Here is a 106,287-nt window from a genome sequence, read left to right as displayed (position 1 = left end):
CAATGTGCCTTCTTTAAAGGACATACAGGTTGGCGCAGTTTGTTTTTGTTGCCGTTTGTGGAGCCTGGGCTGTCTACAGAGACCGCAGTTTTTTTACAGTGTTCAGGGGAGAGGCAGCTCGCGGATAGTGAGATGTTTGCTATATGTGACAAAAAATGTTGTAGCCTAAAAAATGCGTGACATCCCTTAGAGCACCTTTAAAAAAAAAAAAAATTTAAAAAAAATCTACCAAGAGGAAGTTGTCTTCAAAGTTACCAACATGTTATGATGTATTCTTGAAATGCAGATTGTGAAGGAGGAGACTCCTGAACTGAGACATGGCTTAGGTAACCCATTTCAAAGAGGGCATGAAAGTGCGTTATTCAACAGGGTCAACGTATCAACATGCATTAGGCTAAATTAAACAAATACTGCTTTTGCCGTGTGGTTTTCCGTGCTATAATAACTCCAGACTAAGGTTGGGCCCCTAAGAAAAAGAAGTCTATATGAGCCCTGCCAAGGCAGCAGGCCAGATGATTTTATTGGCTGCCATCACACACACACACACACACACACACACACACACACACACACACACACACACACACACACACACACACACACACACACACACACACACACACACACACACACACACACACACACACACACAGTGTTCTGCTGAAGCTGTGAGCTGTGCCCAGTAGGTGAATGTGTGCTACATGTCATGTAATAAATCTAAGTGAGGGGCTGACACGCAGTCACTGACGTAACAACTTCATTCGTCAGGATCACCAAGTTACCGCTGGGCCACAACTGGACTACTGGCTGTCAATGTTGTCCTTGATGAAAAAACGTAATAACTTGCTAGGTTGTCTGAGCAAAAAGCAATTACATACACCACAGTGTATGACAGCAGAGTTCTGCTGTATTGTAACAATTGAATTACTCTAAGCCAATCTTATAAACACTGTGTCAGCATGCTTCAAAAACAATTTTAATTTGCCTTGTGAAAAGCTACAATTATTACAGAAACCTCCACAATCGACAAAAAATGTAACAAAAAGGTGTGATGCTGGGAAATGGAAACGGTATTAGTGATGAGGGAAAGGAACAGCAAATAAGGTGCAAAGTGTGAGAAACACTTGATTCAGTCAGCTTAATACAGGGGAGACCCCAAACACTGACAGGCACTCAAAATTAAGCATTCCTTAGTTTACAATTGATACACAACTTGGTTTTTACAACTGGACCTTAAAAGGCAACGGGAAGCTTTGACCATCCCAGTTGAGATCATATTGCTACAGCAACAAAAGCAAACCGATTTAACAGATTATTATAAAATATGACAAAAGTGGTAAAACACTGCTATCCTGCAACCCTCAGCTAAATCAACAATAGCCCAACAATGAAAAACATGAGGCAATGAAAAGGAAAATAAACAACTTTTGGGTTATTTCCTACACTTTGCTACTTCTCATAAATACTGACAATCATGGCTATAGTCATAAACAAATAGTATACCAGTATGCTAGAAAGCAGAAAGGATGTGCAAGTGTAAACCATGAGCACAGCCTGACCCCTGTTGGTGAGTCTCTGTATTACCACTGCTCTCGTGTAAAACTCAAATCATTGTCTCCTGGCTTCACAGTAAAGGCCAGTAAACAGTCCTGCGTTAAATCGACACTGTTGGTACGTACGTAGGTACGTGGAGATACGGACCCTACGCCGGACCCTACGCCGTAGCCCGACGTGCACCTCTCAAAAAATGTAACTACACTTTGCGACGAAGCAGACCGCAACAACTGTGATTGGTCCGTTTGGCCGTGGCTTGGTAGCGTCGCATATCCCCCTACTCATGTCGGTTTCTCCTTCTCCATAAACAACATTAAATCAAGGGGAGGGTTCACTTGTCCTACTACACGTCTGACCGTACAGGGGAGACACTTTGTTTCTCCCACTATGCCTCCAGAGTCTGTCCTCGCTCCGAAGCTATCTCACTCGCTCTACCACACACTACCCAGCATACACACGTCGCCCCTGCTATTCTCTTAAAGAAATATGATAGAACGACGCAGACACCAGCGCACAAGTATAAACCTCAGGCCACTTATTTAGGCTACTTCGAAAGCTCTGCGTAGAGCCGACGCAAAAGCATAAACCCCGCTTAATACCCCTCTTGTAAAATATCTAATGAGGAAGAAAGACTGAAGAAATGTGTTAACTTATAAAAGCGTGTTATCACAAACACAGATGTCTATGACTTGTGCGTGTGTGTGAGGTTAAGGTTAAGGTAACTTTATTGTCCACGAGGGGTGGGGGTGGGTGGGTGTGTGTGTGTGTGTGTGTGTGTGTGTACCTTGTGATGACCTTTGGGGAGCAGTTGGGATTGCGGCCCATACACTCCAGGGCAGTACAGTAGGATCCCAGATTTGGCTTCAGACCAGCCTCTTCTAACAGAATAAACATGCGGCCAATCTGATTTAACGTGCCCTACAAACAGACAGAGAGACAGATATGGGAGGTCCATTAAACTCTGCTTCCACGTACATTTTATACCAATGTTTACTCAAAACTGTGTTGACACCACGGAAACATGTGACAATTAAATTACTGACTAAAGAGGACACTTCATTTTAGTTATGTGGTCCACTTATAAAGTGCAATAGACAGACTGTCAACTATCGTAAAATCAGAGAATGTGCAAGTATTTACAATGAAAACACTCGCACATTATCTGACTCACAAGTAACAAATCACCATTCTGAGGAAGTTTGCCATCGGTTCTTCAGCCTCATATATCTTAGCGTTTTGATTGGTTAAAAACACACACACACACACACACACACACAGAAAAGAGCTGTACCTAAACAAGTGCTAGTTTCAATCAATTAAAAAAAAAAAAATAAATTACACAGACAAACATGCATAGTCTCAGGTTTAAAAGCAGCGTCTTCAGTTGTTGAACTCACCTTCTTGGCCCACACCCTCATTATTATGTTGTAGACGCCTGTGTTCAGATGTTTACGTCGACTCATAACTCTGTGCTGGCTGAGCAGGAAACGGTGCCCCCTCTCAACGTCCCCAGCAAACACACACGCCTCCAGGTAAGAGCGGATGCTCAGCTGGATGTCCCCACATGCAGCTCCCTCACTGTACTCCTGTAGGCACTCTGGGTTACTTGAAGATGTCCACTGGCTTACTTTTTGACAGAGCCTCCTCTCCAGCTCCTCCACCTCAGCCAGCTCTTTGGCCCTGCCCTGGGAATCTGCAACAGTCTGCTTTTGGCCCTCTTTACCGGGAACCTGATTTTTAGAGCCCTTCTGTTTCCCTTTGGATACTTTAGCTGCTGTTCCTGCTGCTGCTGCAGCAGCAGCAGCAGCACGAATCTCATCGGACAATTTCATGCGACCTTTTCGGTTCTTTATCAAGGGCACAGTCGTTTTTTTTGTGGTAGATATAGTTTTATATGATGTACCGGGGAGAACTGAGCTGCTTTTGCTACCTTTAGATTTGGCTGTAGGTTTCTCCTTCACATTCTTCTGTATTTTCTGATGGAGGTGCTGCTGTTTTGTGAGTTTGTTCTTCTTCTCCTGAGTTAATTTTTCCATCCAGCGGCTGGGCTGAGATTCAGAAGCTCCTTTAGCAACAGTCTGTCCTGATTTAGAAATGCTACTTTTTTCCTTAGGTGTGCTTTTGGGACTCTTAACAGGTAAAACCCCTCTTCCAGAAGAGGGGGTTTTAACAAATTGCACCTTTGCATGCTGGACATCCAAAAAGATGTCGGATTGGAGTTGCTGGATCCTGGCCTCAAGCACTGACAGAGAGAGAAAAGTGAGTTACCAAAATGACTGACCAGCTTGTTTCAGAGTAATAGACAGACAGAACTACAGGCTCCAATCACTTATTAGACCAGGCAAGTCTTGGATTTAACAGTAAACAAATGCAGTTTGGACTGGCAGCATACAGGAAAAAAAAGCAGTCAGAGAACTCTGATATACCAGTATTTGGTAAAAAAAATCACATTTATTTATAACATGTTACTTAGTGGTAGTGGAGGTTAGAGATGTGGCAACATGACAAACTGCCGTGTAAAGCAACATACCGTCTAACAACTGAGACTGTTCCAGTACACGTTTCTTTGCATCTTCTCTCTTTGGGATTACAAATGAAACATTTGTTCTTTGACACAGCAATGGGGTCTCTGAAAAACAAAACAGTTGAGATAATAATTACTATACACTAATATACACTCAAAAGTTTGGAGTCACTTAGAAATTTCCATTATAGACAGAATACCAGCTGAGATCAGTTGCATTGTTTTTTAACCAGGGCAGCAGTTTTCAGATTACATTATGTGCTTACATAATTGCAAAAGAGTTCTCCAATGTTTTCTCAGTTAGCCTTTTAAAATGATATCAGATTAGTAAACAGAATGTGCCTTTGGAACATTGGATGAATGATTGCTGATAATTGGCAATGTAGATATTGCATTAAAGATCAGCCATGTCTTTCTACAACAGTCAAGAACCCTTTTGGAATTATGTAAACACATAATGTAATCTGAAAACTGCTGCCCTGATTAAAAAACAATGCAACTGATCTCAGCTGGTATTCTGTCTGTAATGGAGTGGAATGGACATTACTTGTGACCCAGGTGTGTGATCGGTAGTGTAGATAACTATGCCTCCACTTCCTAACCAATAAGACAGTATTCAACAACTAAAAACAGTTGTGATAGGGCATTTTTCTTACTGCTTGCGGTTAGTAAAGAACTACTTCTACCACTTCTAAATTCGAGCATTACATTCATTTTGTTACATTTTTCCTCCACATACAGACGAGAAGCATTTGGGGGTTCAGAGTCCCGCTCAAGGACCAGAAGGAGCTGGGGATCGAACCATCAACTTTTTTGGCAGACCTCGGTCCAACATGTTTTCCCAGAGTCCCAAATGATATCAGTGACAGTTGTCCCATCGGAAGTTATTTCAATGAACAAATGCACAAACTACAAAAAACACGACTTGTAAGAAATGTACTCACTCCTTGCTAAAACCGTTAACTGTAAAGCTCGTGGTCACAAACAAAGCATCCTCAGGCTGGACTCAATAACAAATCATTTTACCAAACTGTTACATGTGTTATGCGCTCGTCCTGCATTACAAGAACTATTCGGGAAACCCCAGGTTAGATTAACACGTACAATGACATTTAACACAAGAGTCCTCGACGAAACTGGACCAACTTGTCCATCATACTGTAACTATAACTGTACTAGCTGTGACATCAAGCTGAGACAGAGTGCATCGGCTCACCTGATATACGTCTGACTGCGCCGCCTCTTATCGACGCACACAGCTGACTGCGGTCCGCAAGAGAGACGCGAACAGCACACTTTCCAAATAAACTGCGACGATTCAGACATTTAGCAAAGGCACACACTCTGAGAAGTGACATGTTGACATGTAATAACCTCGTTTCTTCTGAGCACTAGGCAGCCATTTTAAATGAGACCAAGCTAGTGGCGAGAAGCGATCGCCGTTGTTTAAGGCATGGGTAGAAGATCGCAGATAAATCGAGCAGGGATTAAAGGCTACAATTATCTTACTGTAACAGGAATTTTGATGTAGCAAATGTTTTATATGGTCGATAATGTCAAAGGTGTTTGTTAATGGTATCATTAAACTACATTGCTAAAAGTAATTAACTTTCCTGTCCACATACTGTACTTAGTGTAGCATACTTTTGGTAAAGCCCATGCATGATTTACATGTTTAACTATCAAATATGAGTTGGAAATTCAGGTGTCCACATACTTTGAGCCATGCAGTGTATGTTGAGCTTCAATCCGGATGAACAACAGTCGTACTGTAGGTCATGGATTAATTAAGATGAACAATAAAACTGAGTAATTAGCCATTACCAATTGTTGAAGGTGTATGGTGGATGATTTTGTATTGTCATGACACATTAACTCATTGTTACACACTAACATTAGTTAGAAAAAAGGCTCAGGTTATACAAACCTTCCATCTGTTACTATATGTGGGTACAAAATCAAGAGACATGTTCAAACAAATTAAAATAAATACATTTTAAAAAAACTAACGTTTATTGTTAAAGGGGTGATAGAATGCAAAACCGATTATACCTTGTCATAGTTGAATAACGACAGTTCGGTGGGTAAATAGGACATACATAGAAGCTCAAAATCCCTTTGATACCCCTTTACTATGCAAATCTCACATTTTGAAACTGCCTGAAAACGGGCAAATTTGAACAAAGCTAAAAGTTGACGTAAGCATCTTAACTCCCAGTCTTTGTCACGCCCCAACATTTGCATAGGCTACACCACTGACCTGAGGTCAGCTTAGTCTTCTGAATCTAGCTAGGTCATGCAGATCTCCAGAGGTCCGCTATTTACTTACTAAATTCACTTCTGAGACTTTTTTATGCGAGAAATCAACTATGTAGAGGTCAAATATGGGCCGTTTTATGAAAATGTATGGCTAATTGCAAATTTTGTCCGACTGTGTGTCACAGTTCAGCAGGAGCTCAGCAGGCTACGTGACAGCGGCCGGTGTTGCCTCGCCGCCCGGCGTGTCCTACTTCATAGACTCCGGCTCGCTGTGAGTAGCTGGATCTCCGTCACAAAGGGAAGCCCGCGGCGCTCCATACCCGCGCAAAGTCACCGTTTCTGGGTTACTGGACTACAAAATGCCGAGGCCCTGATGGAGCTCCAGGGCCTGCAGCTAGCCGCGATCTGTACACATAGGATTGAAGGGACAGTAGCAGCTAACAAAATCCCTAATGTTCACAAAAATGCATTAAATTGAAATCGGACACCATTGTTAGCTTTATAAGACCTTGGGGTATATGTTATATAAGTGGCGTGATGAAATTCAAACTGTAAATATACTCTAGTTATGCCGGCAGCTGGAAGCCAGCCAGCTCCGCCGAGCCCCGGTAGTCCAGTAACAGAGAAACGGTGACTTTCACTGGGTATGGAGGTTGCCGTTTTCTTGTCAGACTGTGTGGAGCTCCTAAAGTCTGACACGTCTTACCAAATTTGCAATTAGCCATCAATTTTCGTAAAATGGCCCATATTTGAGCTTTTATATACAGTGGTGTGAAAAAGTGTTTGCCCCCTTCCTCATTTCCTGTTCCTTTGCATGTTTGTCACACTTAAGTGTTTCGAACATCAAACCAATTTAAACAATAGTCAAGGACAACACAAGTAAACACAAAATGCAATTTGTAAATGAAGGTGTTAATTATTAAAGGTGAAAAAAAATCCAAACCATCATGGCCCTGTGTGAAAAAGTGATTGCCCCCCTAAACCTAATAACTGGTTGGGCCACCCTTAGCAGCAACAACTGCAACCAAGCGTTTGCGATAACGTGCAATGAGGCTTTTACAGCGCCCTGGAGGAATTTTGGCCCACTCATCTTTGCAGAATTGTCCTAATTCAGTTACATTAGAGGGTTTTCGAGCATGAACGGCCTTTTTAAGGTCATACCACAACATCTCAATAGGATTCAGGTCAGGACTTTGGCTAGGCCACTCCAAAGTCTTCATTTAGTTTTTCTTCAGCCATTCGGTGGTGGACTTGCTGGTGTGTTTAGGATCATTGTCCTGCTGCAGAACCCAAGTTCGCTTTCAGCTTGAGTACACGAACAGATGGTCGGACATTCTCCTTCAGGATCTCTTGGTAGACAGCAGAATTCATAGTTCCTTTTATCACGGCAAGTCTTCCAGGTCCTGAAGCAGCAAAACAGCCCCAGACCATCACACTACCACCACCATATTTTACAGTTGGTATAATGTTCTTTTTATGAAATGCAGTGTTCCTTCTACGCCAGATATACTTGGACACACACCTTCCAAAGAGTTCCACTTTTGTCTCATCGGTCCACAGAATGTTGTCCCAAAAGTCTTGGGGATCATCAAGATGTGTTCTGGAGAAATTGAGACAAGCTTTGATGTTCTTTTGCTCAGCAGTGGTTTTCTCCTTGGAACTCTGCCATGCAGGCCATTTTTTGCCCAGTCTTTTCCTGATGGTGGAGGCATGAACGCTGACCTTAACTGAGGCAAGTGAGGCCTGCAGTTCTTTGGACGTTGTTGTGGGGTCTTTTGTGACCTCTTGATGAGTCGTCGCTGCGCTCTTGGGGTAATTTTGGGCGGCCGGCCACTCCTGGGAAGGTTCACCACTGTTCCATGTCTTCGCCATTTGTGGATAATGGCCTCACTGTGGTTCGCTGGATTCCCAAAGCTTTGGAAATGGCTTTATAACCCTTTCCAGACTGATAGATCTCAATTACTTTCTTTCTCAATTGTTCCTGAATTTCTTTGGGTCTCGGCATGATGTGTAGCTTTTTAAGGATCTTCTGGTGGACCTTACTGTGTCAAGCAGCTCCTATTTAAGTGATGCCTTGATTGTGAACAGGTGTGGCAATAATCAGGCCTGGGTGTGGCTAGAGAAATTGAACTCAGGTGTGGACAACCACAGTTATAGTATGTTTTAACAAGGGGGGCAATCACTTTTTTCACACAGGGCCATGATGGTTTGGATTTTTTTTCTCCTTTAATAATAAACACCTTCATTTACAAATTGCATTTTGTGTTTACTTGTGTTGTCCTTGACTTTTGTTTAAATTGGTTTGATGTTCCAAACACTTAAGTGTGACAAACATGCAAAGGAACAGGAAATGAGGAAGGGGGCAAACACTTTTTCACACCACTGTAGTTGATTTCTCGCATAAAAAAGTCTCAGAAGTGAATTTAATAACGAATAGCAGACAAACAAAGTATAACTTTGCTGTGTCTGAAATATGAGACCTACTGTCTAGTCTCCAATGGATGTGTATGTGGTTCGCTCAAACCAATCAGCACGCAGCTCATCTAAATATTCATGAGCATACCATATTTGGAAGAAAAGCTCTTGTTACAAATAGGGCCATATTCACAGGATAGTTAAGGACCTATAAAATAGCATTCGAGCAATTTTCAGCCCAACCAATGTTACATACCCTATTAGGAGACTTTAAGGAACAGTGTGAAATACCCCATATAATCATTCTATCACCCCTTTAAAAAATAACAAAACAAAATGAACCTATGACAGGAAAGGCAGATAAAAATCCATGGCTTCAGTTAATGTTAATGTAGTCTCTCCTGTCCTCCCTGCAAATGTTCCTTGCAGTGGATTCAGGAGGACAAAATTAGATGTATTTAAAGGGATAGCAGTAATTAGACAACAATCAGTTTTAGTTATCACCCAAATTAAGTTAAATTGACCTAAAGTACTTTCCCTTTTTAAATTTCATAGGCAGAACTGCACTTGTTTATTGGTTAATATTTATATAAAATCTTCCTATTTTCCTTTTTGTTTTTTCAGTGACTAAAATGAAACGTCCATTAATTGCGTTTGGCCTACAGGTGGCAGTCTCATCACAGTCAATCAAAGTATACAAGAGGTCAAACAGGACACCAAGGTGAAAATAAGTGTCCAACAATGATACAAGCAAAACGTTTTGTATCATAATTTGACATTTGTACTCCCATTTGTTATTTTACACCCTATTTAAATACTCTGAGATGTTTTGGTCATGCAACTTTAACGTCAATGGTTTAGTTCAGAACCCAAAAGTTATGATTATGCTCTAGTGTACTGCTTAATTGTACTTGAAAATTGGTCAAAACAATGAGTCCAGCACTCAAATGTACTTCCTTTACTAGGTTGTAAAGAAATGTGCATAAGAGATTCGACATGAATGATACAGTAAAGTGAAATTCACAATGTTTCAAACGTCTTTGTAAGCACAGAAACTGCATAAACACGCTGTGTGTGTGTTGTCTCGGGACTTGTACAGCATTTACTGTGTACAGTTATTGTGACGATTAATACAAACTTATCATTAATTGAGGAAAAACACATATGACGGCATATGAGGTTACATTTGTTTCCATGAATGTAATCTAAAGCTGGAAGTAGTATACACATGCAACCCCCCACTCACGCCGACTTAACCAAAGTACCTGTTACAGCCAATTTAAAGTTATCGTTCTTTCAGTCGACTTTTGAAGTTCGTCATACAGTTAAATCAAGTGTGACTCAGCTCAAAAATTGAAAGTAAAACTAACTGTATCTCATTCACATCCTGTATACTTTCTGACCCCCAGCAGTGTCAGCCTCCCCCTGTCATGCATCCATAAAGCATTCTTAAACACTTTAGTGGCCCTTTGTGTCTCGGCAGGCTGGAGGTTAACACAAGCACTACTTGACAGTTTGAGAGATCAAGAGAGAGGGGGGGGGGGGTGCAGAGAGGGAAATGAGGTCCAGGCAGTACATCTTTTCTCAGTGGCTGAGAGCACAGTGGTGGGTGTCTGCTGCTGAGCTGTAGGTGAGGATCAGGAGGTGTTTGTTGCCACGGTTCACGAGCAGGGCCCCTTGACAGCCTCGTTTGATGTGGTTGGCCCCTGTCGGCGGCTGGCTCTTTGCGCTGGTGTGACAGTCATTGCCGGGTGAGTGACTGTCAATGCCTCGACCGACAAAAGAGGAGAAGACAGGCATTCATGGGGCCTGATAATGGCCAGGCCAGGACAAGGCTGCCATTCTCATACACTTTGATCATGTGGATTCTTTTGCACACCTTTGTAGGGGCTCCCTATTTGTTTAACAGATGGATAGAGGGCTGTTTTTGATGGAGATACTTCTCTGTGAATTGCTTGTGTTGGTAAATGCCTTTGGCATGTGTTTGTGTGTGTTTGTGTGTGTGTGTGTGTGTGTGTGTGTGTGCGTGTGTGTGTGGGTGTCTGCGTGTGTGTGTGTGTGTGTGTGTGTGTGTGTGCGTGCGTGCACCACTTACATGGAATTAGTGACCTGTGGGAAAAAAAAAACTGCTTCTTAAGGAACTCCCCATGTGAGACTACACAAATGTGACAAGTGAAAAGTCATATTTAGAGCAGAATTAGAGAACTTTATTACACTTATTTTTCTTTTTTCCAAATCACACTATAGTACTTTTTACAGTCTACTGTAAACTTCCAGAGCACTGACACAAACATTAATTATGAAATACGACTCATCACATCACACACTTTATGTCCATTACTGTCCATTACAGAGAGACAGACTTCAGAAAGATCCTTCAGGCACAGGCCTTTACTGGACTGCTGTGACTCACACAGATCTTACTGCATTTAAAGATGGATCCAATTAGTGAGTCAGTTCAAATGTCTTAAGATGTGTCATGCTACTATTTACAAGTGCATCTTAATAGAATAATTTGAAAGAATCATGTATACTTCAGAGTTCGATGGCGAAGTAGGTCAACCTCAACATTCGGACAAAGAGAGTGAAGAAATGCTAAGTCAGCAAAGACATTTTTTAAAGTGCTTTTTCCGTCCTCACCATCGCAATCCTGTTCTGTTCGTGTCCTCTGTTATGTTCGCATACATCAGATTAGCAGTGCACATGTTACATCATCCCTGACAAGTCACATTTTTTTCATCAAACCCTATCAGTCAGTTGGATCTCCGCTTGTGATCCTGTGAAGAACTGGGAGGCTGGATCTCTCAGAACTCTTCGCAGCATCAGATAGACGACCCACTTATCATAGTGCTACTGACAATAGACAATGGTCCCAAAGCAGGATATGCAAAGGGCCACGTCCTCAGTGGGGCTGAGTTGGTGTGGTCTGGTCAGTTCCATTAACCACGTCCGGATGTTTGTCAGCTAACCACAGCCGACAGCTCAAAGATATCAAGCACACCTGTGCTGGCCCTGACACGACAACACAGGCAGTGTTGGATGCGCTGAAAGGATAAATTGCATAATAGCTGAAATTATGAGAATTCACTGCCCGTGAATACTATGTGTGAGATAATTTCCTTATGTGAGTGTTGTAACTCCTTGCAGCTTAACATCTAGAATACACAGAAAGGAGATTGTTGTCTGGAAACAGTTTCATCTTAAAAACAAACACTTTCCTACCACTGAGCTACAAACTGGCACAATGTCAGTACACTTAAAAGCACGAGGTCAAGGGTGAGCTAAAACCCAACTACAAGAGCAAGAGGGAGAAAGAGAGGGACAAGGACTTAGCAGGCAGGCAAAACAATTAATAATAGGGAGCTATTACTGAGGGATTGTCAGTGCTAGGAGGGAGGTCGGGTTTCAGACCCTTTTGAAGACTTTGATGGTACAAAACAGGCCTCATTATAGAGATATTATCTCTATTCATACACTTACAGAGCCGCTTGGATTCCTGCTGGGAAAGATTAGGTTCCTCGACTTGAGAACATCCTCCTTGGGTGCCTGGCTCACAGAGTGGCGTTCTCAGCTTAGGGCACACCCACACAGCACGGCTCAACTCAACTCGCCACTGCGTTGGTCCAGACTGAAATATCTCTTCAACTAAAATATTTGATGGATTAAGATGAAATGTTGCACAGACACTCGTGGTCCTCAGAGGATGAAACGGAATCACTTTGTTGATCGGCTGACTTTTCCTCTAACGGCACCATGTCGTTGGCATTTGTGGTTTTCCTCTAGGACCATCATCAAATTTCTAATTGTCCAATACTTTGGTTAATGACCAAATAGCTGTAAACTAATTACATTTTCATCAGCACAGTTTTTCTGCTGCTAATTAGCTAATAATAGCATGCTAACAGGCTAAAAACTCAGATGTGTTAGCATTTACCTCAGTGCACCACTGTGCCTAAGTATAGTGACACAGAGGTAATTTTTTTATTCCCCTAAAGTTTTCTTGTACCTGTTTCTTCAGTGGATTACACCCTGACTTGATTATAAATTGTGAACTGGACAAATGTCAAATCCTCGGTATATGTTACAAAGTTGAAATCATGTAAATGACGTTAGTTCTCAACATCAAAGATGCACACTGTAAAATAGCAAATTGCACGTTATGACATTTAACAAAGAAATACATTATACTTGTGTCTGCTCTGGCACTGAGCTCAGAGCCCAAACATTTGCTTCCAAGACACCACAAAGCAATCTGCTGCCACATCTGACACTCACATGAGGCCTGAGCTTTGTTGTTGACCTCAGGGGGCATTATGATTTTTGAGAAGCTTTACAGTGCATTGAATGATTGTATGATTTTAATTACGGGGAATTTCAGCAAAGGAAGGACAACTAGCTCTTCCTGGGGCTTCTTATACTCTTTTTTTCTCCCACTTTCTCCATCTTTCTCTCTCTTTGTTTTGTTTGTTTGCATGTGCTTTGTTGTGTGTGTGTGTGTGTGTGTGTGTGTGTATGTGTGTGTGTGTGTGTGTGTGTGTGTGTGTGCGCGTGTGCGTGTGCGTTTGGTAGAGAGACACTACAGCATTTTAATAAATCTATGGTATTTTAACACAAAGCAAGGCTCGGTATTGAACTGTGACGAAGGTCTACCATGACCTTACTGTTTCCAAAGTAGCCTTGGAATACTTTTAGTCAGTTAGGATACAATAACATAATCTTAATTACATAATAATTACATTACATTATCTTAGAAGTTATATGCATGTCAAATATTGTAGCATTTGAATAATAGTGTGCACAAAAGGGTTCAAAGTAATGTTTCTTCGATTTTAAGTATTAATTGATTTTGAATATTAAAACTATTCCTGTACTCTTTTTATAAGAAAACAAACCTATAAAGTAAAATGAGAATTGTATTTGTCTGACTAGTCTCTCTAGCCGACTGTAATGTGTTCAAAAAAAGTAACACAAATTCTAGTCCAACTTCTTGAATAAAAAAAGTTGATCCGAAAAACAATCCTCTCAATCAACAAAGTGAAGTGACGAGAGCAGCAGGTTGATTATTACTTCTTCAGAACAAAAATCATGTCTCAGTTACTAATTTATCAGTTTGCAAAGAGTTCCAAAGTGGCCATGATGATTCAGCTCCATCAGTGTTTTACACGTGTGTCCATAATAACACAAAGGCAGCTGCTATACTAAATGCACTATATGAATTTGTGAACAAATATTATTTCCGATTACAGTGCTGATAGAGAGAGAACAATAAATGAAATACTGAGCCAAGCCTGCAAACACTCAGATGTCCTGAAAACTGTCTACATGTTTTTGTAGTTGTTGAAGATGGAAAAACAAGTTCATACAACACTAACAAAAAACACATTCACAATCATCTCTGTCCCTCTCTCTTGCTCTACTTTGTTTGAATCCCACCAGTTCCAGTAATGTTGAAAAGCTCATGCATGGTGGTGACTAAAAACTGTCCTATACGTGGAACAGATTTGACTTCCAAGGACAGAGACAGGAGTAGAGCAAAGACGAGTTAAGAACCGGAAAGCAGATAAAACCAGAGGAAGTTAGCAGACACAGCAGACACAGCAGCGTGGTTTAATTGAGGGTGAAAGACTGTTATTTTTACGAAGGGCCTACATAGATCTATGCTGAAATTAGCTTTGATGAGGAGCCTGGCGGGAACCAAGGACCAGAACATACTGGCAGGTAGACAGGAATGGCTTGTGGGAGTTGGGGGGGGCTGGAGCTGAGAGTTTGGAGAAAGAGGTGACTGGTCTCTTTCTCACAAGTGTTTCTTTTATGATCGTAAGGTTTAAATAGGGGTTAGGGGGACAGCACGTCTCTGGGGGCAGTTAACAAGCTAAAGAGTGTGAAGTGACTGTCACCCTCTCTGAGCAAATACTCTTCAAACACACTTCCAGCACCGGACAAGCGTGGCCTCAGGGTGGTACTCATAATTGAAACAGGGACTCTTTAAAAAGAGGTAACTGCCACCGCTAACTGGAAAGCCCCATGTGAGAACATCTGTATCTTCTCTCTCTATTTCACTTTTTCAATCTCTTTTCATCTTTCCATGAGCTTCCGCAAGTAGCAGAAGGTACTTGCTAGTTTTTATTCGACTTTGAAAATAAGGACTAGTTCAACATTTTTGAGAATTGCTTTTATTTGCTTGCTTGCAGAGAGTTAAGGCCAATTCATGGTTGCTGCATCTGCGTGGACATCATGATCCTGCCATGTCCATAAAGATCCACCTGCAATGTCTGACTGTACATGGTCTAAAAAAGTAAACTGGTCGTTTCTCTAGTGCACTGTATGTATGTACTGTATATTCTCTTTAAGCAGTCGCCCACAGCATTTTCTCAACTTTTTTGTTGTTGTTTAGCCACATGAAACAAACAAAGGAGCTCTTATTGTTTCTGTCTAAAAGTCACCATCTTGTTTTCTAGTACAGAATGTGTCTGTGTACGCAGACCCTCCATTGTAGTAGGCCTATGTTTAGAAGTGTATGCTCGTCCACTGTCCGTGAGCAAGTCCGCAGCTGTCCGTATACACGGTGTTCGTAATGAAGTATGATCGAAGCTTTAGCTTCTAATGTCTGTACAGAAAATACTGTATGTAGCCGGAGCCAGCAGACAGTTAGCTTAGCTTAGCACAAACAAGGGGGAACAGTTAGCCTGGCTCTTTCCAAAGGAAACAAAAACCGCCCACCAGCACTTCTAATGGTTGGTGTCCATTGTGGTGTTTTTTCACGGCAGGAATCGCCCACTTCCCAGCATTGCACGCTTGTGGGCTTGCCACAGGCAGTTATCAGTTTCCCTTCACTGACCACTGACAAGCAAAGAAAACAGGCTACACCCTCCTACAACCGCAATGGCTGCACTTGATTGGAAGAATTCTTCACGTGGGGCTGTCTGCTCCCGGATTTCAAAACAGACCATAATGGCAGCAGGTTTGGAAAACTCTTCTTTTACGAAATAGTTCACCAAAATGTGTTTGAAAAAAAAAAAAAGTATAATAAGCTATGCAGTTGCTTAATCTGTCTACATTTTAGATCAACAACGGTCAGTTTAAAAGATTTTTGTGAGTTTTTGAAAGGGCAAGCTGCCCGCTCCTCATTTGCATAAAGTAGCCTGGATTCAAATGTATGCAAATGAGGAGTGGGCAACTCGACGACCCGCTTCTCAAAAGTCACCAGAATGCATTGCGTCACTGATCACATTGACAATGAATGGGAAGCGTGGAAATGATGCTTGGCAGTGGACACGTACCATAAAGCTCACTACTTACTGTATGTCTTACACTTACTGTTTGTTTATTCTGTACAAAAACCAACATGTCATGGTTATATGGCCACCAGGCACATCCTTAGACGTTGACACGTCTAGTGGATTTACCATACAAATATGAAAGTGGTATCAAGCTACTCCTTTAATTTGCAAAAAGCAAAATGTCAACATTTTCCTTGAAGTTCAAGTTGGAGAGGATAAAATGTATACTGTTCTTCCTCTTCTTCACATTCCTGTTATTAATACAGTGATACTGCATACACACAAATGCTCAGAATAGAGTCATCACTGTTAACTGGAATGGGCTGAGTTTTGATACCTTGTCCTAATCAGGTTCATTACACAGCTAGTAAAAAACAGACAAGAGTGTGGGAAGTCACAAAAGAGGTGTTCTTAATTTCCGTCCTGCTCTCCCAAATGAAACGGCAAAGATCAGAGAGGGTGTTTCATTGAAATATTAACACAGGTGATCAGAAAGTCTCTCAGGCTTCATCTGGACTAACTCTGCCGACACTCCTGCAACCTGCTCTGTGTTTCCGACTGCTTGATGATTCAAACCAGCAGCGGTTAAAAAAAAGAAAAAAGAAAAAAAGGAAAGGCTCCCTTAATTTGCCCCATGTGGCCAGAGAAAAGAAAAGAGAGTGAAGGTGTCAAAAAATGGTCTCCTAGCTGTTTCACTGGATAGTAAAGGCCTTTTTTCAGTCGCCGCAGCCGACACATTGGCGCGCGACAGGTTGGCTGCGCCGAGTACACCGCACGTTTAATGGAGCTGATTTGACCGTGTTACAAAATGCTTCACCGTTCACATCAAGGGAAAGACAGCGGAGGTCATGGGATAGCAAAGGGGCTGTAGCTCGATAGTTTTTTAAGCCCCACAACGTCTCCTTCCAGGCAATGCTGCGACCGTTGACTTCAAGGCACCTAACCCTAACCTTAACCCTAACCCTAACTATAACTGAAACCATAACCATAACCATAACCATAACCATAACCATTGCCTAATCCTAGTGCCTTCCAGGCAGCGCTGCCTGGAAGGAGACGTTGGGGGCTTAAAACGCCAATAAACGGGGATGTAAGTCTTTCCAGGTATAGGAAGAAAAAGAAAAGAAGATAATAAAATCATCAGGTGAAAAGCAAATGACTTGTTTCTCACAGAATCAACTTTTCTGAGAGAGAATAGAAAGGGGACGGTGCTTGATGCAGGCTTTCTCATTTGTTTGAAATGGTTATGAATGAGTGTGGTGGCCACACCCCCCCCCCCCCTCTCTCTCTTTCAACCCCCTAGATGCTGGCCCTGCCCAGAATAAAACGCAGGACAACTCTGCCGGTGCCTCCACAGAAGACAGGACTGACTGACTGACTGCACACAGCAGAGCGTGAGGCCGTTCACTGCTTCACTGCCCCGTGCTCACTGACACACACATTCGCTGACTGCCGCTCACTCTGACACACACAGACACACTCTCACTGCCTTTCTCTCTCCCTCTCACTCTGTCGCAAACACACACCGGCTCTCTCCCTCCCATACTCGCTCACTCCCTCTCTTTCTCTCTCCCTCTCTCTTTCTCTCAGTATCACACACACTCACACATACACACACATACACGCACACAGTCAGTTACCAACCCTCATTCAACTCCCTCTCAGCCACGGGTCAGCAGCTCAGACAGGCATCGCAAGGTGCACACACACACACACACACACACACACACACACACACACACACACACACACACACACACACACACACACTATACTATACTTGAACACACACTCAAACAAAATACACATATCCGTACACACAAAGACAAACACACACTCACTCTCTCACACACACACACACACACACACACACACACACACACACACACAAATGCGCATCCTCATACAGCCCAGGACTTGATATGTGGTACGGGAAAAGAAGACCTCAGTCCAAGGAGGAGAACAAACAGAGAAACAAGGAGCGACACTAAAGAGGAACTTTTAAAGGTGGATTTCATTAATTACAACACTTCATGAAAGGATCGGACCAATAGAATCAAAGACTGAAGACAAGACAAGACAAGACTGATGATGATGTTGCTGTAGGAAAGGCCTGCTATCAGCCCAAAGTAGAGATTGGTCATCTGTGACATCCAGAGGATTAGTGAGTGCCATTTCCCTCCCTTCTCTCTTCAGGACTCCCACCCTCTTGTCATCTCTCCACTGGGACATCTCCCCATCATCAGCATGCCTACAGCTTGCACAAGGTGCACCTTGGGAGTCTGACCCACCATGTGCAGATGGACGCCGTCCGTAGCTCATCTCTGTCCTAAACCTGCCCTTGGCACCACCACTACTGCCTCTGCCGGTTGTCCTCTCCCCCTATCCAGTGCAGCCTCCCTTTGCCTGGCATGCTTCACCCTGCTCCTGGTCACCGCTGGCACCGCCACAGGGGCCTGTCCTCCTGGGGTTGGACATGAACCCCTTCAGGTGCTGGCGAGTGGCATCAACTGTTCATGGACGTTGGAAAGGCACACTCGCAGTTACAATCACCTAGAGGGTGACGTCCGACTGCGGCGACTTTACTCTGCCAACAAGTTCTTCCTCTGTATTGACAAAACAGGCAAGGTGGACGGCACTCGGCGGAAAAACTTCGCAGACAGTAAGTGCACCTAAGTTCTATATCTCACATGTGTGTTGAATGTCACAGAGAGGACAGGATGCCCTTTGATGTTATTCTTTATTTTTATGGCTGGACTTTCTTATCTGTTCACTTTTATAGCAGTTCATAGGGATATCCTGTGGTTCTATCACTGCTGGGCTATTTGGGTTGTGTTTAGAGCGTGAGAGCCGTGTTGCTAGGTAAGAAGGGAATACCCTAGTGTGGATTTAAGAATACTCATGGGACAGTTGGCACGAGAAGGCTGACTTGAGGAGAGACATTGAGCATCAGTTGGCGATGCAAACTGGGCTTCAGTTTCACAGGGGATTAACTTGTCAAAACTGTGACGAAAGTGCATCAATTGTAAGTAGCAGGTGTAAACGGAAACACATTCCTCCGACAAATGCAAACACGGATTCATGTGTATCGTTCACAGTTTGATTTTGATTAAACCTTTCTATAGAGTCTGTGGCTCTCCACACAATCACGCCTCTTAGCACCTTCTCAGACGGCTGCAGTTCCAGATAGACCCAGATTATTCTGCCTAAACTGTGGTTCAAGGACACCTGGGAAAAAAGTTGTTTGTGTCCAACAATGGGTGTCTTTCAGATGCTTGACCAGGTCAGATGAGCCGACTCTGGTCATGATCTGACCTCCTTCTCCATTAGTCACTGGCTGACTGACTGGATAGCCCTGAGAGACGGTTATGCCTTTGCCGGTAATATTTATGCATTTGGTCGTTAATGCCTTTTTATACAAGTGTGTGAGTCAGAGTTTTTCCATACAGCTACTGGAGGCTGGAGCAGCTGCTGCGTCCAGCTAACAGGCCAGCCAGTCTGTTGCCACTGTTTCAATAAGCTGCAAGCTGCAGACTGGATGACATTTGTTAACCTGTCGGGATTAGTCACCTGGCAGAATGTTTTGAAACCACACACACTGGTAGAAATTCAAGTTGAGATGAATTATTACTGTGTTAAATTTTGGACCTGTGGGCTCCAAGTTGGGACATCATTCTTTCAAATTAGTGGTAATATATGTCAGTTACCATAATAAAATATTACTCCCAAGCTTTGCTTGAATTTGACACTGGGAGAGTGGTAGCAACACAAGGGAGTTTGAATTAGTATTCAGAATCTTTGGAAAGTAGCAAAAGTTATGGCTGAGGATTTGTGAAATTCATGCTTTTTCTTGCCATAGTCATGTCATTAATATTTAAGTGGTTGCAGTAACTCTCTAATGAAAAAAATGCAGTCCCCTTAAATGTAATGTCCTCATACACTTTAGACATCATCCTCTCATTTCTTTTGGTGGAAAGAACGATTCTATCTGTTCGCTCACACAGAGCGAGGGTGTGTACCTGCACCCTGAGCTGAGCACAGCGCCAAAGCGGTCATGTAGACCTTGTGGTCAGTCTGTGGTTGCGCCTCACAATGGGGCAGATCTGGTTTAAGGCCATTTTGAGGTCTCACTCTGCTTCTGTGTGAGGCTACCGTTACTGCCATCACATACGGAGGCTTTCAATCAGACTTAGAGCCCCCTGACCCAGACATTTTCTTGATACTGATACTGGTGGCCATGCTATAGATTAAAGTGGCAGGACAAGCAGGACGTTGTGCATATTTAATGACAAGAGCAGTGATGCGGATACTACAGTACAACATAGGCATAAGTCTCACACAGGAAAGAGGACACATTTCCTTATAGGATTTTTTTCAATACTTTTGAAATAATAGCTTTGAGACATGTGCATAAGTGCTTGCTCAAACACATGCATACTCACACAGAAAAATACAACTTTGTCATTGATCCTGGACCGTTAATTACTTGGTGATATCAGATCGTGCGTCGACTGTCATATAATATCCACATTCCTCCATTGTTTTGTGCAAGATTAACCTACCGTAGCTGAGCTCAGGACTGTCCTGAGCCATGCATGGAGCTTCCACGAGTGCTGGCCAGCAGTCTGGCCGACCCCTCCTCTGTCCTCTGTGTTGACCTTATACTCTTGTCGACACAGCTATATTGCCCCGACAGCTCTGCCTGCTACACCCAGGCCCTCACCTCCACCCCACTCAGTTTTTCCAGCCCCAACTCCCAACTCTCAGGTGCAAAAACAGTTGGAATTAGTCAACAGCTCTCTGCTAATTGAGGTTGGAAAATATTGTATCAATCCCAGTGGAGAAGGGGCATGGAACAGCTGAGGGACGAGGCGAGAGAGGGAGAAAGACTGACTTAGCGAGAGGAAAGAGCTGGACAGGGTTAAAGGGAGATACATAAATGCATTTCTGTTTATCAGACTTGCCTTCCAGTTCATAAGGTATTATCTACTGGTATGACATTCAAAAATATGGTACAGCAGTCATTAAAATGCCCATTCAAATGTTATTAAATTATAGATATGAGTAATGAAATTCAAAACACACAGGTCAGGCTGAAAATGTATCATATCCATTTCCAAAGTGTTCTGAGAAAAATCCTGCCCTAAGGAGCACACATGAGGAAATACACACACACACACACACACACACACACACACACACACACACACACACACACACACACACACACACACACACACACACACACACACACAGTACAGTTTCAGCTATCCATTCCTGAAGCTTGTTTTCAGAATCAACTTGACTATGCACGTTAACCAAACCAGAGAGATAGAAATCTGACAAGATACGTGACTTGACTATTATCTGACTACAGCGGGTGAAACGACTCGCTCTAAATATAGATCCACCTACATACTACTATCATCTAAGTTTCTAAAAATAACTTGTCGAAATAGCCACGAGAGGAGACAAAGTACAGGACTTTGAGGGACCGAAGGGGAAGGCCTCCACATGTTTTTCTTTTGACCTATGGCAAAGCTGAAAATGATGAGGGGAAAAACACACCCAAGTGTTTACAAAAGCTCCAGAGGCAGGTACGCATCATATCCTGTCCTGGGTCATCGGTCATAGCCTGCTAATTAGACAGTGCTACAGCACAACAGCTGTGTGGGCACGCCCAGCAACCAAAATCATGGTCAATTGCAACAGCAGATTTTAAAACTAAGTAGAGTAGTATGGAATAGAGAGTAGAGTACAGGGGGGGGGCTTCATGTAGAATCATGGAAGTTAAATAAAGTTACTGTAATGCATGCAGGCTAATTTAATTTTATCACAAGCCTGTTTTCTGTTTTACAAATTCCTAGCTGTTTTTTTGCCATGCCACACTGCATTTATTTTATTTTATGTTTAATTTTTTCATCTTATTTTAATGTATGGACTGTTAAACTTTGGGTGTGTGTGGCTGAATACATCAAAGGTTTGTGCAGCCTCCTGGTAGTGACAGCGCATTCACCCTTAGGAAATAAGGTCACCTCACCACGCAGCTATAATCGCCGAAGTCACTGCGGCCAGTCTCCCTTTGCCTCTACAGCCGTGCAACTCTCTCAGCCAGGGTGTGTGTTGTGTTTACCAAATTCCCCTTGGTGTGCAACATCTTGGTGTTTGATGTGAGAGTTTTCCTAGTTTATGAGTGTATTTGACTTGGATGGGACCCATGGGAAGAAAATCTTCCACCCTACTGAAATATGTTGTGGAAATTATTCAAACTTGTTTTAGACAGGGGAAACTGTCACTCGCCAAGGAGAGACTGAGTTGAATTTGAAATGGGAAAAGACAGGGCGAGTGCTGCAGACAGATGACTAAATCTAAATCCAAACCTGAAGACGCATTTTTACTCTCTTGCTTTTAACTCCTTTAATTCCTTTTTTTTTTTTAAGATTCAGAGCTATGAACTCAACTCAACTTTTGCTTATTTTTTTGTATTTGCAAATTTTGTTCCATTGTTGTTTTATTCTATGTTACATTATTTGACTTTACCTTTGCCTAACTATATTCATGGAACTTTGCACACTTGATTATGTATCTTTAAGGCATACTGTTTCTGCCTTCCCTGCTCTACCTGTAAAGCACTTTGGGTCAACTGTTGTTCGTTTAAATGTGCTATACAAATAAAATGACTTGACTTGACTTGACCTAAAAGGATTGACCAGTTCGATAGCTATGGCAGTGATGAACGTTTGCAAGAAATGAAGATGAGAGTGAGGAAGAGTTACTCTACCGGAATGTGAATTTCTTGTGTATAAAATTCTTCATATTTGAATGTATGGGTAAACTGAACTTAAGTGTAGTAAATACTGGTTCAATCATGCATCATACTCAGGAAATACTATCATTATGTACTGTACCAGTCAAGAACAGTCATATACAATGAAGAACTCACTATTGTAATATATTACAACAGATATTTTTAATTGGAGATGAAATACTCAAACAAAGCCCTAAACGTTTTAAATTAACATAAAGTCAGACTCAAAGACACCACTATTCTCCATCATCATCATCTCATGTGTTATCTAGGATGTGATTTTGGGACAATGGCATACACATGCCAAAGCGACAGACATTACAAATTGTCTGCTGCTCGCTGTCTGCCATTTTAAAGGTGTAAGAAAGTTAATTCTGTCCTGGCCATTATACATCCTTACCATGACTCACCATTAATTGTGGTGGAGCTCAGACGGGGACGTGTGACTGGATCAACAGAACCGGGGCTGGAAGGGCTAAAGAGGGAAGCACCTGGCCGAAGGAAGTGCTTTGGTGTTTTGAATCGGGAGAATACACATGTTAATGAGGCTAGGAGAAGGGCTGGGGCGTGCTCTGCTCAGTATTGAGGTGGAAATTAAAGGCTAAAGGAGTGCTGGAGCGTTTCCCGTTGCTCATTAGGCATTATGTAAGGTTTCCCCTGGGTCGCCTCAACTGAGAGGGGATTCGTGGACATTTTGGATGCCAACAGGAGGGTAAAATCCCACGCATCATGCATTTATTATCCCTTCAATAAGGACAGTGCATGGCCTCAGCCTGTGGTAGACAAATGAAAATCGACACTTTGCCAGCTGTTCCGGGTATCAAGAGGCTGAAAGCTAAATAAAACATCACTGCCACACGCGTGCATGTTAAACATGCATGTTAAATCTCTCTCTTAGACACACACACACACACACACACACACACACACACACACACACACACACACACACACACACACACACTCTCTCTCTATCACTGTCCTGGGAACATTGCAGGACAAGAGTGTCAGTGTCACCCTAATTAGCCTAGGATCCTTGGTTTCTGCCACCAGGGTTTGATATCATGAATGGGCTCTAGAAATGTAGCAATTAGTAGCTAACAACCTTTAGCAGTCTGGCTCCGGCTCCTCTCTGAGATTTACTGGGTTCATCAGCAGGTTTATAGAGTCTGACTTTGGCTCCAGCAGCCAATTCCTTTATAGCATCCCACAGCTCTGGACATCCTGTGGGTGTGAGGGGAACACAAAAGAGAAGACTTCACAGTGCCAGTAACCAGCTACTTGGATCTTAAAGCCATTGATAAAAAGGTTGTGAAAAGCTTCTTAAAAACAGAGAATGATACTGAATACAAGGTTCAAGTTTATCAATTTCTAAATACTTATCTGAACATCAGAAAATGATTAAAGATTTTAATAGAGCGAGATTGAGAATCGACTCCATATATTCTTTGGACCAGAAAAAATAACCGTTATACCATAATTTCCCGTATTTTTCCCATGAACATCTGTTGCCATCCAAAAGCTACTCCCTCAATGATTTAGGTGCTTTATACATCATTGTAATGAGCCACAATTAATTACAGTATGGCAATGCAACATTGAACATGTTCTCAGCCAGGCAGTACATTTTTAAAATGGGAGTAAAGCGTTTGGCCTTTTCCTCAATGAGAACACATTAGCACTGTTATTACTGTGTGTGCTTTTTGTGTGAAAGGTGTAAAATGAGTATTAATTAGATCAGATGGGAACAGTCGGCCAGCTAGTCTTACTCATGCAGCACCACATGTTTGAAATCATTCGCCAAAGGAAATGTTTGTGACCAGCCGCCACTCACATCTCGGACCCTACATTCACACACACACACACACACACACACACACACACACACACACACACACACACACACACACACACACACACACACACACACACACACACACACACACACACACACACACATACACACACATGCACTGACGTAATCAGCCCATTGAGTCTGGGGAGACAGGTCTTGCTTCAACTTTAGATAGACCAAGGCAGATTAATGGTTTTGTTTTGACCCTTCCAATAAAGCCTCTCACCTCCCTGCTTGAACTGAGCCAGACATCATGTCTTGGAAGGCATTTTACCACTGGCTCAAGAATAAAGAAGCTGAAAGAGAACCCCTGCTAGACATGGGGAAAAAACAACTTGGCATCCCTAAATACAGCTACGGCTGACTGGCTAAAGCTACAGGAGTTAAAAGGTGTTCAGATTTAACCTAACATCACAAGGAGTCCTAGCCTAGGAAGCAATAATATCAGGAATGTAATGCACCTGCTGCCCTGAAGACAGATATCCCTCCCTGTAGGATTTGGTCCATATCATAAAGGAAGCAATAAGAAGCAGTAAAATCTGATGCTTGTTTCTTATAGGTGACATTCAGGTAAATATGGGGCTCCCCAACATTACTAGATTTTAATCTCAGCCACACACTTACTATGTACACACCCAAACAGAGCAACCACAATCTGCCCATCAATCTGTGTAGCTAAATATTGACTTGCAGTCAGGCAATCAAGTGGAAATATGTTTACTCTTGACACCTCTGTGGAGAAATGGTGCTGCATCACACTGAGGATCATAACTGGAAATGACATATTTACTTTATTTTACAGATCACACTCATCTGTGCAGCAACAAAGATACTGAGCACCAGAAAGCGTGCAGTGAGCCAACATGTCATATCATGTCGACATTATGTCATGTATTTCTGCGTGAGTTACGATTTTAAAGAGCAGTTTTAACTGCTCTGTGAGGCTGTAAACAGATGATGGTGCTACAGTAGAAGACAAGTCAGGAGATCACCAAAGTCAGTAGAATTCATACTCTGGGCACCATGAATGTATACACAAAAGTTATTGAGACATTTCACTCAAAAACAAAAATGGTACCATAAGAAAACACTCGACCAAAAGTCAGGGGATCCCCAACATCCGTAGGATTTATTCTCTGGGGACCCTAAATATGTGTACAAACTTTAATGACAATCCATCTGATAGTTTTTGACATATTTCAGTCCAAAGTGGGGAACCGACAGACATTGCCATCCATAAAGACGCGCCGCTAGATTGGCAAGTTTATAAGATCGTATGATACCATGATATGTAAATCAAACTGAAGAGCCAGTGATAAATAACTGTGACTGTTTTATACAGATGAAAGTAGAATATAAGTGCTCCAAATCTGCAGTTCAAGGTGTTAAGAATGATCACATAGTATTTTTTTGAATTTCAATCGCAAACCCCAATGTAAACCTAGAGTACATTCATTCTACATTCCTGTTGCAGTCCATAAAGTACTAATACTAATACTAATACTAATACATGGGTCACAATGTAGAAATTCAGACTATATGGATTGACACCTATCTCAAATTGGACCTTAAACTGATTCTCTTTTTTTTTTATCATTGGATTTAATTGATTCTTATGTGAGTGTGTTTAAAAATCACATGTTCGTTATATTTTGGTTTGCCTTGATTTAGATTTGGATAGACAATTTTATGAAAGCAAACAAATAATCGTTGAGATTTTGTTCCATTCAGTTAACAACCTAGGCGCTAAAGCTGCTGTGCCTTGAAAATTGAAGCAGAGAAGTCTCTGTCTGGACTGAATAACCGTGTTGCAAATGCATTTCCTGGAAGTAGGATAATTAATGCAAATGTGGAAGGCTAAAAACAGCGGCTTCGATGCAGGTCTGGGCATACCAACAGGTTGAGACCATACAGCGTCTTCTTTGAGATGCATTACACACATCTACCCGTACCTGCTTTTTATCTCTAAGGCCATTTCGCTAAATGAACACGAGCAGGATGTAAGTATCGTGTCAGGGCTCTTTGAATGTGTGTGTACATTTTAGAAAGCATGGGCCTGTGTTTATACTTGTGCCATTGCAGGAGCATGAAGTGGACCCTAAACTGAAAAAGATGTGTTTCCTCTCCCTAATGGCTAATATGAACCAGACCTTACCTTGCACTCAATTCAGACGCATACGTGTGTGTGTGTGTGTGTGTGTGTGTGTGTGTGTGTGTGTGTGTGTGTGTGTGTGTGTGCGTGCGTGCGTGCGTGCGTGCATGCTGAAATTTTCTCGTCTGGAAGGCCATGCTCCTCATTAGAACACAGAGGGTGGCACAAAGCATTGCAGTGATAAAGCTGAAGTAGGACAGTACAATCCACACTATGCATCAGGCTACTCCTGTATGGACACTAAGATCTTTGTCATGAATGCAGCTTCCTTCTTGCTGAACGGTTACTACACATTTCATCTATCACTATCCCTCTCTCACTCTCTCTCTCTCTCTCTCTCTCTCCCTCTCTCTCTCTCTCTCCTGCTGGCTCCATTTCCCCCCCCTCTCCTCCCCTGCAGTGGATAGGATTGGGGTCAGGGCCCTTTGGCCAGTGGAGCAAGTGACAGCTCTGACAGGGCCCTGATTTCACTCTTGTGCCTTCTGTCACCTCCTTGTATGCCCATCTCATTTTAATAATGTAAATTTGGGGCAGGCTCAGGCCACAGAGAATATTATGTGTCCTGGTGCTCACTCACTGGAACCTCGCTGCACTTCTGAGCCACACATGCACACACTTACAGTTGGTAATATTCTCCAAACTAACTTGGATTTTGTGAGTTTTCAGACCACTGTACAGAACTACCAGCAAAAAAACTGTGGCCTGTTTGTTTAATGGTTTCCAGGAAAGATGAAGGAGCTGACGTGATTGACAAAGTCCTGAGAACAACTAGAAAACATACAGGGAGGGACTCAGATTAAACAAAGAATGGTCATAATTGAAGCAGCAGAGGCCAAGATATCCTATGTATGGGTAAAGATCCAAAAACACAGGATCCTACATTTCGTATAATGCAACTATATTCTGTATTTCATTAGACCCGCCCTGCCTCCTACATGCCCACTTCTTTCAATTATCACAACTTCAATTTGTAATGTATGCTTTCTGTTAAAATATGTAAGTCTCAAGCCTGAGGTGAGATATGACATTATTTTCAAACTTTTTAACTTCTCCCACCACAGAAGACATTATACGACATTCACAGGCTGAGAAGTACTCCTCATGCCTAGTAAAATTAGCTTCATGTGTACAATTGGTAAAGTGCCCCTTTAAAAGTAATGTTCATTGACAGTGTTTCACAATATCCATAATACGTTTACGTAACAGACAACTTCAGGAGATGTGAGGCATCCATGTTTCTCCACTTTCAGAAAATTACTGAAAAGTTTCCCAATCATGATCATGATCTGGAGTTTCACACGAATGCTATTTACAAGTCGGGAAATCATTATAATGATAACTTGGATATGGAGCCAGCCTGTGCAATCATCACCTACGAGGTCTGAGTTCATTTTGCTGAAGTGGAATGTAAAATAAGTGGCTCACTTGGCTCACTCTAATCTAATCTAAAAATAAAACTGTATTTGCCAATGTAGGCACAGATTCGCTGTGGTTAAAACTGACAGGGAATGCTGGTTTGGCTCAGATACGAATGCTCTTCAATAGCTACCAGGGAAGATGAAGGTAGGAAACTGTAAACAAGGCCTTTGTTTTGTCCTGATTATGTTTCCACTCAGGGTGGCTGAGTCTGGTCTGGACAGCCAACCAAACCAGCCACAGATGCAACACACCAGCTTACTACAATTTAGTGGCACAGGAGAATGACCTCAGTCTAATGTGGATCCCTCCATCCCAGCCGCCCCTCCCAGGGTACCAAAGTGCAGGAAACTGCAGAAGCCGTGAGTCACAAAGCTCTCGGCGGGCAGATCTGTTCGTAACTATCTGTGAAGCCTTTGATAGCCTGCTGTTCGCTTGTTACGGATGTGATGCATGATTTAGAGGTAGTTTGCCCTCCTTGATTAAAGAAAAGGCCTCTCGGTCGGTAGGATTGCGGCCACTCAGTACCACACAGACACAGACGAGTACACCGTGGGCTTCGTTAACCTTTTTCACCTCTGCTATCCCTCAGCCTCACTACACCAACCTTTCACCCCACCACTCGCCCACTCCCTCAGGTTGTCCTCTAGTGTTACCTTTTCTGGCAGACTTTCCCCCACCATGCTGGTAATTTGGGGGTTTGATCAGCGGAGGGTCTTTTCCCTCTGATTCAGCCTCCTGGAGGTCCCTAATGAACTGATTGATGTTCCATTACATACAATCACAGCTTAGCATGTCCAAGGAAGTCAGTGTTCAGTGGTATAACTACCATGGAGTGCATGCTGACAGGACATGCAAATGCACTACATCACTGTTTGATAAAGGGTGTGTGTGTGTGTGTGTGTGTGTGTGTGTGTGTGTGTGTGTGTGTGTGTGTGTGTGTGTGTGTGTGTGTGTGTGTGTGTGTGTGTGTGTGTGTGTGTGTGTGTGTGTGTGTGTGGTAGAAGAGTACCAGTACTGCTTCAATCTTTGACCTGAGCTTTTTCATAGTTTTTCACTAAAGTCTTGTCTTTGCACTCACATGCAGTGCCCGTTAGTATTACTTTTGCAGTTTCATTGACTGTATGAGCAGTGTTTTTTTAACATACAGCTGCCACCCCAGACAGATTTATCCAGATGTGGGTGGTAATTCTGGAGCATTGGGTCAGTCTGTCTGGGGATAAATCAGACAGACTAATCTGTCCTGTGAAGGGATGGAGGGTAATTGGTCACATTTGACCCCCGGCCTTGCGGACTGTGGGAACGCAGGCTTTATCTATCAGCGGTAATTGGCTAATGAAACACTTCCGCAACTTCTCCACTAGATTGTCATCCACCGGTTGGGATTGGGTGAGGCATGTGTGTGTGTGTATTTCTGTGAGTGTGGCCGGCACAAGTGGCCAAGAGGCATGTGTGTGTGGGGGCGAGAGTGTGTGCGAGAAGTCTAGAGAAAAGAAAATGGCAGGATGCGGAACACCCAGTGGCCATCTCCAAAACGTTATCAACAGCATCGGTCTCATGACGCCTGCAGCATACTGATACATTGACAGAACACACATAAAGGTTGTGTGGTTGCCATTACAATTTAAATTTAGGTTTAAAGTAGAAATGGTTAATGTGATTCAAATGAAATCTTTGGCCCGAAGCAGGGCTTTTTGTGTGGCGCTTACTGAGTGTAGTGTTTGCAGAATGTAAATCATACTCTCAATACCGCGGTCGATATGACACAGCTTTGTTTCGTATTTTATTGAATTTTGCTCATGTTTTACAGTATAGCTGTTTTGTGTGATCCGTTATCTGGGCAAAGCCATGCCCACATCAATCGAAAGACAGGAAAACCCGGGTGGGGAGAGTGAGTTGTGGGGGTGGGTGGAGGGGTACTAAAAAAAAAAGGTTTAAGTTACGGTGGTGAGACATTGTCTCTGAGGTCCCATCAAGTGAGCCATTCATAGATGCAGGCCTACCAGTATGTGGAGCCAGGAGACACTCCGATAGAGTGGGGCCCAGGGTGGCCTTGTCTTTTTGTCCCAAGCTGACCCCTGCTCTCCCGCCTGGCCTCTGCGCCCCTCACCTGGCCTGTCCCAGCGCACTAGTAACAGGATACCTGTAATTTGCTCTAATGGCCTTTGAAAGACCTGGCTGGGCTAATCCCTGGAGTACTTCTCCCAGCAGCACCATATAAAAGGGTGGGGGTAACAGGGCAAAGTGTGAGTCCTGAAAGAGGACCGGCCTCTGGATTGTGTGTGAGAGAATGTCACCCCTTGCGGCCGGGGCTGGGGCCGGGGGAGTTCGGGAGTCAGCTTTCAGCGGATCACCACCATGTGGTTTGTTCACAGGCTCAAAAAAACTGGGCCCAGCTTGTAGAGAAGAAGATTGTCTCTGCTTTACACCTCCCTCAGTGGCTCAGTCTGGCAGGCAGGGGGAACTGGCCCACGACCAGCCTGCACAACACTTTTGAGAGAGTGCACTTTAAATTGTTTCCAGATTTCCTTTTGTGATTTGTGCGAAGGTATTTCTTCATGGATGACATTTGCTTATTCAATAACAGAAGAGAGTAATATCCCCAGTACTGCAGAGCTGCAAGAAGAGCAGAAATAAGGAGGGAATAGTTTGACGAAGTTAAAGCAAAGCAGCCCCTGACTTCGGTCAAGGGGACGCAACATTCATGGAGATGGGCGAGAACATTATACAGGAGGTGATGTTACATTGTCAGGTATTATAATGGAGGATCTTCCCTCCGGCAGCAACCTTGGTGAATGCCATACATTTTCTGAAATACTTTGTACGTGCCAGTTACAAGCAAAGCTAGTAATAATAATAATAATAATAATAATTATAAAAAATAATAAAACCATTGCTAAACAAAAGGCACTGGCTATTGAAAATTGACTGAGATTAAAAAGACAGGAGAAAAAAAATCTTATCAGTCTCATCTTGACTCCCATCCCTCCAGAGATTTTAATGGAATGTGGGAACAGCAAGTGATATGTGGGCAGGGAAGACCAGCCCTCTGCCAGTCTTTTCTCTCCTTTCTTCTTGTCCTTTCTATCCATCGTCCCTGTTTCTTTGATGGGTGGGCCACATGCAAGGAAATGTACTCACAAAAATACACAACACATGCAGACCAGTTTTTCCTGTGTCCTACTTCTTGAAGGTATATAGGACAATGTCACATTAAAATGGCAGCACACATGCACACGGTGTGTACAGATTGATTTAGAGAGTGACAGCATGTTTAGATCTGTGAAGGTTCAAGTGTGTGAAAAAAGAAAGGTGCAAAAATAATGCCATTTCTTATTTCCCTCGTTGTTACTTAAATTATGTACTTTATAAATTCTGTTTGATCAAACATGAGTCGAGTTGAAGGATTCCTAACTGTCCAGGAATCCAGAGCTAAATTAGGCAAGAGAAACACTGTTCAGACTTCCAGACAGTCTGAGCTCATTTGAGGAACTGAATAACTTGGCATGTTGGCTTGAAATGTGCTGCTTTGACTAACATGTGGCAGATGATGAGAGCGAGGGCTGTTAAGTTCATTTCTCTAGTGTCTTGGAGATTTTTTTCTATTTTTACTTTGTACCTTGTTGTATAAATCTCGCTGCTATTGCAAAAAAAGTGACAAAAACCTGAGATTTGTAACTGCAGGCTGTGTGTGTGTGTGTGTGTGTGTGTGTGTGTGTGTGTGTGTGTGTGTGTGTGTGTGTGTGTGTGTGTTCTTTCCAGCCCGGCTCAGCTTGAAGCAGACATATCTCATAGCTGTTGGTAAGGGATGAATAAATCATCCCAGTCCTGTGAGAATTAATAGGTATGATGCATGTCCGGAGACCCGTTGCAGACAGGCCGGTAGGGAGGGAGAGGAGGGGTGACCCAGGCAGAGAGAGAACCAGTCTAAGAAAGAGAGACCAAAGAGGTACGACAGAGGAGAAGTGAGGGACAGACGGGCGGTGAAAGGCAAGCTGGCAGATGGGAGACAGGAGGAAGGAGAAAAAAGACAGGTACAGTTTGATGGAAGGGAGGGAGGTACAGCCTGTAGACCAACAGCTGCTCTGCTCTGCAACAGAGAGCCACGCACACACACACACACACACACACACACACACACACACACACACACACACACACACACACACACACACACACACACACACACACACACACACACACACACACACACACACACCAAAGCACAAATCCTCTGATGGAACAGTAGAGCTCTCAGAGTGGGAGTCGCAGCTCCTTTAAAGAGACTGTACATTTTATATTGCAGGCATTGCGTCATATATTTAGAGCCTGATCAGATTTATTCAAACAAAAATAAATGTCATCATTTCATCACTATGTATGAAACGTTATGGACATTGACTCAACTAGAGTGTTTACAGTAATGAAAGGGAAATCCTGACAGACCCTATAAGTATAACCTTATTTTCAGAATGAAGAGCATAACATAGCTTTCCCTGCATGTAACCAAAACATAAATATGGACCTGAAACCCCCTAAAAGCTGTGTAAAAACTGAACTAGATAAAATCATTTAAATTGGAGAGTAAACAAAGTAGATAAAAAAAATGTGCAACTGCTTATAAATTGACTTTGGTAATATTAGAGTACAAATAGTAATTCAGTTAAAGAAAACCTTATTCATAATATCATTTACATAAGATATAAGGCATAAAATCATTGTGGCACTCCAATCAGTCAGGTCAAAGCAGGTACTTTTGCCTATAAAAGCAGATGTAAAACACCTGCTCCGACGTTTCTGCCTGGAGAGCAGTTCAGTCCCAAAACACCACGTCTCTTTTCAACGTTACTGTTGACGTTTTAAAAATACAAGTGTGCATAAAAGCACACAGCTGACCACCAAGTTAGAGATGTCCTTTACACTGACGTGGCTGCAGGAGAAACACCCAGTGCATGCTGGTAGAAGGCGCACACAGCTGCGGGAGTGAATGCAATATTATGCAACAGGAGAAGAAAATATAATATACTCTACTTCTTTAGAGGATTTTTTTTAAACACTTGGGTTGTGCTTTTCCCCATATATCTATTAGTTATTGCAAGGATTTGCATTAGACTACATAGCAATGACCGTTTAAACCCACATTGGCCCCCTCAGCATTGGAAATAGCCATTTAGGGAATTCCAAACCATGTGCGAATCAAAGGCTGTATGGGGTGGATTTGTCCCAGGGGTCAAAAGTTTGGTTGATAAAGTATACTTTACCAGGAGAGACTCTCAGTCATCCACTGAAGTCTTGGTTCATCAGGAGGATCATGTTTACTCTTGCCTTTGACTCAGTTTGGGTGTGTTTTGTATATGTGTTGTGATTCGACTCCATCCTCAGGTTTCAACTAATCTAGAGTCTGTGTGGGGCTGTTCAGGGCTGTTCCTGTCTGTGCCTCCCTGACCCGACCTGTGTGATATGAGAAGGGCATGTAGCTAAATATGCAAAAAGACCATCCATATACCCTCATAAAACCAAAAATAATCTTTGTTTGCTTTCAAGTGGTGCTACAGTTAGTCCCAGTCACACCAATAAAGCTTCCTAAAGACCTTAAAATAAAAGAAGGTCGCTGTAGCTCAACTGTCATTGTAAATTCTAGTATGTATTAAACTGTTCACCTTCACAACAAACATGGCAGGGCTGCTTACAATAAAATGATTGCCCAGTGTAAGAGAGTGGAATATAGAATAATATTCAAATTCCAAACTATTTCAGTCCAACACACTGTGTTTCCTCTAAGTTATCTCTCTGTCTCGGCAGCACAGCAAATTGAAGATCAGCTTTCATTTTACCCACTCACTGCAATGAGATCATCATTGACCCAGTATCACGTGCCACACAGGAGAGACATCAGCGTACTGTGCATTGTTCTTTAATTCGCACAGCTAATTCACTATATCAGACCCAGTTTAAATTCATTGCAACATTTCTTTTATTATATCTGTCAGACAGAGCATGTTAGATGAAGCCAGAGCAGTGGCCATGCTCACTGAATGCCCTCAGAGCCACTGGCTCAGAAGCAGTGATTGTTGTGGTGACACACCACTTGCCTTGAATTTGATCAGTCACCACATGCTAAGGGCCATAATCACAATCATCAGTTTTTTTGTGGCTCAACGTTATGTTGTCAGGGCATAAACAATGGCCTCTGCTCCAAATCAATGTCATAACTATGCTTTATGGACTATTAAATGAAAGGGCTGAGTGCAATCGTTGCTTGTGATCCTTGGCTGCCTTTCAGACTGCAGGTAAAACTGGCCCATTGCAAGTAAAACAAATCTCTTCTTGCTTGGCAGCATATGCAGAAAAGTCACATGACAGTTGAAATTGTTGGGTGGTGGCACTTTATATGTGGTATGGTCACACACATGACACTGGCCTAAGCCTCCTTCTGGCTGCATCCCTCTGCCACAGTATCTTTCTCCAAGAACTCATTTTGTTTGCATGCCATTGTAGTCTCAACACAATGAATCGTACTAAAGGGGATAACAGTGCACCCTCATAGGCAGTCATGGCTCTTCGTTCGCTTTTTAGTTATTCAATTGTGACGTCGTCTGACAAAATCAACATTAATGCAGGTGTATGATGATAGCTGCGCTGTCTGCGCTTTTCGGCTATATTGAAATATCATTTTTACACGGAGAAAGTTATAGGTATAAAGCGAACGGTCTCTTAACTTTGATGCCACACAGCCCCCGACCCTCACTGGTCAGTTTACATAATCGTTTTGCAACACTTTTCCCTGTACACACTGACACCCAAGTGTTATAAGATGCATCCCCGCTGGAGACCATTTTTGGAAAGCTCAGTTTTGTGGTAAGAAAAACATCCTTTTAGTGGGGACAACGGGCTAAAGCAAAGAAAAAAAAGATTTTTAATTGAAAGCGAATTACAGTGTGGACGCACTCAAGAGAGAAGTTCAAACCTCGCCTACTGTCACACCTCGACACACCTGGCCAATCGCTGCATAAATTGGGTTTAATTGTCGGATTGTCTGTTTCAGAAAGTTCAAAAAATTGTAGGATGCAGCCAGACACAATTCCAACGTTGGATTACGGGTTAGATGATCCGACAAGCACTTTGTTTGAAGCAAACTGAGGCCTCCTGTGAAGGAAGTTTTTAGTGGAGGGAATCAGAGCTCAAACGTTTTTGAAATACTGCCTCTGTGCAAGCAACACTGAAAGCGACATGTTGTCCAATTTATCCAACTGTATTTGAAAGCATATCAAATGAATGACAGGTTAACTGGCTTTCGCTGCATATCAATGTACACACAACATCACACACAAAGGCATTAGTGAGAGAAGCTTCTATTTGATTTATTTGTCTGCAGAGTGCAACTTCTTTTGAACATACAGCTCAGTGGTTCTTCAAAAAGCAATACAACGTAAATTGTACTATGGTGTCCACAAGCCAAAGTTTGGCAAATATATTAGAATATAATTGTTTTGTGGTGAAAACATTTTAAAAAAGATTGTGCACAGGTTACACATTTCCCTCTAGAATTAGACATACAAAACCATCCTTCTCCACTCCAAGTCCTTGGCAATAATTGGTTGGTTTGTATTTTACTGTACATTCAAGGGTTAATGTTTCCATATCACACCACCTGTGACGGCCTCCATAGAGTGCCTGTTCTCATGGTAATCTCTCAAGGTGTTTAAAGCAATAGTGAGTGATGCAGCCTTTGTCAGCGCCGATACACACAGGCGACCGCTTTGCCCACTACCAGACCCATCGAGAGGGTCATGGCAGATCAAAGGTGCTGGTCACAGCCATTAGGCCCAGCAGCCCAGACCCGACATGAAAAGCTTGTGTTGTGAAAAGGAGGGCAGAAGGAAAAAAACAACAGGGCCCTCTTCGTTTAAAAAGCAAGCAAACTGTGAAATAATTGAAAAGGTGTGTCAATCAAGAGCAGGAGCGCAGCGGGAACTCTAAGATTCCCAGGCTCTGCTCTGGTCGAGCACTGAGCCATGGAGGGCTGCTCAAGGGGGCAACCCAAGAAATTAAAGACCTGGGAAAAGGAACAAAAAGAAGACAGGAGGAAAGGAGCAGAAAATTCTCTTTTTCTCACTCTCTCTTTGCTCAGTCTTTCAATCTTTTCTGCTTTAAATGTGTGATGAAAGGAACCATTTTGCCACACTTTGTAGAGCTCCATTCAGACCGCTGGGTCATTAATAAGATCTTGTCTAGCTCTTCACCTCTCAGGTGAGTAACAAAGACTTGTTCGGGAGAGCAGCCATTGGAAGCGCCTGCCCCCCCCCCCCAATCTTATAACCACCACCTTCTCCCTGTACTCGCTTCCTCCTCCTCCCCCATACCATGAGTCTGACAAAAGGGAACCCCGTGAGAGTGTCTCTCTCTCTCCTTTCTGCCTTTTTTTTTTTCGAAGTCAGAAAAGGCTTGAATGATCTGACGTTGGGCTAACGTCCAAAAAATGGGGCACGGAAAGAAAAGAAAGAGTAAAAAAAAAAAGACTTGGTAAAAGACTTTTTCTATGCTTTTAAAAATCCCATAGAGGAGACATAAATGGAAAGTCCACAGTTGACTAGACACGTATAGTGCAGGATTTGCTTGTAATGGCAGCTTGAGCTTATTGACAGTCCCAGCCAAAACATGTCAAAGGTTAAGAGATCTTGCCAATTGCAAGTGGGAAGCCAAAAGCACCTTTTTCATGAGCTCAATAGGGCCATCGGTTGATACTTGCTCAGCAGAACACGGAGAAGGAGGGACCTTCAGTTTCCAATGCAACCCAGGAACAAAGAATGAATTTGTCTCCATTGTTTCTTTCCCTTCTTTCTAATTGTGATATTGTTCAAAAGATTTGAAACTGTTTTTGAATGAAAATTAGTCACAATTCCAAAATACTTGATTTGAGTGATTCATTTTCTCTAAACATACTACTTACTATTCAGTCAACTATTACACTAGAATAATGATAATGTCATTAGATATTCCGGCCTGTTTGTGTAGATAGTTTTTAACAATTGACATTGGACCATATGTTACAAAACAGGGTTTATTAAAGAGAGGATAACCCCCCACACTGCACTTAAAAATGTAAGACATATTCAGAGGCGGGACATATTCAGCCAATCTATATTTAAGTTGGTTTGCATGGGGCTAAAAAGTCATACCAAATTGTTTAAGGATTTCTAAAGAACCGCCAATAATCAAATCTCTGGAAGATTTTTTTTTTAAAAAGGCTTTTAAACAAAATGTAACAGTTTCAGTCAAAAAGGTATGCTTCTAGCAAACTGTATCAATATTACAGCACATTTATAAACTCAGCAGACAGCCATTCCTTCCATCTAGTAGGTGACCTTTGGATTTCAACAGTTAGGAAAACCCTCTAATAGCTTGAAATACCTCACTCTGATTTCTCAGGCTTTGAACACAATGGAGTGACTTTTCAAAGGGGGGACTGTGAGTTATATGGATCTAAATGGTCTTTATAGATGTGTGGTCAAGCGTCCACAGCCCAAGTGATTCCTCAAGAAAATGTGAAATCCCCATTTCATGTCCTCAGATCTTTTGTGTCTGCTGGCTGCTACACCCACATGTATGAATAAAATGACATGTAGGGTACCAATGAGACCAGAGGAGAGAAAGGACAACACAAACTTTGTGACAGATAATAGCCAGTAGACTCCTCAAATATTAAACTTCTATTTATTTAAGTAATAAAGTAACTAGTAATAAAGTTTTTTTATTCTAATTTGAACATTTAAAACCTGATTCTTCACTGTTCACTGACAACTCTTTACAACGTTTCAGATGTGACAAACATCTATCCAACACACTTATGTACAGTGTCTGGAATTCAAACCAGCAAATACCAATACAGATGAGACCGGAGGCGAGAAAGGGCAACACAAACTTTGCGACAGATATTAGCCAGTATACTTCTCAAACTTTAAACTCTTATTTATTAATTAAAATAAGTAATAAAGTTACTAGTATAAAAAAAAAAGTTATTTTTTCCAATTTTAAACGTTCAAAAGCAGATTTTTTACTGTTCACTGACAACTCATTGCAATGTCTCAGATGTGACAAACATCCCTCCAACACACCTACTGTGCCTGGAACTCAAACCAGCAAATTATGGCAATATCTTCTGGCACCACTTTCAGGCACCAGCAGTTTTCATTGGCCTGGACTAATCCCCCATAAATCTTTGCAGTGCTCCAATCACCAGCCGGGTCTCAGCTAATTGCTTATGAGTTCCTTGCACGCTCCAGGTGCCACCGTAGCACACCCTATGTTTCTAAACACCGCTCGTAAAGAGGAGGCTGCCATCAAAGTGTTAATGTTTCCTCGGGGGATCAGAGGCAGTGCAGGAATGATGGGGGTGCAGCTGGGCTTGGTACCTGGATGGACTCGACTCAGGCATCCCCCCCCCCACACTGCAGCTGTGGCGAGCAGAGAGAGGCCTTCATTTACACGGTCCTGTCAGAGAAGAAAGACACTCAACAGGAGTTTGTGTTTGTTTACCTTCCTCTGCCTTTCTTTCCTCCTTTTTACTCTTTGTACTTCTTTGTGTCTGTGCCTAAAGTAGATGACCTCACTTGGTAAGCACGACTGGGGACATTCAGAGCTGGAAAAAAAAGAAGGTTTGAGATAGTTGCGTGTTTAGAATGATGGGAGCAGCAGATGTGTGTTTTTAAGAGTCCTTCAGATGTGCTCTTTGATACCAGCAACAGTAGTCTGATGATATTAGCAGGGGCGCTGTCTAGAGAAGATCGGTTAATAGCACCTTTGTTCGGTATCAGAATAGGGGATTGCGTGTTGTGTTGCTGTCATCTTTACAATGTACATTGTCACAAGATTTTTGGTCGCTGTTATTATTGCTCCTGTCCATGCTGGCTCTAAAGAAATCCTTTCTTAACATGATTACAATGTGATTACAAAATCCACAGTCAGTAAAATTGCATTCTAAAGTTGAGCTGAAACCAATACGAGGCTTTAGTCTGAGTTAATCAAATCAAGTGGGCATCTACCCAATTTCCAGTCTTTGCAGTTCCCTCTTTTTCTTACTGTCCATCCACTTAATGTTAACACGGAAACACTGTCGGATCAAACATAAAGAGACTGATAGTCGCTTCCCATTTTCCAACCGACGGTCAACGTTTGTTTTTTTCATGCGTGATCACGTGACCACAATCCTTCCCAACACTCAAACAAGTACTTATTTTAACGAAAACCACGATCTTTCCCTAAATTTAACCAAATTAATGTTTTGGCCTTAACCAAACCAAACCTAGTGTTGTCACATCATAAAACAGAACAGGTTCTGGCAAGCTTCTATGTGCTATTCTAGAAGGCATTAACAAACAACGTATTTTGTTGTTCAATTTGGAATATAAACATAAAAGTGAACCTACCTTTTAAAGCCTGTTCTAAAACAAATATATAACTCGTTATTTCAAACATATTAAGTCAATCCTTTGTGCAAAGTTCAGCTTTACTGTTCTTTCCAAACTAAATCTGGATTTGCACGAATAAGTAGGTAGAAAAAAACTGCAGTGCAGGCGAAGTAGCACCTGCGTTTATTTTTCATTGCTGGATGGGTTTAGCCAGCGACCTGCTCAGGAAGTCAGTCACTGCCCTGCACAAGACTGGTGGTTGTACCAAAGCAGCTGGGGGTTGGTCAGTTGGCTGGTCAGTGGCCCACTGCTGCTTTTATGACTCCTTCATTTCCTACCAGCTTTGGGTCCCTCTGTCCTTCAGCACCTTGATCTGGTGCTATTTTTACAGCATCTATCCAAAGCCAACAATCCCCTTTTCACAAATATCCTGCAGTGCCTAGCCTTTGAGCAGCGACATTGCATGTTTTCTCTGCACATACTTGGTTTTCAGGGGTGCAAAAAAGAAGATTTCGTGCTCTGATCAGATAGCAGGCCACATCAGGGCGCTTTTGAAGGTGTAAGTGGGCGAATAAAGCAGGACAAAATATCATCCAAAAGAGAGCTTCATCTCCAGCAATTAGCTGCTATTCAGAACCCAGCGGTAAGCCCTCAGGTCATCTCCAAAACATCTCCCTGTCGTAGCCATGACAATGGGTGCGTGCCTTTATTTTTGTATGCAGACAAAAACCAGATCAAGAGTGAGCCACATGGGACTTGTTTGCAATCAGTGCCCAGAGGAAACAATTATCTTGCAAGCTTGCCAGCTTTTTCATGGGGTGAAGTGAGTTGGAGTGGCTGCTTAAGTGGCCAGCAGACACAACTTTGTGTCCCTCACTAAACAACACGGGGCATCATCGAGAAAGGGTTGTCACATCTGGAGTCAGGAGGCTTGAATGGATGCAAGCAGCAACGCAGTATAACATTGTGCAGGCTCAGACACTGTGCATGCGACAGAAGTGTGTGTTACACATTTTATGTAGCTCAGGATGTTGTCTGAGACTGGGGTGCGTAGGTATGTAATATGTTGTTCAATTAAGCTACTATGAGAAAATAATAATAATTTCCCGCCTTTTCTGACATGATCAAATCTTAACCTGTTATTCCAAATGCTCTGAGCTCGACTGGTCTTCTCACAAAGAGAGCTCTCTTGGGCCATTGTGCATGTCCTGTGTATGTGTGTGTTTTTTTCTCTTGTCTTAGGTCCCCCCCCCAACCCCTCAGAGCATATGGCTGTCTGGTATCCTAATCGCTAATGATAGAGTGGCTTTTGATGGGGAAACTCCCAAAGCTAGATGTTTCTAACCCAGACTCTTGTTCCCTCTTTTATTTTCCAGGCCTGATGGAAATCCGATCTGTCAGTGTGGGAGTTGTTGCCATCAAATCTGTCAGCACTGGGCTGTACTTAGCTATGTCCAAGAAAGGCACGCTCTTTGGATCGGTGCGTATACAACCTGGCAACATTGTTTCTGCAGGTCAAGATGGGAGGGCTGGGAAGGGGGGGTGTGGTGAGGGTAAGGGAGGAATATATGTATAGGGGTCCTAAATGAGTGCCTGTACACCCAAACATGTTTGATTCGGCTGAAGTGAAGGGTATCTTCTGGTGGTAAAGTCCAGAGAAAGGTCAGTGTTACAATCAATCATGGCTGTACACCTGCGCCACGGTTGATGATACCTGTAGCTTGAGTTGGCTTGTTCCACTGTCAAAATAAATACCAGAGAAAAGACACCCAACCAGCTATGACAAAGAGCCAGCTGGGCTCCTTTAAAAGTCTTCGCGTGCCATCTGCCAATTGTTGTTTCACACAGCAAGCTTTTAAAAAGTAATCACCTGTCTTTGTTAAATTCCGCCACACATCAGACCTGAGGTGTGTGGTGTCTAGCTCATGTATTTACATCTTGGAAAAAGAGAAATCAGGGGCAAGTAATCAGTCAGCAGCAGTGATAAGAGAAGTGCCTTCAACAAGCTAACACAGTACATAAACAGATCTAAAACCTCCCATAATAAGAAAAAAGGCAGGAGAATCACGCCAGGCTCATACTATCCTGATGCTATCACAGTCAGAGGCTCATTATAGCAGCACGATAACAATCTGGAAAAGGGAATGCAGCTTGTCACTACAATATCTTTCAAGACTCTGACTAACTGATAAGAAGTGGTAACCACCCATGAAAAAGTGGCTTTCCTGACTGTTGGATTACCTTCCCAGATCATATACCTGTAGACAGAGCTCGTAAACTAGATCAGAAAAGAGATACAATGATTTTGATCAAACTTATCATTAATTGTTAATTAAAAAAGGTATTTTTATTTACAACTTTGTCCCTTTTGGTTATTTTGAGTACATTCAGGGTTCTGTTCACCCAAATTATTCTCAATATATTTGGTTTTATGTGTAGTATTATTAGGTATTTTGGAGTTTTAAGCTTTGTTTCTGCAACTGAAACCATTAAAGAATGACATTCAAAAATAGCAACATTTCATTCCAGTAACAATGTCCCAGTTACAGAGGACATTTCACAGACTCAGTTTCAGTTAGAGATCAGTTTTCAGAGATCAGTCCCAATGAAAACCTAACTGAGGTGCCCTGTAGATTATTGCGAGTAACCAGAACATTGATTCTGGAAGCACATGTTGCTTTTGGGTTTTATTTCTTCAATGCTTTGAGCAGAACAAATGGAATTCCACTGACATAAACTGCAGTTGATAGAAAAGATGTTTCAGAACCTCAAAACTATCTGCATGGCTAGACACAAATGCTGTTTTATTGCAATTTGGGTGAACCAACCATTTCATTCAAGACTAAAAACAAATAAACAATGCAAAAACTACAAACACCTGGGAAATCTGTTACTGCAATAACAGACATTAACCTTTGTGCACTTCTTGCAAACTGGCCTAGTATAGCACAGCAAGAATAGCAGTTAGCCATTAACTTTTCCCTTATCTGTTATAGCCTCTTTAACCTCTCTGTCTTCCTCCCTCTGATCACAGGTGAAGTACAACCCGAGCTGCAAGTTCAAGGAGCGCATTGAGGAGAACGGCTACAACACGTACGCCTCCCTCCGTTGGAAGCATGGCGGCAGGCAGATGTTTGTTTCGCTGAACGGGCGGGGGAAGCCACGGCGAGGTCACAAGGCTCGACGAAGACACCCATCCACTCATTTCCTGCCCATGCTCCCCTCCTAGCTGCCCAAGTCTGAACTCTGACCGGCAACTGGCTGGCTCGCCTGCCTCCTCACACTAGTGTTGATCTAGTCGTGACGGCAATCTTTATTTTTGTTACTCCATTTCTCCTGTCACATAAATGTACATTTGTTGAGGGTTGTAACATTTGTAGAGTTAGTATAATATGTACTTTTAAGTTATTTTCTCCATTTCCTAATGATGTTCAGTAAGACGGTAAATATGCAGTAGAATTATACTATCTCCAGGCATCTGTCTGGCTACAGTATTTTTCTGTGTGTCTGAACTGCATGTAAAGCGGTGTTTGGGTGACTTTAGGTGGCTGTGAGAGGACTGAAAAGGGACAGAAAGGCTTGGAAACAACAAAGCCTTGGTTTGTTATTTAGCTTATTTAGATGATCAGCTAAATAGGAACAGAAGCATCTGGTACAGCAGAAATTACATTTTGATTTTAAGTATCGCTATTAAAACATAAAAGAAGCAACTTTGAAATAGCTACAAATCAGGGCCATAGCTACCGTAAAGGAACAGTGACGTGCTCTGTATTTTTAGTGGATTGGGGTCACACTCTACAATTCACCTTTTATAATGTGTTAAACATATTTCTCATCTTCAGCACATGTGGACCACCATTTCACATTTGAAAAATTCCCATATTGAATGATTTTCGGTTGTCTTACGTGGGAAAACTATAACGTTAAATGCAAAAAAATAAGCATTTAATATTACATGTGCAACACCATTTCACATATGATAAATTCACAGGGTACATGGTTTATCACACGTGAAACAGCATTTCACTGAATTCACATATAGGGTTTCACATTTCACTATTTTTGTAAGGCTAAGGAGTACTTTTAGGCCAACAAAAGTAAATACATGAATAATAAAAAAATTATTTCTCCAGCAAAATTTAATTTATGGGCAGGGCTTATATAATTAAAATACAACATGAGAAATCCAAATAATTAATGAACAATTGGGGGCGACTTGGACTTATGACCCTCAGTATTTCTAAAAATATTGCCTATGGCCCTGCTACAAATCCAACATTTTACTGTTGCTTGGGATATATTATACTGACACTACTGGATAAGAGACACTGACTTGCACCTGAACTGTACAGTACAGAGAAGATGAAAATCTCTACTGACTCAGACACATTGATACATGTACTTTTCTGCCTGTATATGTCTACGTATGACAAGGAATTAACAGAAACTAAGCTAACTACTGGGATAATATGCTGGATTTACTGAGATGACCTTTTTATGTTTGTGCATGCTTCTGTTGGACTGCTTCTCCCAACAACCCACAGCTAATAGATTAGGAATCAGTATCAGAAAAAAATGCATTGTGTCTCATCTAGTCGCTGATTCTTGGTCCTTAGTTCAGTCGTGAAATAATAACATATGTTTTGAGTCATTTAATGCATTATAGCAGCCATAGCAGATGTCACATAGCAGCAACTTCATTAATTTTGTACACAGTAGTAAATGGTTATTACATACTGCCTCTCTGTTAAGTCTTGCTAACATTTTCTCAACAACAAGGCTGTTGCTAATAGAACATTTAATATATTTAAAACATTTTGTACTCTTTAACTGTTGGAAGTTGATGTTTATTGTAATTGTTGACTTTTTGTGTTGGATTGTAGTCATACTGTTAAAAAAAGAAGGGAAAAAAGTATTCGTATTCAAGTCCATATTCAGCTCATTTTGTATGGTACTGGGTATCGGTACATTTGTGTTCCACTTATCATAAACAGCTGTCAGCTATAGGCCAGTAATAGTAGTTTGTATATAAGGCCAAAGTCTCAGAACAAACTGTCTTTAGATTCATTTCAGCAAAATAAAATCATTTGAGTGCCTTGGTCCATGCTGAGTTAGGTAAACGTCAATAAAAAATGTGGATAAATCACGAGACATGGCTCACTTCCTAAGGCTAGCAAGCCTTTTTAAAATCACGTCTCAAAAATTATGAAGTTCAAAAATGGCATTTTAATGTTCTGCATGGCACTGATTGTTAAGTGTTTGTAACATCTCCATCTAAGCTCTCCGACATAATCCCCCTCCTCATCATAATCATGACAAAACTCACAGCAGGAGAGGCGTTGATGTGGAGGACCTCCCCGTGCCTGATGAAAGATCCGCGGTTATGAACTATGCACCCGAGCATCGAGGTCATTTACACACAGACGAGCCCTCCAGTGGCACAGGAGGCTACTCGTCTTTTCAGTGAACAGAAAGGAGAGTCAGGGATGAATAGTGGCTCTTTGGGGTGAATAAAGGCCAACCTTTCAGACTGTCATAATGTGAGATTACTGTGACGGGGTACATGTCTGGTCAGAATGGCGTGAAGTCACACTGTAGCTCAGCTCCAAAGGTCTGGGTGCAGCACACAAATATCAGTATGGGGGGTCTGGCAGTACTGTTGCCATGCAAATGTCTTTGTCCTCAGCTGTGCACCCTTGAGGGATTGTTACATTTTGAAAGGTAAAGACTACTTGCTGTTATGTTTAAATTGTAAAATATAGTCATGTCATGTAAAGGAAAAGTGTGGCATTTTGGAAAATACGCTTTGTTCGCTTTCTTCGCTTTCGCCCAGAGTTAGATGAAAAGATTGATACCACTATCATGTCTATACACTGGATATGAAGCTGCCTTACTTAGCTTAGCACAAAGACTGGACACAGCTAGTCGGTCTCTGTCCAAAGGTAACAAAATCAGCGTATCAACACCTCAAAAGCTCACTGATCAAAACACGTTGTTTATTTTACTTGTACAAATGCCTAAGTGTGAAAATGCCCAGTTGCCCGACAACCAGCGGAGACTCCACAAAGAAGTAGCCCCCCCATTAAACAGCACATTGTCGGTTTTGTACAGGATAGCAAGTTTGCACTTCTTCCATGTTATGATATATTTCAGGTTATTTTGCTTTCTTGTATTAAGAAACTACTGTGCAAAAATCAATACGTTTTGGTTTTACAGGTGTCTCTGAACACATGATCGTTATCCAACCCTCAGCTGGCACAGACACACTAAAACATACATGCTACAAAGTAATCCCATTTTCTGCCTGTTCTCTCGATTGACTCGCCTCTTTGTCAGTGTGTCCTCCATCCTTTCTCTTCTACCTCTGCTCTCTCTTCTTTTAACCGTCCAAGAATCTCTCCTTTTTTCTTGGCCTGAGGGTGCGACTGCCTGTTGGTGCCAGTTCCAGGGACACCAAATGGGAGCTGTAATTATCATTGCTCCACCACTGTCCTGTCAGTGTGCTCGCCAGCAAAACAAGAGGGAGCCTTTGGAAGTCCTGATCAAAAGCTTTGGCCTTTGATCACGAAGCAAAAGGAAAAACCTAAACACTCTGCAAAATCAACGAGGAATGTCCCAAAGAGAGCCCAGGAGAATGGAAATGACAGCCATCGAGAAGACATCCTCAGCTCCTCCTCTGCCATGATGTGTTGATGTCAGGAGCGCAGGTGTTTGGGCTGTGTTTGATCTGATCGGTGTAAGCAGAGGACAGAGAGAGTGAGTCATGCAATGATGTTGTTGCTAAAGTGTCTGTCAGATAGCACCTGGTAGGCTCATGTCTTTATATCTCTGCAAAGACCTCTTCACAATCTGAATTTGCTATAAATGTGTGCCCACTTAAAGGTCCCATATTGTAAAAAGTGAGATTTCCATGTCTTCTTTAATATAAAGCATGTCAAGCTGATATATAAATACTGTAAAAAGTATGTGTAAAGTGTGTAACGAGCTGTAAACGAGTGTGCCTTTAAACGAGCTATAATGACTTCCGTACGTTTGTGATGTCACAACTATACTATATATAGGTATAAAAGTAGCGCTAAAGTGTGTTACAGTCATTCCCCGGCTGCAATGATGGTGCAGAGATGCCGAGAGTGCAGATAGGGAAGACCTAGAAACACTGACCAATCAGAGTAGACTGGGCTTTTTCGGGAGGGGGCTTAAAGTGACAGGCGCTAAAATGGCGCGTTTCAGACAGAGGGTGAATACAAGTATATTCAGACACACAGTATGAGAAACAGAATGTGTTTTCTGAACATTAAAGCATGTAAACATGCTCTAGTATAAATCCAAATTTCAAGTAAGAACCTGAAAAAGAGCATAATATAGGACCTTTAAAACAGCATAAAGCACAGCACTCTTCACATCGGCACATGCATGAAAACATTACTTGGATGAAGGTATTCTCCATGACCCAATAAAAACAGTGTTTGTAGAGATGGTTACTTTGACTGCTTCAAAATTAATTTGCAGCTGAGTGACAGAAAAAAGTAATAATAGAAGTCCATTTTGAGGACCTTAGCCAAAATCTACAGGGGCACAAGTCATGCTGCTTCAGCGACAACAAACCTCAGCCTCTGGAACCTTTGAAACCCTGTGTGGTCATTTTCTCTCACAGTGACTGAAAAGAACTGTGGTGGGTGGGAAAGAAAAAAAGAGCCCCTCGCCACTCATAATACCAATCTTATGCATGTAGACAAAAATGGGAGGGATGGGAGGGGTTGGGGGGGGGGGCAGACGGACTAAGGCACAATTTTAAAGCGCTTATTGAATTGCCATTACAGCTCCTGAGACTAATTGTGGCTGTTGTGTGTCTCTCGGTGGCCTAGGGGGCTCTGGAGTGGCCCTGTATGCTCTTACTCAGTGGGGTTTTCAAACCGAGTGGCCCTGAAAGAGAACAGGACCACCGTAGATCAATGGCAAACCTTTCACTCTTTCACAGGCCCTCGCTAATCCTTCTCATTTGTCTGCCATTTGTTGAGGCACATTCACAGCTCCGTGAATTTAGGATTAGGCCTTGTTTTGTTACAAAAACAGCCCAAGTTATAATGCTGAATAGATGGACTAAAGGGTGGACGGCAGATGAGTGCGTATGTGAGTTTGTGAGTATGTATGTGTATGGTTATCAAATTCCAAATTCCAAATTCCATGTTGACCAAATTCATGAGATACAGCACCTATTCAGGGTTTGGTCTTAAATTCAATTTCAGTGATTCAAGTGGTGCAAAAATGACAAAAAAAATTGCAGAATCTAAACACTGCATTGAAGGATGTAAAAAAAAAAACATCTTTAACACAATTTTGTGGGACTAGAGATGGCAATTTGACTTTAAAATGTCCAACCTTCTGGATACAGGTGGGTATATCATTACACAGTGTTCAGACAGAACACAAGGTGAGTTTGCATTGCAAGGTCAATAAAAAGTTGTGTGTGTAAGAATAAACGCATATTCAACCAGGGTGGTTCAAACTGAAGGAGAGATGAGTCCTCAAAAGTTGAAAATGGTTCAACGTGAAAACATTTTTTTCACTTTCTTTTTTCAGAGATACCAAATATGTCATGCTGTAGAAGAAAATGTGTATTCAGTTATGCAAGAAACGTCTAGACTCCTACTTGATGTAATGGCACAAATTGAGTGTAAAAAGGTTTTTTCAACACATCCTCATACCTAAACAACAGAATAGGTCAACTGTCAGTGAATCCCAAAACGACATATACAGTATGACGGTCTCTGTTTTAAACATGGAACCTTAACACGTGACCACAGTGAGCATTTGTCATGTGACTATTCCATTATACGCAACGGGCACAGCATTAAACACATAGTTAACGTTGTGACACGGAACTAGCTAAGTTTAGGCAACAAAAATACATAGGGTTAGTAAAACATCAGAGATTGGCTTAAAATGTGTCACGTAAAACTACTAAAATGAAGACGTAACGTGACGTCATGGACGTCATTGTGTTACAGACTTTTAAACAGTGGCAGTTGACTTATGGTTTAACGCGACACGAATCCTGGTCTAAAGTAAAGGTCCTGTGTTTGTTGCACAATCGACCCATACAGCCGTTTTCTAGGTGAGGACGGTCTATCTTATTTATAACTTTGAAGCTACTTTGGAGCTACTTTAGAGCGAATCAAAGGAGAATATCAGGCTTAAAGAGGTTAAAGGTTTGCTGACTTGATGAGATGATTGTCACCACTTACTGTAAGCATTGCTCTGTCAGAAATGAAAATCCTTTTAACAATTCCACATGCTGTCTTTTCACATGTCCTCTACTTCATCTGAGACTCTCCTTTTGAAAGTCTCCTTTTGAAAATAAATATTTCATAAGAGAGAGGAAAAGCATGAACAAATTGATTCATCACAGTCAAATACCTGCAAAGGAAATGCGATTTCATTAAAGTTGCACTGATTCCCTTTTGAAGCCTTGGGTTTGTCCTCATTGTGCTCTGTCTGAACCTGAGTGTGCTCCGACAGTCTTGGCAGCCTGCAGCAGAGCCATCAGACTGAGGCCTTCTCATCACTGAGTGGATTAGTGTTCATGTCTGAAGCCACTTACTGGACATTAGACAGGGCTGCTGAGTGGCACATGCGCCACATTTCCCCTAAAGCCCTGCCATGCCACGCCGCAGGTATGTGGTGCCGACCGGCCAAACCCCATGTCGGGCATTCTCTGGATGCCTACAGTCGGGCCAGACACAGGGGGACGAGGTGAAGAGGTGGACGGAGAGATGATTGTGAATCAGAATGGATGAGAGGAAAAGTAAAGAAAGTAATGAGTGAATCTAATATAAGGGGATAAACAGGAACATGAGTATTATATTAGACAGATGTACTGAGGAAGAAAATAAGAATTACTTGTTGGGTTTAATGTAAGGGAGAGACAGATTGCAGACACACATCATAGTTACAGTGTGTGGATGTGTGGGGACATTAGACTAAATTGCTATATTGGTGGCACAGGTGCCCAAAAGGTTTTCAATTTTATGGCTCAAGCACAAAATTTGGTCTCAAAAAAGGTAATTTAAAAGAATTTAAATGTGATTATTTGATTTCTTGGTGAGAAGAGTTAAACCACTCTCATGCCTGTTCTGCAAATGTGAAGCTAGAGCCAGCAGGCAGTTAGCTTGGCTAAGCGTAATGCCCGTAAACCTGTGATAAAATAAAAAATCCACCTACAAGCACCTCTTAAGCTCAGTAATTAACACAATATATAAATTAAGTTATAAAATAAGTGTAAAAATGGCAACAGGGGGTTATGTGCTGAAACCTTTTCTTGGCCTGGAGCAGTAACTTGCCAATGTCACAGAGAGGTTGCCAAGCAGCCACTGGACACTCGAGGCTAAACAAATGGGACATAATATGTTAATTAGTGAGCTTTAGAGATGCTGGTAAGCAGATTTCTTTTTTCGACTTAGGACAGAGCCAGGCTAGCAATTTCACCCTGCTTCCAGTTTTTATGCTAACCTAAGCTAATTATTCCAGGTGCAGCTTCAATTTAGTGTTTACCGATATGAGAGTGGTACTTATCTTCCATATCTTCTCATCTAACTATCATCAAGAGAGTGAATACATCCTTACCCTCATGCAACCCTTATGTTCTTACCAATCCTAAAATTATGTCAGAGCACACATTTAAAAAAAGAAAAAGCAGGAATAATGTACAATCAACATTTTTAAATGGATTTTAAGTAGAGGCCAGTATGAAGACATAGGACACACAATCCTACACTCAAGGCTTTGGTGGAGAAAGCTAACAAGAAATGACAAATATATAGTTGCAGTTGTTTAAGACTGCATGCCTGAACCGGATGATTCCATCTACTATTGTTACACTCTTAGTGTAGTGTTACCTTAGTCTTGGGAGACAGGTGTGTGTGGGCACTACAAGCCGAGCATCAATAGATCTCTTTATTTAATGTAGCTTCAGCAGTTTTGTTTATGTTTTAACGCAGATGAGAGTATAAAGGTTGCACCACTCCTGCGACTGGTAAACTATCACCATATACAATATAATCAAAATGTATATAAGCAATCAAAATAAAGTCTAAGAATATTAGAAGAAGATCACTGAAAAGGTGGTAGCAGCCTAAAAGGGCACAGACCATCTCCTATATAGTTTGGCCAGCTGAGGCAAGCCAACCACATGTTGGCCAATGTCCCAGTCAACATCATGAGGTTGTCTTTGGCTGTTAGTGATGGGAAAAGACCAAAGTCAGTGCCGCTTCTTGCAAAGTTTTAGCCGTGCCAAAGCCTATCCACCCTGCCCCTCAAGCCCCGCTGTGTGAAGTAATTCTTCATGCCAGTGAAACCAGACAGACTCTGTGTTTTGTCACTGCATGCATGGCAATACTTTTTCAACACTAGTTGAAACAATGTCAGAATCTGCTTTCTTTTCCCTGTTAGGAGATATGAAATAAAGCAGATGAGAAGATTGTATTTGATTAAAACCTGCAGGCTGTATTAGACAATTAGACAAAGGCCTGGAAAACCGGACGCTACATCCACTCCAACTGAGTCTGTAAGGGAACAATCTTCCACTCAAATCCTGGCTAAAACTAGGGCTTAAAAACAAGCTGTATATAATTTTTATTTTCTTCTTTACCATAGACACACATGTAGACAGATTGTGGAACAGTAACAGTGAAATTTAGTCTGAAAGCATTCTAGCAAGACAGCTGTGTCTAGACACGCTGTGGAGTTCAACTGCCGGCCAAAGTCAGGGGCCTAAAAGACCAATCACTAATCCCTCCTGGCTACACCAACACATCATATGAAGGTTTGAAAAGACATGATAGTGGCACAGTGCCTCTATCATTTCTCAGTGTGTCTGTATCTACAGAGCAGGCCCCCTCAGCTCACAACATATTTAGTTCATGTTCATCACTTCTCCAACAACCAGTTTTCTTCTCTAGGGCAGAGGCTGTCCACCACATAGTAGAAGAGGTCAAAGACAAAGAGAAAGAGTCAAGCCAGAGTAAAATATGATATGACATTTCTATTAAAACCACTAATGAGCCAAATACAATGCAGTATATCTAGCATACCATGCAGTGATTTCTGCCATCCTGTCCTGCACTTCAGCCTCAGCACCAGCCTCAGTGGCTGCAGCCCGGAGAACTCAAATTGATCTGGCCTCAGAGGTCTTGTGTTTCATCCCTAAACCAGTAAGATTCTGTTGCTGTTTGTCAGAAAGTTAGATTTTAAGCATTTTCAAACCCAAATCATGTAGCTGCACAACATAATCATATATCAGAAGTCTGTAAAGCATGATTAGCCATTCTGGATGTTGTGGTCTTTGCTGCTTGCTTCCTTGTCACACCTCTACTATTTTATACATTCATGTAATGTGCTATATGGTGTATATCCACGACCTTACACTTCTGGGATTGCACCGTTTCCTAACGCTTCCTTTGTGTTGGACTATGTGCTATATAAGCAAACTGTCTAATTTTAAGTAGGGTGCAGTCCGCAGGATTGCTCCTTTTCATACATCACTCTCCTACTTAATAAACAACCCTCACAAACGGTTAGACACCATGTATTTGTAGTGGGATGACATGCTCATTGTTTTGCTTAAATCTTAGGGAGTTGACTTTAATGTAGCACAGAAGGCAGACAGATGCTGTTAGGAAAGCTCATCAGACAGCTCAATTTGTGACTTTACATTAGCTTGGCCCTGATGGAGAAGCAGCACCCTCTGATGGACAAAAAGCAGAGCTATTTTTTAAGTCTTGTTGCGAACTCTGGCACTCTCTGCTGGATATCATGAAGTACTAACAGAGTAACAGTGGCAGCTAAGATGATATATACCATATTTAACGTTACTGTTATTGTACGTGTATGTCAATGTTACACTTAATGGTCACCAAATGTACATATGGAAAGAGACATCATACTGTAGTAAGACTTGCATCCAACTTAATTTTCCTCTCCCCATCAAAGTTGCACTCAAATATACCAAATCCACTGAGATTAGAAGTGGTGCAACTGTTTATTGTGGTAGTGAGTAAGGTGTTTTTGTGTAGAGGGTACATTTTAGACTATGCTTTGGAGCAATAGCTTGTGTCCTATGCAAATGCAAAAAATTGGGATGATAAAACATGTATCCACTGTTCAAAGCTGGGCAAGGAAATAAAAGCACAGGACACAGTTGCCACCAGCTGGTACTAAACTGGGACAACGGGACAACGGGACAACGGGACAAGACAGTCACACTCAAACAGAATAGGTGATGCCAAGACATCATATTAAAGCTTTACAGCTTCAAAAGAACACGCCAACTTATTAGGACTTTGTCTTATTCACCGTATCCCCCAGAGTTAGATAAGTCCATACATACCCTTCTCATCTCCGTGCGTGTCGTAACTCTGTCTGGTGCAACCACCGCAAGCCTCGCTTACCACAGATCCTGGAGGTAACCGGCTGCAGCTAGCCTACTGCTCCCAATAAGTGACAAAATAACGCCAACATTTCCCTATTTACATGTTGTGATTTGTATAGTCACAGTGTGTACAAATAACAAGGTCACATGAGACACAGCCATCTTCTAACCGTATACATACTGGTAAGTATATTCTCAGAAGGTGAAGCACTGCTACTTGGGCGGAGTGATTAGCACAACACCTGAAAAGCACCGTTGTTACTCTCTGCTCCTCACCACGAGGCTTCTCGTGTGCTGCAAGCAAATCACTCCGTTTGTTACAACTTACTGAGAGCATCAGCTTCAGTAACCTCTTCTACCATAATCAGAAGCTCCAGATTTTCACGCCTCATTTCTTCAGAGCATCATTTCTTCAGAGCATCATTTCTTCAGAGCATCATTTCTTCAGAGTGTTTCTTTTTACTGATCCTTACTGATCTCAGCAGCTAAAGCTTCTCTCTCTTGGCCTTTTGTGGTCAGCACAGGGATATGTATCATGGCCTGCTGGGGGTGAAGCCTCCACCCAATCACAGACCTTGGCCCCACCAGCCTGCTGTGGTTTGGCTGGTGCAGGCTAAGGGGCTCCTTTTTGAATTCAGTGGCTTTCACCTCACCATCCTTAACGTTAAAGGTCTGGCACAGGGGTCATAAACGTTTTTTAAGCCAAGGACCCCTTAACTGAGAGAGAGTTGGATCAGGGATCCCCTATTACATATATTGTATAAAATTAAGTTGGATATTAAACTTACTATACAATGACGTGTGGGCAGCCTAACGCCTTTATACCTTTTTAGTGTATAGAATAAAATAATAATTGTTGGCATGACTCTATAAATCATATTTTAATGTTAAACATACATGTGGCACAGTGAATCCTCAGGATTGACTGTGTCTGTGGATGGCTACCTAGTAACTACCTTACCCATAGGCCAGTAAGTCTATCATCAAATAGGCTGATTTCTATTTGCTAATAATATGTTGGATTCATGTTAACAAATGTTAGTTTTTGAAAAAAACCTCCACAAAATTATAATAAAAATAATTTGGTGGCCCCCCTGCAGGAACTCTGTGGATCCCTTAAGTGTCCTGGACAGCCCTGTTGAAGATCTCTAGGCTAAAAGAACAGAACCAAAACTACAGAGACTGTTACACTGAGCATGAAGGTGCAGTGAAAAGACATTGACATTGTGTTAGACAAATTTATTAACTGCTAGTTTGACACCTCTGAGTGTTAACTTGGCGAGAAACTTCCCACACCAACAAGAGTCGGGGGCCGGTGAGACCTTGTTACTGTGAGGCCTCAGTCTTAACCACTGAGCCACTGTGCAGACTTCTGACAGCAGACATTGCTGCACACCTCCTCCACCTATAGCTGCTGGTGGGCTGCTTTACAGGATGAGTGCGATTACAAACATGGCAACCAGTTGACCAAAGCAGCATACCTGCAGAGAAAGCCATGACCTGGTACACATCTTTCCACCAACACCCGGAGGGAGCCTACTATACTAAGGCTTTGATGAGCGCTTGCAGAGTCTGGGCCATGGCTGCGTCCACAACTGGATCTTGTAATAATGTAATAGACAGACTCCAGCAACATCAAAACATACTTTAAGTCCCAAAGTAAAACTACTTATTATGCAAAACGGTTGATTTCAAAATATTGTATATATAATTATTGGATTATAAGTATTGATGCAGTCATGTTTGCATCACTTTAAAGCTGCAGCTGGTAAAGGTGTGGCCAATTTTTCACAAAACCTCTGAGGGTATGTTAAAAGTATCGTTTCTGACCATGCTTTCGCTCTATTGCTCTCTACACTGCTTGAGGTGCAGAGACTCTGACCTCTGCCTGCACCGAAAAGGTTGTACTGAGTTCAACATAAATCTAACTAGTGATTGTGGTTTGCATTAAGCCTTCATTATCCACAGTCAATACGATTTGGTGATTGCTCTGCTCTGTTAAATGATGCAATTCATGAGCTGTAGTTTGACTGTGACGGTGGGAACATCAGTGCTCAAATCTGCAGCTGGAAACTGTGGTTTATGTAGATCACAGTTAAATTCAAAGAAATGTTTGGGTTGTTGGTTGGGTCAGGTAGATACAGTGTTGGGGAGTAACGGAATACATGTACCGGCGTTACGTATTCAGAATACAAATTATGAGTAACTGTATTCCATTACAGTTACAATTTAAATAGTTGGTATTTAGAATACAGTTACATTGTTGAAATCAATGGATTACATGACGATACTGATCTGTTTCACGAGTTTATTCACTCTCTGAATAAATTAAGGCAACTCCATGCATTTCCCAGAAGCCCCAATATGAAAACGACAAAATTAGCTATTTGCGTGATCACTGATAGAGGCAGAGATGGAGCCGGAACCGGCACAACAGAGCCAGGGCAGGAATGTGTTTCTATCTTGGAAATTCAAACAGCATTTCACATTAAAGAAAGAACATGGAGAACAAAATATAACTGTGCAGTGCAACTTCTGCTTGCCAGCAACCAACTTCCTTTCAGCGTCCAAATTACTTCACCTCCAACCTGAAGAAGCATCTTAAAGCATCTTTTTTTTAATTAGCCAACGCTAGTCGTCTGCTGTAGTTTTACTGGTCACCTTGCTATTTTATAGTTGGCGTGCGACTTTACATTCTCCTACGTGCTGATTTACTAGCCCCAGAGCTGTTGAAAGACTGACTAGCCCCGTTTGACATGTTAGCTAACGTTAGCTAAAATTAGCTCGTGGTAGCTTAGACTGCGGTTAGATTTTTGTAGTATGCAGGTTGGGACTACAAATACCAAAATCTATCTGCTTGTTCAGGTACACATTCAGCCAGTTGGAACAGAAGAACACACCAGAATAGGCCTGTTTAGTAAGCTGTATGTGATGGTCGCATTCCTACACTTATAAAATGCAATTCAATGTAGAAGTAATCCAAGTATTCAGAATACGTTACTCAGATTGAGTAACGTAACGGAATACATTACAAATTACAATTTTGGGCATGTATTCTGTATTCTGTAACGGAATACATTTAGAAAGTATCCTTCCCAACACTGGGTAGATACACACCAAAGAACATTTGGCGTGTGTCTGTGTTTTTAAGTTCGTTTGATGTGGCCACATAGTATATGCACGACAAGTGAGAAGAGAACCAACATTGTCCAAACTGAATAAAATCGAGACAATGAAATTGCCACAGATGCATAATGAACATGACTGATTGGGGGGATAGATTCATGCAAAGTAAGTCTGTTAATGACTACGGCAGTTTATACGGTAGCAAGTAATTCAACTTATTGATGTGGGATTGAGTTGCAGAAGCAGATTTCTTTTTTTTTTTAAGATTATTTTTTGGGCATTTTAGGCCTTTATTTGACAGGAAAGCTGAAGACATGAAATGGGAGAGAGAGGGGGGGAATGACATGCAGCAAAGGGCCACGGGTTTGAATCAAACCCGGGCCCGCTGCGTCGAGGAGTAAACCTCTATATATGGGCGCAAGCTCTACCAAATGAGCTATCTGGGCACCCGGAAGCAGAAATCTTTAAACCATTGGGTAAAGCTATTGTGAAAACAAAATGTGAAACCTTTTTTCATGTGTTCTTGTTATGTGTAAATATACATACAAATGTCTGATTCATACATTTCGTTGAATGATACCTCCTCTTCACATATTCCTTAATTTACCTCACAACTTACAATGCACGTCACTTTAAACGTACATGTTCCGCTGCAGTCGAGCGAAACACTGGCAGATGAGTCACGATGTTCCTTTAGACTTCCACCTGTCAGTCAGTGATGACATCACTTCAGAGAATGAGTCTCATACTTATGACTGTGAGAGAATATCGACATTCAAACCTGAACTGCGGTTTCTGTTACTCACTTAGTTCACATAATGTATGTATGTGACTCAGGCTGCTGAGGCAGCAGAACCACAGGCTTCATTTCGCTTGCTGAGCAAACAGTTATAAAAAGGTTGCCTCAACACCCCCCCAAAGACAACAGGTTGAGTTTCGTGCCGGCATGATGCATGCTTTGCACAAGTTTCTGCTTTTTCATCTCCTGATGTGTCTTGGACTTCAGGGTAAGATTAACACATCTGAATATTAATCTCTGATCTACAAATTCCACATTAACTCATCCTTCTTTTTCTCTTATGTTCAGCACTTGGGAGTGATATCATAAATGGCAAAAAGGTGAATGAGAAGTTGATGCTGTATATGGCCTCGGTGCAGAACAACAAAGGTCATCATGTATGCGGAGGATTCCTCATCGATGAAAGCTTTGTGCTCACTGCTGCGCACTGTGATAAGAAGTGCGTTACATTTCCTCTTTCAGCAATTTTTGATTCATAACAATTAAAAAATAAAACGAATGCTTTGCAAAACAATCGGTTTCTGCATTTTAATTTATTGTATTTGATTTGTCGGCACAATTTAAGAAAGACTACTGACAACCTCTCAATGATCATTCACTCAGTAATCCTACGAGTGTCGTTCTTGGCACCCACAATCTCAAGAAGGTTGATGACTCAATGAGGTACAATGTAACGAGGTGCAAGCATCCATCTTATGTCAGTGTCTCAAAAGGGAATGACATCATGCTCCTCAAAGTAAGTAGATAATTAATCAGCAGAAGACTCTCAAGTGGAGCATTTTTACAGTAAAATCTCTTATTACGTGTTCATTTTAATTCAGGTTAAGTCCCCCAAACACCTCAAAAACAACAAAGCACTGACATCTGCAGTTTTATCGTCAACCAATTCTGTTTTTAACTTGAGTTCTAATGAAGGCTGTAAATTGTTTTTTTTGCTAGTTTTTAATCTTCACTTTGATATGTTGTGTGTCTCCAGCTGTCTAAGAAAGCTCAACTGAAACCGGTTCCACTTATAAAGGCTGAGATGAAAAGAAAAGAAAAAGAAAAGTGCCACGTGGCTGGATGGGGTTCCACAGAAACCGGTGGTAAAACTGATGATGTGCTGCGAGATGTGGATGTGTCTATCGTTAACCTGGAGGAGTGTAAGAAAGAATGGGCTCAGCCTTCAATTGGAATAAAGCTCTCTGCTAATGTTATCTGTGCTGGTGGATATAGCACAAACAAAGGATTCTGTCAGGTATGTTTCCTGCCTGCTCATAAAAAAAATCAACTGGTCAACTGGTTTCTAGTCTTAGGAATGGAATAAACATATGAAGCTGCTTCTTCTTCCTCACAGGGTGATTCTGGTGGTCCTCTGGTGTGCAACAGGGAGGCTGTTGGTGTCGTGTCTTTCAACATGAGAAAAAACTGTGACTACCCAAATGTTCCCAATGTCTATACAAATATATCAAAATACCTTCCCTGGATCAAAAAGATTCTCAAGCAAAAGAAATGTTGAATGTTACAATTTAGCATGCTTTTATTACATGTTGTACTGGCTCCTCGGCTCTAGAACACTTGTTTCTGCCCTTAAATCTCGTCTTAAAAATCTCTTTTACAGAATGGCCTTTCTCTAAAAACTGACATGTTTTGTTTTTATTTAATAGGCTTTATTTCTTTATCTTTTGAATAATGTTTTTTTTTTGTTATTAAATCTGTTTATGCCTATCCAAACTTTGGAAAGCATTTTGTGCTTTTTGCTTGAAAAGTGCTCTACAAATAAAACTATTGTTACCATTATTAGTGTGTGTGTGTGTGTGTGTGTGTGTGTGTGTGTGTGTGTGTGTGTGTGTGTGTGTGTGTGTGTGTGTGTGTGTGTGTGTGTGTGTGTGTGTGTGTGTGTTACTGTGTTTGAGTGGTGCTGACAGTGTGCTCTTTATCTAATGGGAAATAAAACTTGCATGTCAAGAGTTAACACAGCGCTGTGGAGATGTGGTCTGTCTATGCAACATTACTGATAAGCAACCCAAGACTGACATGACTAACCAATATACAAAAAAGATATAGACTACTATTAAATAACGTAGAATGTCAATTGCTTCACAAAACAAATGCAAGATTATTGTTCCCGACACATTAGTGAGCATATATTTGTGACTGAAATTCTGGTTTTTGTACAGATTACAACAAATCTGGGTTTTTTTGTGTTCTTCTTTCAGACAAATGCTCAATAAGGTCTTGGAAGAAATGGGATTTGGGACCACAGATTTTCTTTGACATTTTTCAGAATACATTCTGTGAATCTTAGCTGCTTGTCCAAAACATCTGGACACACTTTCTTAGCAATATATTTCCACCGTGGCAACAAAACAGACTTGCGATAGAGATATTGTAGGTTAAACTGTGCTTACTGGGCCTTTTAAGGAATCTCTAACTCTGGCAGACACATGGTAGACAGACATATAGGCACTTACTAACACTAGGCTACAATGGCCCACAACTTCTAAACAGACACATTCAGAAGGATGACAGAATCAGTGTTTGGCTTGAACTGAGGGAGGTTTGTAATGCACTGCAGGTGGCAGCCATAAGATAAACTGATGGAGTGGCACTCAATAATGGTAATAAACAGAGAAACTATGCAACTCCCAACTCTTTTGACACTGGCCCTCTCTGCTGAGTATAATGACGTTATAACCAGACAGCAACAGCTTGCATTTATGTAAAATGCTACATTATCTAGGAGTCATATATGACTCCACCCCAACATTTAAAAGTCATGTAAAAAAGGTGGCAAATAAAGTTAAATTCAATTTGCTGAATTTTAAACAAGTTAGGCCATTTCTTGACACTAAAGCTGCCAAGGTGTTCTTATATAATATGATCTTTTCACATATTGAGTATGGTTTTACTAACTGGTCATTAACTAGCATAACTACTCTTAAATGTATTGAATCTTTATTTAAAGCCGTAAAGCCATAAAAACGTTTGATAAAAAGGCATTGTCTTATCACCATTGCGATATCTTAAAGAGACACAGATTTTTAAGCTTTGAAAATTTAAAAAAATTTCAAGTATGCTTGTTTAGTATATAAAGTGCTACATGGCTTTTTCAAAAGACTTGAAAGCGGAGGTAGTACATGGGCCTCTGTAAAAGGGGACTGTGTGATACCATTCAGACGTACCACTTTTGGACAAAATGTATTGTCAATAATAGGAGGTAAACTCTTGAATAGCTTGCCCCTCCCAATAAGAGAGTGTCCAACATTCAACACCTTTAAAACTCACTTAAAACAGTGGCTTCTAGAAAACCAGAGATGCACTCACTTTTAACTGTCACACATTTCATCACCCATACACTTTCACTGTTAAATTGAATGTAGTATAGAGGTGGATGAATAATTTCCTTGTCATCATGTATGCATGTCATCTTTTTTTTTTTTTATTTGTTTTGTTTTGTCAATGTATATGTCACCATTATGTGTACCTTTTTAATGTATAGTGAATGAGTGCTGTATGACTGCTGGCTGTCTCTATGTTAGTCCTATGTTACCTGCCTAGGGACTGCAGATGAAAAGTAGTTCTTTTTACTAATTCTGGCATATTTACATGGTGTTTTTATACAACAATGTTCATAAATATGCATGGTCCCTATCAAATAAACCAATATAATAAAAAACTAAAATGTGTTGGTACTGTATCTGAATATTATTTTTTTGAAGAGAAAAACACTTAATAGTGTAATCAGATTTGTAAGATGACTATGATGATAACATTGAATAAATGTAAATATGTAAATGTATGACGTGATACATGACAAATCCTTTCACCAAAGTCAAGACAAAACATGACAGAATTTTGTGTGCATTTGTGTGCAACAGTGCATTTTTACTGCATAATATATTATGTTAAACATATAAAAAGATAATAGTTTCCCTGTGTATGTTTGTGCTCTCCTGCATGTACAAACTAGAGCGTTAGATTCATAACTGTGAGATTCTTCTTGCTCAAACCAGAATCTAGAAACTGTGGTTTCTGTGGTCTGGCTAGTCTGTGACAGATTTCAAAGAAATGTTTCAGTTGGTTGTGCCAAGTATTTCCACATCAAACCACACCAGCGTTGCATCTGTTTTCTTCACATGTTTTATAATTAATGCAACTAAAGCTCACTTGCTGTGACCAAGTTGTATCTATATCACTAACAGGGAGACGATAATGTCCAAAAAGGCCCAGAGCGAGCAAAATAAGGAGATTTCAACTGTCAAAAATAAAAAATGAGGGGGAGAAGGAAAAAGTATTCATGCAACAATGTGTCACATACTAAATATACAGATGCTTCACCCTGCTGCAACACCAGATCTGCAATAAGTTGTTTCAGTAGCTTTAACATCGGCGCCTGAAGGAAAGAAACTAATGCAAGATGAAAGACAATAGATAAATAAAATAATGCATGATCTGCATACATTTCTGCATCATGTTCTGACATGTCTTGGACAAACTAGTAAAACTGCCAAATCTGTTTGTTAGTCCAAGAGTTTAGGATTAGAATCATACATTGAACTTAATGCTTTACAGTATATGACATTGATACAGGACAGCAGAGGTAATGCGCTCAGCAGAGAGACTTTGTAGTCTTGTGATCGCCACAAATTTGCAGATTTATGATGTTCTGACATGTCTAGCACAAAGTCAGGGCTGGATCAAACCAGTAGGAGGCCTCGGGGCAAAACTGAGCTGCAGGCCACCACAGAAAGCAAACTACTTTACACTGTCTGTTTTAACTGTCTGACCAAAAGAATGTACATTTTGAATTCAAACAGGTCATTACAGCTCGAATATTATATTTTCCCCACGTTCAAATGAACAAATGTCTAATAAAAAGTGGCAATCCTATTGTGTATGTGTAAAGGTAATTTTCTTGATTTAACTAGAAAAATTTACCATTTAAGAAAACTGTATAATGAAATAATCAAGGCCTTTAAACTTTAACTAAGCCCCCTCAACAAGACGGGGTCTGAAGAGGAGATAATAATACATAATAAAGACTTTAGTACTGCATAGAGCAGGGGTCTTTAACCTTCATTAGGCCAAGGGTCCCTTAGCTCAATGACAGACAGAGCAGGGACCCCCTATCTGCTATTGGTGCATACAATACTAAGCTATTAAAATAATAATTATTGACATATTTATATATTTATACATCAGGTTAAACATACATGTGGCACAGTGAATTAAACATACATGTGGCACAGTGAATCATTATGCTTAACTGTGTGTGTGGATGTATACCTTATCTTCATTGTTGTGTCAAATAAAAAAAAAGATAATTCACAAATAGGCAATTTATCTTTGCTAATATTATGTTGGATTCATGTTAATGTATATTTTCAGGCATATTTTAATTTCTGAGGACCCCCTAGGGGTCGCGGACCCCCTGCTGTAGATCTCTGGCATAACTTATTAACAAAGAAACTTTCGATGTATATTATTTCAATGTATATCTATGGATTACCACAAACTGGTAAAAGGGGAGCTTTTGTTCCCCCTGAGGGTTTAGGCAGTTGCCAGCTATACCCAGTTAGTAATCCAGCTTTGAATACAATGCTTTTTATTGTTTACAAAAGGAACATTACCTAATCATTTTATTTCACTTTCTAATAAGACATAAAGTTGCAGTTATCGTAATCAGTATTTCCAACTGCTGTACAATTAAAATTCAAACTTTTTACATTTATGAAACTTGTTATGACGCTGCTTTGTAGGCTACCATCTGCTGACAGACATGATCATTGCGATTAAACTACCACATTAGTTTCATATCTGTGACAGGGAGAAATTGTCGCTTCAATCTAAAGCACGGAACTGGTTTCTGTGGTTCATCTAGTCTGTTGCAGAATTCGGAAGTAATGTTTGGATGGGCTGTTTTACCAAAATCCAAAACAGCCAAATGGTAACGCAGCAGAACATAATTTGTATCTGGTATCTTAGCATTAGTATCTAAATGTCCCATTAAATATAAAGACAACAAAGTGTTACTGACTCATCAAATTCACCCACTTTAAGATGACTTATTATGAACTCAAACAGTGAGGAGAGTGTAAAGTTCTGGAATAAAACTCTGACACAGCAAAGTAGCTTTTAGACTCTTTAGTGAACTTATAAATCTCCGTTACAATCGTTTATAGTTCTGTTAACGCCACCATCAATGTCTGCTTACAGCCTAAGACACATCACATGGAAATACTATAACATCATAACGTCACATGTTATAATAAATCATAAACATTACAGAGAGGTAGGTCCACAACGGTCCAGAATGAACCAAATTTAAAGATGCAGAAGAATGGATTGATAGAGTGACCTTTTGTTAGACACAGTACGTCTTAAAATTAAATAATGAATAAACAGAGGCTTCTTCTTCCTCACATGGTGATTCTGGTTTCTGTGCAGCAGGACAGCTGTTGGTGTTGTGTCTTTCAACAGGGACATAAACTGTGACTACTGATAGACCCAACTTCTACACAGACATATCAGAATACCTTCCCTGGATCAAAAGCATCCTCAAAGACATGGAACATTATGAGTAAAAATATTTCTCAAAGTTCTGCTTCAGCATACATTCATTGTAAGATGGAGGCTTTGGGGTGTCGGGTGTCAGATTGCTGTCAGTGCGAATAAAAGTTTATTTCAAATACCAGATTTAATTTCTTTGGGTATTATCCATCTCAAATGACTTATTTGGCTTATCAATACCAATAGAAATAAATGTTGATGCTATACAACAAATGGCCTTGGTACAGGCCAACAGAGGTCAGGCACTTGGTAGTGAAGACTTTATAGTCTTGTGGTCTTTCCAAATTTGTGAATTTTTCAGGCCAGGGCTGGATTGGTGTTGTGTATTCTTCACTTGTTGAATTCATCTAATAAAGGTCACTTAATGTAGCTAAGTAATATTCATAAACAATGAGGAAAGGAGGTGTAAAAGTCAGAATTAACTTAATCAATGAAGGGTCCTAAATGCAAAAGTGAATGATGAATGACATAAAAAGTAAGAAGAGAAAGAATTAATGAATGTGGCAAACTGTGTTAAACGGTTCACATACTGATCATAATGTGTTTCAGACAGCAAACAAGATAATGCACAGATAACGCAAACTGCAGACTTGCAAAGGTACATTGCCCAAAGGAAGTGGTAAGAGGTTGAGATGGAATGCAAACTACTGTATAAAATGGTCAACTTGAAACCCCCAAGGAGAGAAGTAAATTGTATTGTTGGCATCATGCATGCTCTGCACCAGTTTCTGCTTTTTCATGTTCTGACATGTCTCGGACAAAACGGTAAGATTACCGATCTTGTTATTATTCATCCAACCTTTTAATGGAACAGTTACCTGATTTTGATTCTACTTTTATTCTACTTTTTTTTACAGCACATGGAAGTGTAATCATACACGGGAAAAAAGCCCCGGAGAATTCAATGCTGTATATGGCCTCGGTGCAGAATTCCACCAAGAAGCATGTATGTGGAGGATTCCTCATCAGTGAAAACTTTGTGCTCACTGCTGCACACTGTGATGATGAGTGAGTTGCTTTCCCTCTTTCAGCAATCTTTGATTTATGTAACTAGAAATAATAATGAAAAAAAACTCATATTTAGATAAACAATGCATCAGTTTTTGCATTTTAATTTGTGTGATTTGATTTATCGGCACAACTTAAGAAACTACTGACAACCTCTCAATGATCATTTACTCAGAATACCAACAAGTGTGGTTCTTGGCACCCACGATCTCACAAAGGCTGATGACTCAATGAGGTACAGTATAACGAAATTCAAGAATCCGTTCTATAAGGGTGTCTCATATGGGAATGACCTCATGCTCCTCAAAGTGAGTAGATATTTAATTTTCATTATCAGCTCCAACTTGCAGCCATTGTTTGTTAAATTAAAGTCTGATGAATAAAAAAGAGTTTGTTATGAAATTAGACATTGTATTCATTTTTACTTTCTGACTTTGTGTGTCTCCAGCTGTCTAGGAACGTTGGACTGAACGACAGAGTACAAACAATTCCACTTCCCAAAGAGGAAATAAACATGAAAGAAAACGTAGAGTGCAGTGTAGCTGGATGGGGTTATACTAAAACCAATGAACTTGATCAGAGAATAGTTGATGAGCTGAGAGTGGTGGATGTGTCCATCATTAACCAGAACATCTGTAAGAAGATATGGGGTGGTCTTCCTGACAATGTTATCTGTGCAGGTGGCTATGAAACAAAGAAAGGATTCTGTCAGGTGTGTGTTCTGTCTGTTTATAGAAAAGTTGGTACAGAAATGCTACAAATATCTCAAACCAAATAATAAATAAAGAAATGAACACTCTTCTTCCTCACAGGGTGATTCTGGCGGTCCTCTGGTGTACGACGGGGTGGCTGTTGGTGTTGTGTCTTTCAATTACAATAGAAACTGTAGTTACCCACATTTTCCCAACGTCTACATGGACATATCAAAATACCTTGGCTGGATCAATGACACTCTCAAGAAAAAAAAATAGTTAAATGTAACAATTCAGCATGCTTTTGTTGTTATATATTGTACTGGCTCATTGGCTTTAGAACCGCATTCCATTTCCTGTTGCTGCCTTTAAATCTTGTCTTAAAACTTACTTTTCCAGAATTCTTAACAACTGACATACTTTCTTTATTATCATGAGCTGGCTATTTGTTTGTTTTTTATTGATCCAAAGCATCCTTGACATTATGAGTAAAAATCTTTAACAAAGTTTTGCTTTAGCATACATTTATTGTACTATGGAGGTTTTGTGGTGTCTCAGATTGCTCTGTCAGTACAACAACAATTCAAAATAAAAGTTTATTTCAAATACCATGTTTAATTTCCTTCTGTAACAATCTCATCAGACCACTCTAGTTGCATTTATATTTTAAGAAACAATAATATTACTAATACTACTACCACCACCACTACTATTACTAATAATAATAATAATGGATCAACTCTTCTGTGGTGTGTCATATTGAATGAAGGGGAGTGTAAAAATGTTAGCAAATTTGGACAACCAATTGGTCTTAATAATGACTTATTAGCTCATCTATAAAGCATGTTAGCATGTTAACCATGTCAAATTTGGTTCGGCTATACCATTAGAAATAAAGCTGCAAAAACTGAGCAAGACACTGTCTTACCCATACCAAGACATGGCTGCACTGACACAGAAATAATGTTAGGAATAGATTTGTTAAAGATATTGGTGATGGGGACACATCCCCTGTGTTCAGTCTGTCCAAGGGTTCAAGCTCAACGCAGGTCACCCTTGATTAATAGATTTAGTTCTGAAAGCCCTGCAGTCTGATTTTGTTCCATCAATGTTCCCTGGTTCAAGATGGATGTAGATGCCACATCCTGGGAGGACGAAACAGAGAGGACTGCTCGGTGAGCAGAGCAGCAGCCCTATTGAATGTGTTAATATAACATTTAATGTAAATACAAAATTGAATGGGGAATGGCATGAAAGAAGAGTAGGAACTGTAGGACTGAGTTCACATGTGCTAATCACATGATGTATGTGCTATGCAAAATTGCAAAATAGCATCGCCCATAGGATGTGGCTGGAAGTCAAGATAAAGTAGATGGATATCAACTTGTGCAGATCAAACTCTGCTGTATAAAGAGAATAGACTTGACAGCCTTAATACAACAGGTTGGTCGTCCTGTCGCCATTATGCACGGCCTTTACAAGTTTCTGCTTTTTCATGTTCTGGCATTTCTCGGACGAAACGGTAAGATGCACAGTCTGACTACTTGTCTTCATCCTGCAAAAGTGATATTTACTCATTTTAACTCCTTTTCATGTTCTTATGTTTTTAGAACTTGGGAGTGCAATCATAGATGGGAAAAAAGCCCCAGAGAAGTCGATGCTGTACATGGCCTCGGTGCAGAACGAAAATGGTCAGCATGTATGTGGAGGATTCCTTGTCAATAATAACTTTGTGGTCACTGCTGCACACTGTGATGTGTGAGTTACATTTCCTCTTCCAGCATTCGTTTTTTTTCATTTGATGTTGTTTATTGTTGGCACAACTTGAGAAAATCCAATAACCTCCCAATTGTTACTTTTTCAGGAAAATGGAAAAAACAAAGGTTGTACTTGGCACCCACGATCTCAGACAGGTTGAGAAAACAGTGAAATACATTGAAAAGCTCTGCAAACACCCATTCTATAATAGTAAAACACAAGAGAATGACATCTTGCTCCTCAAAGTAAGTATATATTCATTCAACCAAGTAGAAATGCAAAATGGCAAATTATGTCATTTGAGCCTAAACAAAAAATCACAGCACTATCGCAACCAGTGCATATACTGTAACACTGCTAACAATAACCTTCATTTAAATGATTCATCAGCTCTGATTTCTAGCAATTGTTAAACTAAAGTCTTAATTTTTACTTTTTGTGTAATTGTGTGTGTCTCCAGGTGGGTGGGAAGGATAACTGGAAATATAAAGGACAACCAATTCAACTTTCAACTTCTGAAATAAACATCAATGAAAAGTGCAGTGTAGCAGGATGGGGTTGTACTGAATGTAATACAGTTGGTGAGCTGAGGGTGGTGAATGTGTCTATCAGCAACTGGGATGTCTGTAAGAGGGAATGGCCTGGTCTTCCTACCAGTGTTATCTGTGCAGACAAAGGATTGTGTAAGGTATGTTTTCTGTCTGTTTATTAAAAAAAAAAGTGGTTTCTATTCCAAAAATGTATCAACATCTTACATCCTCTTGAATGAACAACTAAAGATATTTCCTGCTCACAGGGTGATTTGGGTGGTCCCCTGGTGTGCGACGGGACTGCTGTTGGTGTTGCATCTTTCTACAAAAATGAAAAATGTGATGCTCCCAACGTCTACACAGATATCTCAAAGAGTCTTAACTGGATCAACAAGGTTCTAAAACAAAATAATTGTTAAATCTTACACAAAGCTTTGCTTCAGCATACTTTAATTGTATTTGGGAGGGGAAGTTGTGCAGGGTTTTTTACCTGCAAAGAGACATTTTTGGTGCCCCGCCAAGGATGTTTTAGCCAGCCCCAAAGGAAAATCACCAGCAACAAAATGGTAAGAATTGGGAATAAAATAGCAATTCAAATCCTTTCTAAATGTGTTTAAGAATAATTTAAAATGAAATCAAACCGTTGAAAGCAGAACATAAACTTGAATATGAGAGTCTGGCTGTACCGGACTCTCCCCCGTGATTCATTTCAATATTAATATCATTTTTAAAAAATAGTTTTGTTAATTGGGGTTTCATTTACTCAAGCATAATATACATTTTTGTTTATCAAATTGTCAGAAATAACAGGCAAATGCATATCGATTTCTGTCAAATAAGGTAACAGACTCATTGCCTTTACTGTACATAAACCAGTGATGCTTACTGCTGTGTGTGTCTGAGTCGCTCTGTCAATGTTTGCTCTTTAACGGAAAGACAAAATAAAGAACAAAATGTCTCAACAAATGTTTTTTTATGTCCTTTATTAGAACACACAAATGCTGTTTAAATTTCTTTTAAAATCTGTTTTCCGGGAACACACAAAATGTCTTAGAGTAGGTGTGATGTACAGTAGTATGTGGTAGAGCTAGTGTAACTGGCTTGTGTTGGCAGATGTTCATTCATTTGAGTTTAAGAGGCTTTATTACAGAAAGGCAGGTCACTACAGAAGCAGTGTGTTGATGGTTGATAGTCCTGTACAGTAAATGACCTACAGTACATTATGACAAAGAAGATCTTGCATTGTGTTCATTCAGGCAAAAGGAAAAGTTTTAAATGGTATAATACCAGTAATATTATATGAACAACATTATATGGTAAGGCAAGGCAGCTTTATTTGTATAGCACATTTCAGCAACAGGGCAATTCAAAGTGCTTTACATAAAACATTAAAGAACAGTTAAAAACGATTAAAAACATTTTTAAACAGATAAAAGACAGGAATAAAATTTACAGTGCAGTATAGGAACAAGTTAATCTATTCCAACTTGGGTCTCCCAGAGGACTTATGTTAAATGAAAAATCCACCCATCTTGGCGTGGAAAAAGTACTTTTATTGTAAAATATGGTAAGACATTATATGGAAAGACATAAGTAAAACACAAATTATTTTTTTTTAAATATTACAGAAAACTAAATAATAAAATATCCAATGATAATATAAGATTTAAAAAAACCTCAAATAATAAACAAATAAGAAATGTTCAAAATAAAACAATGTGGTTAAGTTAGTAAAGCGCCTTTTTTAAATACATTTTTTCAGAATGCGATTTGCGATGCGAAAGATGTCACTGATCCTGCAATTCTCAGACCCACAGCAGGGATTTCTAGAAGTTAGGGGCCTGGGCCGCAGAAGCCCGGCCACCATGAGTCTTGAGCCGTGCGTCCGTGTTCAGTAAAATCTTAAAATAAATTCTAAAACTGCATGGCAACCAGCAAAGAGAGGCTAAAACAGAGCTGTTATGATCATGTCTTCTAGTATGTGATAAAGCCGAGCAGCTGCGTTTTGTACAAGCTGAAGGGGTGAGATGGCTTAATCATAAGCCATGATTTAACTTATTATATAGCCAAGGGCGGACTGGCAATCTGGCAAACCGGGCACTTTTCCAGTGGGCCGACGTGCTTTTTGGGCCGACCGCCGACACTTTTTTTTATTTTTTATTTTATTTATTTTTTGTCTGGCCCATGAACCAGCCCATAAAAGTGGTAGGCGTAGATCGCCCACCCATTGTTTTTTTAATTGACACTGGACTGGCCCAATCATATCTTTAAACAGCATCCTCTTTGGGATTTCTGCCTGCATGCAGTTTCAGTGTGCATCTGCCAGGCTAGAATACTGATAGAGATCATGGAGAAGAAATGCAAAGGAGGTGCAGAGAAGCTGCGTGAGAAAAAGAAACAGGCCCTTCAGGCAGACGCTGCCAAATGTGTCAAATTGACAGACATGTTTTCGGCAGTAGCAGGACCTTCATCAGCTCCAGTGGCTGATGATAGTGGTGGTGGTGTTGGTGTCGGTGTCGGTGTCGACGGCAGTGGCATGCACAGTGAGGAGGTGACTCAGGAGGAGAGGGACAGAGATGAGGGAGTGAGGGTAGTACCTGAGGTAAGCAGAACTCCCCTTAAAACACTTTGATAAAACTGAAAACAAACTGTTGATGATAACACTACAACAACAAAAGAAGTAGGCATGCTATACTGTATGATTGCTTTAGTTTGGCTAAGTGCGTGGGTGTAGGCTAGGCTAGTTACCTAACCTACAAAAGCCATAACATCAGTGTTACAAAAGGTCGGAGCTATAGTTAACAAGAATCAGTTGACCTTTAAGTTAGTTCTTTTATATCTTCCCGGCTAAGTAAAAGTTTTTTATTAAAATATGATGATGATCCGTTGTATTATTATGAAAACATTATTTTGATAATCACAGTAAGAATCCCGTATTTATGTGTAGCGGATCTGAGTCTTGACTGATGATGTTATCACCATTTTATTATTATTAGGCTATATTAGCCTACCTTTCATTCAACAATGTAGCCTACATCTTAATAATAAGCAAAACACCACCTTAAAGCGTAACTCTCGCCAAAATGCAACCTAGGGTCTTTTTGTGAATGTACCCAAGTCAAACTTTTGTTTTTAAAGCATATTTTGGATGGAATCGCCACTTTTAAGATTTAGCGTATTTTCGTTTTTCGGTCAAATAGCCTTTTGAATGGGAGTGCTAGGGGCACTTTTATGCTAGCCTCAAAATAGCTATTTTTAAAACACTAAGAAGGCTCGACACAACATGAAACTTTGCTCAAAGTATCGCCAGGGGCTCTACACATGAACGCAAGCATTGACAACATTGTTTGTGTACACAGAGTTCACTAAAAAGAAAGGTTTTGAGCAACTCACTGTAGCTGACAATGCAGACTTTAACTACCATTTATCAAACGTTTACCTTTGCTATATGTCTAACTTTGGGTCGATCATTAGACATGATTTGTGTGTGAGACACATATGTTAGTTTGAGCCCTCAGAGCATTTTGGGCCTCAGTATAGCTGTTACCACAGCAACAATTTCTTGCATCAATAATGAAACGCTGTTTTGAAAATCTGAAACCGCATCTTTTTGTTACCACACCAACAACTTCTCAAGAAGCTCAACAGCATGTTGGCAAACACACTGAAGCAACAAAGACCACAAAATAAGCAAGACCTATCTTCTCTAAGAATTATAAAGCCATACGTTGAGGGTGAGGATTTGACCAGAGACCATGGCAACCAGCTACATACTACTGCTGTTCTTTGTCCTAAATGGTAAGCTATATATACAAGACATATACATCTGCATTTACTACAAACTGAAAAACTAAATTGGATGAACATTAGCAAATAATGACTGATGGTTTTGTGCTTCAGGAGCCGATGGTTCTCGTATTGTCGGAGGCAGAGATTCTGTCCCCCAATCGCGCCCCTACATGGCCTCGCTGAAAGTCCGAGGAAGCCACAATTGTGGGGGAGCCCTGGTGAGACAGGACTTTGTGCTTACAGCAGCACATTGTAAGATACCCATGTAAGAATTCAAAAACGAACTAATATCCTTTTCCTATTTTCATTGCCGCCGCTTGTTTCATTACATGTCAATTCTGTATGAAAATCAACGTGCAGGGAGGTATCCAGTTTGCCAAATTTCCCAATGCATCACAGTAGACATTGCATTTTTTTATTTTATTTCTTTGTCAGACTAAAGTCACAAGCAGAACCATTTTTAAAAACGTTTTTTCTTGGTACATTCAGGGTCCAGGGATGCTCTCTTTGACAAAAATGAAGGCAGTAAAATGTTCACTTTGATGAACTACCATACAAGTCTCTGCAAGGTGATTGTTGCACTGTACAGAAATGAATGGAAAGCACTGATTTGTAGATAGGAAATAGGAAAAACTTATTAAATTATGCTTTGAAAGTGGTCACAATGTTTTCTCTATACAGACCCAGAGACCAATGTGGAAAATGATTTATGTCAAGGGAGATTGTTAGCAGCCTTAAAATCTTATCTAACGCCCAGTCATCATTCAATTGTGATTTCTAGACCATACACAGTGGTACTTGGAGCTGATTCCCTGACCGCTAATGAGCCTACAAAGCAGGAGTTCAGTGCAATCAGATCCATTCCACATCCCAACTATGATGGACATGAAAATGATATCATGCTCCTGAAGGTAAGGGTTGATTGTTGCTTACTACGCGGTCAGATTTTAAGAAGAATTCTCTTCATTACTGTTTCTAGTTTGAACGAAATGTGATGTTACGATTACACAAATCTAACACAGTTAACATTTTTCTGTATTTTTCTTCCATTAATCTGCTTGTCTCAGCTCAACGGTACTGCCCAACTGACTGAAGCAGTGCAGCTGATTCCTCTGACAACAAGCAGGCTGAATACATTTAGTCAGTGCATCACAGCTGGCTGGGGGGATATAGCTGATAACGGCACCTTACCAATCAGGCTTCAGGAAGTCAACGTAACCACCCTGCCACAGCGAACATGTCGCAGGAGATGGAGTACGGTTCCTATCACCAGGTCTATGGTTTGTGGCGTTGGGGCCCGCAGCTTTCAAGGCTTCTGCTCGGTAAGAGAATACACTGGCAAGACATAGATCAGGCACTCATACTAACCTTTGAAGGAATTGTCTTTAGTGTGTATAATGTTGGATATGTTTTCCTGTGTGCAGTAAGCAACTAATACTGAGCACAGAAAGAAATGTCACACAGGCTATTTAAACCCTGCTAGGTCGACACTGTCACCTGCGACAGGAGAAATGCGTACTTAATGTCTGAAGTCCTCTGACTATTGTAGGCCATCCAGAAGCTTTTTTTTTAAATCCATCATGGAATTACAGTGTCTGTGTAACATAAATAAATAATGATGAATCCAAAAATCTATTTCAAAATCAAAAAACAAATCTCCGCGATCTTTCAACCCAGCGTCACGTTTTATTTGTAGCTTGTAGCCATATAGCTCCAGCTTTCAAGCAATATGTTTGGTGTCTTTGTAGCCCTTTCAGAAGCTTAGCAATCCGGCCAGGAAGACTTTTCGGAGACTTTGCACGAGTAAATCCAAAGCGATAAATCCATCTGAACGGCTATTTAGTCATCGTCGTGTAAGAAAATAATAATAATCTTCTCCTCGCTTTGCTTACGGCAGGATTCAAGATGGCGCTGACTGACGGGTCTATGAACCCAGCTGGATGTGGCATTTAGTCAGCCAATAGCAGGAGGGACTTGTATTCAGGGTATATTTATTGGGAAATAGACACAGACAGGTCAGGAGGACTCCTGGAGGCTGTCTCAGAGCAGGCAGAAAATGAATTAGAGAGGACACAACTAACATTTTTGGATAAAAGCGTATGGGGTTTTTTTGGGGAAAAACCTAAATAGTTTTATATTTTTATTAGTTACAGAGTTTATTTTTGTTTCCCTTGATTGCCAAATTTTCAAAAACCAAAAGTCTTAGTCATTATTGTTCTCTGTGTGATTTCAATACATTTCTGTGAGATTTCATTTCCATTTAGTCTTTTCTTTTGTCTTTAGAGTCATATAACAATTTATAAATGTATGTGGCATCCCTGCAGCATACATATCCTGATAGACCAGGTTCTACTGAAAGAAATGATGTCTATAACTTGATTGTGCAAAACAGGGTTGAGGTTATACAAGCATTATTACACAAGGAGACCAGGCTAACCAAAGATGGGGGGAAATGGCTTAGACCTCAGAGAAGACAAAGTACACCCTCTGTTAAGTGTCTGATCTTTTCTGTTAAAGGGGGATTCAGGTGGTCCATTGGTGTGTGACGGAGCTGCTGCAGGCGTCGTCTCCTTCTCTGGCCGGCTATGCGGAAACCCCAAGACCCCTGATGTCTACACACGCGTATCATCCTTCAGAGAATGGATTACAAGCGTGTTGAACAACAAATAGGCAAATTAGATGAAATGGTAATGTGTCAATGCTTGATTAGGATGTAATTTTCAAGACAAGGCTCTTTGTGATATACAAACACGTGGTGTAATGTTGTTTAATATCTGCTTATGCTGTGTTTGTTCAGATGAGGTGATAAATTATGTTTTTGTCACCATCACTTGTCATTTTTTGTTTTCGTTATACAGTTTGCATTGGAATAGGTCAGACAAAACTAACATAAAACCATGTATTCTATCATTACAGCTTTGGAGAAAAAAATGTATTTGTCAACGTTTTGTTTGTGTTTGCATATTTACTAGGTAGCTTCATTCTTGCAGCATAAATGTAATAGTTTCATTTGATTAACAATAAAGGTGGTTGGACAGCTGAACAGGCTTGGCATTCAGTTGAACTACAAGTCTGCTCTGGTTTATTAGCATTTCTTTAAACCAATCCCAATCATCATGGGCGGTAATAAGCTCCGCACGGAGACGCTGCATAATAGCCCCGGGAAGGAACTTGTTTTGGCGGAACGTGTAGGTTGAAAAGTTGTTTTTGTCGTGCAAGAGAAAACTCTCAGAGTGGACAGATAGTCTAGCTATCTGTCTGGATTTACCCTGCAGAGATCTAAAGGAGCAGTTAACCATAGTCCTCATAAATCCACCGGAGTTTAAAATTCCAACTCAAAGAAAGCGGAAGTATACGGACATCAGCGAAAAGACATGCATCCGGCGGAATTTCCTGCGGCACCTGAACAATCCCGTAAGTGGAACGTTGTTGATATAGACTATGCGCAACTTGTAAACTGCAACCGGAATATGCAACTTTATAATGTAATTAGTAACTTAACATAATGATAATATAGGTTCAGGTGATAGTGGTGCATTGAAATACGCTGTTTTCTGTAAGGTGTCAGTTGGGACAAAGTATGAATACCTTGCTGTAAAGGCAGATGGCACGTGCCCATCTGATATTCCCAATTATTTGCCCATATTCACTAACCCTGAATGCTAGTCGAGCTGTCCAATGGTCCTTTAGATTCATGATGAACCTGGTACTGATTTGCATTCAGTTAATATTTCAAAATCTACCTGCAACTGTACTTGCAGATTGGAAAAATGTGAATAGTTAGTGTATCCTAATGTTTTAGTTTGGAATTTGACCGAAATATTTCACAAAGATGGAAAGGCGTGCGTTTCATTTTCTTTTAGAGATCACATGTAATTTCCTATGCTGCAGTAAGAGGTAAAATGTCCATCTATCGCTTTAGTGTTGTGTTAGCTGAGTTTATGAAACTTAAGATGCAAAATGTCGCCATAGGCCTAACAGTGACATTTAAATATTAGGGAAAGAGTGACTTGGAAACATAATAACTTTAATAATAATAACATTTGATGTTGATGTTGCTTTATAACTATAACATATTTTATACGCTGTCTGCCCCTTTAAGTCAAATTGTAGGCTACTCTCGCGTCACAGAAAATCCCGAGCTCTTTGCCTGCTGTTGTCGGTTGTGTTGTGTACTTTTTCTATGACTTTTTCACATCAATACTGCGCACTTATACCGTAATTACACTATTTCCTAAAACACCCGAACGCAGCATGCACCACTGTCTCTAGAACACCTGTGTGTGTAGGTTAACTCCGGTCGTTAAAAGTTCATGTCATTGTCATTAAAACACAAATTCCCAGTGTTCATTGCGCGCGTGTTCATGTCCTTATATGTGGTCTGATAACCGAAGGCTCGCTGGGAAGTAGAGTCTCGTCACTGCATCTCCCATTTTCCACAGGTTTCGCGAATCGCGAGATTTACATAGGCGGGTTGGTGTGTGGCAGCATTTCTCTGCCAGACGAACTGAACATTACTGATATGAAATCTGCGTAAAGGTAATGAAGACATGTTTCGCGGGTAGAATAAGGCTGTTAACACCCAGTTATTGCTGGTGTTCGTTACCTGCCGTCAGGGACACCAAAGAGCGGATGTAGCTAGCCGCCTCCACTTATCCTACAGTAACATCTGCATTGAGGTAGAGCTAGGACAGACGAGCGTTATTGATAACCTACAGTGTGAGGTGTAGGTGTGTTGGATTTAGTCCAGGACAGGTGGTATACGGCATGACCTATAGCGTGGTGAATCGAGCTCGCCTCATCAAATTGTACATATGTATGTTGCTAATGTCAAAGTTATTTGCACTAAAATGTAACCGGCTAACGTTACATACTGTATTTTTTCAGATATAGTGAAATGGCTGACCTATTCTCTTGAAGTTGTGACCGCCAGGTTTTTTTATTAGCTTTTTAATCCCTAACTGAGGCGAGACTTGTGCAATAAATATGACAAACTACACAGTCTCGTCTCCGTAGACTGTGCATTACAAACAGTGACCTCCATGGCTGTGTAGTTAACGTTAAAGCAAATACCCAGGAAGTTATTCCATCATGCTAATCTATTGGCTGTTGGAGTTGTCAGTCTGTGCGGAGCAGCCTGTCACAGGTCTCTTCAGACAGGCCAGCCTTTCAGCTGAAGCAGAGGCCTTCCTTATGCTGTAGTTAGTACAGTACATGTAAAGTTTGGCAGCTCAGAACTCACTCACATAATAACTGAACTTTGACCTGTCTTTCTCTTAATCAGTAGCCTTTGACTTTCTGGAGGCATGTCCAAGAAAAGGGGCAGGTATGTAGAAACAAAGCTACCGTTCATACCATCACATTATGCCATTATGGTGGTTTTAGAATATAATGTAACAGTAAAACTACAATGTCACAAACAGCTGTATAACAAAGTGATTAATCCAGGTATACAAATCTGGAAATAACTATCTTAAATCAGATTTACACCTGGAATGAATGTAAAAAAAGAAAAGAAATATTGCATTCTGATTGAAATAATCAGATGCATATAAAATAGTGAAATACGTTTTGAGGGTGGTAACAGCAGACATCTTCTAATTCATCCTGTTTTACCAGAAAGCGGAGTAGCGGGGAGCTGAGTGACACATTGACCCCAGATCCCAACAGCATTCTGGGAGTCCGCATTCAGCATAACTGGCGCGAGAAGGGGAACCAGAGCAAATGGAAGGGAACAGTACTCGACAGGCTTAGTGTGAACCCTTCTCTCTTCATGGTGAAGTATGACGGCTTTGACTGCGTCTACGGCATCGAGCTGTTTAAGGACGACAGAGTGTCGAACCTGCAGGTCCTGTCGGAAAAAGTTGGTGAGTTAGAAAGCCTCTCGTTTAATCTGTGCTAGCTAGGTTTGATTCATTCACGTTTCAGAATCTGTTGTGAACCAAGACAGCCATTTTTCATATAATAAATGTTATAAATAAATGAAGGTGAAATGCACTTTTTGCAGCAGTTGGGTTACAGATTGTCACCTTTCTTAGTTTGATATTGTATTTCCGTTGCGGCTGTGTCTCCACAGTAAACAACAAGATCAAGATGCCTCCAGGGGCGGAGGAGCTGGTGGGCAAAGCTGTGGAGCATCTGTTTGAAAAGGAGGATGGAGAGAAGAACGAGTGGAGAGGCATGGTCCTCTCTAGAGCTCCAATCATGACCAACTGGTATTATATCACTTATGAAAAGGACCCCGTACTTTATATGTACCAGCTGTGGGACGACTATGCTGACGGAGACCTCAGGATTCTGCCTGAAGCAGGTACTGGTGATTTGTGTATGACAAAGACAGATTGATACTTCACAAAGCTATATTAAGTCTTTAATAATTGTGTCCTTAGGCTTTATAGATCAAGATCTGCTATGTGACGTAAATTAGATTTCCACTCTGGAGGACTGTTAAATCTGTTTTGAAACGGATACCATTTGAGTTCACCAGCAGCCGTTGAAGTCTGTAGTCATCACAATCAGGGGTGTTGACTCCAAGTAGCAAACCGGCAAGATGACATATTTTAAAAGTGAGCACTTCTTGCAGCCGTGGACACACAGACCCTCCTGACAGTGAAGTAAGAGCTCAGAGTTAAATCAGGTGATGTTTCCTTGGGGACATTAGGTATTTATGGTCACGATGTTCAATAATTAGAGCCAAGACTCTAATCACTGGTTTCACCAAACAACTGTTTCTGGAGCTGTTCCAGTGGCTTGGTTTAAACATAAAATGTATAAAATTATTTATAAAATATATAAACATAAAACACAAATTACTGCATCTAATTTGAGAATATTCAAATGATGCTGCCTGACACACATATACATTCACAGTAACACCTAGTCAAGTGTAATTCAGATAGTGAAATATCAGAATACTGATGCATTATGCAAGATACTAAGGCCAGTAATAACTCATATAGTTTATTTGAGTCTGTCATGATAAAAACAAAAGATATACAGGTTTCTTACACTTGTCTGGAAAGTCTTGACAAGTTTGGATATTTTATTTAATTCCTGGCTTTGTAATATATTGAAGTAATAGTGAAATTGCGAAAATGGGACTGGAGCAAAAGATTGTCTGTATACTTCTAATGAGAGAGAGAGGATGCACACTTTCTTTATTTTTGTGATAATGATGAGATGGACCTTTTTAAAGAATAACAGAACCTCTAGTTTTAACCCTCCCGTCGACCTGCAACTTTCAACATTTAAAACTAAAATTGGTCGCCACTTTTCCCGACGTTTTTGTCACTTTTTCCGATGATTTTGTCTGTTTATTTTGCGCTTTTTTGACGTCTTTGTTCTTTTTCCCCACTTCTTTTTAAAATCTTTTTTTTTTTAGACATGTTGTCCATTTTTTCAATGTTCTTGTATCAGTTTTTTTTTCTTCAAAATGCTATAAAATTGAATAAAACACCCAAATTAAATGAAAGTAGTGAACTGATCATTTATTTTACATTTTTTTTGACAATGTGGTTGAAAGAAACCCAAATTTTCTGATATAGAAACCTTTTGAAAATGGGTCAAATTTGACCCGAAGGACAACAGGAGGGTTTATACCTTTTTTATGCATTTCTTGCTCAGAAACCAAACCAGACATTATGTTTTGTTACACCCACTTTGTTTGGTGAGTTACACACAAGCACATTTCAAACTAACTCAGTCTTAACTGAAATGTAATGTTATAACGTTTCACTCCTCAGAAAACAAACACCTGTTGCCTGCAGACAGGAAGCCCGGAGAAGAGACAGAGAGTCTGGTGGGGAAACAGGTGGAGTATGTTACTGACAAGGGTGTGAAGAGAACAGGCCTGGTCATCTACCAGGTCCCAGCCAAGCCCTCTGTCTACTATATCAAATATGATGATGACTTTCATATCCATGTCTATGACCTGGTGAAAACCACCTAGAGATACCGTAGTGGACACTTTATCTCGCTCTCTCCAGCCCCCCCCCACCTCCATCTGCTTCTGTTCCACTCATTGTTATAATCTGTTATCCAAAGCCATGCAGGGTTGAATAGTTATATGCTTTATTGTTCAGAAGAAAGTGCAATCTGTTTTTCATATGCACAGCAGAACTGTAGCACCGTTATACTTGGCTATTTCGAGCAGATGGGAGTTGCTGCTTTACTTTATACTTTAAGTTTGGACAGTCCAAGATTGCACTGCCCAACAATGACAAAGGGCAGTTGTTACTGCATTTGTATTGTTGTCCTTGATATACTTGTTGATCAGTCCTTAAAGTTATTATCTTAATTAAATCCCAGTATGACTAAAACAGCTGTTCAAAATGTTCTTTTAAAGACACTTTTCTTTGGATCATCTAAACAGCTAGTAAGTAGAGCTGCACGATATGGGGAAAATATCTAATTGTGATTATTTTAAATGATATTGCAACTCACAATGGAGTAATGGAGGGAATGAGGGAATGATCATTTTTGCATCATTATTCTTAAACATAAAAAATTGTATGATTTATGCAAGGATCTGTACCAAACAAAGATTTAGAACACGACATCCCTGCAGCACCACAATACTTAATTCAGAATGGCAGAATGGTATTTTGAATTAATTTTTTGCCGTTAACAAATATTACACCCCCCCTGCGATTTGGATGTTGCACAAATCAATATTGCGATTTTCATAACATTTTTGATTGTTTATTAATTTTGTGCAGCCTACTAGGAAACATGATATGCATTTATTGCATTACATGGGCAGATAAATCTGTGTATTGTATTTATCTAACCATATTTTATCAGATGCAGTGTTAGTACTGGAAGGAAGGAAGGAATGAAAGCAGAATTGCAAAATCACCTGAATGGGGGCCCTTATATTTACAAAAGCCTTAAATGAATACTGCTCATGTGGAAATATAGTCCTGCACCTTTGCACCATATTTAGCATTGTATAAGATCCTTTGCAGTGGTGATGAAGATGCAGTTTGCTAAATTCTTATTTAAATCTGATCCCACACAAATCATAAAGTGCCTTCCGGCTTGTCACTTTTGCAATATTGTACATACCGTTTCTCCGACTGTCTACGCTCTCACTGAATCCTTGCGTATAAAGGCTGCTTTTTTTGGTTTTCATTCAGAAGTGGTGACACTGACAGCTTGAGGAAAGTTTTGCAACAATTAGTTTAAATATTAGTGCTGGGTTTTGCTCTTAATGCAGTATAGAAATGTTCTTTAAACATTACACACATCATCATTGGTTGTATAAGCTTACTGTTGATCTTGTGGGGAGCACTTTAATGTATAAAGTTTACATGTTTATGGTACGCTATATAGTTTCCCCCAAAATGCTTTTTCCTGAAGAGCAAATGTGGCAGAATACATGCTTTATATCATACGCATGAAGAAAAAAAGAAAAAAGAAGAAAAACATGTTGCAATACATTCTCAGATGACAGTATTTAATATGTACAACTTGTGTAAAATGCCTTGTAATGTTGCCTGTAGTGGTTCCTCATTTATACAAATAGCTCATCAAAACACCACCAGCTTTTAGTGAAAGGGTCGTTTATTTACATTAATTATAAACTGAATATTTAACATAAGGTGTAATCAACTGATAAACCAGTTTGTTTAAAGTAACCAACTCTGGTTCTATTCTTTAGAACTGTCTCTTTGTCTTGCAAACATGACATGTATGCTTGCAGTATTGGTTTCATCCCAACTTTGTCACTAGTTGCCGAATTGGTCTTGGCCCTCTCAGTCTTCAAGTCACTCCGTGTATCCCTCAGTAAACTAGTCAAATTGGTAGGTATACCGTTATTTTTAGTTGTCAAAACTCTGCATGCATTATCTGAACAGTGTGTCTGGAGGTATTGAAACCTTATTTCGACAGTAGAGAAGTGATGTGTGTCAGAATTTGTACCGTTTCTTTAACCCACGGAAACTGTTAAAACAAAAAAACAAAAAAACTGTACATCACCGCTAGTGGTGCTGTGTGGTGTTTGTGTTGTGTAGAGTGGAGTTACAGATGACTGTGCGTGCTCTTCTTCATGCTTTAAATAACCTCCTGTTCTGAAGTTGTAGCGGCATCAACAGGCAATTTGTGTCATTATTATTCTGTCATGAGTAATAAAGATTTTTGCACATTTGTTTGGTCTTGTTCTTTGAACACACTGCCAGGATCAACAATGTAGTATGTACTCTGCCTCAATAAATCAAAACTAAAGACTGGATGTGTTTTAAGATTGATGTATTATTTAGTCACAAATGGTGAAACTGCATATATACAACAGACACTCTCTTCATAACATTGTTTGGGTTTGAGAACAAAGGACAGTGAAATATTGTATTAGACAGCACTGAGCTAAATTAAATTAGGTGGCATACACAAAATGAAAGAACAACTTTTTTAAAAAGACATTTTGCTTCCTAGCATTATGTACAACTTCCAACCAATGCCACTATTATTTTGAGAACCGCATTACCCATTCAGGAGACTGCACTCCTTGCAGCTGAATTTTTGTCTAGCTGTTTTCTTTAATATTGGATGTTTCGTCTTTCTTGGGAGGGGCTACAACTTTTTATAGAAGTAATGTCATTTCTCAAGTGCAAAACTCAAAAAGATTGCTAAATGTCAGGTTGTCCAGAGAGTCCCTGTTCACTTGGTGAGGTCTTTCAGGTACTGCAAACCCTGATTTGTGTATCCAGTTGCTTTTGTTGGAGCCTCTGAAAGAGTTGAAATTGTCCGCCGCACCCCTGCAATGAAATAAAAAAAATCAATGGTTTGGTTTTAGGCACCACAATGTATACAAAGCATTTAAGGTGTTAACCACTGGTAAGATAATCATCTCAGAGTCATACTAGTGACACTGACATTGATTATTGCCCCAATGAAACCAACATTTGTCATCTAACAAGTGCACAACCATAATTTAAAATTTGGGCACAAAACACAAACTCATGACATTAGCAAAGTTGTGCCCTCTCTTTAAAAAAATTAAAAATAAGAAACAAGCTTTTCATTCAGTTCTTACCAGAGTTCCACGCCTGAACAGGGGAGAATTCAACCTTAGGCATGGTTGGAAGCTGAGCCTGACGAGGGGAGGGGGCGTTAGTTTGAAGCAGCAAAATAATTTGTAGTTATGCACATTATATTGCATGTTCAACACTTCAAAACCAGTAGAGATAATGAGTGAAATGTGAAAAGATATAATTTTGGCTGATCACTCTTCATTCGCAGTATTAAAACATACTGCGGTTAAATAGTGCCTACCAGTGGCAATAATGATGGAGGGGTGCTTCGCTAAAAAGTCGGCATATTACTCCAGAATTACACACGGACTAGGAATATGAAACACATAATGCAATTTCAGTGGGGTATTTTGTAGAAAGAATATACTGACATTCTGCTACTGGCTACTTAGGTTACACTAAGATGTCTACTGTTTACTGGCATTTCTAAAAAGACACAACTGGGCAGATGAGATCTGGAGCTAACCAAAGCTCCGTACTTATTGTTCAATGTAAAATTGTATTTGACTGAAAATTGTGTTCTTTATAATTGACCAAATAAAAAGGGTCTCTGTGTTCAGATTAGAGCTGCTATACTGCATCGTCATGCCTGAAATAGGCAGGTGAGTTGTTATAGAAGAAGAAAGTGGAATCTGTCCAGCAGATGGCCAGCAGAGCTGGAAGCTGTTCACTGTTGTACTGTAAATACATTATTTCTGTCTTATGAAGGTATCCTACAATTCCATGAGGGATGGGCCATGAGATGGCAGGACACTGAAATAACAAATATCACACCACATATATGTCATTCTTTCATCTACTGAATTAATCATCACAAGCTTTGTCAGGAGTCTACTGCAGGCCAATTTCTAAAACAAAGTTTGATACAAATGTGTTTGCCTGTCATATTTTCCTTCCTTGTGTTGCATTATCATGCCTACTAGCCAGTATCCAGGCCGTCCTGGATCTGAACTATGCATAAGCTATGCATCTTATCTGTACCTCCAGGCCAAAGTACTTCATCCATTCGTCTATGGCGGGGGGTATTGCAGCCTTGGCCTTCTCCAGGGCCTCAGAGCCTTGCTCACTGCTTCCCAACAGACCAGAGTCATAGGCGACGTAGAGAGCTCCTCCTGCAATGGTCAGCTTGGTGGCCAGTCTGAGAATGAAAGAACAGAGACAGTCAGGCAATAACCAAGATTACCCACCTCGCTTGTCGGATGTTACTATTACTACAGTGCAACACTTACTGTCCTTTGATGCAAAGAAAATGATCATTTAGTTAACCTTTTAGCTAGCGTTAGCGAATAAAGAAACTTGGTGTAAATTAAGCCAACGTCCAAATCCAATGTATAAAACTATTTTTACGAGTGAGTTATTGAGTCAACTTGCTATCTAACCAGTGCACAGTGGTTGAAGATGACAGCTGGAAAGCTCTCGGGCAACTGACAGTTAACTTAGCATCAGTTAGCTAACTGGCTAATAGAGCAGCTAACATTAGCACCTACGGCAGCAATAACGTCAGGCAAATTACGGGTGAAATAAAAAAAAAAAATACTAACTTCACTACGGGCAAAATCCTTGCCGCCATGGTCCACTGCAGTGTAGTTTCCTTTAACGTACTGTTATTCCAAGTACGCCAAGAATAAGCTTGAGTGAAGGCTATCTGGATAGCTCTACTGAAGGACAACCCTGTTTGATCCCTGAGCACACGGGCTGTGTCAATAAAGTTGCCCTTTCAAAAGGAAAGCGTTAAGAGCCGCAGATTCGTTTTTCTTCTTTTTTGAATTTATAGCGACTTTTATCACAATTTCAACGCCTCGAGTGAAACAAAACAAATTTAAAAAAAATAAGGAGGTGTTTTTGATGATCAAACAAATATAATTAGTTACTTCTGTCTGAGATCAGGCCAGGTCTCCAGGGTAAGATCAAATATGTTACATAATGTGGAGACCATAGATATGTTTGAGACATCTTAAAAATGGCTATTTAAGGAAACTTTTGGTTCTTGGTTAATGAAGGATAAAGGACTAATAGCAAATTATTAAAGTGGGTTTAAGAAAAGAAGGTGAATTCTGGATCCTTTGATTTGTTTAGAAATTTAGATCACAGCAAATTAATTAAGACACATTGATAGTATTATTTCCTTAAGCTTATGATATAGAGGGTTTTCACGACGCGTCATGAGACGCGTCATCAGACCCGAAGTCGCCATGTTGGAGGTACTCCGCATCACAACAAAGCACAGGCACTGAAGTAGATCCCGAACGGCGTTAAGGAAAATGGTTAATTATTGCCGTGTTTTAGGTTGTACCAATAGGTCAGACCGAGAAAAACATTTGGAATATTATCGACTTCAAAAAGTTATTAAAAACCAGGGAGAGGAATGCCAGAAGTTATCAGAGGAAAGGAGGCGCTTGTGGTTGGCAAAGCTCAACCAGGATCTACGAGGGAGAACTCTGTCTTGTTCGGTCTTTGAAATGAAAAACAAAATATTGAGAGTCACTTGGCTACACCTTGAGTATCACAATTATATCATACAGTTAAGGTTAGGTTGATTAAAGACGTTATTGCATTACTTACTTTGGCCTTCACAACACAACGGTCGTTAATGACTTGGTACTGCGTCTCCCTCACCCATCCACACACCATCTGGTTATAAGCCTCCAAACCTTTGTAGGATTTAAGGTCTTCTGCTGTGTATGGGCTCGGCGAGAAAACCAGGTAGTTTATATCGGGATATGCAACTGAAGGAAGAATCACCGGGTCGCCATGGATCCTAGAAGGGGGAGCCAACTTGTAGGGATCTGCACCGCCAGTAAACTGTAATTTCTCAAAATATCGCGCCTTTTTTGTGGTCCAAGTCTTTCCATGCCTTTGCATCTTGGATGCGTTTTGATGAGCTTTTCTGTTGTTTAGACATAAAGTATTAAAGTATCCAAAGTGCACAATACTCCATTACTCCATTCAGTTGTTTACACCGAGTGCCTCCAATATGGCCGCGCATCCAGGTTACCGCCCAGAACGTGACGTCGGTGAAAACCCTCTATATGTTGAGGAAGGAGGGTTCTTCTGTTAAAGTGAATGGGTGTGAGGGAGTGTATTCAACTGAATAAAGGACTTAGATAAAATGAATCAACTTAGAAAAAACAAATAAGCAAGGATTGGAAATGATTTGTAGTGGAAAATGGGACCCCAGGTCCATTCATATTTTCAGTAGCCTAATGATCAATTACAATTACTGGAATTGTTGGGTCTTTGTAAATTATAGAGTGTGGTCTAGACCTACTCTATCTGTAAAGTGTCTTTAGATAACTCTTGTTATGATTTGATACTATAAATAAAATTGAATTGAATTGAATTGATCAGTGACTTTTTTACAACCAGATATTGGCAGATCTCTTTTTGCAGATGACGGGCCGCTATGGGAAAGACAAATATCTTGCACATTAAAGGAAGGATTCCGGAAGCATTAGGTTAAACAGTTGGCATACAATTGGGATTTCAATTCTCTGCTGAGAAAACCTATACAGTAGTTCTCATTAGAAAACGAGTTCTCCCTGACATCTGCAGATGTATGGAGGAGCATTGAAGAGGGTGAATGTTTGTAGTTTCTTATGAATTATTTTTTGAATCTAAGTTAACATGCATGTCAGATCATGGTCTGATCATGTTAATTAAATAGTGGGAAAGTGTCATAAAGTTATAGATATCATGAGGTGCCTCAGTGGGTTGGAATAGGGGGCAAACTTATCTTCATTAAAAACTATTTATGTAGCAATAATTCTGTCTGTAATTGGTAACTAACCGCTCACAATGTAACAGACTTATTCAACAAGGTAACTCAATTCTGCTTATGTGGGTTCTGGCACATGTAGGTCTCAAAGGAAATGAGGAGGGGGACAGGTTAGCAAAACAAGCTCTACAGAGAGACACTATGGATTTACAAGTCCCATTAAGAAAATCAGAGGTCAAGGGAGTAGTTTGGAGTAAAGCAGGGTTTCTGCACAATTTTTATTTCACCCAGTTAAAAACCAAAGGTGATTGAGCATTTTCAGTTGTTGGCCCTAAATTGTGGAATAGTTTGCCACTAACAATTAGACATCCGGCCTTCATTCATACCCTTTAAAACCTGTCTAAAGAATCATCTCTTTTCCTAAGCCTCTTCTTGTTATTATCATCTTGAGGATATGCCTGACCGCACTCTGGTTTTTATTTGTCTGTGCAATGCTGTTTGTGTTACGATTGTATCAATATATTGTTTGCTTTTACAAATGTACTCATATTCTACTATTTATGCCTGTGTTTTTATTTGAGCATTCCTTTGTTTTATTTTACCTCTTTGTAAAGCACTTTGCTCAATGTTTGTTGTTTTTAATGTGTGTTGTTACATAACCCGGTACAGTAGGTAGAGGCATGCACCTTAAAGGTTGGTTTGTAGCCCCCCAATAAAACTAAAGAAGAAGAACAAGGGCCCAACCATGGACTGTAAATATTAACAGTCTATGGGCCCATTCCACACCCACACATCAGAAAGCTGGCCTAGCCTGTTAGGCCTGATTCAAATTCCATGAAGCTCTTCTTATCTGAACAACACACCCCATTTACACGTCAAGAGAAACGGAGGAGGGATTAGGGATTACATAAATGGTAGACCTACTTAGTGTCCTCATATTCTCCGTGCAAGGCAGTTGTTGGAACTGGAATTGTGGAAGTCTGGGCTCACTCCTAAACACGTAGTGCTAACAATTAACTACCAACAAGTTCACAAAATGGGAACTTTCACAAAAATCCTATTAGCTAGTATATGTGTTGCTTTCTTAGCTGTCAAGTGGACTGTAACCAGTTTTGATCCAGGTAAGAGAGATACAAGATCCAAGTTTTTTATGAAAACTTTTGAGGTTTGTTGAAAAATCATTTGGATTTTTGTTCAGCTGAACACAGGTTTTGCTGTTACCATATACAATTTGAATTCAATCTACTGAAGAGTTTTGAAAAAGTTAATCAATCAATCAATAGATTTTTAGAAATGGTTAATTTTTAGCAAACCTCTTACAGACAGTATTTTTTTGAGTAATATGAATGAATGATGTAGTATTGACAGTGGAGATATGTAGTGCTTTTTCCATGGATAGGTCGTATAGCTACTATGTCCACAAACTTAACATGTTGCTATTGTTGTCAGCAAGTCACAGCTAATGTGATCCAAACATTTCCAATAACTCAATAAGGGTGTTGTATAATAAGAGCTTCTGTGTGTTCCACTGTGGTTTGTGTGTGGTTTGTTTCAAAAAGTTTTTGATTCAACAAGCATGCATGGTGCGCTTATTTGAGCATTATTTTAAATGTCTAGTCGACCAATCAGATTGCCTGGTTGTATACAACAAGTAGCCTAGATCCAGGCAATATACTGCAGCATGCAAGTGTGTTTGTGATATTCTTATTTCAAGATTTTCATTTTACGTTGACAAAATTATTCAAAATATTCAAATGCCATTGCTTCAGTAAGCAATCTCTATGTACTGCCCCATCACATCATGGTCTACAGGCCCCACATTGCAGTACCGCGCAGCCTTAGCTACATGGTCCATACACTTTAATATGGACCATGTAAACCTATCATGTAACTGGTGTAGTGATGGGATGCTGTGCATGCTTACTGCAATGCATTGCTCAAAATATCTATGTATAATAAGGATGAAAGTGTAAAGCTCCCCTGGGGAAATTTAGGAAAGGAAGCACAAACTGAGTGAGTAATTGGTGATAATCTGACATGCTTTCCGCTTGTGACTGAGGCCTTAACAGAAAGAGAACGCAGAATTTATCCATGCTGTGAGGAAGCAGTGTATAAGTTGAGGTTTCGCAAGTAATGAAATTATATGGTTTGAGTAAAGTGGGGTAATGTGTACAATTTTCAACAATTCCAACATCAAATGTCACCTTGTGATAAGCTACAACTACAGCCCTAATGAAGATATTTTAACATTTTAACATTTAACAAGACTGCATCTTACAAATGCTGAATGAAACCTAATGTTTTTTTTAAGATGCGCTCTGCATCTATAGACATGCAAAGGTGCACACTCTTCCTTTCTTATTTTTTTTACATGTGGAAATAACAGGAGAAAGTGTGGTTGTTTGCACATTTGAGGGTAAAAAAAAAAGGTGCTGATATTGAGTGTTGAGGTTGAGGAAAACAAATCAAAAAGTAGCAGTTACCTCCTGGACATAAAAAGCACAGTATTAGGTTAATAAATAAACATGACATCTGACTACTTTATTACCTCATATACTGTAAAGAGCAGACGTATGATTGTGGCTATATGTTCCACCTCCGTGTCAGAGTCCAATGAGTCAAGGTTGTTAAGGTTCTAGATTATTTTTATGATAAAAACACTCGTGTTGAATGATTCTTAATAAAATGAGGATCATTGTGTTCTAGATCTGCTCTGAGACAACAGTTTAATGTCATCAAATCACTTTTTAGAAACTACAAACACATTGATATCTATTAAAGTGCTCATATTATGCTTTTTGGCTTTTTCCCTTTCCTTTATTGTGTTATATATCTTTTTGTGCATGTTAATGGTTTACAAAGTGAAAAAGTCCACCCCAAAAGGGACTTACCATCTCCAACAGAAAACACTGTTCACAAACTGCTCCAAACAGCTCTATTGTAGTCCAGCCTTTACTTCCGTGATGAACGCTCGTCACTTTGTAACACATGTGATAATGCTCGCCTAGCTGCTAGAGTGGCACGCCCTCATACTCTGCAATTGTCTAGCTAGCAGTCCTTACCTAGCTACTGCGCATGTGCGACTCCCAACAAAGATGGTACAGAAGTGTGATGTCTCACTCTGTAGCTAAAACAGAGAGCTCAACAAACAGGGTGAAAAGAGGAGCTGCAGCAATGTGCAGTACAACAAAATATAGTGTTTTTCTTTAATTAATCCACATAAACATATTCTGGTACAACCTCTAAATACAATTATGAACCTGAAAATTAGCATTATATGAGCACTTTAAGTTTATATCAAATACCAGTTGGCACAAATACCTGTTGAGGCAAAATACCAGTATTGTTATCGAAATGTCCAAAGTGTACACTCAAATTTAAATGTTTCTTATTTTCCATCAACACAACTGTGTTCACAGTACATATGAGATTGTCTTTGTTTTTGTGTGTTTCATGTGTCCTTCAGAATCTCTCAGAGGTGCCAGGGTGTTGGTGACTGGGGCCAGTACGGGTATTGGTGAACAAATGGCATATCACTACGCCCGCTTTGGTGCCCAGATAGTAATTACAGCAAGGAGGGAGAAAGTGTTACAGCAGGTCAGTGAACTTTACAACATAAAAATTAACTTGAAGTTCAAAACAGTAAATGTACAAACCAATAAATGCTTATAATTAGGCCTGCACGATAAATCGTTATAAAATCGCGATCTCGATTCACCCCTGTTCGCGATTTAATCTTTAAATTACTTTTTTTCTCCTTCAATTAATTTATTCAATCAATTAATGACATTGACATTGACATGTTTTAATTATGTAAAGATATGTTCAAGGAGTTCAGATAGAGCCAGTATCAGGGCCATATTTAGTTCAATGTGTTATGTCACTATTTGTAGCCTACTGTACTTAAATGGCCAGTATTTACTTTATTTTCTTTATTCATTGAAACCTCTATGTTTACAGGCTTGTGGTGATGCACAATGTGCTATAGGTGCCAAAAAAAATCTCTGTTTGGTACTGCCAATGTGTTTTGTATTGTCATGGTTCATGTGTGCAATAAACATTCCACATAAACAATTGTGACAGAGAATCGTGATTCATATTTTTCCCCGAATCGTGCAGGCCTACTTATAATTCTGTTCCGTGTCTATCATATCATGTACAGTATATTGGTTGAAATGAAGTAGGCTAAGACATAAACCATTGCGTCTGGCTATAGGTTAAAGCAGAGATCTTCAACAGGGGGTCCAGTACACCTAGTCCTCAGAATTACTGCAGCCGGGTCACCAAAAGTATTGTTAATTTTAAGTTTTTTCAGAAATGATTTTAACATGGATCCAACATATTAATGGCAAATATAAATCAGCCTATTTGGGGAAAACCTCATTAATGATAGGCTTACTGGCCTATAGGTAAGGTAAGCTAGCCACCCACAGATACAGTTAAACCCAAGGTATTGTTAAACATGTTTGTTTAACATTAAAACATGATTTATAAAATCATGCCAACATTTTTTTATTTTAATAGCTTAGTATTGTATCCACTCAAAAGGTATGTATAAAGGCTTTAGGCCGCCGACACATTATTGTAGACACAGTTTAATATGCATCTTTAATTTATACAATATATGTAGAAGGGGGTCACTGATCCATCGTCTCTCTGTGTTAAGGGGTCCTTGCAGGGGTGATTCTAGGATCTGACCTTTGGGGGGGCTCAGCCCCTAATGAGCAGTTCATAGCAGTTAAGCTAGGGGGGTCCGGGGGCATGCCCCCGTACGATTTTTTTTTTTTAACCGCTTAAATCATGACTTCTGGTGAGTTTTGTGGAAAGAAATAGACAGATTGAGACATACAATTCTGACAAACTATCAACAGATACAACGCATCTGCTGTGAAAAAAGGTGGCAACTACAAAGCATGATTATTGCAGCACATACCCAGGGACGTCGGACTGGGGGGAAAAAGGGGACTGAGTACCCAGGGCCCTCATGTGAGGAGGGCCCAAAAAGATGCTAGAATGAATAGCTGTGGATGCAGGGAGGGGCCCATAGAAAATGCCTTTCTACAGGGCCCAGAATTTTGAGCTACGCCCCTGCACATACCTTGAACTGGTAAAATAAGCCTTAACATATTTTTAGACAGGATTATTCATGTTTTTTCTGCTGTTAATTTTCAACCTTTTCATTTACATCATTGATAGAAACTGATATGGTTAAACAGCTAAATGATGAATAATCTAATCTAATAATGCCTCTGAACCAGATGGGGAAAATCGAACATCTCTTTTTCTTAAGAGCCTGGGCCTGATGATAAAAGCATTTACTCTAATCCAACAACTACATTATATGATAAGTAAGACATCAATACATCTGAGAAGACCAACTTTAATGATGGACAGGAATAGGAACACTTAGAAAACTAGTCCTCCAAGAAATGCATATGTAATTATAATGTGAATGGAATATTTTAAGTGTTTTAAGTGTTTTTGCCCATACAATATATGTCCACTTTCTCACCTGGTTTTTCCAGGTGCCTCTCTTTGTCCACTCTCTCTCCATCCTGCTCTCTCTCTCCATCCTCCTCTCTCCCTCTATCCCACTCCCTCCGTTCACTGACAATCACATACAAAACATTTTGTAATCAACTAGAAAATAATCTTCAAATAAAAGAGAAAACAAAACACAGTAGTCTTACTATGTGTCTTATAGGCTACCTAGCCGTTTTCTCATTGCTCTCTGCCCTTCTCCCTCTCTATTCTCCTCACTCCTTTGTGCTGCCAGAAGGCAAATGTAATCAACTAATCAACAGAGAATGTATCGTGTGGCTACCAAAGATTATACATTCACCTATTTATAACATATGTGAATATGGGGTTGCTGTTCAGTGTAGTGGGATAATGTTAAAGGCTTATCTTATACTTTATCACCTGAACCTGGCTGTTTTCTTTAAAAAAAAGAAACGTGTATCCATCTATGGGGAAACAGACTATGAGTGAGTGTTTGTTGTTCCAGTGTTTCAGTTCTGATATGAATGAGTCTGATGATCCGTCAGGTCGAATTATTTATTTTTCATTGGCATTGACAGTTAAAAATAAGAAAGTGTCTGGTAGGGAGGTAACTGCAGCGGCGGCGCTAGGCTATTTTAGCGGTGCTCAAGCCGTTACAGCAGGCTATTAATAGCACCCTTTAAAAACTCGTTGTAGGCTACTCCTAAACTACATTTGCCTACAGTTAGCAATTTTGTCTAACGTTGCACAACAAAATTGGACTCCGTGGTGAATAAGCTAGGCTAATTCAGATATGATTGCCATCATTGTGATCAGGGAATCACAGATTGGTTCCACAAATACTACACCTGTAACCTACTTAACGTGTTCATTCGATTAGATTTAGATTAAGATTTTCACTCCATTAGCCATACCTTTTCAGTGGTTGAAAGTAGCCATACTCTGACGACCGAATTCCCCAAAGTTATCTGAGGCACCCTCGTTCAGGGAATCGCAGATAGGCTGTTGACTTTAGGCTACAACTGAGCTGAGCCTGTCGTCATTTATCCTATTCCATCGCTAAAATGAGGTTTGCAAAAGTAATAAGGTTTGAGCACTAAACGATTTCACAAAATCACAATGATAAGGACTGTATTTTTCAGTGGTGCTGAGATGGTTTTTAGGGGCTTCAGCACCCCTAAAAATAACCTAGCGCCGCCTATGGGTCCTTGGCTTAAAAAACATTGAAGACCCCTGGGTTAAAGCTATAGTGTGTATAGTGTCTGTCGCCCCCATGAGGAATTCTAAGTAATGACAACAACACTGTCGGCGCATCCACATGATAACAGCCGTTGGTGATTGCACCCCTGCAGCTGCTAGTAACGCTTACCCAGTCACATCAAGGAGGACACTGAGGATTAAAAAACCATGATGGACTTCAGAAGAGGTTAATGTCTTGTAATGTTTATGTCTCCAAAGCTGAACACTGCTGTTGTCCTTTCCCAGCGGTAACGTAAAACACTCGAGCTTCTGCGCTTGAATGTCGCTGGACTACACCCTTTTGTAAACATAGCTATGCTGAGAAATACAGAGAGAGTTTTGTGGAGCTGATAGGCTTATATAGCTTTGTATCAACTCATTTGGCAATGGCTTGAATGTACCGGACATTCATTTATATAAAATAACTGTGCACTATAGCTTTAATAACACACATTCTTCAGTTAGTTGAAGTGCCTGCAGTGTTTTCTATACTCATTTCTGCAACTGCATTTGATCTATTCTTTCCCATCTTTGCTTTTAGGTGGCAGAAAAGTGCCTGAGTTTGGGAGCCCAGAAAGCTCTCTACATAGCAGCAGACATGGCGAGTGAGTTAGATCCCGACAAAGTCGTAGATTTTGCTCTGGAAAAACTCAGAGGGTTGGATTACCTGGTTCTGAATCACATTGGACCGAGCCCCTTCAGCATGTGGGAGGGAGATGTAGAGCACACCAAGTGGCTAATGAAGGTAGTGCAGCATTTTGATGGTCAATCAGCACATAAAATGAGGGGAATGCACTGATCTCTGTGTTTTCCAAAGGTCAATTTCTTCAGCTACATTCAGATGGCTTGGAAAGCTTTGGCCTCCCTTGAACAAAGTAAAGGATCACTGGTGGTTGTTTCATCGCTTTTAGGTAATTTTACATTTTTATACATGTTGATGAAAGCAAACTATATGAAACATCAACCTTTAGATACATTATTACTTGCAATTTTTTGTCACCCATTAATTCCAAATAATGTATAGTTTTTCAATTCATTTTAACATTATTGTTTTTATTAGATTAATAGTAATATATTATAAACTTCCGTTGCCAAAGAAAACAAAAAACATACTTGGTTAGACCGCACCATTTTGAAAACATGTTGACTTTCAAAGTTCATTCTTGACCAGCATTTTACACCTCAACATCCATTCAGCTGTTGTGGCGCGTTTGATCTCATCACATGATCTTCTTCAGCAGTCATGAGATTGTAGATGTTCACAACCCCTCTTCTTTTAGGGGCGGAGTTTTTTATGATTCACAAATTGCTCCGAAAAAAGTCAACTGAACACTTTTTATTATGATGTCATGATATGATCAAAATCTCCAACAACAGCTACTTAATGCACATTATAGTGAGATTGTTTTGAAAAATGATTAGAAATGTTGAAATACTAAATTTCTTGGAAATGTTTTACATTCAGTTTTTTCTCTGATGCATTAGTGTGTTTTATTTGCTGTTTCATCATCTAGGAAACGTCAAAAACAATAGTCAGGATTTGTGCTCCTTAGATGAGTTTGTAAGTAAACCCAGCCACAAGGAAATTTTGTCCTAACTTATAAACATTTAGGGAATTTTGAAATGCTGATGAATCCCACATCCAAATTTGTACATATGCACTAGTTAAGATCCAATCTGTGAGTACCTTCTTATGTTTTACATCTGACAAACGTATATTGGAAAGCCTGACTCATAGTTATTGATGCTTCACAGGTAAAATGCCCAGTCCCTTCGTGGCACCGTATACCTCAACAAAATTTGCCTTGAATGGTTTTTTCGGGGCCCTTCAGCATGAGCTGGCGATGAAGAAGAGCAATGTGTCCATCTCTATATGTACACTGGGGCTCATTGATACTGAATCAGCTATGGAGAAAGTCAGGTTAGTCAAAGTGATCACTTATACTTTTATAATAGGCTGTCATTTTTTGGCATTGTGTTCTCTTAAGAGCTTATTTTTCTGTCTCCTAGGGGAGTCATAAGTGTACCAGCCTACCCTGCCACAGATGCAGCCTTGAACATCATCATAACAGGAGCTACGAGACAGCTGGAGCTCTTCTACCCTTGGTTCACCCACATTTTGACTGTGAGCAAAGACTGGTTCCCTTCCGTCACAAACTATGTCATCCAGAACTCCTACAATTACAGCCCATGAAAGATGATGATAGAGATGATAGAAGATGAAGATTAATTCTGTAATTGATATATTCCACTACACAAATTTAGATGTAAAGGTGCATTATACGACATTCAGAACATTAATATAGCAGCCAACAACTATTTGCTATGTAAAAGATATAGTGGAGTAATGGCATCCTGAGCAGAGAATGAGGGCATACTCCGTCTGTGAATGTTTGGTAGCCGGGCTGGCGCAGGGTCCATGGGAGTGCATGTGAGTCCTTCTCTTTGAAACTGTTGGCTCTCTCCGTCCTCCCTCTATTCGTTTTCACGTCCCACTGGCTCGCTGCTGCTCTGCGCTGCACTGTGCACTAGCCAGGCATGCACAGGAGAGCAGTGCTTATACAGCGGTGATCATACAGCGGTAACCACTGATAACGCGATCCGGACCCACATTGGCTGCACACGCCTCCATGTTTGCTTGTGACGTCAAAGGTGAGAGCCGTTTGCAGGCAATCAATCCCGGCCCAGACTCTGAATGTCGCATAGAGCACCTTTAATATTATTATTAATACAACCAGACGTTCTGCCCCAATCTTTCCAGGTAGAAAATAATGTTCCAAACAGCCAAATGGTTCAGGTTACAATATGTTACAATAAAAAACGAATTAATACAAAGTTGTCTTCTTTTCTTTGTTTTGCTTTTGGGTGAGGTCCAGTTATAAAAAAGTGTACAAGTGAAAAAAGCTTATAGATTGGGTTGGTTTCATGTTGGCCTACCTTAAAGACATTTAAAAAGGGTTAGTTTTTATCTACACAGCACAGCCACCAGCCAAGGCACCAATAGTCATAAGGTGCCAAAAACACATCCACTTGGTTTACTACTCAGAAGACACACCACAGGGGGGCAGTACACATTATAGAGATGAGATATTGAGAGATGAGTCAGGAAAAGATAGAGAAGAGCAGAGGACCAGTCTTCTTCTTCATTTTAGATTCAGTGGTAATTTGGAACATCAAACTTTTCACTTTTCTGCAGTTCTGCGGTAAAGGTGAGAGGCCTGGTAAAAGCAGGAAAACAAATAAATACATTTTTCCTGAGTCACACTGTATTTCTCTTGCTTGTGAAATGTTTCCTTTCAAAGTATTTTTGGAATATTTTTGCCCTTATTTGAAAGAAGATAGTTGGGGTGGGGGGGGGATGATTTGCAACAAAAGGTTTCCTGGCTAGAAATTGAACCTGAGATGCTGTGATCAGAGATGCTGTGATCAGAGTCTTAAACACTTAAACATTCAGCCACCAGGACACCCCAAGAACAGTTTCATTGAGGTCCAAAAAAATCTTCAATTTCTTTTTGATTAATAACAATTAAAACACACTTATAAGAATCAAGTAAATACTCCATACCATAGCCTGAAATGAATAGTACTTTAAATGTCCACATGGGGGCAGTAGTGCCAAAGTAGTGAAGTCAGGTTCCTTCATCTCCAGCAGCCAGTGAAGTCCATTGTCTGTAAAGAAAATCCTTAATAGCAGACTATCATGCATTTGATAGCGTTGTAGCAAGTTGGTTTGAAACATTTTTCTCATAAATACTGACTTTGTTCGTTGAAAAAAATAATTGAGTCCCTTGTGTTTACAAATTGAATCATCAGACTTTGTTTTTCAAACCTCCATCACCATATCAATCCTCACCCTCCCTGTTCCTTTTCCTGTCTTCACTGTTCTCCACCCCTGGACTCCTCTCCGTCTCCATTCTTCGCTATTTCACTTAGTTCCGTCTTTCCAAAGCTGGCCACAGTAGGCGTTGCAGACTTCCTACAGAGCAGGACTTTCTCAGTGGGTTCCTTTGTGTCTTTGTTCATCATCCTCTAAAAGCACCACAGGCTTCCTGTGAAGCTGTTGGCTCAATCCATCCTGGTGGTCTTTTCTTCATTGTAATACACCCCAAAGGTTGTACCCTGCTGATAAAGTGATTTTCTACTGTATACCCAGAGTGAGTTATCTTTGTCAAAAAACAATGCCTCCCTAAAAATATAGTGCCATTTGAAAAGTTGAGAAACAAAATGAAGAGCACTTTCTCCTGGATGCATGTGAATGACGCCACACTTTGAATCTTTCATATAAAAGTTTGTACAATTCACTCGCACCTTGCTTTGTGGTCTTTCGATTTATATGGCTGTTCGCATTGTTCTCTTTGAGGATTGTGGAAGTGGTATAATCTCCCTGCAAATGTTTTGGAAAGAAAAAAAGTCTCTCGCTCCTTTTGTCTCCTTCTCTGTGTGTGTGTCTCTCTCTCTCTCTCTCTCTCTCACACACACACACACACACACACACACACACACACACACACACACACACACACACACACACACACACACACACACACACATACACACAAATATGGTGGGGCCTCCTGGAGAGGAGAGCAGGCATGGCCTGGGAGAACAGCCAGAAACACCTGCAACAGATTAGTATTCCTAATGCTAGGTAATAAATCCTCTCACCCTTCTCTAGCATCTCCATCTCCACCAAGCATTGATCTTACAGGCTGAGGAGCATTCACCCACAACACACACTCACTGCAACACACACAAAATATAATATCAAACACTGAAATGTTGATGCATCCATGGATGCATTTAGGTTGTCTTTCTCAGTTATTATCCACTGCTGTGCATGCTGCAAAGGAAACTACACATTCCCCATGTATAACCAACATCAGCATCGTGGAGGTTTTCCCCAGGGTTTAACACTGGGCTCTATCACGATCAAACATTTTCATCATGACTGCCAACAGCCAAGGCCAAGACCAAAGCTGAGGCTGGTTGCTTTACTGACTACACATAAAACTTGAAAGGTGGCAGACTGATTGGCCAGTTGGACTCTTACTTACAGCAGTTTGTAATGGAGGGAGAATTCTGCTTTAATGTCCGTGATCTAGCATATTATTTAATCCCTATGTCGACCGATAAAGGAAGACAATCTATATCAATGTATATGCACTACAGTAGTAAAATCAAACGACATGTAAAATAAGTCTATAACCCTTTTCCAGATAGCATACAGTATGTCCTCGGTTTTATATTTGCACACAGCGTTTGCTGATGCAGCAGAAATGTCATGTTTCAGACCATAAATAGTCACCTATCCATGGCAATAGTATAGTGCACCTCAACCATCATCGTGCACCGATCCAAATTTATGGTTTTTTCTTGTCCTGCTTCTTTGAGCACAAAGGACACTGCTCCGCAAATCTTCATCCAGCTTCATCCATCACTTACTGTGAGCACTACAGAAAGAGTGGCCTTGATGTACACACACACAGTCGTCGTGTCATGCCTGTTTGCTGACTTGTGTGTATTACGTATGTGTTTGGCATTTATCATCCGCTAGCTTAGAAAGGGGCAACCAACTGGTGAGAATGTAACTCAGGAGCCTCCTGTGTGAAGCTGGAAATGGGGATGGCAGAGTAAACACACAAATGCATTATATCTGTATGTCGGTGCAAGCCTACCGTGTGACAGGGAGACAGTACTCTCTCCTGGAAAGAAGATGAATGAAGTAAGTGAAAGTAAGTACTGAAAGGAACTTTACACACACACCAAATATACAACTAGACAACTACTTTTGAAAAAGGTCTTGTATTGTTATTGGTCACTCAACTGTATTGTTGTACTGGCTGTTTTAGGTCAAATGCATTCATGAAATTCTCTTTTGGACAAATAGTTCTACATGTTGGTCAATACGCTTGCTTTTTTGCCAAGAGTTAGATGAGAAATTGAAACTACTCTCATTTCTGTACAGTAAATATGTAGCTGGAGGCAGCAACTGGTTAGCTTAGCTAAGCTTAGCATAAATACCAGTAACTTGAGTTCTTGAGTCTCCACTGGTTGCCTAGCAATTCGTCCCAGCTAGCCCCTCATAAAATGCCAAATAAATGTTTTTATACTAATTAAACAAATGAGGTACAACATGTTAATTAGTGAGCTTTAGAGATGCTGGTAAGCAAATGTTGTTACCTTTGGACAGAGCAAGGCTATCTGTTTCCAGTCTTTGTGCTAAGCTAAGCTAATCGGCTGCGGTTTCCCGCTATTTAAATGACAGATATGAGAGTGGTATTAATCTTCTTATCTAACTTTGGGCAAGAAAGTGAAGAAGCGTGTTTCCCAAAATTTCAAACTTTTCTTCCAAATGCTTTCACAATATACCATAGATCAGTTTGATATGTGCATTATTTTACAGCTGCAGCATAAAGCCTTTTAACATAATGACTGCTAAATTAAAATTAAACTGCTAAATTAGTAGGCAAGACTTGTCGGCTACCAATAGAAGAATCCCAAAACTGTTTAGCAAATATTGTCAAAAAATCAAATTTCCCTCATTCATTGGCTCCTGAAGTTGAAACCAGCGATTGATCTGCGTAGTTGTGTGTGCCGATTAATTTTCAATAGAATGTTAATCTTCCTGAATACCGAGCTAGTGCATGACCTCCGAAAAGTTTTCACAAAACATTGAGCTATGATAACAAAAGGAGAGAGTGGGTGCGAGAGACAGAGGCGGAGGGGGGACGTGATGAGAACCTATGAAAGGGAGCTTCAGTGTGAATAAAAAGTGTGGGTGTGAGAGGTGGCTGAGGTGGCCCTGTGACCCTTGACCTCCTTCCCCCAGGTCCATTCAGAGCAGCACAATGGTTGACACCTGTGTCCTTTCAGTACCGGCACTATTATTATTTACATCAGTCAGTGGGAGAGAGAGGGAAAGACAGAAAGAGGCCAGAGGTGCTGTGAAGCAGAGTGCACCAGCCTCATGCCAACAACACCCCCTCTTCCCCTGTCTCTTTCAAAGACAGGTGCCTTCCTCTCTCTCTCTCTCTCTCTCTCTCTCTCTCTCTCTCTCTCTCTCTCTCTCTCTCTCTCTCTCTCTCTCTCTCTTCGTTCTGTTCTTGTCATTTATCCCTCTCTAGCTGATCAGGCTGGTGGGGAGAGTCACAGGGAGTATGGGTGGCAGGCTGGGGGTTACATGAATTCTTCTTTTTTTCATTGGGGGAGAGAAAGCCCAATTAAAAAAGGATAAGAAGTGAACCGTAAACACCCTCAACAAGGCCCAACAAACCTACAAGAACAAGAGCTTCTCTCTCTCTCTCTCTCTCTCTCTCTCTCTCTCTCTCTCTCCCTCCCTCCCTCACCCCCCTCTGCTGACCACTCCTCCCTCCCCCCTCCTCCACCCTCTTGCTCACTCACTCTCTCTTCCACTTCCCTCACAAAAGGAAGGCTCAGAGCTTACAAAGTGCCAATTAACACTGAATGTTTGCCCCTCGCACCTCCCTCTCTGAACTGCTGACAGCTCTGGTGTTTGGGTTAATACCAAAGGCCTGCAAAGAATTATAATTCTCCTCCTTGCCCCATCCCCCCTTCTCTCCCTCTTCTATCCTTTTATTTTGTTTCCAATGGGGTGGTTTTACAGTTCAATGCACAGTCAAAGGGTGATATAAAATGACTTTCCTAAGAATTTCATTTGGGGAGAAGAGGGGCTATGTTGCATTGGGGCAGCCAAGGGGGGTGGTCAAAGAAAGAAAAAAGAGACAACCATGAATTCGTACTGAAGACTGACAAAGAATTGCATCAAAATATGTTTATGATGTGTTGATCTTACTTTTGTTTTTACTTTTTTACAAGCAAAAAAAAGCTTCCTTGTATTTCTCCCTTGTGAACTCCAATAAATCAGCCTACTGAATAAAAAAGCAGCCAATGAGAAGAGGTGAGAGGGTTAAACTCTGGGAGAAACAGAGACCACTAGGCGTCTTAAGGGAGCTTCTGCCTGCACTCAATTCCCTGCCCAAACTGGATCTGCCTTGACAATTTATGACCTCTTGGGACCAGGTCTCTCCACTCTTTCTTTACTTTGGGATGAGATGCCCTGTTGAAATGGCTTATGTTTAGGGAAGGAGCCAAGCTTGAATTATATTTTGCTTATGTCGAGAAAAGGCTTCACGGGTCCTGCTAGATCACAATTAAGCCAACACACTAAATAACTTGTGTGCGTGTAAAGGGAAACTGTGCTGATTTTACACATCAAGTTGTCTTGTTAGTTAGTAGGCTACTTCTTTGTGTGGAAAAAAAGCTGTGCATGGCCACACCTGAGAGAGGACAATAAACATGACGACCGCATCACTTCATACCACAAGGCCCAGACAAAAGAAGCGCTGTATGCAAAATATGTGGAGCTAGCTCGGAGACTCAAGACTTGACAAGGACTTTTTTAAAACCGTTCATTATGAGTCAGAAAATGTTATAGGAGTGCTGTATAATAACATGTGTAATATGTGATAATATGAATGCTAAATCTTTTAATAGTAGCAAACCTATAAATACATTAAAACAAGTGTAAGTAACTTTTGAAAGAAGACATACACAACACACTCGACTTTTAATCAATAAAATGAGCAGTTGTTCTTTTCAATACACTACGTGGTTTTGCTGCTACAGGATTTCTTGATCTGGTTTGACCGTTAGCTTATGGTGGCTAATGTTAGAAAACTAGATAAGCTAGATGTTGCAGTATATTTGTGCTACTTCTGGTTGGACGCAAACTGCATTTCGTTGTCTTTGTACTTGTATTCTGCACAATGACAATAAAGTTGAATCTAATCTAATCTAATCTAATCTACTGGTATACATTTTTGTTGTTCAGTTCAGTTTTAGCATTTACAATGATCACATTATTAGCAAAAGTATCTACAGTGCCTGCTAAGGATATTAATGACCCTACTTTATTATTGTCCAGAAGATAAACAAGAGTTTTAAAGTGAACACCTTCCTGCTAGGATGTCATCCGTTGGCCCTACAGAAGAGGGTGAGTGGTACTGGTGGTGTGGAACCAAGCCAGACTGGCTTTATTAAAGTAGGGTGAGCAGACAGCTGACATGACCTGACACGGTTCATGGTTCCACCAGCGAGGACTGGCTGGGCCTCTACCTCAACCCGAGCTTCTCTGGGATGAAGGCGGCTGGCCAAACATGTGACTCTGGCCTCTGCTTTAAATCCTGAATTCTGGGATTTACTTAATATAAGGAGTGCACAAAATGAGAACTTATAACTTAGGGCGGTAGAATAAGAATTCACGTGGGAGTAAAAAAAACTGTATGTATGCGCAAGGAATCAGATTTCCACATTTCCAGACATATGATCGAGCTACAGTATATCATTTTTATCTGAAGATTTATTTGGAAACAGGTGCTCCTCCTCTGGCTGAACTGCTAGACAGCAAAGGAGCACTCAGTCTCCTCTCTGTAACATCTGATTCACATGAACTATCATTTCTGCTTGCCAAATAACAGCTCCAAAGGTCAGTGATGTGGCTGTGTCAAATGAGGGTCGTGAGAAAAGCAGAAAGGAGCACGTGCCTAGAATTAGATGAATGTCAAAATTCGTTCTACTTCTTCCTAAAGAATGGACACATGTGAGAGGAGTTACTTTGACCTAAGTGCAATTGCAGGTCTCTCTCTCTCGCTCTGTAAAACAGGATTTCCTTCTTCCTTCATTTCAACATTCTTCTCTTTTTTCCCTCAACCTTGCATCCTTTATTCCTCTCGAGCCCATAGGAATTTCCTTCGATGGGACCGTGATGTGAGTGGTGTGTGCATGTCTGGAGTCTCTGTGACCCCATCAGCGCTGAGCAGAACATAGTAGACCGGCCACGGGGGCCGATGGCCCTGTGGGACCCAAATCTGGCTGAAGATCCAGGACCGTTGTGCACCACATTGGATCTTGGGCTGTAACTCACCCTCTGTCTGTGGTTTGGGATGGTGTGGAGGTAGGGGTGAATTGCAGGTCAGCCATGGAAAATGTTTGCTTTATTGTCTGTCACAGAGAATGAAAGATAGAGGGAAGAGAGAGAGAGAGAGAGAGAGAGAGAGAGAGAGAGAGAGAGAGAGAGAGAGAGAGAGAGAGAGCGATGGTAGGAGGTGAGGGTGGATGGGAGAGGAGGGAGCTTGGTGGTTGGGCAAAAGGGGGCAAAGAACATGAAGGAAGAGGAATGTATTAAACATTAGGATCGAAGAAGAGGTTTTGACATGAAGGTAAACGGAGGAAAAACAATCTGAAAGTCTCAATATAGAGAAATGGACACGTCTAATTCCACACGTCTCCCTCATCTGGGATTTTCAGTTTTTCTATATGGCAGACTGAAGACAGAATGGTTGTGAGCATATGGCTGTCTTTATGGCTGAACCAATACCCTTGACGTATTTGTATCAAACGGTAGATCAAAAGGAACTCTTGCAGTATGTATGTGCTCCACACTATAAGTAAAAGGCTTATGAAAGTTATATTGAGTGCACTTGACAGTTTTGAAATGCCGCTCAGAATAGCACTGATAGGGGCACTCACACCCAATGGAGAAGAATATGAACCTATCGTACACATAAGCAGATTTGTAAAGTTCTCTAGGTTATCAAAGAAGATGATTTCTACCAGATTTTGGGTGTCAAAGTGTTTTGCCAAAAGTGATCGATGAGTGCTGGGTAATTGTCCATTGTGAGGAGATGTTAGAGGGAGGCATGTCACCTCGCAGTGAGAGTAAAAGAGCCGGCAAATGGAAGTGATTACATCTAATATTCTCCATCTGGGAGCGATTGCCTCAGAAGACGAGTTTCAAAGAGGAGTACGGCTTGGGGAGAAAAGAAAGAGGCAACAGTAATTTGCACAGGATTTACAAATCTCCTGAATCAAATTTGGGAATCTTTTGTGCACATCTTGTTCTAGTCCCTCAAGACCTCAAGACAATCACTCATGAAATGTACATACACATGCATAAACAACTCCACATAAATGACTCGCACTATGCTATTGAACAGATGTATTTAGGCCTGTAAGATAGCTTGTTGCACAAACTCTTCGATCCCAGGGAATAAAGTTGTAATATTCACTGCAGCACGTTGGATTTTGTGGCTCACACATCAATACTCAATATATCTTGCAGTTCGTCTGTGAGCAATCACAAACCACCCAAGAAATGGTATGTCAGAGTAGCCTGAAGCCAGGTCAGAAGTGATCAAAGACTGCTGAGGAGAGAGAGCGAGAGAGAGAGAGAGAGAGAGAGAGAGAGAGAGAGAGAGAGAGAGAGAGAGAGAGAGAGAGAAACAGAGAGACGGTTATCTGGTCCCAATTACATTCAATCATGGGAAATTGGCAAAGTGCAAAGCAATACAGATCTTCATGATGGGAGCAGGAGGCCAGATGAGCCGAGGTGGTCTGCAGACATTTCTGACTTCACAGAGAAGACGGGAAAATGAAGATTGGGACTCTGGGCGAGATTTCTTTTATTTTTGGATTATTCTCTCAATGTCTTTTTGTTGTTGTGGGTCACAGTGACATTAAATTCACAACTATTTAATTTTCACTCAGACTTTTTCATATTTGGACCAGGCATAAATGACAAGAATATAAATAAACGTAAAATGCAAATGGAATGAAAAAAAAAACACATGAATGAATAAAAGAAGATAACATCTGACAAATCAAAGGTTGTTGGTTTGATCCATGTCACCTCGTTACATTACAAACTATCTATTATGTATTTTTCATCATCAGTTACAGACTGACAAATGAGCAGTACAATCACATGTTATTTAACCTTCCTTACATGACATCACAATTACACAGTGTTGGGCAGTAATGCATTTCTTTGTAGTAATGTAATTACCTTTTCAGTAATGAGTAGGGTCAGGGGATTACAATTTGAAACTCAATAATTACATGCAATTGCAATACAAAGTCCACAGTGCAATACAAATTGCCACCAAATTGTGGCTAATTCAGGAACAATCTTGCTCTCATATTTAGTTTTTACACTGTGCTCTCATTGTATACTTTCCTTCCATTTTCATTTCATTTCTTTTTATTTCATCTGTGTTGTTTTTTTTAATAATAATGTAAATCTGTACTTTTATTTGTAACCAAAAGCCCTACTAGGGATAAGTGTCGAGAATTAGCTTTGGCTAAAAACACTATGATACATACATCAGATGACTGTTGAAGTTTATCTATGTTTTTTGTATCTGTCCCTATCTAAATAAACCTTTAAAAAAAAAAGTGGGAAGGGTGCAAATACAAAGAGTGCAATATAAATATAAAAGGAGACTTACATTGCTTACTATAAACCTACTTCAACAAACACAACTGAGGTGTGTGTGCAATATGTTTGGATTTTCATCTGGTTCAGTTCACATCTGGAGGGTGAGGGACAGTACTTCATACAGTGCAACTGAAATCACATATAGTCATCGATTTTTGTTGTCAAAAAGAATATGTTTTTAAAAATGCAGTGTTGACGTCTTTTGTTATTTAAAGAAGAAAAGGGGGAGCCATCATGAACATCATGAAACCAAGAACTTAAAATATATTTTTTCTTCCTTTTGGATCAGATTTTTCTCTCAATGGAGAACATGGGAAAAGTGAAAGAGCAGATATGTATGGTGTAGCAGACATAAAAATGCTATTTAATTTCCGTTGGACTTTTAGCTAGTTGTTGATGGTCAGTAAATACCTCCAAACTGTAGGCCAGCTGATGTTAAACCACAATGTCTCAATTTCTTTTCCTACACGTATTACGTTATACATCTTATGAATACATAAGATGTAACTTGTTTTAAGGCACATAAGCTGGAACTGGGTTAAGTAACAAAAGTAGTAGCAAGTTACTAGGCTGCTGAGTAATTTGTAAATAAATGTAAATACTTTTTTTCAGTTAGTAATCAGCAGGGCATGAAATTAAAACCCGACCACCCGCCAAATGCGGGTGAATTTTGCAATTGGCGGGTAACACTGTCAATCTACTTGCCACATTGGCAGGTAGCCAATGAGAATTGAGTGATTCAGACGTGTAACTATCGGTAAGCAGGGTACGCGGTTGCTTACGGGCCCGGACCAATCAGGGGCCCGCATCACTGGAAGACATTGATTGACAGCCGGGTCCCCTTCATTACTCGCGACAATCCCAGCAGTCCCACGTGCAGCCAATGACCAAGCGGGAGTGAGAACGGGTTGATCATTTTCTAGTTTCTGATATGAAGACGAGACGTGTGTGTGACTCGAACATCTCACATTTACCAATAAAACTTACAACGAAAGACCATGCAAAACATTTCAGACCGCCCTGCCAACCTGTATACATTTTAACATCAATGTACGCTGTGACGTTTATTCACTCTAAAGTCAGCGGCTGCTGTTTCAATCCTGTCGGCTGTCTGCAGCGGGCGTATGGAGTTATATTACATATAATATATATATA

At 40.6% G+C, this 106,287-nt stretch overlaps 8 protein-coding genes and 1 long non-coding RNA gene across 11 annotated transcripts in view; 6 read left to right on the top strand and 3 right to left on the bottom strand.

Moving 5' to 3' along the window:
• Nucleotides 1-5,482, bottom strand: part of polrmt (polymerase (RNA) mitochondrial (DNA directed)) — a 54,065-nt gene extending 48,583 nt beyond the window's left edge. For both annotated transcript variants that reach the window (XR_013502522.1, XM_078259265.1), the window contains exons 1-4: nucleotides 5,295-5,482; nucleotides 4,085-4,183; nucleotides 2,952-3,796; nucleotides 2,339-2,472 (exon numbers count right to left, since the gene is read on the bottom strand). Coding sequence is in view for 1 of the 2 variants with exons in the window: in XM_078259265.1 (XP_078115391.1) it covers nucleotides 2,339-2,472; nucleotides 2,952-3,796; nucleotides 4,085-4,183; nucleotides 5,295-5,436 (1,220 nt within the window). In the remaining variant the exon portion in view is untranslated. The remainder of the gene's footprint in view (nucleotides 1-2,338; nucleotides 2,473-2,951; nucleotides 3,797-4,084; nucleotides 4,184-5,294) is intronic.
• Nucleotides 5,483-17,391: 11,909 nt separating this feature from the next.
• On the top strand, nucleotides 17,392-44,436 carry fgf22 (fibroblast growth factor 22). Its single transcript, XM_078259264.1, has 3 exons — nucleotides 17,392-18,694; nucleotides 41,048-41,151; nucleotides 42,706-44,436. Exons 1-3 carry the CDS (start codon nucleotides 18,325-18,327, stop codon nucleotides 42,898-42,900), a joined length of 669 nt encoding a protein of 222 aa, XP_078115390.1. The 5' UTR covers nucleotides 17,392-18,324; the 3' UTR covers nucleotides 42,901-44,436.
• A 1,874-nt stretch (nucleotides 44,437-46,310) lies between these two features.
• Nucleotides 46,311-53,545, bottom strand: LOC144523598 (uncharacterized). Its single transcript, XR_013502521.1, has 3 exons — nucleotides 53,056-53,545; nucleotides 49,089-49,394; nucleotides 46,311-46,398 (listed from the first exon to the last, which is right to left on the bottom strand). It is a non-coding gene; the product is annotated as an uncharacterized LOC144523598 (long non-coding RNA).
• Nucleotides 53,546-57,005: 3,460 nt separating this feature from the next.
• On the top strand, nucleotides 57,006-58,801 carry LOC144523596 (granzyme B(G,H)-like). Its single transcript, XM_078259263.1, has 5 exons — nucleotides 57,006-57,230; nucleotides 57,311-57,461; nucleotides 57,626-57,758; nucleotides 57,999-58,259; nucleotides 58,359-58,801. The coding sequence occupies exons 1-5, from the start codon at nucleotides 57,170-57,172 to the stop codon at nucleotides 58,518-58,520; spliced, it is 768 nt and encodes a 255-aa protein (XP_078115389.1). The 5' UTR covers nucleotides 57,006-57,169; the 3' UTR covers nucleotides 58,521-58,801.
• Nucleotides 58,802-64,228: 5,427 nt separating this feature from the next.
• LOC144523961 (transmembrane protease serine 9-like) lies at nucleotides 64,229-67,981 on the top strand. The gene is made up of 11 exons (XM_078259934.1): nucleotides 64,229-64,339; nucleotides 64,432-64,582; nucleotides 64,758-64,890; nucleotides 65,031-65,294; nucleotides 65,395-65,552; nucleotides 66,296-66,323; nucleotides 66,619-66,796; nucleotides 66,885-67,032; nucleotides 67,139-67,277; nucleotides 67,493-67,720; nucleotides 67,829-67,981. Exons 1-11 carry the CDS (start codon nucleotides 64,231-64,233, stop codon nucleotides 67,979-67,981), a joined length of 1,689 nt encoding a protein of 562 aa, XP_078116060.1. The 5' UTR covers nucleotides 64,229-64,230.
• A 3,268-nt stretch (nucleotides 67,982-71,249) lies between these two features.
• Nucleotides 71,250-74,394, top strand: LOC144523595 (serine protease 57-like). The gene is made up of 5 exons (XM_078259262.1): nucleotides 71,250-71,360; nucleotides 71,463-71,616; nucleotides 72,133-72,262; nucleotides 72,419-72,673; nucleotides 73,869-74,394. Exons 1-5 carry the CDS (start codon nucleotides 71,318-71,320, stop codon nucleotides 74,019-74,021), a joined length of 735 nt encoding a protein of 244 aa, XP_078115388.1. The 5' UTR covers nucleotides 71,250-71,317; the 3' UTR covers nucleotides 74,022-74,394.
• A 1,342-nt stretch (nucleotides 74,395-75,736) lies between these two features.
• LOC144523593 (spindlin-1-like) lies at nucleotides 75,737-79,668 on the top strand. Of its 2 annotated transcripts, none has more exons than XM_078259259.1 (5): nucleotides 75,737-75,890; nucleotides 76,639-76,677; nucleotides 76,971-77,218; nucleotides 77,428-77,661; nucleotides 79,094-79,668. In XM_078259259.1, exons 2-5 carry the CDS (start codon nucleotides 76,658-76,660, stop codon nucleotides 79,297-79,299), a joined length of 708 nt encoding a protein of 235 aa, XP_078115385.1. In that variant the 5' UTR covers nucleotides 75,737-75,890; nucleotides 76,639-76,657; the 3' UTR covers nucleotides 79,300-79,668. The 2 variants fall into 2 exon arrangements, with proteins under 2 accessions (XP_078115385.1, XP_078115384.1); XM_078259258.1 differs by having other exon boundaries at nucleotides 76,636-76,677.
• Nucleotides 79,669-81,582: 1,914 nt separating this feature from the next.
• On the bottom strand, nucleotides 81,583-84,057 carry micos13 (mitochondrial contact site and cristae organizing system subunit 13). Its single transcript, XM_078259261.1, has 4 exons — nucleotides 83,923-84,057; nucleotides 83,363-83,519; nucleotides 82,384-82,441; nucleotides 81,583-82,105 (listed from the first exon to the last, which is right to left on the bottom strand). The coding sequence occupies exons 1-4, from the start codon at nucleotides 83,949-83,951 to the stop codon at nucleotides 82,008-82,010; spliced, it is 342 nt and encodes a 113-aa protein (XP_078115387.1). The 5' UTR covers nucleotides 83,952-84,057; the 3' UTR covers nucleotides 81,583-82,007.
• A 2,944-nt stretch (nucleotides 84,058-87,001) lies between these two features.
• hsd11b1la (hydroxysteroid (11-beta) dehydrogenase 1-like a) lies at nucleotides 87,002-95,672 on the top strand. The gene is made up of 6 exons (XM_078259257.1): nucleotides 87,002-87,217; nucleotides 89,563-89,693; nucleotides 93,379-93,582; nucleotides 93,655-93,748; nucleotides 94,593-94,758; nucleotides 94,848-95,672. The coding sequence occupies exons 1-6, from the start codon at nucleotides 87,133-87,135 to the stop codon at nucleotides 95,029-95,031; spliced, it is 864 nt and encodes a 287-aa protein (XP_078115383.1). The 5' UTR covers nucleotides 87,002-87,132; the 3' UTR covers nucleotides 95,032-95,672.
• Nucleotides 95,673-106,287: the final 10,615 nt, after the last annotated feature.

This window comes from Sander vitreus, chromosome 9, assembly GCF_031162955.1.
Source record: "Sander vitreus isolate 19-12246 chromosome 9, sanVit1, whole genome shotgun sequence".
Taxonomy (NCBI): Eukaryota; Metazoa; Chordata; class Actinopteri; order Perciformes; family Percidae; genus Sander; species Sander vitreus.
Note: the sequence above shows the minus strand (reverse complement) of the source record. Positions and strands in the feature narration are given on the sequence as shown.

Bases quoted from the DNA above. Each gene is read 5' to 3' on its own strand.
- LOC144523596 (XM_078259263.1), top strand. From the start codon at position 57,170: ATGATGCATGCTTTGCACAAGTTTCTGCTTTTTCATCTCCTGATGTGT. The intron at 57,462-57,625 runs GTGCGTTACATT...TCATTCACTCAG, and splicing joins GCTGCGCACTGTGATAAGAA to TAATCCTACGAGTGTCGTTC. The intron at 57,759-57,998 runs GTAAGTAGATAA...GTGTGTCTCCAG, and splicing joins ATGACATCATGCTCCTCAAA to CTGTCTAAGAAAGCTCAACT.
- LOC144523593 (XM_078259259.1), top strand. From the start codon at position 76,658: ATGTCCAAGAAAAGGGGCAG. The intron at 76,678-76,970 runs GTATGTAGAAAC...CTGTTTTACCAG, and splicing joins ATGTCCAAGAAAAGGGGCAG to AAAGCGGAGTAGCGGGGAGC. The intron at 77,662-79,093 runs GTACTGGTGATT...TTCACTCCTCAG, and splicing joins CAGGATTCTGCCTGAAGCAG to AAAACAAACACCTGTTGCCT.
- LOC144523961 (XM_078259934.1), top strand. From the start codon at position 64,231: ATGGTCAACTTGAAACCCCCAAGGAGAGAAGTAAATTGTATTGTTGGC. The intron at 64,891-65,030 runs GTGAGTAGATAT...GTGTGTCTCCAG, and splicing joins ATGACCTCATGCTCCTCAAA to CTGTCTAGGAACGTTGGACT. The intron at 65,553-66,295 runs GTTAAATGTAAC...CCCTGTGTTCAG, and splicing joins ACTCTCAAGAAAAAAAAATA to TCTGTCCAAGGGTTCAAGCT.
- fgf22 (XM_078259264.1), top strand. From the start codon at position 18,325: ATGTGCAGATGGACGCCGTCCGTAGCTCATCTCTGTCCTAAACCTGCC. The intron at 18,695-41,047 runs GTAAGTGCACCT...TTTATTTTCCAG, and splicing joins GCGGAAAAACTTCGCAGACA to GCCTGATGGAAATCCGATCT. The intron at 41,152-42,705 runs GTGCGTATACAA...CTCTGATCACAG, and splicing joins AAGGCACGCTCTTTGGATCG to GTGAAGTACAACCCGAGCTG.
- micos13 (XM_078259261.1), bottom strand. From the start codon at position 83,951: ATGGCGGCAAGGATTTTGCCCGTAGTGAA. The intron at 82,442-83,362 runs GTACAGATAAGA...TCCCCTCGTCAG, and splicing joins TGAAGTACTTTGGCCTGGAG to GCTCAGCTTCCAACCATGCC. The intron at 82,106-82,383 runs GTAAGAACTGAA...ATTTCATTGCAG, and splicing joins TGTTCAGGCGTGGAACTCTG to GGGTGCGGCGGACAATTTCA.
- hsd11b1la (XM_078259257.1), top strand. From the start codon at position 87,133: ATGGGAACTTTCACAAAAATCCTATTAGCTAGTATATGTGTTGCTTTC. The intron at 89,694-93,378 runs GTCAGTGAACTT...CTTTGCTTTTAG, and splicing joins GGGAGAAAGTGTTACAGCAG to GTGGCAGAAAAGTGCCTGAG. The intron at 93,749-94,592 runs GTAATTTTACAT...GATGCTTCACAG, and splicing joins GGTTGTTTCATCGCTTTTAG to GTAAAATGCCCAGTCCCTTC.
- LOC144523595 (XM_078259262.1), top strand. From the start codon at position 71,318: ATGGCAACCAGCTACATACTACTGCTGTTCTTTGTCCTAAATG. The intron at 72,263-72,418 runs GTAAGGGTTGAT...TGCTTGTCTCAG, and splicing joins ATGATATCATGCTCCTGAAG to CTCAACGGTACTGCCCAACT. The intron at 72,674-73,868 runs GTAAGAGAATAC...TTTCTGTTAAAG, and splicing joins GCTTTCAAGGCTTCTGCTCG to GGGGATTCAGGTGGTCCATT.